General features: G+C 41.3%; 1 protein-coding gene across 3 annotated transcripts; it reads right to left on the reverse strand.

Moving 5' to 3' along the window:
- Window positions 1–18,160: 18,160 nt before the first annotated feature.
- On the reverse strand, window positions 18,161–90,379 carry CDH11 (cadherin 11). Of its 3 annotated transcripts, none has more exons than XM_075576759.1 (12): window positions 90,035–90,379; window positions 39,042–39,432; window positions 34,679–34,973; window positions 31,250–31,369; window positions 29,924–30,091; window positions 28,979–29,166; window positions 28,047–28,300; window positions 25,898–26,034; window positions 24,960–25,081; window positions 24,344–24,461; window positions 20,967–21,218; window positions 18,161–19,444 (listed from the first exon to the last, which is right to left on the reverse strand). In XM_075576759.1, exons 2-12 carry the CDS (start codon window positions 39,264–39,266, stop codon window positions 18,945–18,947), a joined length of 2,379 nt encoding a protein of 792 aa, XP_075432874.1. In that variant the 5' UTR covers window positions 39,267–39,432; window positions 90,035–90,379; the 3' UTR covers window positions 18,161–18,944. The 3 variants fall into 3 exon arrangements, with proteins under 3 accessions (XP_075432874.1, XP_075432873.1, XP_075432872.1); XM_075576758.1 differs by having other exon boundaries at window positions 24,344–24,464; window positions 90,112–90,378; XM_075576757.1 differs by having other exon boundaries at window positions 24,344–24,464; window positions 90,035–90,378.
- Between the last annotated feature and the right edge of the window lie 53,800 nt (window positions 90,380–144,179).

The raw sequence follows: 144,179 nt of genomic DNA on the forward strand, positions 1-144,179 counted from the left end.
GGTGGATGTGAGAGTCTCCGGTAGGTTGTTCCAGTTTTGGGGTGCACGGTAAGAGAAGGAGGAACGTCCGGATACTTTGTTGAGCCTTGGGACCATGAACAGGCTTTTGGAGTCTGATCTCAGGTGATAAGTGCTGCAGGTGGTAGGGGTGAGGAGCTTGTTCAAATAGCTGGGTAGCTTGCCCATAAAGAATTTAAAGGCAAGACAGGAAAGGTGAACTTTGTGCCTAGACTCGAGTGATGACCAATCTAGTTCTTTGAGCATTTCGCAGTGATGTGTTGTAGTTGCATTGGAGAACAAAACGACAAATTGAACTGTAGAGGGTGTCAAGTTTGCTAAGGTGGGTTTGAGGTGCCAAGCCATATACTATGTCTCCATAGTCAATAATTGGCATTAGCATCTGCTGTGCGATACGCTTTCTGACCAGGAGATTTAGGGATGATTTGTTCCTCTAAAGTACCCCTAGTTTGGCATAGGTTTTGGTTGTCAGGGTATCAATGTGCATCCCGAATGTTAAGTGGGAGTCAAACCATATGCCCAGGTATTAAAAACTAGTGACAGGGGTTAGGGTGGTGTTAGTGTTGGTTCTAATCTAGAGCTCAGTCGCTGGAAGCTTTAAAAATTTAGTCTTGGTCCCAAATACCATTGTTACAGTCTTGTCAGTGTTTAAAAGCAGTTTGTTGTGGGAAATCCAGTTTTTGAGTCTCAAAAAGTCAGACTGAAGTATGTGTTGAAGGTCAGAGAGGCTATGGCTGTGTGCATATAGGATTGTGTCATCTGCATACATGTGTATTGAGGCTTCCTTACAAGCTGTGGGACGATCATTGATGAACACTGAGAAGAGTAGGGGCCCCAGAACAGAGCCTTGCGGGACACCACAGGTGATATCCAGGGGGTTGGAGTTAGAGCCTGAGATGGACACATGTTGGGACTACCTGATAGGTAGGACTGAAACCAGTTTAAAGCATGCTTCCCTATTCCGGAGCTCTGGAGTTTGTTAAGCAGGATAGCATGATCAACAATATCAAAAGCCTTTGCAAAATCTAGGAATTCTGCACCAGTGAGTTGTGCCCGTTCCATTCCACAATGGATTTCATTGCAAACTTTTAGCAGGGTAGTTACGGTGGAGTGTTTGGGGCGAAAGCCAGATTGGAATTGGCTAGGGAAATTTGTCTTGGTATAGTAATCGCTTAATTGGGAGTGAAATCATTTTCCCATGACTTTGGATAGTATTGGGAGAAGAGCGATTGGCCTGTAGTTTGAGACAGTGTTTCTGTCCCCACTTTTGAAGATTGGGACAACTCTGGCAGCTTTCCAGGTCTTAGGGATATGGCCTGCAGACAGGATAGAGTTGACTATGGAAGCAATTGGTTTGGCAATGGCTGGGGCACCAAGTCGTAGGAACCTAGATTGTAGTAAGTCAGGTCCACATTGGCTGCATATTGTGTCCACTAGTCAATTATTCTTGCCACGGTGGAGAAAAGTGACTGTATCTTGGGCACTGGAGAGTCCCCGGGTCATTTCAAAAATACTCACCGAATAAAAAAACGAGCAGCGCAATACTTTGAATATACAGTACGACAAACACTATCACCAGTTTCTTGGAGTGTTTCCATACTGAGCAACGGTCTCCCATATCTATCAACACTACACGATGTCATGTATCTTACCTTCTACTCTCATTCACCAGTAATTACAGAGAAACACGGCATGTGCTTGTGATAGAAGAAAAACCCTCTTACACCCCACAATTACTATTATGCAGTCACTTGTTTCTTAAAAGACAATGATGTTGCTTTTTGGGATAGTAGGTTGAAGTGCGAGTGACTCTCATGCATTCCACATTCGTTTAATTTGCTTCAGGGAGAAAAATAGAAACAATGGTGAAGATCATAAAGAAATGTACGGCATTTGTATTACCAGTATAATGTATTTAACCCCTGCAGAACTCAGAGAGAGAGAGAAATATAATTGAAATAAATACATACATTTTTAGTATTTCTCTTAGAATTCACTTTCTTCCTCCTTTTATTTTCTCTTTCAAGGTTTGCAGTGTTTTTATTACATAATGATGACCTGGATGCCTTGGTTTATTAGTGAGTTTGCCAACATCCGAGAGTGAGTGGGCTCAGTGAGTAAAGCCACTGACTGTAGACAATGATATAATATATACAATACAATACAATGACACTTCTCTCTGTGCTTCAGGCGCCACACATGGATTGTAAAGCCATCAGGGCAGGGACTGTGCCTTCAACCGTCTTCTATGGCATAGCACTGTGTACTACTGTATGCACTATGTTGTACTTGTACAAAGCTTTTATTCCCAATGTAAGAAAGCCCTATATGAAATAAAGTACCCTTATCCAGCACACGAAAAAAGAAAAATCTAATTTAAGTGAAGATTAATTGTCCGTCACCAAGAATTCAAGCAGGCAAGCCCACTACGAGACAAGCATGTTAATAATTCAAACATCTAGCAGCTGCATTTGTCCTGAAGAAATGCATATTTGTTGCGATAACTTTTAATGCACCCCCATTAGAGCTCGGCAAAACCTTACTTGACCGTACTCTTGAAAAAGAAACAAACAGCATGACATTTTGAAAGCTCTGTATAGTATCATTGTATTTACGAAGAGCTCTCAAATGGTCCCCAAAGAATGTTAATGACATTCCTACTTTAGTGTATGAGATAATGGAACAGAGCTTTTCAAAGAATATAACACAAATATGTTTTATCTTCACTATATTAATCAATCAGGCCATATGATATGTGAAAGGAACTGTCTCTGATATAAGGTAAATCTCTCGTTTGTGTCCTAGTAAGGAAGGACCTGGAAATGCATGCCTGGTACAGTACACTCAAAGCTTCTAAAGAGCTGTTGTCAGAACAGACCTGCTGATTAATGGTTTCCTGAGACACTTTGACACCTTTGTATGGATCAGAAAGATAAGAGACAGCATGAGCCTGCCGGAGAGTGCTTCTTATAGATATCAAGACAAAGGTTAGAAGCATTGTAAAATTCCAGAGAGAACTGTTAACTCGTGCTTTTGACCTAGGGTCGGATAATGATTTGCAAAGAATGGCAATAGAGTAAAAGATCATTTTGTAATAGTCAAGCAAAACCGGATTCCTGATACATAAGGAATACTAAGGTGAGAATATATAGTAGAAAAAAAGCTGGGGTGCTTCCCAAACAAATGTTAGGCGACACTGTAATAGAAACACAAGAATGCCGTCAAACCAATAAAGATATAATAAATAATAATCAATACTGGCTCGGATTAATCTGTTGCAGCTCTACCCGGTAGAGAATCTCCCTGGATCCTTGTGGTAAGTGGTATAGCAGATGTGGGGAGCGCAAACCATACAAAAAAGAAATAACAGAACAGATATCAATAGTAATACTGTATAAAATGAATTGGCATCTAGTGAAATGTAGACATGCAACTACATGCACGGACGGTGGGGAAAGGAATGCAAGCAGAACTAAAACATAGGCTTTCACGGCCCTGTGTAAGTCTGTTAGATACAATGTATCTTTGGAATCCTCTCCAGCTATCAACCATGTATGGGGTACGAGCAAGGTAAGTGTAGGGAAAATAACAATGTGTACTATAAAATATGTTCAGACTCACACGGCCATGTGTGAGTCACTGCATCAAAAGGTATCTTTAAATCCTATTCCAGGATTCCAAAGATACATTTCACTTAGATATATTTCACTTGATGCCAATTCATTTTATACAGTATTACTATTGATATTTGTTCTGTTATTTCTTTTTTGTATGGTTTGCGCTCCCCACATCTGCTATACCACTTACCACGAGAATATATAGTAGAATAAGAAGCCATGGAAACCATTCACGGTGATCAATTTCTGTCTGTCATGATAAAATAAATACAATTTAATGTGCGATTTACTGGTTTAGTTGGAATTTGCAAGGATACAATGTATTTTCTCCATGTGGTATTGGAGTAACGTATACCAACAGCAATAAAAACATATCATCATAAGCAATTTTCCAATGTAGCAAAGAGTTACAATAATTCCTATAATCCAGAACTGTACAATTGCTGGCAATGCCTCTTGAAGTTTGAGTAGACGAAAATAAGAAAAGAGTTGCTAAAATGTAAGCCGTATCAAAACACACATGGTATTGGAATGATCTTCTTAGGTAGGATGTAGGCTGTGCTTCTCACAGTCTCACGGCAAGTTTACTTTTTGGCACCTAACATTCTGGCAAACAATCTTAAATTATTGGCCTCGATAATTTAGGCCAATCCAGGACATACTTGTAAAGTAGAGGTGACTCTCAATGTATTTTTTCCTGGTAAAATATTTTCTAAGCAAAATCAATCTCCCAGCCCTCTGCCTCCCCCTGCTTTCGTGGACAGGGACCACCTGGCTACAGACATTGACACTCCATCTAAAAGGACCACAATGCTTGATGGTCAAGAACTCAGTTACTCTATTTTTCAGTTGCAGTTTGTGCTGCCTTTTAAAGAACTAATATGAAGGCTCTTCATAGATGTCCTTTACATGAGCTAAAACAAATATAATCACTGCGCTTCTCCATGTAAAGAGCATGCAGCTAGTGAAGGAAATGGCCATACAAATGTGCAAAACAGAAAGTGAATCCCTGCGCTTCTCCCATAGGGATAGCAATCAATGGGGAATATATATATATATATGTATGGTGTAAATACCTATAAGAAAAAATGAGACTTTTGGTATACATACTTTGATCAAATAATGCCAAGCCTGCTAACCACGTCAAGGTAAGTCTCTTTAGCAGGTCCCTACGCTAAATGCATCTGATCAAAGGATGTATACCAAAAGTCTCCTTTTTTCTTATAGGTATTTACACCATACATATATATATATATATTCCCCATTGATTGCTATCCCTATGGGAGAAGCGCAGGGATTCACTTTCTGCTTTACATGAGCTAATCACATCTCATGTCTCTTACTCTAATGTACCATATTGTATGTCTAATACAGGGGTGGGCAACTCCATTCCTCACGGAAAACTAACTGGTCAGGTTTTTTTTTGTATCAATCTTTTTTATTGGCAGTGACATTTACAGATATGGGTACAATATGGTCAACAACATATATCTTTTTAACTTTGATTGTACTGTGAGAGAACTGGCCAACATATTTTTTAATAGTTGAGGGTACGGGTAGAGAGGAGGGGAAAATGTGGGGGGTCGGGTGTGGGGGCTGTGGGGGGGGAGGTAGACAAACAGAGGGGGGGTTGTGGAGGGAGGGGGGGGGTTGTGGAGGGAGGGGTGGGCAGAGGGGGGCGGAGGGGGGGTCCCTCGTGGACCATTCCACTCCACCTGCATTTGGATTCTGAACAAGTGTCCTCCATCCAGTTTTCGCTTTATCCCAGGCCTTGGGGGCCTATCCATGGGTCCCATGTGTTCCAGAACTGTTTTTGTCTAAAATGGCAGTTAGTTTTTCCATTGACATTACCTCGTCAACACGCCTTATGACCGTGTTTCTTGCAGGAGCTATGATTTGCTTCCAGGCTGCTGCTATTGAGCACCGGGCCGCCGTCAAAATTGCAGAGACCAGTCTACTCATTGGTGGGGGTAGGTCGACGAATGGTTTACTCAGCACCAGGGACAGCGGATCCAGGGGGAGAGGGATCCCCGTCGTCTCGTAGAGAAGCATCTGAATCTTTACCCAGAACCTCTGGATCTCCAGACATGACCACCAAATATGGGCCATGTCTCCCTTTTGACCATATCCCCTCCAGCACAAGTCTGGTGTGCCGGGGAAGATCTGGCTCAGTCTAGTCGGGGTCAGGTACCATTGGAATAAAATTTTGTAGATATTCTCTTTTGTTACTGTGCAGATTGAGGTTTTTGCCACCATCTCCCAGATATCCTCCCACTCCTCTTTATCAATTTGTATGTTTATGTCCGCAGACCATTTTTGCATGTATTGGTGGGTCGGGGATTCTGATGCTGACTCTATCCCCCTAGAGATCTCAGAGATTAGGCCTCTTTTATACCTTCCTTTACTGCATAGCGTTTCGAATCTTGAGGGTGGGGGAAATTTGGAGTTCTGAGTGAGGGAAAGCAGAAAATGTCTAATTTGTAGGTATTTGAATAGAGGGAGATATTGTGATTGGTATTTGTCTCGTACTTCTTTGAAGGTTAGGATCTCTCCGTTTTTCAGCAAGTCGGCAACCAGCCTTATTCCAAGGCCCTGAAATTGGGCAAATTGCTTTTTGGAGCACCCGGGCGGGAAGTTCGAGTTTCCAAAGATAGGGGTGATTTGTGATGGGTTATTTAGCAGGCCATACTTCCCTTTGCTTTTGAGCTAAGAATCCCACGTGCAACTCATTGCTCCTAGCTCAAACCTCCTCGCTCCTCCCTGTTTTCCTCCTTGGGAAAACATGAGGACCTGAAGTGAGGATGGGGCTGCGTAATGTGATTCTATCTCGAGCCAGCGGGCCAATGCCGGGTCGCAATTCCAAACTACAGCTTGTTTTAGCTGGGCTGCGAGATAGTACCTGACCACATCGGGGACCCTCAGACCTCCTCTTGATTTTGATGATAGCATGACCGATCTGGGGACCCTCGGTCTTTTATCGTTCCAGATGAATTGGAACATTAGGGCCTGTATATTTTTCATGGCTGATAGTGGGATGACAACGGGGAGTGTTTGAAAAAAGTACATCAGCCTAGGCAGAATATTCATTTTGAGGGAGACTATTCTCCCGAACCCACAGGTCAGGTTTTTGAAGGATATCCCTGCTTCAGCACAGGTGACTCAGTGTCTCAGTCAAAGACTGAGCCACTGCACGAGCCACCTATACTGAATCAGGGATATCATGAAAAACCGGACCTGTTGGTGGCCCTTGAGGACTGGAGTTGCTCACCCCTGGTCAAAAAGGTAGAAATATTATGGGAGGAAATGTGCCTGATGTTAACATAACTGCCAACTTACTCCAGGTTCACAGTGTAATCCAGTCCATACATTCTTCAACGCCTACACTATTACACTAATATTGCGGACCAAGAGTAGAGTGTCCAAACTCAGGATTGGATCATTATCACACTGGGAACCTTCAGTTACTTTTCAGGTAAGCGTTACATCTATTTATAATTGATCATCGTACTATAGCCACCAGTAATCTGTACACTATGAAAGTTTAGAAAGATGGTGTGTGTGTGTGTGTGTGTGTGTGTGTGTGTGTGTGTGTGTGTGTGTGTGTGTGTGTGTGTGTGTGTGTGTGTGTGTGTGTGTGTGTGTGTGTGTGTGTGTGTCTATATATGAATATATATATATATATATATATTTATATATATATATATATATATATATATATATAGATATATAGATATATACTGTATATATCATATACATTTTAAGTTATAGAGGGTGAAAAAGGCGACAAAGAAGGGGCTTGAGAAAAGACCAAGGGGTCTGAAAGGTGCGTTGCTCTGTAGTTTTGTCTGACTGCCTGATGATTTTGGATAACATTTAAAAAAATTCTATTTGTGAGTGCTGCAGATTTGTTCTTTTATATATATATATATATATATATATATATATATATATATATATATATATATATATATATATATATATATATATATATATATATATATATATATAAAGCAGAAAGTAGCCGTGTTAGTCCAGTTGCGATAGTGCAGAATAAATGAGTTCTTCAGTATTAGGTGATACCTTTTTTATTGGACTAACAATTTATGTCATAGGACAAGCTTTCGAGAGTTCTCCTCTCTTCTTCAGGTCAAGCAATACTGATTTACACAGGAATCAATGCTAAAACAGTGTAGAGAAAAAAAAAAAAAAAACAGATATTTACTGTAGATAAGGTCGGGTGTTAAGTGTTTGAAGCCAAGGGGCAGTGTCAAAGAAAGGTGGGGAAGGGATGCTGGGGGGGGGGGGGGGAGAGAATGTGTGGATAAGAATAGAGGCAAGCAGGATAATTACAGACAATTTTGGTAGGGTGTGAGAAAACCCATGTCCACATTAAGTCCCTTGGTTTTGGTGTCAAAGAGTCTTATCATTCTGAGCTCAAATGTTTTCCGTTCTTGGGTGCTTTTAAACATTCCATTGAGGATTTTGATTTTTAAATCATTTATGGAATGATCTGGTTGTGAGAAGTGATGTCCCACAGGTGAGCAGTATCTTCCTTCTTCGTGATGGAGTATAGAGTGTCTGTGCATATTCATTCTTCCTTGTAATTTTTGGCTGGTTTCCCCAATGTAGCAACCTTGGTCACATTTGTTGCATTGAATCATATACACTGTATTCGTGGATGTGCAGCTGTATGATCCTTTAACATTGAATGTTCTATGGTTGTGACTGGCTGTGGGATCCTGACAAATATGTTTGCAGAGTTTGCAGCGTGTGTTGCTGCACGGTTTTGTGCCGTTATTCATGTCTTTAAAATCGTTGTGAAGTTTTCTGCTGACTAATTTCTGTTTGAGGTTTGGTGGTTGCCGGAATGCAAGAATGGGAGGTTTGGGAAAGATTTCTTTTAATGTCGCATCCTCTGTCAGCATGGGTTGCAGATCTTTGATTATTTTTCGTATTCCCTCCAGGGTAGGGTTGTATGTGGTCACTAGTGGTATGCGTGTGGTAGGTTCTTTCTTTCTGTATTGTAGCAGGTGTTCTCGTGGGGCTTTTAGTGCAGATGTAATAGTTTTGGCAATAGTCTTTGGTTTGTATCCCTTCTGTCTGAACGATTCGGTCAGGGTTGTGAGATGCCTGTTTCTGTCTTCAGTGTCAGAGCATATGCGGTGGTATCTTATAGCCTGGCTGTGTATGATACCTTGTTTGGTGTGAGTGGGATGGAAGCTGGAGTTGTGGAGGTAACTGCATCTGTCAGTTGGTTTCTTGTATACAGATGTGTGTAGTTTCCCATCTTTCAGTGTTACTGTCGTGTCTAGAAAGTTTATTAGGTTTGCAGAATAATCCATTTTGAGTTTTATTGATGGATGGAATGAGTTTAGGGACTCATGGAATTGTTTTAGGTTTTCTTCACCCTCTGTCCATATTATAAACAGGTCATCAATGTATCTGTAGTATTTGTAGGGTTTGTGGAGGCATGTAGTTAGGAATCTTTGTTCAAGATTTGCCATGAAAAGATTGGCATATTGCGGTGCCATCTTGGTACCCATTGCAGTCCCCATTAGTTGTAGGTACATTTCCTTGTTGAAGCTGAAGTAGTTGTGTGTGAGGATGTATTCTATCAGTTTGGTAATTACATCCGCGCTGTATTTCTGATCCAGGGGAGATGTTGTAAGGAAATGCAGGCATGCCTCAATACCATCCTTGTGGGGGATGTTGCTGTAAAGGGATTCTACATCCATGGTAACTAGCAGTGTGTTGGGTGGTAGTTGGTTGATGTTGTTAAGATTACGAAACAACCACAACATCACCATCAAACCAGCAGATAAAGGAGGCGCAGTGGTGCTTATGAACACAAATAAATACATAGAAGAAGGCAATAGACAACTCACAGACAACACCTACTACAAGAAACTCACGCATGATCCAACCCAGGAATATACAAAGCAACTCATGAATCTCATTCAAACATTCCCTAACCACCTGCAACCACAATTGAAGCAACTAATATCTGACAACCCAGGAGTTGGGATCTTCTACATGCTTCCCAAAATCCACAAACCAGGAAACCCCGGCAGACCAATTATAACAGGTATGGATACACTCACGGAACAAATATCAGGCTTAGTGGAGAATATCCTCAAACCTTTTGTCAGAAGCACCAACAGCTTCATACAAGATACCACAGATTTTCTCAATAATCTTAACAACATCAACCAACTACCACCCAACACACTGCTAGTTACCATGGATGTAGAATCCCTTTACAGCAACATCCCCCACAAGGATGGTATTGAGGCATGCCTGCATTTCCTTACAACATCTCCCCTGGATCAGAAATACAGCGCGGATGTAATTACCAAACTGATAGAATACATCCTCACACACAACTACTTCAGCTTCAACAAGGAAATGTACCTACAACTAATGGGGACTGCAATGGGTACCAAGATGGCACCGCAATATGCCAATCTTTTCATGGCAAATCTTGAACAAAGATTCCTAACTACATGCCTCCACAAACCCTACAAATACTACAGATACATTGATGACCTGTTTATAATATGGACAGAGGGTGAAGAAAACCTAAAACAATTCCATGAGTCCCTAAACTCATTCCATCCATCAATAAAACTCAAAATGGATTATTCTGCAAACCTAATAAACTTTCTAGACACGACAGTAACACTGAAAGATGGGAAACTACACACATCTGTATACAAGAAACCAACTGACAGATGCAGTTACCTCCACAACTCCAGCTTCCATCCCACTCACACCAAACAAGGTATCATACACAGCCAGGCTATAAGATACCACCGCATATGCTCTGACACTGAAGACAGAAACAGGCATCTCACAACCCTGACCGAATCGTTCAGACAGAAGGGATACAAACCAAAGACTATTGCCAAAACTATTACATCTGCACTAAAAGCCCCACGAGAACACCTGCTACAATACAGAAAGAAAGAACCTACCACACGCATACCACTAGTGACCACATACAACCCTACCCTGGAGGGAATACGAAAAATAATCAAAGATCTGCAACCCATGCTGACAGAGGATGCGACATTAAAAGAAATCTTTCCCAAACCTCCCATTCTTGCATTCCGGCAACCACCAAACCTCAAACAGAAATTAGTCAGCAGAAAACTTCACAACGATTTTAAAGACATGAATAACGGCACAAAACCGTGCAGCAACACACGCTGCAAACTCTGCAAACATATTTGTCAGGATCCCACAGCCAGTCACAACCATAGAACATTCAATGTTAAAGGATCATACAGCTGCACATCCACGAATACAGTGTATATGATTCAATGCAACAAATGTGACCAAGGTTGCTACATTGGGGAAACCAGCCAAAAATTACAAGGAAGAATGAATATGCACAGACACTCTATACTCCATCACGAAGAAGGAAGATACTGCTCACCTGTGGGACATCACTTCTCACAACCAGATCATTCCATAAATGATTTAAAAATCAAAATCCTCAATGGAATGTTTAAAAGCACCCAAGAACGGAAAACATTTGAGCTCAGAATGATAAGACTCTTTGACACCAAAACCAAGGGACTTAATGTGGACATGGGTTTTCTCACACCCTACCAAAATTGTCTGTAATTATCCTGCTTGCCTCTATTCTTATCCACACATTCTCTCCCCCCCCCCCCCCAGCATCCCTTCCCCACCTTTCTTTGACACTGCCCCTTGGCTTCAAACACTTAACACCCGACCTTATCTACAGTAAATATCTGTTTTTTTTTTTTTTTTCTCTACACTGTTTTAGCATTGATTCCTGTGTAAATCAGTATTGCTTGACCTGAAGAAGAGAGGAGAACTCTCGAAAGCTTGTCCTATGACATAAATTGTTAGTCCAATAAAAAAGGTATCACCTAATACTGAAGAACTCATTTATTCTGCACTATATATATATATATATTAATATATTGAAGCAGGGGGTCTCCAGAGATGAACCCCATTCATTTCAGCCATGGGAAACCTCTGTTTCCAATTTCCAAATATATTTACCTCCAAAGTGGGTGCTGGTATCTCCTGCAGTTGAAAGCTCCCGTGTCACATGGGCAATAGGAATCTGAACCTAATGATGTCACAACTTCCTATTGGCCCGCAGGGCCCGGGATCTTTGAACATCCGCCATAATGTGAACCCAGGAGCAGCTACCGGCACCCACTATGGAGGTAATTACCTCCAGAAGCAGGGGGTTCCCGGAGCTGAAATGAATGGGGTTCAGCTCCGGAGACGCCCTGCTTCAATCCTGTTTTAAAAAAAAAATGAAAAAAAGAACATTAAAAAAAAAAACGCATGAATTGCCTCTTTAATAATAATGTGAGAGTGGAAATATAACTCGTCTTAAATAAACGGTCTGATATTTGGCATTTGGCAATGAACATTCAATCATTAGGCAACAAAACAACAGTGACCTTATCAATAAGGAGCAAACTATTCATTATCCACCAAAGACTAACACGTGTGCCTGGTGTTCTACAGAGTCGCTGCACACAGTGTGAAGAGTTTATTGATAAGTGACATTAAAAAAAAAAATGCAAAATTGGGTAACCCATCGACCCCAGGAATGTGTCATTCTTTATGTGATTTAGCAAACATGGAATAAATTATCCCATTTTGCCTGCAACATAATTGATCATTATAATTTATGTTGCAATTATTTTTCATTTGGAGATAACGAGAGTTCAGTGTAAATTTTAATACCTCTAAAACTGTGAACATGTCTCCTGTGTTTCCCCGTTGTTTTAAATTATCTTGCAGCCTCTTCACTTGATGTTTTGGGGCTATTTTAGCTTTGCCATTGTTTATTTGCTTGTTAAACCAACACATTTTTAAGCGCAAAAATTCCAATCGGAGATTGCACCATTCAAATGTTGTATTAAAAAAAGAAATGCTGTTATCAATCTTTAAAAAGGATTCTGGAGAAATAGAGCCCTTTTTGATTCTTTGCTCTGTTGTTTGACTTCCTTGCTGTACAATTCTAACCTCTCACTTAACTGGGATTTTAAATATCTCTTATAGGATTTCAGAACATTTCACAACCAGTAATCCCTTCCCAAGTATCAAAATCGTTTTTAATCCGCACTCGACAAAGGCCAGACAGGCTGACCTGTCCTGATCCCGAGCATAGAAATGCATTTCCATCTCCTAGGCTTTGCCATCACATGTACTGTCTGTATTGTGGTGATTTCACTTTTACACAATTTTACAGCTTTTGTTTCTTTGGAAGCAAGTTACATCGAGTTTTTAACCCCATGATTTCCAGAGTCGACGGCAATTTATTACAACTCGATCCTTTCCTGGCCGCGTGGGGTCTTATAACTTGGGGGGGGGGAAATTTCCAACACGCTTCTTTTATTTTCTTCAACTTGCCTTACCTACAGATGCAGCGGCCGTTATTCGAACAAATCACGGCGCCGTTTTCGTGTGCGCTGCTGTACTCCACGCGGCATTAATGTGGCCAATCGCTCCAGGCACACGTGTTTATCGCGGTTGCTTTGTTTCAATTTCATGTATTGTGTGTAATTAAATGCAATTAAATGAATTGTAATGTGTACAGTATTGTGCTACTGTGTCAATTTCAGGTGTTTAAAAACCAGAACCCTAAAATGCACTCGTGTCTTAAGGCGGTACGGTTGGAAGAAATCCCGCGCCATGACGTGGGTGTTTTCCGAGGTATACACCGCGTGAAGTGTTCGAATAACGGCCGCTGCATCTGTAGGGGCAAAAAAAAGAGAAAAAATGCGCACCAGTGGTATAGATAAATATGTATAACAATCAGTGAGGAGAGTGTAAAAATATATATAATAAATGAAATAGACGACCTGAGCAAAGGAATAATGAAGTCGGCTGCTGATTGCTCAGCATCTATACACTACAACAAGAAAAATAGAAAAGCGCCAAACTCATAGTGTAACAAGTAAATATTGAATAATAGTGAAGGTGAGTAACGCACGTAAAGAATGTAAAAGAGCATATCATGCATTAACCAGCATAATACCACAGCCAGGTAGGAGTTCTCGTGGGTGAAGATCGACGAATATCACTGGATCCGATGAAAGTGGATCCCTTTTCTCCGGATAGTAGGTCGGGAGATTAGAACCAGGTTCCAGCCAGTAAACGGTAGACGCAGCGTCTGAGTAATGTCCACCGTTGGAATGGGGCTGATAAAGTGGGGGCAATGATAGTATATCAAAAGAGTCCAGTAAACTACTGGGTGAGTGCACAGCGGAAGCGCCAGTACATAGAGTGCAGGGCGACTAGCAACTCAGCACAGGAATGACGTTCGTATAGTGCAAATAAAGTCCCTTATATGAGAAACTAGCCTCAGTAAAACCAGAGCCGAAATCTCTCCTGTGGCAGTTTATAGCTAAGATCAGCTGTGTTTGCAGGGGGGAATACTTACTGGCGTCACTTCAAGTGCCATATACAGCGCAAGACAGCAGACACTCTCAGTATAGCCCTATAATCTGCACAAAAGAGGCAGCTCTTAAGCAAAAATCCACAATGTAAGGAGAGAATGAACTACTCACAGATTTAATCCTACGCGTTTCGCATGGATAACCATACTTCATCAGGGATATAATTAAAGTGCAGACATATCAGTATTGGACTACCCTAGCACAGCCTCATTGGTTACTCAAATAAGTGGGTGTGAATGGAGAGACCAATCACACTCATATGTTAGAACAGCGGTGCGCAAACTGGGGGGCACGCCCCCCAAGGGGAGTGGGAGATTTTTCTGGGGGCGTGCGGGATTTTGCAAAGGTCCCGCACTCTTCCCCCAGGCACATAAATTAATGCCAGGGGGATCACGTGAGGCCTCTGCAACAAAACCTTACCAAGATGCAGACGCTGTGACGCGTCTCCATGGCAACGCGGCGTCAAGTGACGTGACCGGCGTCAAATGACGCAGCGGGTCACGTGATCTCCACCTGGGGGAAATTGCGGCCGTTAGGAGCGGCGCCGACGGCTATCGCCGCCGCCACCGCATATGTCGCGGCTGGGACAGAGAGCCCGGGCAGCCGCTGTACAGTAGCAATGCACGTGGGGGGAATTGCGGCGGCCGCCGCCGCCGCATCTGATTTTTTGAGCGGTTGGGATGTCAGTGTTGGGGTCGGGCTGAGACAAAACACAGCCCGGCCTCAACTGCCAGCACTGACGTCACATCCGTTTCATTTCTGTCTCCACAATCCATTTTTGCCCCAGTTCAAATGAGGTGCCACTAAAGAAGTTTCACTTCAAAAACTTACCAGGATGCAGACGCTGTGACGCGTCTCCATGGCAACGCGGCGTCATGTGACGTGACCGGCGTCAAATGACGCCGCGGGTCACGTGACCTGACGTCACGTGACCCCATGACGCGACTAGAAGGTAGGAGGGGGCGCGGCTTCGGCACATGCCAAACCTGGGGCGCAGCTGGTGGTGTCACCAATTGAGATAGAATGAACAAAAACAAGAAAGCAAATTCAACTTTTGTAAGTACAGTTTTGAATAAACCGTCTTTAAGGAGCTCATGCAATTCTAGAGTAAACGGCTTTGTTGGGTTAAAATCTAATTTTCTATAAAATATAGTATGTTTACATAATATCTCATTATCTGGAGTCACTGGAACAGACGAAATCTCTGAGTTCAAATCCACTACTGTTTTATTGACATCTTCTTTGATAAAATGACGCTTAAGAGCTTAAGAGTCAGGTTACGCGCAAATGTATTAAGATCAGTAAAAAGTTGAAAGCCACTAGGACCACATGTCCTGAAAAGGATAAACCCTTCACTAAGGCTAATGTATGCCTTATTTATGCATTCATTTGGTTTTACTGCTCATTTATACTCCATAAGTATTACTAGTGTTATTTGTAATATATATACATGTAATATGTGTGTTGTAATTGCTGTATTAAACTGACTGTGTTTTTGTTCATTCTATCTCTATTGGTGACACCAGTGTATTCTAACTTATGAGGGTGATTGGTTTCTCCATTCACACCCACTGATTTGAGTAACCAATGAGGCTGTGCTAGGGTATTCAAATACTGATATGTCTGCACTTTAATTTTATCCCTGATGAAGTATGGTTATCCATGCGAAACGCGTAGGATTATATCTGTGAGTAGTTCATTCTCTCCTTACATTGTGGCTTACCTATGAGCAGCATGTTCTGCAATCATGTATACTCTGAAAAGTCACCCCTTAACCGACAGAGGCCATATTTACTAAGCGGTGCAATGCCATAGCCCAGGGGTGCACAAACTAGGGGGCGCCCCGGGGAGTGCGGTGGCTACAGAGGCTCCGTGCTCTTCAGCGCGAGGTCTCTGTAAACTCGCATACCAGGCTTCGGGCCATGCGTCTCCATGGCAATGCGGCGCCAAATGACGCCTCGGGTCATGTGACGTCACATGACCTCACAGTGTCATTTGATGCCACATTAAAGGTAAGTGGGGGGCGTGACCCAGTGGGAGAGAAGTCAAAGGTGCGAAGTGCAAGAATTGTGCATACCCCTTAAATAACAGACACTTCCCAACGCAGGAGCAAACCTTACAGCCTGTTCACTAAGTAAATAAGAAAATCTAATATCTAAAGCAAGTGTAGTGCAGAAATGACACGCAACAGAATTAGGACGGTATCTGGTTCTTGTATACTATTTCACTGGTCATTTGATCATCAGCTCACCACTTTTATTCCAACATTTATACGTATGAAATATATAAATATGTATTTATATAGATCATAATCATCCCTTGTTGATCCACTGCTGTATGAAGGCCATCCCAATGATATTCCAGTTGCTATAGTTGTAGTAAGATGTTCTTCTCCATGTTGCTCCAAGAAGGTTCCTACTGTATTATCATCCCCCATCTTATATTTGGTCGTCGTCTTAGTCTTTTGATACCCCTTGGAATCCATTTGGGTACCATCTTCATCCAATAATAGTCATTTCTTCATGTGGCCGACATACTGACATTTTACTTGCCTTACCCTTGTAAAGATGTCACAGACTTGTTGTGGTTTTTAAGTCCATTTATTCTTCTTCCTGTCTCTTCGGTTAATACCCAGCATGCATAACTCCATACAGTACTTCTGTGAGTTGGTAGAAGCTTCTGAATTAGCTTTGTTTTTAGGGTCCATGTTTCACATCCATACATGAGCACAAGCAGAATACAGTGGTTGAGCAGATTCTGTTTAGTTATAAAGATAGAGTTATTTACAAAGAGTAGACAGACAGAAAAAGAAGTTTGACATTAAACGTTCAACTAGTGCTGGTTACTTCGCTCATTTTTAAAAAGTAGGATAATTACAAGGTTGTTCACCAAAAATACTCAAGCAAATGTATATAAGTCCACAAATGTAATAGCAATGCAGCTGCTACAATGGTATCTAAACAGGGATTGCAAGAATACTTTAAAAAATCAAGGACATCGATAGAGACTCAAACATGACCTCAAGAACAGTGCTATCAATCTTGTAGTCTGTTACTTTCAGTTGTGTTTTATTCTTCTTCACTATGTAGATGTTTCCCATTAAATTGCATGGTCCATCTGTTAGTGATCTAATAAATGGAAACTAAAACATATACTTAAATTGAATGAACGTACAGAGTAATTTTAACAAGGTTATTGCAAACATTAAAATGCATTCGAGTGATGGGGACAGAGTGGAAGTTGCAATAAACCCAAGGAAGAGGCTTGTGAGATCCGGCAATCCTGTATACTCATGTCTGTCACATCCAGGAAGGACTCTTGTGTTGGTCCATTAAAAGCTTTTATACGATCTGGGATTTCACACTGGTCCTCTTAAAGGGCATTTCCAGAAATTCATGCAAAGCACCAAAGTAAGTGGCTGTCGTAAATATATATATATATATATATATCTAAATGGTCTATTATAATAGTAATATTAAAATAACTAGAACATTCAACCCAGTGTCTGTTTTGCCCTCTCATCCCAGAAATTGTAGGTAACACAAACCATGTTAATTTGTAGTGATATTTTTGGGCAGCGACTCACGGGCCTTATTCTTTTCATTTTTCTAATACAGGATTCAAGCAGGAGGTCTCCGGAGCTGTACCGAATTAATTTCAGACCAGGAAACACCCTGCATCCGGAGGTACTTCCATAAGGAGGCAGGTAACCACTTCAACGTTTGCTATATGGCAGCTTTTCAAACCTCCCTTGGCCCTGTGGGCCAATAGGAAGCCGTTACATCATCAGGTGCGGCTTCCTATTGGCCCATGTGATGAGGAAGCTGAAAACTGCCGAAAACTGCAGAGATAACGACACCCCCTTTGGATGTAATTTTTTCTGGAAGCAGGGGTTCCCCCGTAGCGAAACTTAATGGGGCTCAGCTCCGGAGACCCCATGCTTCAACCCTTTATTAAAAAAAATAAATTAAAAAAAAAAACAAAAAGGCTTGGATTTTAAAACAACTAGAAATAAAGAGAAATCTTTTAGAAAAATCCGCATTTTGAAAATACCCGAGTCACAAAAAGAAATAAAAAAGGTCATTTTTATTTCAAAGTTTGCTTCTTATATTGAAGCACATATTAAAGCAACAGTACAATGTTCATAAAATATAAGTGTGATGTTGTAACATGTCAGAATACTGATATTTTATATGTATACTAAAATAAGAATTTTAAAATTGTACAAATAGATACATTAAAAATGACATAGAAATAGGGTGCGTATCTGGCACATATTAGTTTAAGACGGGATTATAAGCAAAAAAGATTTACAAGAATCAGCAGTAACAAGTCTGATGCTCAAGAGACATTATAATTGTACATTTTACTGTACAAACATTATATGGGTTGAAGCTGGCTGAATATTATAATTTCTTTCAAGTTTAAAAATGCACTAAATATAAAGTGTCCGTAGTTTAAGGCGAAATTACAGCTGAAAACTGTTATCCTTTCTAATTTGTGGAAGCTTTGTTTGACATAAAAGAGTTTGATGTTTATGTTACATACTGTCAAGATTCCCCTTCATTTTGAGATTGTTTCTTGCATTTCCATTCCTTTAAAGACGCTGCATTTCACAAGTGGTTTTGTTCTAGAAAACGGATAAACAACTTCTACATACTGTCGGACGTAGAATTTTCACAGTATCCACCACTGTAAAGTTCTTGTTTTGGAAGGAATCCTGTCCGTAAAAACCTTTCAAGGTTAGAGGAGCCTTTTCTTGTTTTCTTTTAAAAAAAAATACCTGTTAATGTTTCCTCTGGATTCTTGGGTACATTACACAGTTCTTAAGGCCAAGTTTGGAACTTTATTGTTAAGAGTCATCATCACAAGTGTCTTTGGAGCCATATAAGTCTGCTAGTTTCTTAAATCGGGGTCCCCAGTTTTGTAGATAGTCATAGTCTAAATCGGAATCTGTAGAGGCTGATTCTAATGAGCTGAGAGAACCAGCAACAGAACCCCGTCCTTCATATCCATAGATCTGGATGGAGTCGTAGGGAGGTGCAGTTGGGTCGCTGTCAGCCTCGTGTATCCTGGTGTTGATGAAATCATCAACATCAACACTATTTGGTGCTGGTCTTATTCCAAGATCTCTAGGAGAATACTGGAACTCCGGCTTGATGTCTTTGCGTGGCATAAACCCATTAATCCCATCCGGATTCTGCAACGTAGCAATGTCAAAGGCTTCGGTATCTTCCTCCCCACCACCTTCGTCATCGTACGTTATTATATTCTCGCGGATGTCTTCCTCTTCAAAAACAATCAGAGGCTCCTTCTTCTCTCTCCTCAGAGTTACAAATAAAACCACAATCACTGCGGAAAATAAAACAAAATCAAAAGATAAGACTTTTCTTTCTTTTTTCTATTCATAGCGTGCACTTGTGATCAGGCCAAAAAGCTAATCAATCTACTCTGGGGAAATTAATTTTATCCTGGTCATCACTAAAAGAAATACTGTATATCGTCCTACTCAAGAGTAATGTTTGCCCGTAATTAAAATTAATTACTGCTGATAAATACTGAGGTACAATTCTGTACAACATTTTACAGAGATCGATTAAAGCTCGATGGCGAAGAGCAGCCAAGTACAATGAAATGATATGAATACTGGACACCGCTTGCTCAGAGAGTATCGGCTTTGATTAAAACAATATTATTATACAGATACCAATAAATAATCCCATTCTGCAGGTAAAACTCATGATTGTGTCTCAGGATGGCATTGCCTGGCATCTCATGAAAGCAATGTGTGGACGTGTATGGATTCATTGCCCACAATCTTTCTATAGAGGTGAATGTTTATTTCAAGAAGGAGCATTATGCCCAAACAGTGCCTGAAGTCCCCAAGGGCCACCAGCCGGTCAGGTTTTAAGGATATCCTGTTACCACACAGGTGGCTCAGTCAGTGGCTCAGTTGTTGACTGAGCCACTGATTGAGTCACCTGTGCTGAAGCAGGGATAGCCTGAACAGCTGACCTGTTGGCGGCCCTTTATGGCTGGAGTTTGCCCCCCTGGCCTAAATAAACATAGTTCGGGGCCCCCCGGACCGGCTCCGTGAGAGGGTTCTTACCTTTTTCCGGAGGTCGCCGCCTCATGTAGCGTCGCGTTGCCATGGTGACCGACATCAAATGATGCCGCAGCGTCATATGATGACGCATTGCCACGGCAACATGACGTCACATGCCGCCACGACTCTGCCGGAGGAGGGCTGCTCGGTAAGGTAAGTCCCTTAAGTTTTTTTACAGGGGGGGGGGGCACTGCCATAATGCGCCAAAACATAATTCAAACAATACTGTCCCAAATAAAGCGTATTGGGGATGCCAGGGGGGGGGGTTGCACAAAGCGGCATACCCCCAGAAGCTTATATCATTTTAACTCGTATACTTTCAGTATCTTACATTTCTGCATGTCCTGCTCTTCCCCCTCACCCCCCATTTTCCTTTTTCATGTTCAAAATCAAGCCTTTTCTTCATCTTTAGCTTCTGCGGTAACCTTTAGACAGCACTGAGCTCTGTGGAGAGCTCCATTTTAACCTCCCAGATACTTAAGATTTCAAACACTTATATCTCCTGAACCTAGCAGTAGACTTTAACAACAACAACAAAAACTGCCTTGAAATAGGGCAGAACGAGATCTCTTAAAGTTTTTTTTTAAATGCACATAAATGGTGATCAAGGCAGACTGCTGCCTTCAAATTCTTCCAATATTTCAACGGATGCCGTTTCAGCTTCTAATGTTCATGCACTCACTTTAGAAGTGGAAATCCATGGCAGGTAAATAACACAAGGATTCATTGATGTATCTGTAAAGTCATGCAACAGGGCCTCGCACTTACCTAATAAAATCACAATGCAGGCGAGAATAGCGATCAATGCGCCCGTGCTGAGGCCAGCATTAAGTGTCTGGGGCTCGGCGTTACACGAGAGCAGCGTTCCATCGTTGTTACAGCTGCAGATGCGGATGGTCAGGGTATTCGTGCTGGTCATTGAAGGACTTCCGCCATCACTTATTACAATGGGTAGCAAGTACAAGTCCTGTTTCTGACGACTAAATACTGCACGGCCGACGTGAACGCTCGCGGTATTATCTGTTTGAAAGAAATAGAGGGATAGACGATGTGAATCCTCCCATTCAGTATTCTCTCACTTCTCGGAGGGATTAGAAGACAAAAGATACTCTATTTCCCACCCACGGCCTACTGTATACTCCCGCTGTTTTTCAGTTTGAAGAAATACTGATGTGAAAGACCAATGATGGTTAATAACAGCTCTGTGAATATTACGGGGTACTTCTATAAACGCCAAAGTGGTCATTTGGACCATTTTGGTCTGAAAATCCCTATTGAACTCTTATAGGATTTTCGGCCGAAAATGGTTTAAACGGACGCTTTGGCATTTAGAGAATAAGACCTGGAGAGGGCTTAAGCACTGGAGGAGCGGCTCAGCGGGTAAAAGCACTGACTTTCAAAACAATGACACTGACTTTGACTAAAGTCCGACTCATATTCCAGGGTCAGCTCCTTGAGCAGGTCACTTTATCCCCCCCTGTGTTTCGGCCACTACAATTAGATTGCAAGCTCTGTGGGGAGAGACTAGTCGTGTCTGCAAACTTCTATGTACAGTGCTTTGTGCATTATCAGCCCTTTATACGAAAACAAAAATGTATATATAAGTTAATATTAACTATTCAGCCACTATAACTATGTAACATGCATCATTTTCCCTCCCTGGAATCAGAGTGTAAGAAGCATTCTGTTTGAAATCTATGTGAGGAGTGGCTCAGTGAGTAAAGACACTGACTACTGGCCTGGTTCAATTCCCGGCGTCGGCTCCTTGTGACCTTGGGTAACTCACTTTATCTCCCTTTGTCTCAGGCACCCAAAAACATAGATTGTAAGCTCCACGGGGCAGGGACCTGTGCCTGCAAAATGTCTCTGGAAAGCGCTACGTATAACTAGCAGCGCTATACAAGGACATGCTATTATTATTAAATAGGCAGGATGGTTGCTTTACATACAGTTGAAAAACGATGTTGCATGGCTAAGTGCTTTCACTTTACTTCATCTTCCCTCACTAAACAGGACTGGTGCTTTGCATAGATCATTTTATTTCCTCTATTTAGCCAACACTGACCGAAGAGCGTTGTTTTTTATCATTAACTCCTTACTGCTACAAAGTAACACTATGGAAAACTGTGGTCTCAGTAGGTGACAAACTCATAACGTATTCAAACTGTGTTTTCCTATTCATATCAACTTGATTTCTATAACACAGAAAACCTGCCAGGCACTTCTTATCAACCTCAGGGGCATTTTGATAGCATATAATTTTCTTCAATGGAGAAACTGCTAAGTTAAGGGTTATTGCTGTAAAAGGCAAAATAATAGCTTCGGCGAGGAAAGACCTTACAAAAGAATGTGATTGAAGACCTAAAAAGATATATATTTCCAAATCCGAAGGAGACCAAATAATTGAAAAAATGTTATTGTGTTTATTTATTTTATATAAGAGGGGGTAAATCCCTGTGTGAAAGTGGCTGGGTCCTTTACCACAGCTTGATGTATCCAATTAACTCATGTATTTTTTATGCAAAAGAAGGTTTCAGATGTGATATTTAGTAACACTGGAGGCCTCTTAGAGGACTCTAAGGCTATGATTACTTCTTTTGAGTTACTGCATCATGTAATTACTTCAAGAAAACAGTCAAAGGAACTCTATTAGAAGAAAATGAGGGACCTGTATTCACTTTAAAGGTCAATAATAGTCTCACACATTGGGGGGTTTAAACCCATCTCCAGTGCTTGTGAAGCTAGTAATTTGCTTAAGAAGCCCGAATAAGTAAATTGTTACAAATGAAATAGAAACTCTGCTGATTCATGGGAGATATTTGTGAGAATGAAACAGACTGAAAATATTAAAGTATAAGGGGGTTATTGGGATAATACATCAAAGTCTCATTGATCTTTTCTTTGCTAAATCTGGTGCTGCATTTTGTGTTACTTTGTGTCACACACGTGACATTTTAAGGCGAAGAATGGGCACCTTCCCTGCTGGTTTGGTTTTGCTGGATCTGGAATAGTTTTTTTGTTTTTTTATTTTGGAAGGAAATGAAAATAAGCAAAAAACATAATTTTTTTTTTCAACTTTAGGAACTTTAAAATTCTTTTTAGGGAAGTTTGCGGGTTTTTTTCTTCTGTGAACTTGAAAATGTGTCTAATTTATATTTACAAAAAAAATAAAAATTAATCCGAGGATGAACTTATTCTTGGGGTTTGATTCGAATTTTGCTCTGATTGGAAAGTTTGTTTCGAAGTTCGTGAAGTTTGGATTTCAAACTTGTGGGCCTGCCCATCCTTATCTAATACTTAACTGATGGAATCTGCTGTACGTGCAAAGCAGGTGCACAAGATTGTAAGCTTCAGTTAAAAGACCATTACATTTTTCTGCATGATCTAATTCAAGCACTATTTGGCTATGTGCTGAACCTTCTATTCAACATGTTTTAGCAAAACAAAATTACCCATATTTACTAAGTTCTACTATACCAGAAGAAGACGCCTTCCAGCCAGTAATTCAAAGTAAGAATGTGCTATGACAGAGCAGCACTTATTAAATATGCCCCAATAGCTGTATCACTATGTGCAGTAAAATATGTTATACAAGAAACTATTAGCATATATTTTAGCATATATTTCTTTTTATATATATATATATATATATATATATATGCTAATAGTTTCTTGTATAAAATATTTTACTGCACATAGTGATACAGCTATAAATATATATATACACACAATCAAAAATGAATAGACGATATATATATATATATATATATATATATATATATATATATATATATTTATATATATATTAATTGCATCACATCAATTAATAAATTTAATATTTTTGTATGCTAGAGTGCTTGTATTGGGATCCTTTTTTCTCTTGGTTCACATTCATTTATTATCCCAAGAACCATCAGTAGTATATACTTTCTTAACACTATTTACTGATTATAGCACTTTAATTGGCAGTCTGTTGCAGGCTATTCTCTGTGTTTTCTTAAATATATATATATATATATACACATCTATATATCTGTACATATGAGTGTCAAAAAGGTCACTAGCTATTCACTAACGCTGTCGATGTCAAAACACATGTCAACAAATTGCACTATTACTACAAATGATCTGGTAATGATACAAACCTCTGTGGTCTCTTATGGTAAAATTTGGATTTGGGTTAACAATTTCAGGAGGGAAACTGAAGAAAAACCTTGGTCCGTTGGCTGTATCATCTTTATCTATAGCAGTTATCGTCAGGAACTGCTGCAAAAGAAAGTTTGTTTGTCAGCTGTTGTACTGGACAGGAATATCTGTTTATTTTCAGTAAGTTAAAAGGGTAACCATGTGTCTAACTACGGTTTATTGGGTATTTTACCTTAACACAACATTTCAGTTCTGCATACAGCCTGTGTGCTTCCCTAACCCTCATTTTTACCATACCATAGAAGTCCTTGAGATGTGTAACTTAGACCTCTGTCCGAATCAGAGTTCTACAAAATAATGTGAGAATTATTTGCTCTTCAGCATTAAATGGACAAATGATTAATTCCAATGAACACGTACCTCAAGCAACCATTCATAAGCATAATAACACCCTGTATGCCTCTTCAACAAGTGGTGATATATAGTTATCCCAGAACAAAGTCTAAATTTCACTACCCCTGGCCTAAACTGGTTGGAAATCGAGAAATCATACAAATGTATTTGTCTTTTTTCATAAGTCATATTTCTAGATATCTTTAACGAGTGGTAAATTACCTGGTTCATTTGGGCATTTTCACAAACGAAAGCTTCATAGGGCTTGGCAAATTCTGGAGCATTGTCGTTCTTATCCAGAACCTTGATTGCCACCGGAACTCTGGTTTCATGAGCACGATTGTCTAAGAATGTTAAGGAACACCGTGTATGTTGCGATTTATAAACATCACATGCTCTGCATTACACAGTTTGTTTATGAATGTAACAAGGTAACGAGATGGTTTGTTTGAGTGATATCTAACCAGGAAGATTGAAGTACCACTGAGCCCAAGTTTCAGGCCTATTCTTTTTGAAATGGGAGATTTGGTTGCGGCTGTCTTGCCGCGACCAAGTACCCGCCGGTGTTTAGCCGCAGAGGGACCCTCCGCCATAGCCGCTCCGCCGCTGGACCCTCCGCCGCCGGCCGCTTCTAAGAGAAGTAAGTTTCAGGGTAGTGGGTTAAATTTAGGGGTTATAGCAGTTAGGATAGGGGGTTACCTTTAGGACTTTTAGTGGGTAGGGTAGGGGGTTCACTTTAGGGTTTTTAGTTGTTACGGTAGGGGATTAGGGTATGGGGTTTTAGGGTAAGGAGTTAAGGTTTTTAGGGTACGGATAGCATTAGTATTAGGGAATAAGATTAAGGGGCATTAGGGTAAGGGCTAAGGTTAGGCACTTACCTTGGCAGCGAAGCAGCCGGTGACTGAGTGTCCCGGCGATGAGGTCACTTGCGGCTAAACACCGGCGTTCATTTGGTCGCAACAAAACGGCAAAGACCAAATGTCCTAGATCGTTCTCATTTTTACATTAATGCTTGCATTTTCAAACAAAAGTAACAAACAAATGTATCATTTCTTCCCCATTCAACGATAGGAAGTGATGCACAGTGCTGCTTGTACTATTTTTATTGTGGGCGACATAGGATGGAGGTAATGAATTCACGGACTCGGGGGAATACTTACGAACTTCGGTCGCTATGACCGAGATGTTGTGCCAAGCGATTTCCTCCCTATCCAAAGCTTTTGTGGTTTTGATGACACCGTCTTCTAGACTGATGCTGAAAAATCTGTCAAGGTCAGTGTGCCGATCGATTGAATACCTAAAGAGGATGATCGCAGGGTAATTAGACAAGAGAATTACTAGGCAGCCTGATGCCCAAGTGTTAGATATTAAAGATTCATATGCAAGTAGTTTCCCAGAAGCATGCATGGCAAAAATGGGAATATTAATGGAATCTATCAAACAATTTAGCTCCATCATTTATTCATGCCTGCATGTAAGGAGCATTTTGCTATATCAGGATCCTCTTTCGTTGCTATTAATGAAAAAAAAAATCCTGTAATGTCATACATAAGAAACCACCGAGAAGTCAATGGAAGGCTCTTGTAGTAGATGAAATATCTCCAAACATATACAATATTTATACAGCTGATATTCAGTTTTCTGGAAGCCACAGGCAACTCACACAATATCTGTTTGCTGCTCTTTGCCAGTTAGGCATGTGTAAGGAATCTTCTATTTATATTTAACATAGGAATATAAAGATAATATTTTTAACTGCTGAGCAATAAACTACGGTCCTATTTTATTCTGACTTGTCAGGTATTTCAGCAGTTTGCAACACATGAAACATAGAACCACATTATAAAAAATAAAGCTATGTAGACAATGCAGTGTGTGCTTGTCCTGAATGGGTTCAGATAGAATATCTCCTGGCCTTTGGAATGTCAAGTAAATATTTGGAAGCCCTTCTTTTAGGAACCCATTATATGGTTCTCTTACAGGGCAGCATCAAATATTCAACTAGGAACAGAAGAAAACATTAATAAAGGAATATGTACACCTAAAGTACTCTTAGCCAACCGGCTGAGAAGCCTTGTTGCTGACAAGTTGTCACTTTGGTATAAGCAGAAAAAGAACAGAAATGTGTCAATGGAAAAAAATCGGTTCTATGTCTACACTGAGCTGGCAATTATAAGCTAAGAGGATAAAGCCATGTACTCTGGATACCTCTGCAAACTGCCCTCAACAAAATTATCATTTGATTACTGAGAAGCTGCCAACATTGTCAGTAGCCTCTTCCAGACCTGGAGTGGCTCACCCTTGGACTTTAATAGAGAAAATGAATTTGCCCTATATCTGCCAATGGGATCATAGTAATATTATCTGTACTTTTCCAATTACAGTATATGTATTTTTTAATTTCCATTTACATGTAAAAAAAAAAAAAACGTCTCTGTTTACGAAACCTCACGTTGGAGTGCGGTACAGAGCAGGATGCTAATGGATTGCATTTGATGTGTTTTTAATGATTTTTGTAAACACGACACATATGGGTTATTGGTTTCAGCATCAGTAAATGTAATTGGATAATCAACCTCTGTTCCTGATTATCAATATTTAAGCAGCTAGACAAGCCCCAAACCCACCGAACAATCCATTAGTGAAACAAGAGTTGGGTGCACAAATCCATAACCCCTCTCTCTGTCTTGCATGTCAGACCTCAGGTTAACAGCATCAATTTAAAAGATGTAATGTAATGTACTTCCTGTTGGCAGCCCTGTATAATCTCAATGGGACATTAAGTACCTTTCATTTTCATTGTAAATCCTAACTAAATGATACCATCTTAACAACCTTGTGACTGAGTGTTTACATTTACTAAGCGGTTTAAGATTTAAGTACCGTGCAAAATGCAATGACTTTGAGAAGGAAGATCAACAGAAATACTCTATTACTATTGCCTGTATTTATACACATGTTATTTATTGATAGTGGCCAGTGTTTTAATATTTCTCATTTGAATGAAACTTTTTGCTTATGTTCCAAATCTTTGCTACATGTTGCTATAACAAGGATCTAAGAATGCACATGCACTATAGACTAGTATCACATATGTATATATCACTAAGGCGATTAATACGCAATATACAGGAGAGAAGATACACAGAGCTATAACATGAGTCAAACAAACTTAAAAATCTCGTCAATATCAGCGCCCAGTTGGAGATCTATGGCGAAATCTGGCAATGGTTTCCCCTCTTTACCTGCAGACACAGGCACATGGTACATATCTACACATTTCTAATACTATTGCCTACTATACTGTACCTAATAGGGCTGTTTGCTGCATCAGGGTCTTTAGCATGAACTCTGCCAACCACAGTATCGGGTGGGGCGTTTTCATACACATCTAAAACATAACCTGCTTCCAAAAATACTGGAGGTTCGTCAAAATCTTCTACCGAGACCTTCACAGTGGCAGTATCTTTGAATGGTCCCCGGTTAAGGAAACGGGGATCAATATGGACGTTGGTAGCCTCAACCTTCATACTGTAGAACTTCTTGATTTCGTAATCCACTACCTTAAGGAGATAGTAATGTGAGATGTCAGCATATATGACAGTGAAGTAAATTGAAAATAATTAAACTTTAAAGCTGACATTATTCCACACTAACTCATAAGACCAGGGGTGCGCAAACTAGGGGGGGGGATTTCCTAGGGGGGGCGCGGCGTTTACAGAGGCCTCACGCTTCTCCGAAGGCATTTAAATGAAATCCTGTGGGACCGTGCGAGGCCTCTGTATATTCCCTTACCTGGGCCTTCAGCGAGACGTTTCTCCATGGCAACCCGGCTTCAAATGATGCCGCGGGGTCACTTGACGTCGCGTTGCCATGGCAATGTGATGTCACATGACCCCCGCGGCGTCATTTGATGCCGGAGCCGAGCAGGGGGGTGCGTAAGCCTGGGGGGGAGCTGGCAGGGGGGCACTGACTGAAAAGTTTACGCACCCCTGCATTAGCCAACAAAAATAAAGAAAAACAGGATTTCGATGTAGAGCCAAAGACAACATTGAAATCTGAAATTATCATATTATCAGTATTCACGTCTTTAAGACCGTTTTCCAGCCGTCCATACTAAAAGAAATCATGCGCAAATCTACTCTACCATTTTTCATTTTTGTTTTATTACCTTTTATCGCAGTGAGCGTGAAAGCATGTGTGACCCTGTTAATTTCCTGAACTGTTAATGACTTGTTTACCTTTTTAAGCTTCACAACCCCTTCCTGCGTTTGATAATCAGTTGCGATTTCAAACATCTCTGCTCCATCCCCTTCTAGGATACGATACTTTATTAAGCCGTTCTCTGCAACGTCTGGGTCTTTGGCTTTTAACCTTCCCACTTCTTCTCCCGGAACAGCTGCTTCTGACACTGACATTGGATATGCACCTGATACACAAATTGGGGATTGTCACTGTCCAGATGTTATATCAATCCTACAAAAATATCTTCAAAGAGAACCACGAAGCCCCATTTGTTTAATCTTAGACATATCTGCGCCGTGTGCAACATGCTCATTCCTTGAAATACTTATACAAGTGTCTAGCAAAGAGGACGATTGGCAGATTTAATGGGCTCCCATTGTCATGAGATGCCATTATTCTTTATCTCATTTTATATTATTTAAACAAACGGGATACAATATGCAGCCCACCCCCCCTTATAACGCTATGCTTGGGGTCCAAAGAATCACGTTGTGTTATAAACGGATTGCATTAGAAATAATGTACAATTGTATGCATTGTACAATAAAGTATTTAAGATACCAATAATAATAAATACGAAAATAGGGGAGCCACGCTTGCATCGCGTTATAAGCGGATTCGCGTTGTAACTGATCGCGTTATAACGGGCTTGAGCTGTACTAGGCTGGGCTGCCACAAATATGATTTATTTCTCCTATTTTATATATTATTTTGAGATAACATTAATCACAGCATTCCCTCTGCTGCAGAGAGAACTTCAAATAATGGCGTTAGGGCAGCTGGCATACACACACGGGGAGAAAGGAATCCTAACCCAAGGAGCTTCCAATCTACAGTCAAAATGGATATATTTGTCAACGCAGATTTCTCCATTGTTAAAGGTAGTCCTAGAAAGCAGACAGTAGACAGTGACACATTATGGCATTTGCAGTGTTGCTTACTTTGTGGAAACTTTGGTGGATTGTCATTGACATCGGTCAGAATTATTGTCACTTTGGTTGTCCCTGAGAGGCCTCCCATATGGCCTCCCATGTCCTTTGCTTGTATCATAACGTGATATTCTTCCTTGGCCTCTCTGTCCATGTTGGGAAGGGCCGTCCTAATGATTCCTGGATGTAGAACAAGGCGAATAATATTAGCAGATGATGATGCGACATTACACTTCAGAAAAGTAGCTTAGCCGTATGATATCAGTTTAGGGGCAGCTATCAACTTCAAACACAACACCTCCCCCAGCTCTGTTTATTACAGATATAGTAAGCCGTATTTCCGTCGGTGCCACGGTCACGTGACTGCGGCGATCGGCGGAAGGATTAACGCTGCAGGAGATCCCATTCGGAAGCATGGACCTTCCCCAGCTCCATCGCGGCCGGCGCCGACTTTTAGGCAGTGATTATAGTGCAGGCGCGCATGCTCGCAAACGGAGCGCGAGGAGTCGCACGCGCCTGCATCCCGAGCGAACTCTGGTCGGGAGTCGCGACCGTGACGTCACCAGGCTGCTTCGCCCTCATTGGCTCAACCGCTCGCGTGACAAAACAACATTATTTGTCTCTTCAAAATTCTGCCGAGTTGTCGCGCTTCCTTGCGCGCCCCCTCCCAAACCCCCCCCCAACAGGTCAGGTTTCCAGAATAGCCCAGCTTCAGCATAGGTGGCTCAATCAGAGGCTCAGTCAAAAACTGAGCCTCTGATTGAGCCACCTATGCTGAAGCAGGGACTGATTGAGCCACCTGTGCTGAAGCAGGGATATCCTGTAATCCTGGCCTGTTGGGGGGGCTTGAGGACTGGAGTTGAGCGCCCCTGCGTTACATGCTGCTTCTGTATGTTTGCAAGAGAGTAAAGAGTATTACAGGTATTCCTAAGAGTTTGGTCATTATTTAATGCGTGAATCTGCTTCCTTGCACTGGAGAAGATTTTTGTAACATTAGTTTAATTCTTCTCAATCACAGGGAAGATGTATTCACGGCACATTGAATTGGGGCTGTAGTGAGATAAAAATATGTACTGTAATTTCCTTATAAAATTCACACGAATGATATGAATCGCTTTTTTATATTTTAGATTTTCAATAAAAAAAATATAGTAATAATTTTTACATTTAAGTTAAAAAAAATTACCACCTATGGGTGAATTTCATGACAAAATATATAAATCCGTGTATACAAAATATTCAACATTATATTTTTGGACCGAGTGAAAGGGGCTGCATCATTAAATCATAATACCTAATAAATGCCACCCATGCCATATTTAATATAAAGGGTTTTACCTGTTTGTGCTTCAACTGAGAAGTATGGTTGTCCTTCAAGAATACTGTACACTAACTTGGCGCTGTTACCGTATGTGGGATCATCGGCATCAGAGGCTGTCACCTGGATTACTGATGTACCTGCAGAACATACACAGAATTATATTAATATTGATTTCTTCAACAGTATGACTTTCTTCTCACTAATGGGATCTTGTCATAATGAAATACAAACTTTTCTTATTATTGCTTTTTACATACACCTCACAGGCCGAGATGGGCGAAGGTGACGAAATTCCATTCATGTTTTAATTTTATTTTTTTTTAATTAAAAAAAAAAAATAATCATTGTGAATCTCCTCCAATTTTTTATTAGCTTCATTTGATTCTAATTTTCAATCATTTACAAATTTCGATGTTTGCATTTTTTTTGGGAGGTTGAAATTATTGAATAGTCTCCTATTTTTTAAAATGTGATTTTTTTTTTCTTAAGGCCCCGTGGCGGGTTTAAATGCAAATAAATGCAATTTTCGTGGCAAGTTAAAATAATTTTCCCATCTCTTCTTCCATAAGCATTATTACTGATAATGCTTATCAAAGAAGAGATGGGATAATTAATTAATTTTTTATTATTTTATTAATTTATTAGTTCAAATACCCTGGGATTGTCTTAGGCTGTCTGATGGGGGTCATTGCTATTCTTCAATTTTAAATGCATTCAGGTGACATGTGCTCATTGGCTAGTTTGAAATAAGGGACTTCCATTGAAGGGGAGAATAAGAAAACTTTCTGCCATTTTTCCCATTTAAAGGGGCAGTTCGTCCTAGGACCGAAGTGAACTAATGTCCAGTGGCATGATTATGAGGTCTCATCTGGGTAATTGATACTTTTTTTTTACTCAATTCTAACAGCTACAGTCAGTGGCGGATTTCCAAATGTGCCGCCCCAAGGCACTTGCCTGTGCCTGCCACCTCCTTGGTGCCGCCCTCCTGCTCCTTTGGAATCCCGCCGTCAAATGACGCCGTGACGTCACCAATGTGACGTACGGCGGCACGTTGCCATGGGAACGCAACATCCCATTGCCATGGCAACGGGAAGCCGTGTGACATCACAGTGGGGACGTCCGCAGCGTCATTTTACGACGGGATTCCAAAGGAGCAGGAGGGCGGCACCAAGGAGGCGGCAGACACCGGCAAGTGCCTTCCCATTAAGTCCGAGAGGCCCGACAGTGCGGCAAAATTATATGGGGGTGGAAATTTTTGCCGGCCCCAAAATGTTGCCGCCTTAGGCCCGGGCCTAATGTGCCTAACGTGCCTAACAGGCCTAACGTGCCTAACGAGCCTAACAGGCCTAACGTGCCTAACGGGCCTAACGTGCCTAACGGGCCTAACGGGCCTAACGGGCCTAACGTGCCTAACGGGCCTAACGGGCCTAACGGGCCTAACGTGCCTAACGGGCCTAACGGGCCTAACGTGCCTAACGGGCCTAACGTGCCTAATGGTAAATCTGACACTGCCTACAGTACAAGTATTTTTAATTTATCTGTTAAAGTGAGACTTAGGAGGGGTTTGATTTCCTCTGGCAGCTCCCTTGTGTGGGTTGTCACTGTGAGATGTCACTGTGTGATGTCACTGTGCGATGAGTGAGTGCTGGTACAGCCAGAGTCCCCCCTCCCCTTATCTGTATTGCTTCTCTGATAAGGACAGGGTGAAATAAGGGGAAAGAATACACTTGATTGACAAACACTTCCCCTTTCAGAGACTCCTAAGAAATTCAACTGTCTCACTATGCGGGATTGCACCTTCCAGACACGGTGAATTATTCTGAAGCTACAAAACACTCCGAACTTGATATATTCCATATTAAAATGTTCCTCTGATTCCAACTCTGATCTCAATAGTTGCACACTCATTTGAATGGTGTTTACATTTGCCACAGTGTATTGAATAGAGAACTAAAAATGGATGTTCATAATGGTAACAACTACAGATGTGCAACATTTTCACGGAGATTTGCAAACGAGGCAAAATTTGCAATTGTTGTGGTGAAAACATTGTCAAGAAATGGAAAACCTCTACAAACGTTGTGGTGGCAACAATTTAAACTCGTGCAAGGGCACATGGCTTTTATATACCGCTATGGTCAATTCTGTCAAAAAGTGGCAACATTCTGTCGGAATGGATGAAATTCTAACAAAAATGATTCATTGTCGAAGTTTTGAGCAATGTTAACACTAGCAAAAATGCTACATTTAATTGAAAAAAAAAGTGAAACATTTTGTGAGACAAATTTAAAAACATTCGCAAACCTTTAGTAACAATAGAAGGAATCCGTTGCAATGACAGCATCATTTTCACGGAACTTTGCTAACCAGGTGGAATTAGCTAAGGTTTTTTCACAAATATTTTTCAAAAATTATCAAAGTTCGCAAAAAAAAATTATTACTAAGCGTTAAGGGAATAATGTTATACACTGCAGTCCAAATTGGCCACTTGAGCAAACAAAATTACTTAAACAGGGATTTTTGGCCCAAAACACCCAACGACCGCTCTGGACTATATATAATAATGCCTTAACAGTCAATGTGTGAGTCATTATATACTGCACGTTTCTGGCTAGAGGTGGTGACATTTTGGGGAAGTTGGCAAAATTCTTGCTCAATGTCGCCTTTCGCAAAAACACGAAATTCCCGAAAATATTTCACAATCCCCCCTTTGGAGACATTCTCACATCTGTAATTGGAACTATGACTGTTAATTTATCCTTTTAGTAGCACTGAAAATGCACTGAGATGCCGGACACTGAATTTGCGTTCACGTCTGGAATGAAATCATGTTTATAAATGGCAGAAATCAAGCAGGAAGCTATATAAATAACCAGGTTATTCTTTTATAACCTGAAATATTTTCACTAATCACAAATTAAAAATACAAACATCAATGCCTATTTAACACACATTATTTCTGTGTTTGAATATGTACTTATACACACTGAACATACACTGATATAAGACCATTAAAGAGCCAATCCAAGTGGGCGATTTTTTTAAAACATAGAATTTAAGCAGTGGCTCTCCGAAGTTGAACCCCATTAATTTCAGCTCCCAGGACCCCGTGCTTCTGGCGATACTTCCATAGAGTATACAAGTAGCCCCTTCGCTCGGCTAGCAGGGTTCACATAATAGCAGAGTTTCAAAGCTCCCGCATGCTGTGGACCAATGGGAAGCTCCAACGTCTTAAGGTTTGGCTTCCTATTGGCCCACGTGACGGGGCACCACCTTTAGAGGTCTAGATCTCGGGAAACAGGAGATCCCCAGAGCTGAAATTAACAGGGTTCCTCTCCAGAGACTCCCTTGCTTCAATCCTATATTAAAAAATAATAACAAAAACAAGCGCATGAATGGCTCCATTAACATGTGGCTATATGTAGGGGTTTTGGATATGCACATACCCACATTGGACATCTCTGGTACATGAGCATGGAAGTTTTCGTGCAAGAACTCAGGAGGGTTGTCATTTATATCTTGGACTTTCACAATAAACTCTGATGGTGGCTCCAAAGGTTTATTGGTTGCTCTGTCAACCGCCTGTGCCATTAACGTGTACTGGGCTCTTTCTTCTCTGTCCAGGGTCTTTGTTGCGTGAATATTGCCTGATTTGTCATCAATTACAAAAATGGTCCCAGCGCCTTCCCCTGAGAGTATGTACTTTATCGTTCCATCTCCAGAATCCACATCTGAATGGAGCTACATCAAGACATGTATATGTGGAAACATTAGCAAGTACATTTTACACATCATAAACAATCGTGTTACTGGTTGTTGTTAAACACATTCAATTAATTAATGTAGCATCCCCTCTTTTATAGTAGCAGTCCGAGCTGCCGACTTTTTATTTATTTATTTTCCCTTTAATACGTGCATCAATGTAATCCACACAATGATAAGTAATTAGCTAAGATTCGGCTCAGGGGGTTCACTAAATGGCTGCAGAGCAGTATTGACTCAGTGTCTGTGACTTTGTAAATGGTTGCTATAGAAGCAAAAAAAGGCTTGTTACATTATAATACATTAAAAATGTCATTCAGAGTTGTTTTAAAAAAATGCTATAAGTATTTTCTCGTAGTACAAAACTGATTTATTAAAAAAAATACATGTAGGATATTGCTTGGTCTGCCGCTTTAAAGATGGAATTCCAAATAACACACTGTGTTGTTTTTAACCTTTGCATCAATTGAAAGCAGCAAGTCCACTCCCAAAAATTATTATTTATTTTTACTTTGTCTGAACTCAGATGTTACCGAGATGTCAACATTTGATTTACTATGGTTTGCTTATTTTTTTAAATCCACACATTCTCTAATAATATGACTGATGTAATCTTTGTTTATTTCAAATATTCATACAGTATATTTTCTACAGCAATGTGGTAATATTCTTTCTTTTCAATTTTTGCATTTTTCTCCCCTTTTTTTTAACAAATATTTGGAAAGGAGTTTATTTTTTTCCATAGCATTTAAAAAAAAATATTATTATAGATTATTTGAAAAAGCAAAACACCCCCACTTTCACAGCGAAATTCGCATTTTGGGGAAAAACTCATCACCATGATGGACTGCACTGTGCAGTAGATGTTAAGTTTGTTTATAGAGTCAGATTCATCACACCAACCCTGTGGTGTAGCAGCTAGTGTGTGTGTGTGTGTGTGTGTGTGTGTGTGTGTGTGTGTGTGTGTGTGTGTGTGTGTGTGTGTGTGTGTGTGTGTGTGTGTGTGTGTGTGTGTGTGTGTGTGTGTGTGTGTGTGTGTGTGTTTTAATCGTGAGCCACGCTCACACTGCGTTATATGCGGATCCGCATTGTAGTGGATCATGGTATGACGGGGTTGAGCTCTATTTATATATAATATATAACCCTGCTCACTTAATCTAACCATGTATTTGTCATCATAACTCTGCGCCCAGGACATACTTGAAAATGAGAGGTAACTCTCAATGAATTACTGGAAAATTACCTGGAAAAGCATTTTATAAATAAATAAATAAAATCCCCTTTTTCATATAAGGCTATAGAAAAATAATTTAAAAAAAAATGTAAAAGAAAGATTACAGCTTTAAGTTATATCTGTGACCTGAACATATTGTGTAAAAATCACTGTGAAAAAAAAGAACGAATGCAGTCATTATTAAAGAGCCCCACTTATAAAATGTAACATTATTTTTCTTTATAAATCCTATGGGATATTTGAGTGAATGATGTGATCTGGATAAAAGTGGTAAAGTAATTTGTACAAGCAATTTTACCCAATTACTTACCATGCGCATATCCTGAGCAAGGTTTTCTAGGGTCAATACAGAAGCCAGCACCCTTTAATGCATATTCTGAAAACATATTTACCAGAAAAATACCAACACTTATCTTATCTCTTATTCCACTGACATCCAGCTGAGAAAAACCATACGAACAATAAGACATTCAGAAATAAACCAGTATGAGAAGGCAAAACATTATAAACTATTTAATCAATTTATTCTCTCCCAGTGGGGGTTGTGCCCAGTTATATATAGGAAAATATGTAATATTATCATAAAAATGATGTTTCCTCGCTGTCAATTTATTGTATGTTTTTTGGAGAGGTTTTCTCTTTTTTTAACACTTACTTGTCCTGGGTGTAGTATCGTATAATCTACTGCAGATTTAATAGTATATTGCCTAAACACAACCATGGGGTTCTTAACTGCAGGCCTCAACACTCCTCAACAGTTCAGTTTTTCATGATATCCCTGCTTCAGCACGGGTGGCTCAATCAGTCCCTTCTGTTCAGGTGGCTCAAATCCACTAATTGAGCACCTGACCTGTTGGGGGTTCTTGAGGACTGGAGTTGAGAGCCCCCTGCACTAACCAATGTATGCATTTGCCTGTAACCTTAAATAAAAAGAATTTGGAGAGAGAAAAAAAAACTATGTTCACAGCACTTAACACTTTCCTAATTAACAGCATATTAGTATATCTACAAAGCACCACACCTAATTAACATCTGGATTGCATGTTACAGTATTTGGGTTGATTACTGGCACATGTTCTTTGTTTCAGCCTTTAGAAATACAATGTTTACAGTTTGTAGCCAACATGTGATCCCATATCCAAATCTGGATTGGCATTAACTACAATAATTGTGCAAAAACCCATGAAAAATGTATGGAAAACTGTTGTAGGTTTTTCCCTCCTGGGTCCATAGGCATCAGGCCAAAACTGGTGCAATATGGGGGGGAAAATGCACCAGCTGTATAAAAGAAAAATAATCACATAGAAATCAATCAGATTTTTTCTTCCATTCATCTGGTGCAATAGTTTGCACTGGTTTTGCAATGATATACATGGACTAATTATGTAGTCCTCGGGGGGATTGTACCCTGTGTGAGGTACCTATAGGCATGTTTGGCGGCTGTTATTTCCCCCAAAAGATCCTAGTACAATGCAATGAGATTCAGTGCAGCAGACACCACTTCCTTCACCCAGTGCCCTCCACATCACTGAAAATTATTATGCTGCAATTTAGAGCAGTAACGAGTTTGAAAAAACACCTAAAAAAACTTCTTCCACCGAGAGACCCCAAAAACTGATCAGCCATCTAATTTTTACTTAAATCATGCTGCTTGGCTCACCCTCAGTGCCTCATCACCTCTTACAAACACCAACAGTGAGAACCATTAAATGACGAGGACTCATTGATAATTCAAATTCAAAATTCAAATACTTTCTGGGCCAGCTACCCGCCTATCTTAAAAAGCTCCATAGCCCTACCACTTGTAGCACTTATCACCAGAGATCTGACTCCAAAGTATTGTTCACAATCCCAAGGTTCAGCAAAGAATCTGGCCGCTCCTCCTTCTCTTACCGTGCACCACAAAACTGGAACAATCTACCAGAGACTTTCAAAGCCGCCACCAGTCTAAATTCTTTCAAAACTAAAGCTCTAACATTTTAATCTTGTCTGTAACTGTTTCATATGCCTATAACATATATTATCTTTAACTGTTCATGCAATGTCTTTAAATATCATTTAGAACCCTGTTCATTTAATGTAACCATGTATTGCTATGTATTGTTATTATAACCTTGCCCAGGAGACGTAACTCTCAATGTATTACTTCCTGGTAAAACATTGTATAAATAAATAAATTATGTATACACACAGGAACCCAATATAACACACACACACACACACAATATGGTAATGACCGGTAAACAATATATTCACTTCAATTCAAGTGATTCAAAGTTGCTGTTTCATTAAATCTGTGTTGCCCCTTTTCTCACCATGCAGAAGAGGGGCGGTAGAATGAGAAAGTAATTCACATGATTATATGATCATCATTAAAAAAATATTCCCCTAAACCAAAGTGACATCTTTGACACTGACAAGCAAAACTATAGTTGGTCCCTTCTGATCTACTTGTTCCTGTACCGTAGAAAATCCAAGTAAAACAGTGTTGGATCTGTTCATATAGCCTCATCCACGTCCAATTTAAGGACATGAACTTAATCTGCAGATGTTAGATGTACCGGTAGTGCAGTATTCAAGTTGTTTCCATCATGTTTCAGTACTTCCCTGCTTGGGTCTAATTTTATTCTACAGGAGGGTGAGTTTTCATTGAACAGACCCCAACATGTAACATCGTATCACTTTGCAGACTTTATGGTCACATCTCCCACTTTTTTGGGAGCACCATCTAAATTTTCTTGATACCTAACATGTAACCCTCATAATCTGCAAGGAGCCAAATAAAAAAAGAAAAAAAAGAGGTATTTTCTTACCCGTCCAACGAGTACAGGGTCTGGTCCGGTGTATTCCTCTATTACAAAAAACTGATTCCATACCCAGCCTCTCTTGGACCGATGTAAAACTTGACCCTCTTTGCCTTTCTCATGGTGCCCGTGGAACGATTGTCTCAGTTTAATGCTTCTTCCTATTGACGTGGCGTGGCTGGAATATGCGATGCCCAGGCATAGAAGGATGCCATGTAAACAAAAATCCTTCATATTTGGTAACGTTGCAAATTCAATAGTATTTGATTATTCCCGTCCAAAGTCAATCAACAAAAGAGAAAACTCCGGGCTACAGGTAAATCCCACTTGTAATGGTCCTCCCATAGAGAATAACCACTGAGTCCATCACCTTGATTTCTAAATATCCCCCAGTGAAATCCTGAAAAGAGCAGAGAAACAAAAACAAATGCGTTTAAAAAAATTTAAGGGAGCAAAGGCAATGGTTTGCTCATTGTCATTTAATGCCATTCAAAAAGAAAGTGAAACAGTTATTTGGAATGTGGAAAGAATAATGATCTCTGTTTAAGTGGATAAGAAGCAAAAGGCAGTGTGATCATTTGCCTGTCATTATTACCCAGAATCCCTAGCTGCAGTGGAAGGATGGCATGCTGTGGGATAATGGAGTAAGGCAGGTTTGGGGACCTGCCTAAGACAAGTGACTGGGCTCATAACATCTCCTAATATAAAACAATGTTATACTCCTAATGCCATCCAACTGAGTCTTAATTGAAGCACTTAAGAAGTAGCTGATTCATTATTTTGGGGGGCTAACTGAGTGTAGTTAATACCAGTTCAGAGTAATACAGTATCTGATCTCATGAGAAGAGTGAAGTGTTGGAAGCATAAAACGATCCATTCCTTTTCAGATAGATGTGTTAATGTAACATGGATCAGGACTATGTATGAGGCAGATGTGGTCACAGCATCGAGGTGTTTAGTGCTGACTTTCCTTAAAACAGGGGGTTCTCAACTCCAGTCCTCAAGCCTGCCTCCCCACCCTCCAACAGGTCAGGTTTTAAGGATATCCCTGCTTCAGCACGGGTGGCTCAATCAGAGGCTCAGTCACAGACTGACCCACTGATTGAGCCACGTGTACTAAAGCAGGGACTGATTGAACCACCTGTGCTGAAGCAGGGATATCCTGAAAACCGGACCTGTTGAGGGATCTTCTTGTGGACTGAAGTTGAGAACCCGTTCCTTAATAAACATTGGAAAACACTCTAGGAATTGCTGATATGGATCCATGGAAGGATTTGGGGGAATGTTACTTGATACATATTTTATAATGCGAAATGCATATTATTGCATACTGTATATTGTCATTTTTCTGTATTGTTTCTGCATCAAATATATTAGCAATTCTGCGCAGACTTAGAGGAGCAATTCACTCTCATTTTTTAACACCACTCTCCCATACAGGATTGAAACTGGGGGGTTTCTCCAGAGCAGAACCCCCTGGTTTCTGAAATTCTTACCAGTGAAGTTACTGGTATTACTTCCTGGTTTTTAAAGGGGATTTAAATGTTTAGCCAATAGGAAGCTGCAAGCGAGAAATGGTGACTTCCTATTGGCCTATTATGTGGCAGGAATTATCACAGGAACCTGGGATCTCAAGAGCTGAAAATAGCGCAATTAAGCTTCAAGGGACCACGAGTGCCCATCCTTGATAACTTATCTAGGAACATAATACACATATTAAGCTCAACAAACAAGTTTGATACATTTACACTAATGGTTAGAATGGTAAATCATAGACACCCTGCATTTCATTAAAAGGGTCAGCTTGATGCATAGATCCAGGTCCCTTTTATCCTGCATCAAGCTTTTATGCGATGAACAAGACAAGTATGGTAAAGACTTTATTATGAATAAATTACACAACAATGTATTTCATGAATAGGCTTCTGATCTGAAACAAGGAGGCATACACAATTCCACTTCTAGTAGGTAACTGAGAATGTATAGATCAGGGGTGGCCGTCCTCAAGGGCCACCAACAGGTCAGGATTTTAGGATATTCCAGCTTCAGCACAGGTGGCTCAACGACTGATCCTTTGAATGAGCCACCTGTGCTGAATCAGGGACTGATTGAGCCACCTGTGCTGAAGCAGGGATATCCTTCAAACCTGACCTGTTGGTGGCCCTTTAGGACAGGACTCCTGCACTAGACTTTCGTGACCCCTCCCCCCTCCCCCTCTTTGCAATCACTGCACTGAATATTTACATTAAATTATTGCATATTTTTACTTGTTGGTTCAATGACCACAAAATAAAATAAAAAAGATACAAAGTAGATATCATTGCTGAATTAAATGCATCATTTAATATATGTATCGATGACACAAAGTTAGCTAATAAGTTGCAGCATTGAAACATTGAATAAATTAAACAGAAAATCAAATGTGTGAGAAGCAGAAAATGGAATTGAAAAGTACGTGAGACTCACAGCATTTCCCAATTTTGACAATGAAAACACTTGTTTTCCTTAACTTAACAATACATATATTTGTTTTATAAGAAGAAAACACAAATGCAACTTTAAAGGCAAAGTGATGGTACTTTTTAACCAGAAATGAGACCTGCAGAGTTCTTGTCAGACATCAGTTATTCACCGTTATGTTGAAATTTGAAAATACATTAACTAATGGGAATGGAAGGGTTTTATAAGATGGGGTGAATGTAAATAAAATCAATATATTTTCTAAAGAGCAGAAAAGACAGTATAACCAGCCACACTGATGTGACCCAAAAGATCAAAATCGCTGTCTGTGAGTAGGGTGACTGGCTCTGCACTTCCTTAAACCAAGGCTGTGCTGAAAAGCTATGTAATAAGGCAGGCATAAGATTATTTGTTAAAATGGGTAAGAAGTAAAGAGTGACACTGTGTGCTCATTTGCAAGTAATTTCCCAGAATCCCTGGCTGCGGTGGAAGCATTGTATGCTATGAGATCATGGGGAAAGGCAGGGCTGCAGACGTGTCTAAGACATACAAATGCATGACACATGGTATTTTTATGTCGTTTATAAGAAGAAATTACACGTGGATGGGGATGGGCTATAACACAATGGGGGAGGGGGGGGAAGCTGTGCTCTAAGCATCACAAATGGATTTTTGCCACAAAATTGGGACACTGTATGTCAAACTCAATTTCAATTGTGTTTCTGTTCACTCACATTTTTCCATCTGGGCCAGCTGTGTCAACAATATATATTTTTTCATTTGTTTTTGGCCATAGAAGTTGACTGCACTTGGTATACTGATGTAAATGTTATATACTAAAAAAAAGAGTATTTTTCCAAACCACAAAATCAATTCAAAGTGCATCAAAATCATTCACTTGGTTTACAACTTAGTGCAGAATGAAGCTGCTATGCATCAACCTAAAAATGTATTTGAATGAAGACTGATGTTATAAATGTATTATTTTCAAACTATGGCTATTAAACATAATATAACACTAATAAATTATATTTACTAATACTACAGTGGTTATAAATGAAAAAAATACATAATGTATACAGTAATTCTGTTTTAATTTAAATTGTGTCAATCAGGTATTCAACATGAGGGATGCGTCAAAAATAATTTCTAACAAAAAATGATGCGTTATATGGATGACATTTTTTGAAGCTTTGTATTTCTTTCTAGCACTGAGTGTTTAAGTAGGAAAAGTAGAATAATAATAGACAGATTGTCCATAATAGTATGAAATCTTTATGTATTAATTATTAAAGCACAATAATCCATTTTGATTTCTATGTAACATATGTAATATTTCATCATATATTGTGTTTAAGGGATTAATTAAATGTTGCTACTTTCTTTATCTTGGAAGTATTCGGTTTAATGTAACAAGGTATTTTCCTCTGATGCACTGCATCAAAACCCACATTGCTATACTAATCCTTTTACATTGATACATTGATACATTCTCCCCCTATTAAGCACACGCTGCCTGTGAGGCATAGGGAAATCGGAGATATTTTGCATTCTACTTAAATAACACGGTTCAGTTTCAGTTTCAGAGAACTACTCAATTTCAATTCAATAAATCCTTACCAATTTCTTATCATTGTTACCGATTCATTCCCTACGTACCCACTCAAAAATTGGATGGCTAAAACCTGTATTTGTCTTATGGGCGAGTAGCAATCCCAGTCCAGTCTTTCACCCTGCCTCTCTGCAGCAGGTTGCTTCATTAATCACAGCTAAGCTTTGCCTTTAAATATTAAGCATTTCCTGGTCTCCTTCTCTAGCTGCAAAATCAGAATCATCCATCCACCCCTCTGTCATATTTCATATCGTCTTCTCCTTAGTTTCAGCCTCGCACCTTCAGGTAATTCTAGACAAATTGACCACAAGACACTATCTGAGCAGCAGCACAGGCCCCCATCCTGCTTCCTAATCCCCTAACCACCTTTACTTTGTTGGACTAGTTACTTTGTTTTAACATCAGTTGTAATAGCAAGATGGCATTATCTAATGGCAACCATAAATATAGTGTTATATTGATATTTCTTCATCATGCAGGGTTGCCAGGTGTCCGGTATCGAACCGAACAGCCCGGTATTTGGTTACTCTGTCCGGAAAAAATGAGAGATAATACCGGACATGTATGTGTGCGGGGGGGAGGGAGGGTGGCATGTGTGTGTGCGGGGGGAGTGGGGTGGTACATGTATGTGTGTGCGGGTATTACCAGAGAGAGGTGTGGCTGTGGCCTGTAGTGTGTGTGTGTGTGTGTGTGTATGTGTGTGTGTGTGTGTGTGTTTTCTCTGGCTGTCCTGTGGGGGTGATAATGGCAGGGAGGCGGGGTGAGAGGATGAAGAGAGGGAGTTGAGAGAGGATGGGTGCGTGTAGTGTATGTTTTGTGTGTGGGCTGCCTCGTTCCTGGGCCAGTTGGTTGGGCTCATCTTCTGGGCTAAAGCTTGTCAGACAGCCCCTGTGTGTGACCCAGATGAGACATATAAAGTTAGATGTTTATTACTCGTGTGTCACCTCGGAGGAAAAGGTGACAAATTAAAGACAGTTTATTACAAATGTGTTGCATTTCAATCCTAACAGGTGTTCTGCCCACTATCAAACCCCAGATTAGCCTGAACTGTTTGTAGGGAGTCAGGAGGCAAATGTATAGCAGCCGTCTCTTATGTGCAGACTGACTGTAATAGAAGTGGGTTTGTTATTATCGTAATAGAGAAAGACAGGCTCAAAACATGTTTACAGAAGGAGCGGCTCAGTGAGTAAAGACACTGACTGGCACTGCGTTTGCAGCAGGGGAACCTGGTTCAATTCTTGGTGTTTGCTCCTTGTGACCGTGGGCAAGTCACTTTATCTCCCTTTGCCTCAGGCACCAAAAACATAGATTGTAAGGTCCACGGGGCAGGGACCTGTGCCTGCAAAATGTCTCTGTAAAGCGCTATACAAGAACATGCTGTTGTTATTATTATTATTATTATTATTATTATTATTATTATATGAGAACAGGTTATATAAAATCACTGAGAAATGAATGGATAAAAACCATTATACTTTGCTGAAAAAGTGGTTCTGTTATTTATTTTATATTCTCTCTTTATAGTCTATATCAGCGGTGCGCAAACTGGGGGGCGCGTGAGATTAACTGTGGGGGGCGCAGGGTTTACAGAGGCCCCGCACACTTCCTGAAGGCACTTAAATGAAGTGCCGGGGAAGCGGAAAAGGCCTCTATAAACTTTACTTACCGTGGTTCAGCGGGCATTTGGAGACGCGTCGCCATGGCAACATGACGCCCAGACGCCGGGAACCACGGTAAGGAGGAGGGGGGGAGGGGGGTGCGCGGAGAGCAGGACAGCCGGCAGGTGGGCGCAGGGGAAAAAGATTGCGCTCCCCTAGTCTATATAATTAATTTGAAGTATATCAAATTCCAGCTATTTTCTCTTATGGTGTATCATGGTGTTGCAGTAAATAGATCATTTTAAAGGTGACATTAGGGTAACAGAAAGCTGAAATATTTGATTAGTTTCCGGTTTAGCATATTTTCTGAATAATAATGGTATTAATAATACTAATATTAATATTCTATCTTTACGTAGCAAGAGCAGAGTATACACAAGTGAAGAATAACACATCCCTGTTCCCAAGAGCTTACAATCCAAGTCTATTAGCAGTGACAAAGTACAAGACACTGGCTCTCTAAGCAGGATCTCTCACTAATGCTTTAACCTCAAGGCTAGATTTCGCTATTTGAATTAAATGTTTTTTCCCAGGGTACTTCATAACAATTTAGCATCTCCGGATAATACGAAAATAATACGCTAAACTTGAAGTGATTTTGTGAATGAAGAAACTATTGAAATCTGCCAGCTTCACTGATGCCCACAAGTATTAACGAATGGGAATAAGCACCAGAAATTAAATTGTAGACCCATTGGGCAAAAGATTAACTGTGCCTGTAATATCTCCTACTTTTAGCACTGACATGTAATAAATATCATCTCCTTTCCATTGCCAGAAGAGTCTGCAAGGGAATATTGTACTCATTCCCTTTGTTAGTGTTTCACAAACCATGGAGGGTTTATTGTACGCTTGTCCTTGGGGTCCAAGTCGAGTACTAAGATATGTTTCACAAATGCGGGTTGCATCAGCATTTCAGCCCTGATAAGTAGTATAAACCTTTATAAGATATGCAAAGTATGTATGAAAACTTCCTACAGTACATACAAGGCGGATGTCGTGGGCAGAAGGCAGGCGGTTTGTATTTGTGGATGAGGGCTGAGATTTAAGAGGGAGCAGCGTCGTCGAGACCTTTGTATGTCATTACTATGATTTTAAATGTACTGTAATTCTAGGAGCTGTGGGAAGCCAGTGCTGGGATATGCGTAGAGGAGCAGTAGAAGAGGAGCAGTGAGGGAGGTAGATGAGTCTAGCAGCAGCATTTTGGATTGATTGTAGTTGGGAGAAGCGGACAATGAGAATGCCAACTAAGTAGGGTGACCAGTTTTACAAAAGTAAAAACCGGGACACATTAAAAAAATGATTTCGAAAACAAATGACATCACCAACTGCGACCCTCCCATTTATGTCTCTCTGTACACACACACACACACACACACACACACACACACACACACACACACACACACACACACACACACACACACACGCACACACAACTTGCTCTGCTGGTGCTCTTCTACAGCTAGCCGCGCCCCCACACTCCTCTGCAGACACAGAAAGACCCGGCTCCTGCTCTCTTCCCTGCTGGTCACGCCCCCACACTCCTCTGAAGCTAACCCCGCCCCCACCCTCCGTAGCCACAGACCCGGCGTCCGTCCGCTCTCCTCCTGTTCTCATCCCCACCGGCATCCTCCGCTCTTCAGCTTTGAAAACCAGGACAGATGGCAAAAACTAGGACATTTTAAAGAATGTCAGATGACCGGGACAGACCTACAAAAAACGGGACTGTCCCAGCTAAACCGGGACATCTGGTCACCCTACAACTAATAGAAGGTTGCAGTAATCAAGGTGGGACATGATGAGTGAGTGAGTGGATTAGGATTTTCATGAGTGAGAAAAGGGCATATCTTGGCGATATTTGGGAGGTGGAGATGGCAGGACTTTGTGAGGGACTGAATGTGAGGAATGAAGGAAAGATCAGCGTCAAAGATGACCCCGGGCTTGAGGTGTTGATGAGATTGTGGTGTTATTGATAGTAAGGGAGAGTATTGGTGTAGCAGTGGCAGTTGAAGGGGGGAAGAATATGAATTGACTGTATGAAAGTATGTTGTATACTGTAGGCCGCACTACCTAATGTAGTAAATATATTAGGAATATAAGTACGTGGTGAGTGCTGGGGAACAATGAAGAGATCCCTAATCTCTCCTAAGGACATATAGAACACAAAAAGTGTTCCCCGCACTCCTAATGAATATGAAAGTATCAATGATTCTTGAAATGCTGAAATGCATTAATGAGCAAAAGTGAAGAACATGAATTGACACTGTGCAAAAAAACGCAAAATACATCAAATGAACAGGAGGGGGAGGGATGGTGGAGGAAATGGGGGATATGTGATATCACTAAAAAGTGAGGGATATGATAAAGAAATCCCTAACAGGGAAGGAAGTGGGTGCGGTGAGACGAAGGGGGCCCCTGTTAGGGATTTCTTTATCATATCCCTCACTTTTTAGTGGTACGCAGAAACATTTCCTGTTCGTACATATCATTAAAGGGGCCTCCCTAGCTGTATGCATAACATAGGTGAAAAGCAGGGGGTCTCCAGGATGAATCACGTTCATTTCATACTTGGGGAACTCTGGGTTCTAGAGATATTTAGCAAGAAAGGTGCTACCAGCACTTCCTGATTGTTTAAATCGCCTACGTCACGCCAACCAATAGAAAGCCGCGACGGATGACATTGCGGCTTCCTATTGTCCCATGTGACGTGGGAGGTATTTAAACCTTCATTTTGTTTCCCCTGGTAGGAACCAGTGACACCTCTGGAACCAGAGGTCAATTTAATGGGGTTTAGCTCCAGAAACCCCCTGCTTCCCGCATAATAAAATGATGGGAATTGTTTAGGTTTATAGCAGGACACCCCCTCCCCATCTTCTCTTGGGTTTATTGTGGATTACTGTACCACCCTCAGTCTGCCTCTAGTTTCTCTGTGTCCCTCCAAACGTTTCCACTTATTGTTTAACAAAAACATGCATGTAGCATTTTGTTACATCTATCATACATCTATATATATATATATATACACACACACACACACACACACACACACACACACACACACATACACACAGTGGTGTGAAAAATAAAGTACACCCTCTTTGAATTCTGTGGTTTTACATATCAGGACATAATAACAATCATCTGTTCCTTAGCAGGTCTTAAAATTAGGTAAATACAACCTCAGATGAACAACAACACATGACATATTACACTGTGTCATGATTTATTTAACAAAAATAAAGCCAAAATGGAGAAGCCGTGTGAGAGGGTCTCTGGAGCTGAACCCTATTAATTTCACCTCTGGGGACCCCCTGCTCCTGCGGATATTTACCTCTATAAAGGGTGCCGGTAGCCGCCCTGCTCGGATAGCAGGGATCACGTACTGGCGGAGTTTCAAAACTCACGCATGCTGCGGGCCTATAGGAAGCTGTGATGTCACCAGGCGCAGCTTTCTATTGGCTCACGTGACGCGGGAGCTTTAAATTTGCATTAGATACCGGCACCCCTTTCGGAAGGTAAGTATCTCTGGAAGCAGGGGGTCCCCAGAGATGAAATTAATGGAGTTCAGCTGTGGAGATCACCTGCTTTAATCTAAAAAAAATAACAAGTAATCGCCTGCTTGGATTGATCCTGTAACACCTGTGCGCCAAAACAAATGAAAAAATCAGTGGCGCAGACGGAGACATTTTACTTTAGCATATAGGCGCACACAGGGTGCAATTGAAATGGAGCTTGACATCAGTGACTCCGTTTGTGAAGCCTACGGGTACATTTTATTAAAAGGCATCTGCACATATCGTTAAATAGCCTGATCGAACTGTCTCACCTTAGAGTAAGCCATATCTACACACCAGCCTAATACTAAGTGACAACCTTAGCCTTTTTAAGCATTGCTAGTTAGATTTAAAAGCACATCGTAATGCTGGGTATTATTTCAGAATAACTGATGTTAAATAGACGGTCTTATGCACCACGGAGCAGCTGAATCATGCATTGTATTTGCACGATAAAAAGATTATTGGGTTTGAAAAGCAAAGGACCTAGATCTCACAGCTTCCTAAGCTGCTGACTGAAAGAGCCATTGTCACATCACCACAAACCCTGCACTCCCTAAGCACTTGACAACTGAAGTCGGGGACAATAGAATTTTTGTGTTGAACAAAACACTCCTTGTCCGTCAGAGAGCTTATCTGCTTCATTTACAAATGTCTTTTATTGTCCAAAAATAATTCCCCATTAAAGTAAGGACTAAATAAATATCTAGCAATACTTGGGTATACTGTATATGTGTAATGTCAAGCTATGAGAAAGTCAGATACACATATCTAACCTCTGTATAGTGTCTTTACCCATGCAATGTGTTTTTTTTTTTTATCCTGCACTAACATTTGCACTTGGAAATTATTTCGTTTTTTTTCTATCTTGGAGAAATGAATAGTTAAGGATTGTTTACTGGCCACTTAAAGAATGCCCCTCCCCCCCCCCCCAATATAAAAGTGGGTATGGAAACATTGACATTTTTGCAGAAGTCTTTAGTTACTGTAGGTATATGTTGTCACGCGAGACCAGGTTTATCAACACATTTATACTGGGATCATATGATTGAGCAAACAAGGAGGTAAAATAAAATGTAATTTATTTCAGGGAAAGACAAACACACAATGTACAGTAGCACAACTTACACTAAAAATACACTTACTTTGGAAATCTGGGGTAACACAAACTACCTTTCCTAGTTGTAGGGGCTTATGACCAAGCTTACCCTAGTAACCGTTGCAAAACAAACAACAAAATAATCCAGGCAGCATGACTTACTAAGAGATTGGAGTTCTTGGAACACACATTGAATCACACCTCTGGGATGGTGACTAGTTGTCTTATACACTTTGGGACAGGCAGTCCCACACCTTGTCCACCAACCCCCGGTGTGGGAATTTCATCGCTGACCAATTACACACTTTGCCAGGTTTGTGAAAGCTGGCACCTATGGCTTCAGAAAAGTAAGAGGGCATGTGCGCAGATCTCCATCTTGCTCACTTACTATTCTAAGCCCCCCGCAGGCTCAATGCCCGAAAGTCTGGGGAAGGTGACAACTGACCAGGATAGCCTGCCTTCATCCCAGGATGCTAGCACTTAACTTAGCTATCCTGCCCATCTGGCTGCTCACACCTATGGCACAAGTGTTACTTTGATCTATGGGACTTCCAGTAGACAACCTGGCACCAAAACCTGGGGTTGCCAGGAGTTCTCCATTGATCCCGAGATGAAAAGACGCTGCCTTATGTTACATGTATAGAGTAAAACATATTTTCTTAAAACACTGCTGGTTAATAAAATATACTTCTATACACGCTTCTGTTAAAATATGTTACAGCATTTTGGTGTATTGAGATAGAGTGTAAACTAACCTGCTTCCTTTACACTAGCCAGTATCCCTTACACACTGCAAGGCAACACATGCGCAATACACGGGTCCAAGAGCTAACACTCTAAGACCTCAAAACACAGTTCAGGGGCAACCAAGTGAGCTTAACCTTTAATAGTGAGCCTGGTTACCCCCTCACCGTCACACATGTCTCTAGCAAGCCCCTGATAAAAGCATTATAAACGGCCTATAAGATCTATCATTCGTAATCTGCTGCTCAGGCAGGGCATGTTGGCCAAAATCTGACAGATATCTTAAATAGTGAAACTGTGAGTTAGTACAGTTTGCTCAGTGACGCGGATTTGAGAGCCAAGGTTTCATTACTTGTCCTTTCCTAAGTTTTCATCTTGTAAAACACAATGCTCCCTTTACAGAAACAATAATAATCATTTGTATCTGTGTGGGGCTTTTCAATTCCATTCACAGGGAACATTACCCCGATGCACCCACCCCAAGCTGCACACAGACCTGTTATTTGTATCAGTTCTTATTTTTACATTGTAACAAACATTTAGCAAACAAGTATTTCCATTTAGCAGCACAGACAAATAACGGGTTTGAAATCAACACCTTGAAGTGTGATTCTTTCTGTAGGAGAGGTAAAGATTAAAGCAGCAGTCCAAGCTGCTGGTTTTCTTTTTCTTTCTTCCCTTTAATATGTGCAGCAATACAATCCACACAATGATAAGTCATTAGCTAAGTTGCCGATAGATCCGTTCTCCTGTGTTCGATTGGCGAAGATTTGGCATGGGGGTTCACTAAATGGCTGTCAGTGCACCAGAAGAGGACCAAAGATGCAAAGTTCTGTGGGGAGGATCATGTGACCAGGTTAGTCACTAGATACTAATCCTCCGAAAAGGTAGGTAAAGCGGAGCACAGCCTTGCTTGTAAGGGATATTGCAGGATAACAGACGAAGCGCCAATCGTGGCGTGAAACGCGTAAGAGTTTTCCCTGTCTGCACCATGTTGTCCTAATAAAGAAGCTTTTTATTCTACTGGCTGTTATCCTACAATATCCCTTACAAGCACGGCTGTGCTCCGCTTTACCTACCTTTTCGGAGGATTATTCTCTACTGACTCCAGGGGATGCACGCCTACAGAAGTACATCAGGACTATGCATGTGAGTTACCCTATATTGGCCATTGGGATGTATACACATGGTGGATGTTAGCGCTTGAGACACAGTCCCATTTGGAAGTGATTCAGTGGAGCCAGTAAATCTTCATCTGTAGCACCTCCTAGGACATGATACACTTCTGTCCCACCATTCAGCGCTTACCTGTGTACCCCAGCACTCACTTTATTTGCACTCTCCTGTTTAATGAAGATCTTCAATCAAGATTATGCATATTATTCTGTCTTCAACAGACTAGTTACCATAGTTATTAGAGCAGTATTCACCAGAACATTATTCTATTACCTTGTAGTCACTAGATACAATTGGTGCACTGCTAGAGAGAGGGCAGGGCTCAAAAAGGGGTGTGCCAGAGCCTGTTTCAGAAGCAAAAGCGGGTGTGACTTTGTAAATGGTTTCTATAGAAGAAAAACATTCTTGTTACATTATAATACATTCAAAATGTAATTCATCAAATTAATTAAACTAAACTTTGACTTTAAGTGGCAGCAATCATCATTGATATATCTGGGAGTGTTCCTAACCAAGGACTACGACTCGCTCTACTAGGCTAATTATCCCAAAATATTAAAGGTACTGAAAGCCGAACTCATGGTTTGGACTAAATTTAATATATCCTGGATGGGTAGAGTCCAATCAGTGAATATGAATCTGTTACCCAGGCTGTTCTACCTCTTCCAAACCGTACCCATGCCCATCGTAATTTCAGATATAGCCAAGCTCCAATCCTTGATCTCCAAATTTATTTGGAATAACAGGAGACCCAGACTTAACTGCAGGTTGCTAACCAGACCCACCAGAGAAGGCGGCTTGGCACTCCCTTGCCTTCTCTCATACTACAGGGCAGCTCAAGCAAGTCAATGGGTAGCATGGCATGCCAACCACTTATTTAGGAGATGGGTCACCTTGGAGGCTCACCTGCAATATCCAACCCCTATAGAAAATATTATGTGGCTTTCTACCCGAGTAGGCCTTCTGATTCCCCCCACCCTGCCGACGATAACACACTCTCTCAGACTCTGGGACAGGCTTATGTTTATATCTAAGCTTAGCAGCCCAAATTCTCTGTTGACTCCTATCTTTGGGAACAAAGATTTTCCAATCCAAACAAATTTTTGCGAATTGGTGGCAAGCAAATATTAACAGACTTCTTGACATCAGCCACGACCTTAAGGTGATCTCCTTTGAGAAACTGGTAAAGGACAGAGGAATTCTATGAAGGAGATCTTCCGATATATCCAGATAAGGGCCTTTTATGCTAAAGTTTTGCCCACAAGCCCTATTTTATTGTTTGAGAAACTCTGTCTGGGGGCTAATCAGAGGGTGATTTCAGAGTTGTACAGCCAATTTTCACAGCCAACCGTGGATCCCCAGGTAAGCTTGGTTTTATGGAAAAATGGGAGAGGGACCTGAGGGAGGAGCTAGAGGACGCTGATTGGTAGGAGATCTTTGAGTCAGTAGCGAAAAGCTCAATTTGTTCAACTATTCGAGAAAACGCCTATAAAGTTATGACTCGCTGATATAACACTCCCAACAATATTGCTAAATATGTCCCAGAAAAAAGGAATAGGTGCAAAACAGCGCTAGGGATACTGATGAATAAATGTTCAGGCAGCCAGGTGAATGACTGGTGGTACAACCAGTCAGGGAAACAGATGAAACAAAGGGGTTAACCGGCGCCAAAGAGGGTAAATACCAGTCCTGTTGTGACAGTCCAAATACAGTCCTTGGGATGATGAATGGTGATGATTCTCACCTCAGCAGTGCATATGTGAAAAAAGAGAAAGAGAAATAATAGCCGGTGGAGAATACACAACGGGGGTGACGTCACGTCCGCCCAGAGGCCTCGTCATCTGAGTCATCTGCCTGGCTTCCTAGTCACGTGTGGACGCCAGCACAAGTGCTCCGGTCGCCATCTTGAGAGCCCAGCTGCATACAGCAGATCTGCCTGTACCTTTCCAGCATTTTGTGAGTAGGGTTGCAATTTTACCCCTCCGGATGCGGTTTATGCACATTTCCACATCAATAAATATGCTTTTTATTAATATTTAGGCCGTGCTAGTGTTATATGTTTGTATGTCTTGTTTGTTGTTTTTTGTCAATATCTGTGATCACCCCCCCCCCCCCCCCTGTGTTGATTTACTGCACTATTATTTCTCTTTCTCTTTTTTCACATATGCACTGCTGAGGTGAGAATCATCACCATTCATCATCCCAAGGACTGTATTTGGACTGTCACAACAGGACTGGTATTTACCCTCTTTGGCGCCGGTTAACCCCTTTGTTTCATCTTAAATATGTCCCAGGCTACTCCCCCCATGTGCCCCAAGAGCTGCAGTGAGGTGGCCTCTCTTCTACATATGTGGTGGTCCTGCTCTCGGTGCAGGAACTCTGGAGACATCCCTCTTGATCTGTGGTTATTCCTGCTGAACAAGCCACTTCAAGACCATATGAGGGCTGAGAATAAATTAATATCCCATATTATCACGGCAGCAAGGCGCGCTATAGCAAGCCTGTGGAAGCAAGACAAGTGTAAGGAATCCACTACTGGTTTTGACTTTTGCCTTGCAGACCTGTGCAGTTGCAGGCTTCCTCTGGCAATCTATGGCACAGGTGCTGCCTCTCATTGCAGCTTCTGCCCTGTGCTACTTCATTGGAGGAATTCTCACACACCCTCCTCCTGTGATTGGATCTCCGCCCTTTATATTCTAGGCGTTGGCTCTGAACCAGCGCCGAGCATAGCTATTCCTACCTCTATGTTACTGTCTCTGCCACAAACCACCCCAGGCCTCTCTCCTAGCGTTCTTACCTTCCAAGTTCCTGAGTATCCAGAGGCCTGGTCCTGGACGTCTGTGCTGAAGCGTTGTTGCCAGCACTGGCCTGCTGCTATCTCCTTGCAGTGGCCTACCCCGGACGTCTGTGCTGAAGCGTTGATGCCAGCACTGGTAACTGCTGCATTCTCTCCTAGCAGTAGCTACCCTTCCTGTCCTGTGGCCTGCTGCTATCTCCTTGCAGTGGCCTACCCCGGACGTCTGTGCTGAAGCGTTGATGCCAGCACTGGTAACTGCTGCATTCTCTCCTAGCAGTAGCTACCCTTCCTGTCCTGTGGCCTGCCGCTATTCTCCTGTAGTGGCCTATCCTGGACGTCTGTGCTGAAGCGTTGATGCCAGCACTGGTACTGCTGCATTCCCTCCTAGCAGTAGCTACCCTTCCTTTCCTGCGGCCTGCTGCTATCTCCTTGCAGTGGCCTGCCCTGGACGTCTGTGCTGAAGCGTTGATGCCAGCACTGGCCTGCTGCTATTCTCCTGCAGTGGCCTACCCGGGACGTCTGTGCTGAAGCGTGTTGCCAGCACCGGTACCTGCTGCATTCCCTCCTAGCAGTGGCTACCCTTCCTTTCCTGCGGCTTGCTGCGATCCTCTTGCAGTGACCTGCCTTGGACTTCTGCGCTGAAGCGTTGGTTCTTCCCGACGCTGCCCTGCGGTGAACTTCGGCCAGCCTGCTGTCTCCTCCTGCTGAGATCGGCGTCATGGGCCGAGGCCGCTCCTCGCGCAGAAGCCACCCCCGCGCTCACGCTCCTAAGCTGAAGCGGGGCACTCCTGACTACCTGTTGCCGAACTCCTGCTTCCATAACGACGATGCTGCCTTCTCCAATCCTGACCCTGCGATGTACGACTACGAACTGCGCACTCCGGATCAGTCTGCGTGGACTCAGGTCGGTGATTATATAACCCCACCTCAGCCCCGCGGTCCGGTCCCGGTTTGTGGCGAGCATCGGCGTAACAACAAGCTACCGCCAATCCTGCTCATTAGAAATAAGGTATGTTTTGTATGTACGATGGAAAAGCTGACCAGTTCCTGAACGACACATACCTCAATTTCCAGAAGGTGTGGCTGCCTTGGATTGTTCCGTAGTCCACACATGTGGACCTGAGCTACCCTAGCCTCTCGTCCCATGGGACTAATTATACACCACTCCGAGCGATGGGCCAAGAGTGTCCCCTGCACCTCCCCGAAATGCCACCCAATACAACCTTTGTAACCCCCCATGTCCCTCAGAGACGGTTTCCATAACAGTCACAGAAGCTGCCCCTCAATGTCAGCGCACACTAAGTTAAAATGATGTACAGCATCTAGAACTGTCGTTTCCCCACTGTGCTGTTCCCCCTCTACCCCCTTCTTCTTTTATGTATCCACCCTCCCAACACCCTCCCTCAAATGTTGTATTTCTGTATCTCTCTGCTTAAAAATCAATAAAAAATTTAAGTTGAAAAAAAAAACTGCACAACAGTTCAGTATCATGGTAACCTTACGGTAGAGGTAAACTGGTGGTGGTATTCAGTCTATATATATGTAAAAACACAGACTGCAGTATATATATATATTTTTTTTTAGGAGAGAATTTGAAATGGGTTTTATTTCTCACAACAGTACTGTAGGACTAAACCCCATTTCAAATTCTCTCCTAAAAAAAATGTCATTCAGAGTTGTTTAAAATAAAAAATGCTAAAAATGTTCTCATCGTAAAGAACTACTTAATTTTTTTTAAAAAACACACACACACCCTTAGGATATTGCTTGGCCTGCAGCTTTAAAGCTCTATAAAAGTGATTTGGCATTATGGCTCATGTTTACTAAGCAGTGCTATTTCCTGCTTTGGAATAGCACTGCTTAGGGGCTTATTTTATTTTACCCCATTGAAGTCAGCTGATTGGCCACTTGGGTGGATATATAGAATAAGGCTCTATAAAAGGGGTCTCAAACTCAGTGCTCAAGGGCCACCAACAGGCCAGGTTTTATGGTTATCTCTGCTTCAGCACAGGTGGCTCAATCAGTGGCTCAGTCAAAGACTGAGCCACTGATTGAGCCACTTGTGCTGAAGCAGGTATATCCATAACACCTAGCCTGTTGGTGGCCCTTGAGCACCTAGTTTGAGACCCCTGCTCTATATGTTGTGTTAGTCATTGCCTACAATCTGAGTTTATTTGTGCTCATTTGCATGCCATTTCCCAGAATCCCTGGCTGCAGTGGAAGCACTGTATGCTAAGAGATAATGGGCAAAAGCAGGGTTGCCGACCTGTCTGAGACATGTGAATGTGCTCACAATTGATATTTCGATTTGATTTATTTAAAAGAGTGTTTCCATGGGAGTCATGACACTTCAACCATATGAGTTATCTGTGACGATTGCGAAAGCTGGAATACACACGGTCTCCCAGACATTCCTTTAATGATACATTATTTCTCCCCATTCTTGCATCTAAATTCTCCTCTGCTCTCTGCAATTGAGCTGTGATATGAGGCAATGTGGGGAGGGATCTGGGTCATGCCTGAGCACTGTAGCACGGATCCTATACCCCAGGCCAAAATGTGAGTGCATCTTGACATTCTATGGTAGCTATGTGCGGGGCAGACTGAGGGGTTCTCCAACTGTATACTGTATATGGCCAAGAGCCAACTAAAAGGCTGCAGCCTGAGTTTCATTGGTGGGGCAGCAAGAGTCCACTTCTGTTTTAAACAAAGACAGGGTGCCCAATGCTACATCCAGTTGACAAAACATATAAAGTAATAAGTATAAAGTTTAAATACTTCAATAATAATAATATTTACTTGGTTATTTAGTTAAACCCTTTGGCCAAAGCATCATAATCCTGCATACCACGTCAAGATATAACCACAATTAATGCAGGTCCTACACTACACTGTGAACCCTTCCCTTTTACCTCTGTATGGGGGGAAAGAACCATAGTAGATCATGTTCTTTGCAGCAAAGTGAAAAGACCTCCCAAGTTAAAAAGGTGAGGAGGAGTGAGCTCTGGGGGGAGGTGCCACCTACCTCCATACAACTGTTACCAGTGTGTTAATCACTTCTGTTTTAACCCAGGATACCTTTTCTAGCACATATTAATTTTGCAGATTGTGCACAGCTGTATCTTTGCTGTAGCCTTTCACTGCAATCTATTCCATTGTCTTGGAAAGTTATCTTAAAGAAAGTAACACTATATTCTGTCCTTCTCCAGCATTCTCCTTCCATAGCATAGGCCTCGCCCACTACCGTTCAGATCAAGTAGGTGGAAATGAAAAAAGCCAAACCAGTTACTCATATTCCTCTCCAGCGGTGGACCCACTCTGCTCTCTGATCACATAAAGCATTACATGGTATGTAGTGATTCTCAGAATAACAGTAGATTTGATATTATTATATTGATTGCCAGGCCTGGTTCCACTGCTTCTTTCAATTACATAGAAGTGTTAACTGCCCCAAATGACCCAGAACTTTCCGTACGTCTGTTGCAGAAGACCTGGGAATAGTCAATCCAAATGGTATCCTTCCCAGTGACCTATCCAATGCTCCCAGCCCCAATTACTTTGTATAACAGCTGTCTCACACGCGGACCTTTCACACACAGAGAACCATGAATGTCAGGCTGTTATTGTGGATATATTGAATCTGACCCTTTCCCAATCAACGGTAAAAGTCACAGACCCATTCAGATGTCGCATTTTGTCTTCACTTTCCCGTTTTTCATCTGAATACATAACTGATTCCAAACGCTTTCTATAACAGCAGGAAATATTAAACAATCAGTGATATTTCTTACAGTGCTTCGCAGTTACGTTTTGTACCCTACATTTGTAAAGCTACCGTATAACCCCCCCACTATAAATCGTCAAGAAACCATTACAGTGGCAAAGAAAGTTACAAAGTCATAGCTATTGTAGATCTAAAGTATGCTGCTGAGTGGGTTGTGTTTTTTTTAAAGACCTTTCATTTATCCACAATTATTGATGAAAACCTGATTTAGTTAACTATTTTACCGCCAACGGGAACTGCAACACATAGAGTAGCTGTCACTCTGGCACTGAAGGTGTTAATAGTGGGTCGTACCTTTTATACAGTAACCGGGGGACATTTTTGGAAATCATAGAGGTTCATCTTCTCTGAATCATCCTCCTCTTCCAGGAATCCCATAAACAGATACCCCCTTATTACATAAAAGGCTATACTAATCTCATTAACCTTTAATAATCCTATAGGCCAGGTATACCCCGAGGACATCTGAACACAGTGTATCAGAACAGCTTAGAAACCAATTGTGTGCGAATTAAACTAAATACTAGAGAGAGGATCACTTTTCCATGCCGAATACCATCCCCCCTGCACTTGTGTACTGATAAAGACATTAGCACATGCAAATCCCCACATGCAGTTTAGTCATGGAAAATAGATGCAAACAGCTGATACCTATCTATCCATCAAGAGAGAGAGATGCTAGGACATTTACAGTAAAAGACCACTTATACACATATTAATACAAATTCAGGCTCCAAACTTCCAGTAAACTTATATTAGATTATGCACCTAGGGCCGAAATCAATTAAATAGATTTCTTCTCCGAGATGCGCTATTTGATTACACAAAGCACCTCCGAAAAACTTTACCTCTGTCAATCATCTTGAATCATTTTTTTTTCGTAAGGGATATTTTCACTGGAGACAGGAATCAGCTTCAGGAAGCATCATTCAAGCCAGAGAGCGCTCAAATGGTAACACTTAGATTTATTCTGCCAAGAAAATTGTAACCCCTTCATGTCAGAGGAAGCAGACATAAATTACTTAGCATTGCATTTGATGCCCAAGGTTTATGTCTATATTAAGTAACAAAGGAGGGAGAGGGGGTAGGGGGTATGACACCTTTTATTGGACCAACAAGTAGTTGATATGTTACAAGCTTTCCAACCTCTCAGGGGGTTTCCCCGATGAAGGACCCCGGAGGTTGGAAAGCTTGTAACATTACAACTACTTGTTGGTCCAATAAAAGGCATCATACCCGCTCCTCCCTCTCCCTCCTCTGTTACTACATGGAAGAAAGGACCAACGCGACTCCCCCGCCCTTCTTTGCCCTCTCTTTATTAACACAGAAACAGATACATTGACAGAAGATAAGGCCGCGTTTATAGTGCCGGCGACGCGACCGATGACGTCAACCGTCGCCATTGCACTTCCACTTTGAGCGACGTCGCTGGCGGCAAGGCCAGTGACGTCACGAAGGGGGACGCCAGAGTGCAATAGGCGCTCTGTGATTGGTGTAGAAACAGTCACACGTGGCGGCGACTGTCTCTCCCCAAATCAAATTCTACCGACTTCAACATTTTTGGTCGCTCCGTCGCCGTTGCGCTTACTACAAGCGCATGCGATGGATTCAATGTATTTGTTTTGGCGTGACGTCGCGTCGCCGGGCACTATAAGCGCAGCCTAAGAATCCCTTGGCCCATTCAGCTTGTAATCCTATTAGATAATGACCCTTTTCCAAGTTAAGATGCCTTGTTGCCTATTCTAAGCGGTTTGGAATCCCTTTCCTCCTTTATTTTCTGCAACGTGTGCTGGGAAGCTGTTCCATGGACCCACCACCTATTCTGTGACATAGTATTTCCTCGCATTTCCCGAGTCTCTCTCTCTCTCTCTGGCATTTTTTTGTGGAGGGCTGTATCCTATTTTTCAGTTTCAAAGGGTTAAGAATGCCTTGGAAATATGTGTTGTATTTATTCTTTACGCATTATTATGCCAGTCACCACAACGCCTAGCAAACACAAGTCACATAACAAGGTACTGTGACACAATTTGGCACTAACAGGATACATTTCCCAAGTCAGGTTCTAACTGTTCAGCATTCTGAGATAGACCTTGTATACAGTATTCATGGTACTGAATACAATTACAAAGGAAAACAAATGTGTCAGGAAGAGAGAGGCTACTGCAATGTGCTTCTCCTATGTATGCCATGTCTTGTACTGCAGGATGTCTGTTTGTATGCATTATTGAGATTTGTCTCTGTAATCCTATTTACATCTGGAAAACTATTCAACGTTTCTTGAATTCGGAAAACAAAACCGTTAAGTGACATTAGTTGTTATGTGGCTGAGTGCTTTCGCCTCTGACTACTCCAATATATTTTACTACATGTAACTGCAGCTTTAATCCTTTGAGTTCCAGGATGGGTGGGGTCATGGCAGCAGAGGGCCAGGGCCCCTCTGGCACAGTGTGGTCACATGACCGCGGTGGCCCTTAACCCGGAAGCGGAAGAACAGTCCTCCTCTTCCATTTCCCAGTACTGTAGATGGCTTCCTGTGCTCCGGGGAATGCCGGGCACGCTCAAATCTGAAAAAAAGCTCTTTGGGCATTACGCAGCCACGACCTCATGGGGGCCCTGAAGTGTCAGACCCCATGGAGAAGTAACTATGTCTTGGGGAACTGAATGGGCTAAAGGGGAAGGCTTTAGATCAGGGGTGGCCAACCCCAGTCCTTAAGGCCACCAACAGACCAGGTTTTAAGGATATCCCTGTTTCGGCACAGGTGGCTCAATCAGTGGCTCAGTCATTCTGACTGACTGAGCCAGTGATTGAGCCACCCATGCTGAAGCAGGAATATCCTTAAAACCCAGCCTGTTGTGGCCCTTGAGGACTGGAGTTGACCACCCCTGCTATAGATGGATACAGTGAGAGGCAAAATAACTAATGACGACTGAAAAAATTGAAATAGCGGTGGGACGGACACATCGCAAGAACAAATGACCATTGTTGGTCAAAGTTGGTACTCGACTGGATTCCAAGTGAAATTAAAAGACCAAGACGACGACCAAAACTAAGATGGGAGGACGGAATCAAATATATGTTGGAATAACATGGAGAAGAGAGCCTGTAACTGCAGTACCTGGGGGATCATTAGGGAGGCTTCATCCAGCAGTGTGGAGACAAGGGCTGAGGATGATGATGAAGATATGCATATACTGTATCGCTTTATAATTATTAACACTCTCAATTTCACTTTGTTTCCAATGAGAACGTATACAGTCCGTGCGTTAGACATGCTGCCTTTTACGGTTAGGAGGTTGCTAAGCAACACCTCCCTTGTGCAGCCGTGATGTTTAATAGAAGGTGTTTTCACATATTCCTTGTAAGTATTTAAAAAGCCTCACTGAAAGCCATGGGTTTTGGTAGAAACATATATCCAATACTTTGTATCCAGGGCTGTCAATTTCACTCATTAGAAGTGAGTCCTCCTCATTCACAATTCCAGCAGCTTCATCGGTTTTAATGGTGCCATTTTTGGGGTACAGACCTGTCAGGCAATAGCTGGTTTTCTAATAATGTTTTTTCAAATCATGCTTTCTCAACTGTAAATTATATTTGAATCACTATTGGTAGTTTTGATGAACATTGTAATATTTAAACACATTAAGAAATGAGATGTAATGATGATTGAAATATAGAAGATTGACTCTTTAACACCCTACAGTTTTCTGCGTAGAGGTTGCTATTAGAAAATGTGGCTGTGGTTTGGGGTTTAATTAAAGATGGGAGAACCAGTCCAAATCCGTTTTCCTGGAATTTCCCGAGTTTGCCATTCAAAATCCGTTTCGCGGTGTAAAATCTGCCAACGGATTGTTATAGTTTCAATCCGCGTGGATTAATCCAAAAGCGCCATTGGATACAACCCACTGGTGGTTTGCTGAAACCGCCGCAGATTGGATTCTTAAAATCTGTCAACGGATTGCAAAATACGCGGATGGATTGTAAGTGCTAAAAAAAAAATCCGCTAAAGGCGTAAAAAACCCGGCGACCAAAGGAACCGGCCGAATCGTGGCAGATCCAAATCCACAAAAACAAATCGCCCATCTCTAGGTTTAATACATTTTGTTCCCAACAGCCGTCCAGCTGCTTTCTGGTCTAATGTTGAGCAAGTTTAGTGTCTTATATAATATAGTTTAATCAAGAATCTTGAAAGAATCTGTGCCGGTTTACTTTGGGTGAATCAATAACTTGTTTTAATTTACTTTATTATATATTTGTAATATGGTCTGCACCAATAGATATTATTAGGAAGATTTGAAATGCAGCTTTTTATGCCTTTAATACTGTTGGTGTTTGCCAGCGAATTGGATAGAAACTATTAATTACAATATACTCATGTTAGAAATAAAAATGTTTACAAATGTGAATCTAGGAATACTTATACCCCAACCTTTCTCTACATATTGCTGCATTTGTGTATTGTTTTACTAACCTGAACTGTCCAGCAAAGATAATGATATTGTCCCCTGATCTACAAGGACCCAGCGTTTCCCGAGTGACAAAATGTTTTGTCCACATTATAGAATACAACAATAACCATAGGTTGAACTTGATGGACACATGTGACAATGTGACTTGTGACATGTGACTATGTAACTATGTGACTTGCTCGGTGGACACAAAACAGCTGCAGGGCCAGCTTTGCCTCTGGAAGCCAGCATGAAGCTCTGACATCATTGGAGGATGACATCATAGCTTAATATTGGTGACTCGGGCAGCCATGTTTGTATTTTTCCCATGTAGCGCTGCTTCACCCCCCTCTGGGAGATCTTGCCTAAGCTACAGGTGTTGTTTTAGAATGGGTCCCAGACCTCTGGATGGTGCTGGCCTTCTTGGAATATTGAGGCCTTGTGCTCTGCACAGATCTTTGGCTGCACTTAGCTCCGTCTGGCTCCTCATCCAGGTAGGTCACAGCAGACTCCTGGTGGAAATAAGAGATGGGAGACACACCCATCCGAAGATAGGGGATGTCTTTCGGCTCCACAGGATTCACCACAGGAGGCTTCTTCACTGCTCCAGAGTCATCCTTGGGCGTGGGGCTCCTCCGGGGCTCCGGCAGCACAATGGCCTTCTGGATGAACCACTCTGGATTGGGACTCTGCCGCAGGACATGATTAGGTGAAGATTTCTTTACAGGTGTCTGGCAGCTTGCTTCTTCTTCTGAAGGCCGCGATGTTGGGGCACCCCGCATTCCCTGGTGGCCATTGGTATGGAGCTTGCCCTCTCCCATGTCGCAGGGGAAGTGCACCCAACACCCCCAAGGCAGCCCACTCACCCGCCTGGTCCGCCGACACCGGTTCCGGTCCTGGAACCGTCAGGAACTGGGACCTGGGGGCTGTTTCAGTCACCAGAACACTGGGGCATTGGTTTGCAGATAGCAGGGCCCACAGGCCCATGGCTGGTTCCACGGTGAACAGGTCAGGGTAGGCCGAAGTATGTACCTTTGGCACCAGACCACATGGGCATCTTTGTGTGATGGTTAGGGCACACAGGCCCACGATATTAGCGGCAGCAGGGTAGAACTCTGCAGGGGCTGCACCGGTTGGTGTGGAGACCCGTTTGATCGGTTGGAAAACGTTGGTGGGCCCAGGGCTGGCAGGCCGCATGAATAAGGCCCTGCAGTGCTGGCACCTCACGGTGGTGCTGGCATCACCCCAGAAAGCCTACAATTTGGCCAGACACAGCGTAGGTGGTGTTGGCCGTGTATGGTGACTACCAGGTAGCCTCCTGGTAGGTAATAATTGGTTAGCTCCAATTCAGTCATTCTCTTCTGAGGTAGTGGTGTATTGCAACAGAGTACAAGGTAGCTCCTTCCTCTGGCTGAGCTCCATGGAACTGAAGTAATCCAGGGTGTGGTTGACTCCTCCATAGTGGGAAACCACCTCCGATTGGCTCTTAGGTGTTGCAGCCTCCCCTAGGTGAAATATAGGGCAGGGCAAGGCGGATCAAGGAGTGACTGGGCTCTGGCCGAGCCAGTCACAGCGATGGGCGGGGTGTTGGTTTGCTTGCAACTGAACTTTGCAGAAAGCTTGCATCTTGCTTTGCATCTTGCTCTGCAAGCCCATACAGTCCTGTTTTTCTGGCGGGAACACCATTTTAAGAACACAGTCCATGCAGCAGACTCCATTTTGAGCACACAGCAAAGTCCATAATCAACTTAGGTACACAGGGTCCCCAGCACCATCTGAAAGGGTCCCGTCCCTATGTTGAGTAAGATGAAAAGTACACGCTCCCAGGACAATTTCCCACAGGGTGCGCCCCAATAAGCACATTTCTTTAAGGTACCCAGGGTCCCCAGCAACAACTGAAAGGGCCCTGGAGACAGTTGGTATTACAACCTGCAGTTGGTATTACAGCGCATGCATCATATTTTAGAATGGGTCCCAGATCTCTGGATGGTGCTGGCCTTCTTGCATTATTGAGGCCTTGTGCTCTGCACAGATCTTGGGCTGCACTCAGCTCCAGGAGGAGCTGAAGGCATGTCTCAACCCCAGGGCGGGGAGGTGGGGGGTTAAGCGGGACTTAACAATTTGGAACACTTCCTCCCTACAGCACAGATAGGGATGGCACAGAGTCTGCACCATGACTGGCTGTACAAAGACTCAGTTCACCTCCACCCCTTGTCACTGAGAGAGGCAGCATGGGGGGGTGGGGGGGGGGGTAAACCCACAGAATAGCCTGTCACTGCCTGTAGCTACTAGAGCTTACATGACAGGGAGGCAGAAAGCTAGCCAGGCCCAGCCATGGCTATACCCACATAAACTATCAACATTTCTTGCCACTCAGGAAAAAGGGGGTCCCCCGAAGTTCAGGAGTCAACGGATTAGCACTGATAGACCTCCCTGGTTCAAGTAAACTAAGCTGTTAAGCTGTGAGTGTAGATGTGGGTGTTTGTGTGGGTGTAGATGTCGTTGTAGGTGGGTGTGTGGGCATGGGGGTGGGATGCTGTTATTGCTGCCATCAAAAGTTTTTGGGTGTTGCAAATACTGCAAATATAAAATAAACACATTTATTTAAATGTGCACTTCTGAGCATTATAGGGTCATACTATAGCAGGGAGCAATGGGCCAGGAAAGAAATACTGAGCAACATTATGCAAATGTATTAGCACATGCCACACAAAATGAATAAACTTCGTGCTCTTAACACTTTGATTACAGATTAAGCAGACAATATAATTTACAAAGTATGCAGCCCGATATATGCAATGAGAGGAAATTATGTAAATTTTAGCTCATTACATTGATTTGCTTGAAATGAAACCAGTTACACTCAATGTTTTTGGGAAAGAGGCACAATTATTATGATTGAGAAACAGCAATGGTAATGAAGTGTGTTATTGTTAATCAATGCCTCCTCCTGTAGCAACGGCCCGGACTTGTGCTTTATCCCAAAGTGTTTACAGCTAAACTGATTCGCCGGAGTCTTCAATGCGCCTCTAAAAAGGAACAGCAAGAAATCACTTTCATTTTTACAGTGAATGGGGAAGCCTCACAAACACTTCTTACAGAATATCAGAGCCACATGCTCACAAATCAATAAACAGGTGTGTTTGGAGCAGGATTAGCATATACACTGTGCCTCAGGCACCAAAAGCATAGATTGTAAGCTCTGGGGGACAGTGTCTTAAAAAATATGTGCTGCGTACCGGGTACAATATTGTGATTGTGAGTCTCACTGGGAGAAAAGCGCTATATGAAATAAAGTTGCAAAGTAATATATAGTCATTCAAATAAATGTAAATGAAGGTCCTAAGGGGGTAATTCAATATACCCCATTAAGTATTATTTCACCCATTGCAGTAGACATGCACAGCATTAGTATATAATACATTGCATATCCCGGAAGGAACTTGGTGAGGTTTTATGGTCTGTAGTGTCCCTTCTTAGAACCCCAATGATCTCATACAACCTAGGTAATATAAGGGAGCGGGTTCAATATCCACATGCACAGAATAGATAAGTGTGGCACTGGTACAAGTTTATCTTAGTGCTCTTTCCCACGGGGTATGTTGTTACCAAGACATCAGATGCTAAAGTGCTTATGGGCAGGTAGGTTTCAAGAAGCAAATGGAGATATATTGGTAATATGTCTATGAGGTACTAATGGATAAATCAAATTTAATATCAAGTGCAGAACCTCTATCAACCATTACCTCATGTTTCATATCATTACTGGCAGGGATCAAAGCAAAAATAGTACAGAATTCTTAAAGACGACCATAAAAAAAAGGTTACAAAAGGAAATGTATATAAATATATGTGCAATGGGGTTCAATGGGGATGATACCTACAAAGCATCACCCTATCTGATCAGTCATCTCAGCACTTCACACATAAAGTAAGCTGTATATACTATTCCCATTATATATACTATATATTAGCATCTGCATTAAATGTTGTGATTATTGACACGCACTCTCAATGACATTGGAATGGGGGGAAGAACTGTTAAATAAGAGACGTGATGTATAGAAAGCCGGAAACATTCTACTGTGTATACAGTTTCCCCCAAAATGTTCCCAATAAGAGCTTAAGTAGATCCGCAAAAGCTCAGTTATTTCAGTGCTCATAGCACAATGTTACCTAACCCAGGAATGGAAATTCCCTGAGGTTAATGCGTATTCTCAAAGCTAATTATATGCCAAACACACAGCCGTTCTAAATGTCATTGGAATGGCTTCAGCATCAGATTATAGTAGCACAATGTTACGTAATCTTCCAAAAACGCGATTCTAAGTATATTTTAGTGTTACTCCGATACAAACCCGGAAATAGGTCTTTAAAGCAAGATGAGAAAGATGGAGGAGATGGAAATAACGTCTGGAAATGAAGTTAAATTATGTCTAATTGTAGTGTTACAAACATCCATACTCTGCCTACACCAAAGATTAGGTCTGACCGGGCGAACATACCGTTATGTCCTCCCGTTAACCTTAACGGACTTTAGTGGATTTGCGATGTTATGATAACGCCTCGTTTGCATATAATTTGCAACAGTTGTAATAATTAATGTTATGTTCGTTACAGGAGAAAATATTAACGGTGACTTGATCTTTACTTAACATTATGTTAGTGTCCTTTGAGGGTAAACGGTTAAAGTTAGGTTAACATCACGTTTATTGCTTTGATGGAGCTTTCTGGATCTGGACCCGAGCCTTACACCTGCTTCAGGAATAAGTTACTGAAACTTTCACTTTTCATGACAAGGAGTTCAATCTCGAAGGTTACTAATAAGATCTGTTGTACCATCGTAAATCATTAATGTCTTTTTAGTTCAGAATTCAATTTCATACCAAATCAGTCGAGAGATGGGGCTGATCAATACATTATAACACTTCCAATCAATCCTCCAACCTCCACCCCCTCCAGCAATAAAGACTTCATTGTATACAGCAGGTGCTGAAAGTACATGTTGACGTCATTCTGAATTGAACGTGACCCCCTGAATATGTTGAACAAATGGGGATCACTTCCTATAGTAGGGCTGGCCAACTGCAGTCCTCAAGGGCCCCCAACAAGTCAGGTTTTCTGGATATCCCTGCTTCAGCATAGGTGGCTCTATCAAAGACTAAGCCACTAATGAAGCCACCTGTGCTGAAGCAGGAATATCCTTAAAACCTGACCTGTCGGTGGCCCTTGAGGACTGGAGTTGGCCACCCGTGCCTTATAGCATTTATTATGTCCATTAATTGGGACATGATTTTAAAAAAAAAGGTTGGAATAAAGTACCCTTTTAAAAATGAAGAAAATTATTTTTGATGGAAAAGGTGCAAGAACAGCAGCATTGGAATCCAGTGAGCTTGATTGTGATAACAATATCTCCCACTCCCCTCCCCTGCCTCTTCTTCATTTTCAAATAAAGGAGATGACAGCCTCATTCCACTCATAGCCTCGGCAGGGACCACCTACTCTACCACTTTGTAAAAACGCAGCACAAGCTTCATGCTCACACAACCTTGACCTCTCAGAAGACACTGTTTAGTCTAAGGAACCATCTGCATTCTAACCGCTTTGCAGTCAGTGAGGCCTCTGTGGTAAGAGTACAAAGGTTTCACTTCTAGTGACGGGACTGTAGAGATGGCTGCTGAAAAGAAATATAAATAAAGACAGGGTACATGACTGGCATTATCCTACCGGGATACGAGAGAATGTTCTGCTTCACACATGCCCTCTCTTATTTTCATTCAATGTTACATTGAGTCGGAGTCCTGGTTAACTAATGTAGCCAGACTAATTCCCTCCTCCTCCTCTCCCCGATACTCCAACATACACAGGCATCACTATCCTGCATGTAATAATAATTACAAGGAGAGGGAGTGGCTCAGTCAGTAAAGACACTGACTGGCACTGAGTTTGAAGCAGGGGAACATGGTTCAATTCCAGGTGTCGGCTCCTTGTGACCTTGGGCAAGTCACTTTATCTCCCTGTGCCTCAGGCACCAAAAACATAGATTGTAAGCTTTACAGGGCAGGGACTGTGTCTGCAATATGTCTCTGTAAAGTGTAATGTAAAACTAGCAACGCTATACAATAACAAATTATTATTATTATTATTATTATTATTATGTGTTACCTCAAAACAGGAGGGGGTCATTATGTTTTGATGAGTTGCTTGATTTGTATACATTATATCACTTTTCGTTTATAATGGGCCCTGAAAGCAATCGACTGAGATACACCGAGTGATACTCACCGCCACTGAGAAACTATTCCCAAGTGAGTGAGGCTCTCTTCAAATTCTTAAGGTTGGCCCAAAATGACTACAGTATTACACAACAAAATCAATTTGAAATGAGATAGATGTTGATTCTAAAAAAATAAATAAAAAAAATGTATTTTTTATTTGGGCCAAATCAGGCCAATTCAGGTTTAACGTAGTAAGCCTGGATCAGATTTGTTCGGTAATTACGAACTCAGCTTTGTTTGCTGAGCGGATAAGACTGAGAATTACAACTAAAATGCATGATTTAGTTAGATTTTAGTATTCATCTAATCAGATTACCCCAGTGCTTTTTACAGCAACACTACCTCAGCAGATCTGACTCAGAAATGGGACCGGCTGGTCTAATTTTCAAACAGACAAGAGAGCTCAAGAATGAATTTATTTTCTCCCCATGTCTATTTAAGGAGGCCCAGAAGTAAAGCATTAACAGAGTGCAGATTGATAGCAGAATGGTGGGTAATCTGATGTATGTGAACAATCTGTTTCAAATCTCTGGTAGAGAGAATGGCCTTGCGGACCCTTGGAGAATGGGTAATTACTAGAGCTGGCACCTTCGGTGACCCCCATCTCGACTTTAAAAAAAGAGGTTGTTTCACCTGTTAAGTGTCACATCTCACAGAGAATCACAGTTGGCAGCTGTGCTACCGAAGTGATTATTTCAGCAAACTCATTTCTTCATTTTGATTTGAAAATTAAAGTTCTATTAGTGCGATTTCTCACATGCAAGTGGGCCATTTGTATGCCAAATTCTCCAACCCCTCATTAAGCCTTCAGTGCTAAGTGATCGCAGCACACTGACCATAAGAACCAGCGTGTTAAGTCCACAGCGTGAACAGGGTTAACACCCCCTCAAGGGTTAAACCCCTCCCTCACCCCTCCCCCCCAAAGATGATTTAATTACAAAACAATAAAATAAGCAAACTAGTGCCAGCGTTGGAGGGGAAAGATGTTCTGGGATCATTAGCAAAGAGGGAACAGTGAAAAAAGCCGAAAATAGGCGAGGCACTACAAAAATGGAAGGAGGCAAATGGATTTTAAAAAAAAACCTATTTAATAAGCATAATAATGTCAACAAATTTTTTTTTTTCAAAATCCTCTGACACGTTTCCCGTTGTGTGTCGCTTTCTCAAAGAGTTATTATAATGGGCGTCCAGCGTCTTTTTATAGTGATCTCGCAACTGGAGGGCCGCCGCAGAAATCCCCACCTGATCTCTCCGGCCACCAGGGAAACAAGGTGAACAGGTAAGATGTAGAGAGTGATTGGATGGGAGTTCGGGCCACTGCCCCCAATGGGAACTCCCCACCTCACCCATATACATACAATGCATACCAATGTAAACAAAGTCCTTAAACACAGTAATAATAACATTTGAGAAATACACCCGCTTGAAACCTATGACTGACAATTAAATACCGTGTGCATCTGTTCAAATATATCGAAAGACAAGACAGAAAATGCAAGAAACCTACATAATATAACAAATGTACATGAAATACATACCAATACATTCTGAGGAATCCATTAATAAATGTAAATGTATGTCGACAAAGTGTACTACTAAACATACTAAAGACCATATATGACACTTGAAAAACAGGCATTGTGTACTAAGAAAATCTATAATCACTGTTAACCCTCACTGACCTGTGGTCATACTTCGAAACAAAAACATTTAATATAACCTAAATCAACCTAATCATATCTGAATAATACAGTTGAAAAGGGTGGTTTCACCGGTATATCTTAAATCCATATATTTATATGATATAGAACTAGAGCAATCAATATTGCTGTTAAGAAATAAGTAGGTTGAACCTTTGAAGTTTCCATTCATCAAACCAAACAGTTAACATGTAGAAATGCTGTGCTGTGAAACTTGACTGGCTAACTCTACAAGATATAATATAATACAAGTGGAGATTTGTCCAAAGATAAAGCATATCACACAAAAATACTGGTACTGTACATGCATCATCCCCAAATTTTATTTTAAATTGTATAATATGGATATTGATGGGTTTCAAGAATATACCCTAGGTCCATATATAATGAGTAACACTACACCTGAGCTACAGGTTTTGTTATATAAAGATGGATGAATTTGACCTCTGATATATATCTACTAAACCCAACCACTACAATAAACAAGTTAAAATATACTGGCAAACTGCAAACTACCTCTGCCAGTGCAATACACTTGCAGAATGCCATGTAAGGAAAGCCTGTTCATAACACAGATAAGGATAGTTAATAGAAACATAAAAAAAACAACAAGAAGGACATGTGGCTGCAGTCATCATAGATTCGGACCTCCAACCATCGATCCCAGTTGGTCAATGTCTGACAAGAATAGTGATATCAAAAATGCGAGAAGTAAGAGAATTGTGGAGAATTATAATGTTTCCAAGACACCTATAATAAGGAAATAACAACTATATTTTAAAAAGTTGTATTGATGAAAATACCTTAAAGCTGCAGACTAAGCCATATCGTACATGTGTTTTTTTTTTAAATAAATCAGTTCTGTACTATGAGAAATAATTGTAGCATTTAAAAAAATGTCTTAATGATATTTTAATGTGTTATAATGTAACAAATATTTTTTGTTTCTATAGCAACCATTTACAAAGTCACATCCCCTTCCTCTTCTGAAACAGCCTTTGGAGCCCTGCCCTCTCTCTAGCAGTGCACTAATTGTATCTAGTGACTACCTGGTCACATGATCTTTCCCACAGAACTTTGCATCTTTAGTCCTCTTCTGCTGCACTGACGCCATTTAGTGAACCCCAGAGCCGAATCTTTCCCGATCAATCACAGGAGAACAGATCGATCGGCAACTAGGCTAACTACTTATCATTCTGTGGATTGTACTGATGCACATATTAATGGGGAAACAAATGTAAATGAAAAAAAAAGGCAGCTTGGACTGCTGCTTTAATATGTGATTGCGGAGTGTCCAAACTAAAAATCCAGAAACATTGATCATTTATTGAGCATATCTGTCTCCTCCCCGAATTGGAACAGTTAAATGTTTAGTACCTGAGAATATTACATTTTGTATGTCACCTTTAGAACAATTTGAGAAATGTCTGGACAAGGGAAGTGTGAGATCCTCCTTCTTTATAGAGCGGACATACTTCATGATTCTCATCTTCAGGGGTCTGATGGTCCAACCCACATATCCCTTAACACAACCCCATTTAAGATTATACGCATTATGGCTGGAATTTCAGACATTTCAGACATTTAACCACTTTTGTGGGACTGGTATATCGGCATATAACTCAATGTCCACATTTGTCGAAACCCTTGGGGATTCCTCTCACTCCTGCATCAGCTGACCGAGAATTGAACAGACTAGGGCAGGGGTGCGCAAACTGGTGGTGAGATTTTCCAGGCATGGTGGTAGCAGAGGCTAATTAATTTAATTTAAATTAAATGCCGGGGATCTCGTGAGGCCTCTGCAACTTCCCTTACCTTGTCTTCGGCGACACGTCACCATGGCAATGCAGCATCAAATGACGCTGTGGGGTCACATTGACATGGCAACGTGATATCACGTGGCCCTGCAGCGTCATTTGACGCCAAAGATGCGGTAAGGAGGGGGGGGTGCGAGCAGGGGGGAGAGCAGGCAGGGGGGGGCGCAAACTGAAATGTTTGCGAATTCCCGACTAGGAGACAGTTATGTAGCCAAAGATGTCGTTTTCCTAAAAGCAAACTTCAGTCCCATGGCTAACATGGGTTTGAGATCCCTGTCCAGTTTCAGAGTATCCCCGTGTTTATAGAAGATAGAACAGATTTTCTCTGATTGCCTGCTGTGCTGTTATAAATAGAGGTGTGGAAACCTTTGCCTCTCAGACAGTATGTCTAAATGTATTTATGTGTACTGAAGATGGCAACAGATCTGTTCGACTATAAATGTCACAGTATGAAAGGCATTATTGATATCGGAATCTTTGTAACCCCTCGATAAGAATCTTGATGCCAGGTCCTTAGATTGTGTCTTAAAGGACTTGTTATGGGAACATAGTCTCTAAAGACAAAGGAACTGGCCTTTGGGGATGCCTCTTATTAAGGATCTGGGGTGATTACTATCTGCTTTCAAATATGTATTTCTTGCGTTATGTTTTCTGTACACATCCTTATGTATGTCACCTTGAAGATCAATATAAAGCATTGTATTCAATTAGTGAATGTGATGAATATTGTGTTCAAACGTAAATTTAAGATTATAGTCATTAACATTTAAGGGTATGAATGACGTGTCAAGTTAAACGTGATCCCCATTCCAAATAAATAATAAATCATCTATATAGCGTCTGTAAAATACAAAATGTTCAGTGTAAAGATTGGAGTCACTGAAAATAAAAATTGATTCCCACAGACCCATAAATACATTCACAAACTGTATGAAGGGACAAAGGACGCCTCTGATTTGTAAATAAAACTGTGAATCAAATTAAAAATAATTGTGAGTAAAAAGGTGATAGAATCTAAAATAAATGTGTCTTGTGCTGTGGAAAGTTTGGATAGCTGTAAAAAGTGCTGCACCTCAGCTAAACCCTGCTCATGCTTGAGCATGTCACATCTATTGTAACTCATTGATAGCTTTTATTCCACTCAATATTTTCTATACTAACATGTAGATCATTTGTATCCTTCAAGAAGGTTGATAAAGACTGAACTAAGGGTTGAAGAAACGCATCAATGTACCGTGAGAGACCATCTCGCAAAGACCCAATGCTGAACACGATGTGCCGGCCAAGAGGGCTTGTAAGCAATTTATGGATATTTGGGTGATGGCGAAAGATGGGCACAATGGGATGTGGGAAATGTAAAAAGTCATAGTCCTTATCATTGAGTACATATAAGACCCTACCCATGTCAAGTAACTCTGTTAGTTCCTGAAGGAAATTTGTGGTGAGGTCTTTTTTTAACTAAAGATATCAACTCCCATCACCCAATTGTCGGAGTGCTTCCTGTTGGCAATCAGAGGCAGATTGAACTACAATTGCTCCTCCTTTGTCTGGGTTTTAATGCCTTGTCTTTTTTGAGGGCAGAGCGTTCCTTTAATCTGTTAAGTTATTAAATGGTAGTTTAATACGTATGTAGTGCAATGATAGTGCAAATGTATCCCTCCCTGCCAGGATCCATAGGTCCCGTTCAACCAGTTTCTCGAAAGTCTTAATATGAGGACCTTTTGAGAAATTGTGACTGATGGTGGATCTCTTTTTAAACCCTGAATTCTGAATTCTGGTGGTCAAAGAAACTGGGCATGGAGACACCCCAGGAATCTAGATTGACTGACTGCTCCTCCACAAGACCTTCTAAATCAGATAATGCACATTTCTCCGTGATGGGATAGGGTTTTGACCCTTTGAACCGATCATGTACACCTGTTCGGCTATCCCCCTCAATGGGATGGGACTGACGATCAAATGCAGAGATGGTCTTAAGACTCAATTTTCTTGTAAACTTTTGAAGGTCAATGATCATATCAAAGAGTTGGAAGTCACATTGTGGGGAGAAATGTTGTCCCTTATGGAGGAGGGCCAGTTGTCCTGTTGTCAGCATTGCATTGGAAATGTTGATGACATTGTCCTCATAACTACCTAGAAGACCTTTTTCCTTTTGGTCGGTCCTCTTTGTGCCCTGCCATTTCTTAGATCTTCTTGTTCTTGCCCATTTTTTGAATCCTTCCTTGCTTGGTGTAAATTATTCCGTTGGATATCTTCCAGATCTACCATTATCCGCACCTCTATTCCTCCAACTGCTGCCCGTATGATTAAAGGACACTGATATCTCTGATTCTCTCCATCTGAATCAAAACTAGAAGTATCTATGTGTCAATTTGTTAGACTGGATCTTCAAGACTCCTAAATGGCAAATCTCTATCCCTTTGGTTTCTAAACGGTAATTAGGGTTTCCCCTGCTCACATTAGGGGTTGCCAAACATACTCCTGATTTCTCTCGTAATCTGACCGATCACATTCAAATTTCTTCTGTTTGTTTCGTCATAATAGTTTTTTTTCCAAGGTGTCAATATTCTTCAACAATATTTGGTCATTATTCCCAAATTGCTCCATTATTTCAATTGTATTAATTTTCATCTGTAATGATTTAATGTCTGTCTCCAGTGCCATTTTGGCCTTCATTTTATGTTCTATAATGATTTTTATAAGCTTCTATGAGCATTCATCCAACACCTTCTGCCAAAACCTCAAATTCTTTATTGATAAAGCCAAAGGTTGGAGAGTTTTTATTTATACGTAGGCCCCTTGGGTTCCTTTTAACCTTGGCATAATTCTACAAAGTGGTGATGTCCCACCACAGTATGATATCTTGTGTGAGAAATGTTTTCTAGTTTAAGAATATGAGTGGTGAGGGCTAAGGGTCCATCACAAAGACATACTCGGCACGTCGCTGACGTTTTGTATTGTTAGCACAATTCTGCACATACTGTATGTCTTGGTTCTAGTGTCATTATAATGGTAATTGTTCATATGCTCCACATTGGTAGTTTGTTTTGCCATTATGCTATTATCAAACATTAATGAAACAATGTGAATATGTCAAAAACATGCCATCTAGCCCTAAAAAGATACATATTTTCCCAGTATCTTCAAAATCTTATACAATATATAATGGAGTTTACATCGAGTGATGCAGTGATATAAACCGCAACAATGTGTCCACTTTGGATTTGAGCAACCACTTATATATCCAGAAGCAAAAAATTGAGGAAATGAATCCCTGATTGGTGCATCCAAAATCCTAGGCAGTAGTAGAATATAAGTTTGTGGTCTGCTTAAATCCTTTAACTTCGGTGGAGCAATGTGAAAATGTCATAATGGAAATATATATAGTCCGTGTTACATGCAATAAGCCAATTCACACATGAGGTAAGTACGGGCTCTATGCTAAACCTGCATCCTAGGAAGGGAGGGAGGAGGAAGGTGGCCCCAAACCAGAGACCCTGCCATATATAATAGAATATTCCACTTCTAGAATTTTGGAAGCATCAATCAGGGATTAATTTACTTTAATGAATTCCCCTATATTTGGCAGAAAGGAAACAATCTATGTCTAAACCACAAAAAAAGTGTCAAGCGTTAAACAGGGAAATGTGTCAGATAAAGTCTTATCAGCAATATACCTACTCATTGTGTAATCACTGTGTATTGTACTTTATTGTTGATCTCAATAAAATAAAATAACAAATCTGTGTTGGAATGACTTCCGGGCTGTGACTTCTTCCATAAACTTCTCCCTGATTAGTACATACCTGCCCAGGTAAAAACTGAAGACTGGGCTGGGTTATTATTAGCACACAATTGACCTGGGGTTAGTAAGCAGATATGGTTAGATACCCTATAATTCATATATTTGGTAGAAATCAGACTTGAATAATAAAGTTGCTTTTGCTGAGTAATAAGTAATTTCCAGTCAGTTCCCGTTAACATTTTTCATGTATCCTCCCAACGATTTTGACTGTAATCCACAAATTAAGACAAGCTGTTATGACGACCAATTAGAATTCTTCATATCACAAAGCTGCAGAGTCTATAACCTTCTACATCTAGAGATGCCATCAGCACAGATGTTCATGGATAGAACAGTGTGACTGGCTCAGGCTGTTCTCATGGATACAACAACTAACTTATTGACTACCCGCTCATCATAAATCTGCTATAATATCAAATTAGTATTACACTGGTGCAACAGGGGAAATTGAATAGACAACAAATACCACAAAGATAGTGAGATCACTTACAGACCCTAGTTAATTGCACTCAGATGTATAAACAGGAAAGTTTGGACTAAATGTGTCCTGGGACATCAATATCCCTTCACATATAAGGTCAATGCATAAGTAGTCATACACATCTCTTCCCGAGGGGTAGATATATTGTTTAAAACGTCCATAGGCAAAACAATAAAATGTTATTGGTAGATAACAACAACGACAATAGTGCTCAACTATATACAGTGAAAAATGTTTCAACGTTTTTCAATGTTTTTCACTGTATATAGTTGAGCACTATTGTCGTTGTTGTTTTCTACCAATAAAATGTTAATTTTTTGCCTATGGTCATTTTAAACAATATATCTACCCCTCGGGCAAAGATGTTTATGACTGCTTATGCATTTACCTTATATGTGAAGGGATATTGAGATCCCAGGAAACATTTACTCCAAACTTACCTGTTTATACATCTGAGTGCAATTACTAGGGTCTGTAAGTGATCACGTGATCACTATCTTTGTGGTATTTGTTATTCTCATAGATACACTAAACCTGGGGTCGGTTTCATTCTTGAAACCACTTTTAGGATGTTCCATTCATCCACGACTCATAGGGTTCCATAGATCAGCTTTAATATCATCTTGAATGTAAAACACAAAGCTTTTGTCGCTCATGTTTTTATAGTAGACCCTACAGTATGTGATATGGTTCAGATTACAATCCCCCTCACACCACATCTGCACTTATTCAAAATATTTCAGGTTCTAGACAACAGTACATTCACAGAGTTAATGGGATGCCAAAGCTAGTGATGTACACAGGACACAGATTTGTGTCAATATGTATTTGAACATTAATCAATGATAACTATATACAAAGACAACTCGTAATTTACAAATCATTTTATGGAGAGCAACAGTTTCCAGCTGCTCAGATTTCAACAAGGAGCTGAATCTGCCTTGCTAACAAATGAAAATGTGGTGGTATTTTCATAAAAGGTTAAATGTTCTCTAGTGGGATGGGACATTCCATTTATAATAAACAGTTGGCCTTTTATAACAGTTGTTGGGTAATTAACAGGGGTTCCTGCCCAACAGCTCATCTCTCTTGGCTTCGAAGCTTTCTCCAAAAAAAAGTGATCTTTACAGAGGTTCACGCTTTGCTTGTTCAGATAGTGGGCCTTTCAGGAATTAATATTCACAGTGTCACATTCTCTTGGCTTCAAAGCTTTTTCCAAAAAGCAGAACATTAAATAACAAATTGCCCCTCCCTTAACAGATGTATCTGTACATTATAAAGTAGTGTTACAGATTTATACAACAAAAAACAAACAAAGATGCCCAAAGATACCCTCAATGTGACAAAAATACACAGTGCAATACCTATATATTCTCTTGAAAAAGGGTCATTTAGTTTAACCCTTTGGCCAAAGCGTCTTAAGCATGCTGCCCCTTTCAAGGCATGACCGTTAGCAGGTCCTAACACTCCCTGACTTAAAATTCTTATTTACCTGTATAATTACAGGAAGAATGATCTGCATTGGATCTGTCATAACCCAGCAAAATGAAACTGACCTGCCAACATGGAAAGTGGGGACGGGCGATATTAAACCTTGGGGGTGTAGGGGCCACCACCCTCCCAAAAACAGCGTAGACCAGCTGCACATAGTTAATAAACACACAAATACCCAACAAGCTCTGAGAAACCCCAAACATTACCACATAATATATATATATGTGTATATAAGTGTCAAAGGGAGTGCTAGTTGGTGTGGCTAAATGTGGTAATGTTTGGGGTTTCTCAGAGCTTGTTGGGTATTTGTATGCTACAGATTTATACCATAAAAATGAAATAATCCATTTTCTAATGCACAATAAATAAATGAATTTCCATCCTTAGCTTTTTTTTTATAGCATTTTACTTGTATTTTCTTTGTAACTGTAAATGAAATTATTATGAGTAAATGGTGCCACAATGACTACCCACTGTCCTACATTATAACTGGTCCTTTCCCATTGTGGAAGGAAAATCCTTGCAGAACCAACTTTAACTACTATTATTAATTTCACAGACTGCAAGGCCGGAATGATAATTTGTCGCCGGGATTCATCAAGCTCCAATTGAGGGAATCGCACCAAGTCATAGAGTGAAGTACATGCACACTGCAGTATGGTGCTGGAGGGGGGTACTTATCTGCCGGTGCACTGGGTCCAGGGGGGTCCAGACATCCCAGAGGAATACAGTGTAGATAATGGAAGCAGGCACACGGACTTATGCAGAAGGTATTTAATGTGCCACCAAAAGATCCAACGTTTCGGCAGAGACAATGCCTTTATCCTTGATAAAGGCAGAGAATCGCACAAAACCTGGTGTTACATGTCATTCAAGTCAATGACAGTCAATGCCAGAGCGGAGTACTATACCCCACATCACGGCTTACTAAACCGCAGCTTGTATTGGGTAAATTTAAACTGGGATGCCAGGCAAAAGCAAATCATTACAAACCCTTCTGGCAAAACTGGGGTTAATTGAAAGTTGGGTTAATTAAAGGTACAGTAGTCGGCTTTGGCAGATATCTGTCAAAGTAAAAATGGCTAAAAAGTGCATTTCTGCAATTGTTTTGAACAAAGCAGGAAACTGCTGTAATCAGTATTAGAAGTAAGACAGCTAATTGTAGTTGTACACAATGTTTTGGGGGAAGCAACATATATTTTGCACTCATTAGACTCTGCATATATTCCTGCCTCCACGGCAATCAGTTACAGTGCCAGAGTTTGTAGAGACCATTCTCTTGCAACAAGAAAGAGAAGTACATTTAAATGTAGGTAATTGAGTGAGAGAACTGCACAGACTCAGATGGGCCAGGCCTGTAACAAGCACAAAGCTAAGTATAAAGCTTGCCTTGCAAAACCTTGACCGGAGGGCACGGCCCCCCAACCCCCTTTAATCAGATTGGCCGCAAGTGTGGCTGTGGGTGGCACAGGGGAGGGGTCATGGGGTATAGGCGAGCAGCCAGGAGCAGAGACGGTCACTTGCTCCTTGGGGAGGGGTGGGGGGGTCTTAGGTGCTTGCCCTTGCCAGAAGGGGCTCGGGGCTGTCAAAGCTGGGGGTTGAAGCAAGGGGGCAAGTCACCGGGATGGACTTCCGGGTGCCCCCTCGCGAAGCCGGTCCTAGGCCCGGCGGGTGGTTTTCTTAACCAGTCACCGAGCATTCTGGCTGGGACTGGCCGTTACGCTATCTCCATTTATAAATAAACAAAGCCTTTATACCTTCAGATTGCGTCTTCTCGTTATTCGTGTGTTATGTGTGGGTAGCGTTAAAGGGAAATGGGGGGGGGGGTAAAAGCTTGCGCCTCCCTCGTCATAAAAACCTTTAATAATGGGAGTAATCGCCAAACTTAGAGGTGTGATTGTGAAATCAGAACAAGAACCGCAGGATAGGATGGGAGAATACAGCTTATTACCTCATGTTCTGCGGAAGCAAATGTCCATGAAATGTCTGCAAATATAACGTATAACCTGTCTTCCTTTAATGTAACCATGTATAGCAGGCCTGCACAACATACGGCGCATGGGCTACCTGGACTACCTATGCGGCCCGCGGGGTCCGGCGGCGGCGTGGTGTGGCGTTCTCCGTCTTCTCCCCTGAATATTCTACTATTTCCCCTGCAGGTCCTGAAAAAAATGGCCGTGGGACGCTATGAGACATCGTGACATCACGCGGCGCCACGTTGCATGACGCCGTGACGTCACGGCATCCCGTTATCATGGCAACGCGGCGTAATTTGACGCCCCGCAGCCATTTTTGTTCAGGACCTGAGTGGGAAACAGTAGAATTTTCAGGGGAGAAGGCGGAGAACGCTGCCCCACGGCACAGACCCCGCCGCAGGTAAGAGTTGTGAGGGGGGAGTAAGGGGGGGGGGGTAATTTTAATTAAAGTGCCGCCCAAATCTGCTTTCCTTTGAGCAGTTTGGCCCATTTCAATTTAAAAGTTGTGCAGGCCTGATGAACAGTCACAAAAACGCTGTGCCCAGGACATATTTGAAACCAAAAGGTAACTCTCAATGTATTCCTTCCTGGTAATACAGAAGTGAATAGAAGATCCAGGGCACTACGGATTTTTGAAAATAAATGTATTCTTTCAGTGGCACACACGACGTTTCGACTGGCCTGTCACTTGAAAAAGAACTCTGTGCAGTTCGAAACGTTGTGTGTGCCACTGAAAGAATACATTTATTTTCAAAGTGCCCTGGATCTTCTATTCACTTCTGTATACTCAGGATCTCGCCAGACAGGTTTTTTCCCTGAACCAAGGTGAACGCACGTATTTTGCATATATTATATATTACATATGGTGGGCAAGACTGAATCCTTACATTGTTACTTCCTGGTCAAACATTTTTATAAATAAAAAAATAATAATAAATAAATAAGCAAACGAAGGTCAGATAAAGCAAAAAAAGTAGTTTTTTTCCCCAAACATTTGTCTGGAAGCGACGTTTTGTGCCTCACATTCCATCGCTTTCCCTTATGTAAATGTCCACGATAGAAAGATTAAGATTAAAAAGAGTAACCCTAATAAGATGCCTGTGTTTAACCTTCAGATCACGACCACCGATGATTACAGAGGTTCACGCTTTGCTTGCCTGGATAGTGGGCATTGCAGGAATGAATATTCACAGTGTCACACTTCAATAGCCGACTTTTTAGCTCCCTTTCAGGTACTTCCCTTGCATTGATTTCTTCTGCTTCAACTCAGAATTCATTCCAATACTATTAACAGCTTTGATAAAAATCTTTTGCTGATTCAGTTGATCGACTGCTTTCAGTATCGGAATTAGAAGCAATGGAGCTTGTATAGGCAGAAAGCTGCCTCTTTTTTGAGGGTCTAGGAGACTTCTCTCTGAGCAACCATCCGTGATCGACAGTGACAATCTGACCTCCAATTAACATGCCAAGGAACCGCGCTCCCAATATAAAGAGGTCTCTCTGAGAATCACCTTCTCCCTCCTGTTTGTGCTGGCTCCTTATTTTCTGTTATTACCTGGCAGTATGATAGAGCTACACTCAAAGGAACACGGTAACACGTGTGTAAATAATCCTTTAAAAAACAGCACATCTAAATAACACACTATTCTGCAAACCAAACACAATAGGAAGATGAGTACTAACTACTATAAACACAAACACAGATATACACATGCTCACACAGACACACACACACACACACATATATGGTACACATGCACATATATACACACACACACACACACGTACACATGCACACACACAAAAACACACACATACACACACATTTAGATAATACATAAGGTTCCCCACAAGTCTTTCAGTCTCTGAAACATTAATACAAACTTTAAATTGACCGATTTGTGGTGAGAATTTGCCAATGAGTTGTTTCTCTTTGCCGGAAGACATCAAACATGAGGTCGTCCCAGACACAAACCAACATTTTAAAATCAGATTTGAGTGTCTGGAAACATTTCTTTCTTTTCAGTTTAAGTCAGGACTCTGAACAGAGGGATAACTAAGTGTCCAACGCGTTTCTCTGCCCAAAAAAGCAGAGAAAGCAATTAGATTTCTGGGTGTTCTCTCTGTGTATGAGGGACAATTAAAGGGGTTATATATCAAAGTGCCAAGACTGCAAAACTGGGACAAAAAAGTTGTAGTTATGAAAATAAACAAACTATGTCTATTCTTTGATCAATTTGGTGCTATTTGGAGCACCCGCAGATGTGGACAATGGTAAAGAAGATAAGAAGGCAGTGATAAGGGCAGTAACCCACTAAAACATCAGGTTACAATATTTACATTACTTGTGAGAATAAACTTTACAACACGATTTGAAAATACTTATACTTGTGTGACCCCAGAAAATAATGTATCTTGCTCTAGTTTTAAACTATAACTACAGATGTAGTAGGCGTTATTAATCCCAGACATGGAGAGCGCACAGTGGGAGAGACCCCCACTCAGAAGAATTGGTCGCCTGCTAGAATTTGTTAGGACTAACGCATTAATTACCGCACCTGTGCAATGCACCCACCGCTGGCAGTAATATGTGATAACTGCATATTTCTGCCACCAGTTCAATTCAGCCCTCGTTAATATGGTATTGTTAAAGGCTCAATAAGTAAAGTACAAAGCCAAAAACCATTTTAGGACAGAGTTGTGCTCCTCTGGCAGTCTGTCCTGTTCAGTGGTTTTATGATGTACAAAGAAAAGCTACAATCCAGGCGCAAGGAAGTTAGGATAATTATAATTTCTATAATAATTGTTTCCTATATTTTGTTATGTTGAGTTAAATTGTGAAGTTGAATTAAGCATGTGTAAGGCTGCACTTACAGTGACGGCGACAGCGATGCGACGTTGTGTCAAAACAATTGCATTGCCGCTGTTGCGTGCGCTTTTAGTAAGCGCTGCGCGACGGAGCGACGGCTTGGTCGCGATCGCTGGAAGTCATCTCAATTTTATTTTTCCAGCGACCGCAGCCTGAAGTCACCGTCGCCGGCACTAGTAGCGTATTAGGGGTCAAGCAGCACTTCTCAGTAGTTACAAGCCTCCTATAGTGAAGTATACCTGCATCTTACAGCATTGGTGCGCAATCTTTCCCCGCTGTGCCCCCCTGCCTGCTTCCCTCCTGCTTGTGCCCCCGCCTCCCTTACCTTGTCTCCAGCTCTCCAGCATCAAATGACGCCGCAGGGTCACGTGACATCACGCTGCCCCATGGCGTCACTTGACGCCGCATCGCCGAAGACAAGGTAAGGGTAGTTGCAGAGGCCTCACGCGATCCCCCAGCATTTCATTTAAATGCCTTGGGGAAGAGCGCAGGGCCTCTGCAACCGTCGCCCCCCCCCCCCCCCCTGAAAAATCTCACGCGCCCCAGTTTGCGCACCCCTGCCTTACAGCACGATCCTTGCACTAAAGGCTTCACCAAAACAGTATAACAGAAAGCAATAATGAAAGGCTTCTCTGGGGACCAAACCGTTCCTTTTATTTTTTACATTGTGACCGTAATGTATCCACTTTTCACCCTCCTTTAGCTCATGCTGCATCACTTCGCCCAAACTACACTGTTTTGGTAAAGTCTTTACTGCACAAAGCTACATGAAACAAATATACCTTTTTGTAAACATTATGCAAGCCTCCACATTTGGATTGTAAGCTCTCCGGGGCAGGGATTTCCTTTCCCATTGTCTACATTTTTATTGGTTGCACTTATTGTATTATAATCCCCTGTATTACATTGTCTCTTTTCTAAAGCACTGTGCAAATACTAGTATATAAAAATAGACGTACGTTCTTCCTACCTACCAATTAGATTGTATGCTCTTCGGGGCAGGGACTCCTTTTCTTAAATGTCACTTTTATGTTTCAAGCGCTTCTTCCCATTATGTGTTATTTGTATTATTTGTTATTGATATGATTATGTCCCGTGTATTACTGCTGTGAAGCGCTATGTACATTAATGGTGCCATACATACATATATATATATATATATATATATGTGTATATATATATATATATATATAGGTATATATATAGGTATATATATATATATATTATAAAGATATACATACATACATACAAACGTATATGCAGCAGATGATACAGAAATTCTAAGTTGTTCATCCAGTTAACATCCAATGATGATGTACATTGACCATAGCAATCAGAATCAGGGCATCTGTTAAATGGATAAAGTGCAAATTGATCTGTCCACTTAATGTATCTGTCACCTCCTACTGTATGCCTCTTGTGACTGTGTTTGTGTTGGAAATAGATGGTCTGCAATATATTTAAGCAAAGCTAGCAACCTACATATGGGACATATGGGACAATTAACCCTTTAAGATGTTTGCCCTTTGAAAATGTGCAAGGTGTTAAAACAACCAATACTAGTGTATTCTTCCTCTCAATGTATCTTTCTGGTAGCGGTTAGGTTTTTGTTTTCCCTTTTCTTATTTCTGTTTTCTCTCCATCGTGTGAAATAATGTTCTTTTAGAAACACGCAGAGAGACAGTAAATCCCTTGGAAATCACTGCTGCTGTGCTAGCTGATACCATTCATTCCCCACCAGGCCTCCAACTGAGGCCCTCATCAGACAATCTAAAGTTACACGATTTCTAAAACTTTGTAGTGAACTACAAGGGGGTAATATGATGCTAAAGGTAACAGAGCCACTGACTAGAAAGATGTTAAACCTGACAAACTGCCTGAGCATTAGGCTGAACCTCAGATAGATTGAATTCTGTCTCCCCTGAGATATCTAGCAATGCTGGCGTGGTAACAAACCACCTTTTATTCTGCCCTGGAAAGCACATAGGCCACTGGCTGAGATTTATAGAAGAGCATTACTGCCCTCTAGTGATTACAACTATTATGCTCAAAAAAGGAATAATTGGCTTCCGTTGCTCAAGACCAGGGGCGGCCCCGACTCCAGTCCTCATGAGCTGCCAACAGGTCAGGTTTTCAGGATATCCCTACTTCAGCGCAGGTGGATCAGTCTTTGACTGCATCACATGTGGTCAAGTAGGGATATCCTGAAAACCTGACCTGTTGGTGGCCGTTGAGGACTGGAGTGGGCCACCCCTGTTGCCGGCTGATGGAATGAAGCACAGATATTTCATGTACTTGGCATTGCTGCTTGTCTATCTGCACCAAGCCGTTCCACATCACTGGGACACATCGATCCAGCACAGTTCTTTCCTTATTAAAGTATTTGGGGATTTGTAGCTTTGTGTCTCGCATTGGGAAAAAGAGCATTAAAACCAATGAGTTTTAATGATGTGAAGTCATTGGGTGTACACTTATATAATAATGCCACATGTGCCTTCTTGCATGTTATTTCTGCTTAGGTCATTTTGCTTTTTAAAACAATATTTTCTGAACACGATAGAGATGTTTCAGAATCACTCACGTGTACAGAGTGTGACCACTGATACAATGTTACTCCTAGGAATATTTTTTATTTTCTCATTGAGTACTTTATATTTTTGTGAATATTTTTGTTCAGTAAAACCAAACAGGGGCGTATTTTGTTTTACACAATTCTATCAGAGGAAGACATTAATAAATAAAAATTGTACCAAGGGGGGGGGGAAATGAAATAAAGCAACCCAGCATTTTCCAAATGAAATGGCAAAAGATATGAAAACAGCGATGTTGAATGTTTCAATGTTAAAGGGAGGAAAATAAGATACTCTGCACTTTAGCTGCATATAAAGTTCAGCATAAGGCCCTGATTAGGCCTGGCGATGAAGGCATAAGCAGAAGTCCCCCTGAAACTATATGCAAAGCCAGGGAGAATGGAAAACATCACACAACCTGAGGGGAAATCATTACCAGATGTTCCCAGTTATTTCTAAAAGCAATAAACCCCCTCCCAAAAAAGGGCCTGGGCTGGTAGTGTGTTTGCCAGGATATCTGACAGCCACACAAACAATATGCCTTGCAGGAATTTGCCCTGCTGCTCTGGCTGAAGCAGTTCCAGATGAGAAAGTCGTGTATGTCACATATTGAAGGCATCAGCGAGAACAGACCAGTCAGGAAATGAAACCAGAAGATTCTGCTACAAATTATAAGCTCAGTGACCAATGATAATTAAAATGCCCAGGATTTTCCATAAATGTCTCGTCTAACCACTTTATTGCCAGTGGCCTGCAATCGTTTGCAATATATTAAATTGGGCCGACGTGAATGGCCTTGCTATGCAGTCACGTGTTGAACCTCGAAACTGAAATACTGGGCGCCTCCATCTTTTTAAATCTGCACAAAATATTCAATTTTTTTTAGAACCCGAATTAAAGACCCAATCATTTGTTACTGGCTCACTACATTAATAGAAAATAATTCCTTTTTATTTATTTTTTAGGAAAATTAGTAACTGTCTGAGCAATTAAAGTTCCAATCTTAATTAAAACGCAAAGATGTATTTTCTTTTATTGCTTTTATTATTTCATTAAAAACCCACATTGCTGTTAAATCCTCCAGCAGTTTTCAGAGCTACATTGGAATAAAATATTTGTATGTGGGACTTCCTAAATATTGCTCATAAAGATGCCCACATATGTGCAGTATGTATTGTATAGTTCAGTGGGTCTATATTTGGGGGGGGGGTCAGTCTAGATTTATAGTGCGAAGTACTGGGACCCATTCTGCTGAAGCTCATGTTCCAAAGCATTGTAAGTTGCGATACCTTTTAATGGGTCAGTTAAATACTTCTTCACAGACATAACAGTGAGAACAGAGCTCACAAGTTCCCTTTCAAATTTTAATATTCAACATATTTTAAACACTTACTACAAAAATGAAATAAGTTGCTACTGTATGTTCCTGAATTCTGCAAATACCAATATACTGTATGTTGATATTTAAGGTTAAACGTAACAAATTTAGGAAGCTTGTTTATACAATTCTCCCAACTGCAAAACTGAAGCATAATATAACACCAGATTGGTCAAAGAAAAATATTCTATTGAAAACTACCTTTAAAAAAATAATAATTACATTTTAAAATTAAAATGAACAAATGTTGGGGAATATGCAATTTATTCCAGAACAGATGTACATGAAAATAAATCTATAATAACTAGTTCAACTTTTTTTTTGAACATTTCAAACATCCAGAAAATCTGCAGAGTAAAGAAATGACCAAAAATATTACTACATCTACCGACTTATTTTTAATGGGAAGTCAGTGTTTTAGGCCCCAAAGTTTTAAAGAAATTAAAAATCCCTTTTTTAAACTGTAAAATGCACCGAAATCATCTTTATTGGCACAATTCCAGCGTTTGAGTGGCCTGTTTTTCTGAGCAAACTTTATTCCAGGTTTCTCCCTTTGTGTACGAGGCGTGTGCCAGGCATGTGCCAGTGAAAGGGTTAATACTTCTTATAGTATAGCAAAGCAATACTACAGTATCATTCCAGAAACAAATACATTTCCAATAAACATATATGTTTTGGAACACAAAGTGATTATAGCAATATTCAATGCTTTTTCTGATGATTTTCTGTCCCATGGTAGCAGAGGGATTCTGCTTCTGATCTTTCTGGGGATTGGCCTAAGCAGAGAGCTCTAATCAGAAATTGTGGGCCCTAGACAGTAACATATATGGGTCAAACAATCCTCAATGTAACTCCCCAGAGGCTTAGGCATTTTGCAAACAGGTATATTGCAGGCCCCTGGGAGAAAACTGACCCTTCTATTACTGCTAACGATAAAAACCACTGAAGAGTTTTCAATAAGGGGGTTTAATTTTTATTAGATAATATATATTTGACATCCAGATTATGGGAAAAATGCAGTAAAATAGTATTATGGCCTCTATAGTTACATAGGAGATGAGGTTGGAAAAAACACATATGTCCATGGAGTTGTTTGGGAAGCTGAAGAATTCACTATTCTGTTTCTGCCTTAAATTACTTCTGGCCATAAAAGACAGAATTTCCCTTCTCATAAAAATCTAGACACTTCACAGTCATCCACTTGTGTTTCATACCCTCAGTGGAAAAAGAATTGATTTAGACACACTTCATAATAATAGCCCAGGACTTGCCTCCCTTTAATTAAATACAAACGTTATTTTATTGACAAAGTACAACTGGGATAAAGGAGATTGAGCTGAAATATCAGAAAACATACATGTATCATTCATAGGAATGAGAAATCCAGCCAGCTTCTAACATACATGTACCAGCCACAGGAAGGGGACTTCCATCCAGCTTCTAACATACTGTACATGTATCAACCACAGGAATGGGACATCCATCTAGCTTCTAACATACATGTGCCAGTCACCGGAAGGGGATTTCCATCCAGCTTCTAACATACATGTATCAGCCACAGGATGGGACATCCATCCAGGTTCTAACATACATGTAGCAGCCACAGGATGGGACATCCATCCAGCTTCTAACATACATGTATCAGCCACAGGATGGGACATCCATCCAGGTTCTAACATACATGTACCAGCCACAGGATGGGACATCCATCCAGCTTCTAACATACATGTACCAGCCACAGGATGGGACATCCATCCAGCTTCTAACTTACATGTATCAGCCACAGGAATGAGATCCATCCAGCTTCTAACATACAAAGGCCAGGCAGGTCTCTACCTTTCTTTCAGCAGTTTATTGTTTCTCCTCACTGATCTGTTCCCTGATTAAATAATTCAAACGAAATTCTATTCTCCATGCAATTCCTATAGTAGTCCTATCATATTCCTATCTCTGATCACCTAAAAGTCATTATTGCCAGTTTTATCATGGAACAGGCAATGTTACGCCTGTTTGCACATTGATTTAGCATGTTAGCTGCAACATTGTATATCGGGACTGTAACGTGTAATGTTATATACAAGATCACAGAGCATGCCCAGGATCTTCTGACCCAAAGACTTTCTCACTTAAATTAAATGGATTACAGAAATCTGTTGCTAAATGGGATGTAAGACATTACAGAGATTCTGCACCCTTAATAATGGATTAACCCCATTTACAAGTGAGTGCCATCCTTAATAAGGGTGCCTGAGAAACCCACCACCCTCCATCCCAGGTCTGTGCCCCCACCCCCTCCCCCCCCCCACACACACACAATAAATGAACATATCTGGGAAGGTAACGTCCTTTGCATGGTGATGTCAGACTGGGATATCTTCTTCTTCTCACTGAGGCTGCTGCAACTGCAGGCTGCTTTCTATTCCAACTTAACCCTTTCCCTGGCAGAGGGACTGGCAACGCGTTGCAGAGAAACGAAATGGTTAATGGTGCTCACACTTGATGCCCTTCCGTGTGTGTGTGTGTGTGTGTGTGTGTGTGTGTGTGTGTGTATATATATATATATATACATACATACAGCACTGCCTGGTCTCTGATTAATCCCTTCACATCCTGGATGTAGAACTTTCCACTTGCTATACATTCTGTCAGATAAAATAACCCGTCCGTGTGACCCAACCCCCCCCCCCCCCTCGGCACCGACACGGTTAACGCAGTTGGGTACCACAAATCCAAGATGCGGCCCTGGCACCGAACGGGTTAACCCAGAACCAGCCGAAATGAGACGGGGTTTTGAGTGCTGATTATCCCCAGATATTTCCTCTTCTGCACAGATCCCCTCACTCAGCCCTCAACCCCCACCACCTTCTCTGTGCCAGGGAGAGGTGCCATGTACCCCCCTCCCCCCCCCCCCCCAATCTCTGTGCCATGGGAATCACTGTTATGAAGCGAGCCATAAACCCAACAGCAGTGCAGTCCCAGCAAGAGTTAATAAGAGCCAGCTCCGGTGTGACTCCCAGCGCTAAGCAATGGGTGCATGGCCAGGCAGGAGGTCCACCGTGGCCATGACCAAGCCTGGCTGACAAGTTCCTCCAGGAGCTCGGGCACGTCTCCAGCCTCCATCTCCCAGGGCTGCCAGCTTCACAAGGTCCCTTGTGGCTTCCACAGGAGACACTCAACTCGCAAAGAAGACCCAACCACAAGAAGAGAGAGATGGGAAGAGACAGGAGGAGGAGAGGAACTCCAGCACAGAGGAGAAGGAGAGAAAGCCCTTGCAGGTGGAAGGGGTGGCTGGGGTCCTTACCTTGGTGTCTTCTTCTGCTGTCACCACCTAGGTGGTGGGGGGTGGAGGGGGAGGGGGAGAAAAAAGGTCCCACTCACATGGAGGCGTTGGGGAGACTCCACAGCATCTTAAAGCCCAGTACACTCCAGTCCAACGAGGAGATCCAAGTGAAGCTGTGAGCTTCTGGCAAGGAATGCAACAGAGAGAGAGAGAGACACAGAGAGAGGGAGAGAGAGGGAGGGGGGCATGCAAGGGCTCAGAGCAAGCTGCTGATGGAGGGAAGGAGAGGGGGGCAGTGAGGATCACATGAATAATAGCAGGAGGCAGGGGTCTCTCAGTCTCTCTCCTGACTTGGAAAGATGAGGAGTGCTGTCCATCAGAGGTGACCCCAGACCGCCTGCCCCCCCCCACCCCCCCCTACCGCCCCCTTCTGTGTGGGAGGAGGTGGGCTGCAGCTGCTGACAGAGCTGAGAGATGCTGTCTTGGATAACCCCTTAAAGTGATGCAAAGACTGGAGTGATGCAAAGCAGATTGTGCAGCAATGGGAGCATATGGAGGAAGGGGGGGTGGGGGTATACAGCACCCCTATGAGGAGCACGAGGAGCTGGGGGAGGTTATAGCATATTGGGGAGTCAGACTGTTCTCCAAAGTATAAGCTGTGTGTGGGATGTCTGTTTGCTTGCATTACATCCATGGGGGATTTAGATTTGCATGCATTATGCATTCATTTGGAGGGTTGTTGGAGGAAGAATACTAGGGGTCTGCTGCCAAATAAACTGGGATTGTTGAGTTCAAGAGCTCTGGGAGGCTGGGCTAAGGGAGGTCAATACCGTTAAGAAAGCTGAGTATCTTGGATCAGGACAGGTTGCAGAGGTTAGGGATGTGTGATAATCACCGATAGACATGCTGCATATTTGGGGTCGTGCAGGGGTTCTCAACTCCTGTCCCCAAGACACCCCCCCCCACACACACACACACACACACACACACCAGGTCAGGTTTTTAGCATATCCCTGCTTCAGCACAGTTGGCAGAATCAGTGACTGAGCCACTGATTGAGCCATGTGTGCTGAAGCTGGGATATTCTTTAAACCTGACCTGTTGGGGGTTCTTGAGGACAGGAGTTGAGAACCCCTTGGGGTAGTCTATTTACACTGCTTTTTGCTGCACCAGTGACTCTGGGGTAGTTTGAGGCACAGGTAAATAAGTCAATATTTACTTCCCTAAACACTGAAAGGGGACACATTCAGGAGGGAGTTTCTAAATACTATTTTTGTGGTGACCCTGATTTTTTATTTCATTTTTTACATTTGCCAATATATTTGCCAGTAAATAAAAAAATACTATAAGTTATGGTGGGTAGGGTGTGGTTCAAACCAATATATTTGGTACATTTAAATATTAAGTTACATCCTCAATAATAATTGAACCCCTTCAGTTGGTGCAGAAGGGGTTCATCAGTGGGGGTAGAGTTGCAGGCTCCTAACATATGCCTGCTTAGTGGGCCACATCGATTTAGGATGATCTCTGTGCATACAATAAGAGTGTTAGCTCTTTGGGTCAGTGCATGGTTACACTTTAACAGGTATGTGTTTGTGTTGGTACCGTGTTATCTTGCCCAGGTTTCCTGATGTAGAAGAATCATCAGATGATTAAATGTTGGTGCAAACACTGCTATGAATGGGAGCAGTTAGCTCAGTCTCCCAGCTGTACATGTGATGCAAAACACAGAGCCTTGAAAGCAACGGGGGTTTGCTGTGATAAATCTGCTGCTTTTATTTGCAACTCTTTAGCAAATAGGAGGCCTTCTATGTCCCAATTAATGCTTGTGCACTATATATATATATACGATTAAGGAAATATTTCCAGAAACAATGTATTTTACCTATTTTTGTGCATACATACTTTGAGTATGTGTGTGTGTGTGTGTGTGTGTGTGTGTGTGTGTGTATGTGTGTGTGTATGTATATATATATATATATATATATATATATATATATATATATATATATATATATATATATATATATTTCCAGATGTAGTATTACATCATTTTTAAATACATCTATGGAACCATGGTTTTGCCTTTGGAATAAGTATGTTCCAGTCTATTTTCCTATTCGTGGAGTGATTTAGGATGAAATCATTTATAAATCAATCTGCAAATAAAATAATTTTCCTGGGAGATTAAGTGAACTTTTAATTCTGCTGCAATTCTGAGTTTTTCTGAAGGGGCCGAATGTGTAACCTTCAAGCCTGAACTGGGGAGATACCTCATCTGCATTCATTGTTACCTCCTTCATTTAAACCAGATACCACTATTTGCCTAAGATTTTTATTTACTTAAATAGCATACATTCTAACTCTTCAGGAGGACTTTCATGTACAACAAAATGCATACCTATTCGATCTATTTAAATCCACAATCCCGACTACTCGTTTATTTTTCATTCATTGTTTGTAGATAATTGGAAGGTCCTCCAGGTTAAACAGTGCCATTTGTTTCTCAGAGGACCCAACAGTTCATACGATATTTACCGGTTTAGTTGCCAAGTTTTTGCTTCCACTAGGGCAATCAAAATGGCTGTCAAATCCCACGGGTATTATGTGCCAATAGGAAGGGACGACCGCAGGAGACATCTTTGTAAAGTCATTAAGGAACATCAGTTTGTATCCCAGAAACCGGTGGGGTTGTCTAAGCTAACAATAGTATAATTCAGCTCCAGAAAACTAATAAAGAGGTAGGATTACTACTTTTAAAGCATAGTATATCTACATGTTCCCATAAACATAGAATACTCTTGCCCAGATCCGCAGAGCCCAGGTAACATGATTTAACATGATGTTTACTTAAGTCGACGTCATGTTAGGCCTTACTCCGTATCATCAAAGTCCAATCACGTAACGTTAAGTCATGTTTTCTCCCGTACACACCATTGCATCAACAATAACAGCTGTTAGTGATAATTAAATGCAAATGATATGCAAACAAGGCATTGTAATAACAGTGCATATTCACAATAGGTCGCAGAGGGGACTTAACATTGCGTTAGGCAGGTCATTCCTAAACTTGGCGTTTCTCCAATCCAGACCCTGAAATTGGGTTTTTATAGGGTCTGGATGCCAAGGTCGGCCTTAGGGCAAGGCGAGCGATGCTGCCGTTTTGGGCCCCTGCGGTTCCTCCTCTCCCTCATCCTGTCGGTGCTGGGATAAAGCTATGGTGACCAACGTCAAATGACGTTGCAATGTCATATAATGACGCATTGCCATAGCAATGTGACGTGATATGCGACTGTCATGACGTTACGACATACCGGAGGAGTGCTGGTCATTAATGTAAGTCCCCTTAACTTTTTTACAGGGTGGGCCCCGCTGCCAGCTGAGGAAACCTAACATCCTTTTATATTTTAGGTAATGTCCTATTATGAGCTCTCTTTTAATGGAGCTTTGAGATTTAGCCCTCTTTGTGATAATCAGAATATTCTAGAAAGGGCCCACATTTTTATGAAATTGGGTCTTTTAATCACTGTGCTACCAACAGGGCTGGCAAAGCAATGTGTGGCAATGAAGGGGTTAGCCCATGCCACTCCAGAAACCAAGGTGTTGCATTATCCATCATCTCCCTCCCTATTCCCCTTCACTTTCATCATCTCCCTGGGAATCGGATAATACAAATACAGTACAAACGCATAAACAAGCCTCTCTGTTTCCATCCTGGTTCATCAAGGACTCCTGTTTCTAAAACAGATTGGTTAATAAGGGTAGGATATGGCTGTCACAGTGTAGGGCAGAAATCATCGCCTGGTGTCTCTGTCTGATTGATATATATTGATGCAGCACTGAGGTCAACTCTTGATGAGCTAAAGGGTGGGAAACATAACATATTAAAGGCTGCAACCTCTCTGAATGAGAGAACATTTATCTTCCTTGGGACCATCAAGAGTCTCAACTACAATGGACTGGGGGCTTCTTATCTAAAAGGGAATCTTTATGGCTTCAGACTTTTATTTATGGGGGTGCTTCTTAGTAAAAGCAGGAAGAGTATGGGGAATGTTTGTTGTTTCATATTAGTAATAAAAAATAAATCACTTCCCTGTGATATGTTCCAGATCCCTCTGGCTGTGAATAAAATATAAAGGCACAAGTTGGAAATATTTGGGGGGAAACACACAGGAAATTGACGTACTCAAAATATCCAGCTTGCTGTGTTTTCACAGAGCATGCCCTCCAACTTGACCTATTTAGCAGGTACTGTACCTACTATACGTGTTATGTCCTGTACCTATTAAAACCAGCTATATCTCTTGTGCTTTTTTTCTGCCAGCATGTAAGAGCTGTGATAAGCTCCTCTTCCTTTCTCCAATTAGTTGAACTTCGAAACCTTCAGCTAATTACGGTAGCTTGAACATTTATCGCTGATTTGATAAATGATCAGCGTGTTATAGGAAAGTTATCACTCATATTGTTTGTCTACATTAGTATATACAAATAAATACACAATTACAATAGTGGTTTATTGGTAACATGATCTTTGCTCTCATAGCTCTTCCTCTTCTTCCGCAACGCCAACTCCTTCACATAAGAAGCAGCTATCCAAAACACCCCAAGCTTCCTGTCCCCCTGTATCTTATGTTACGACTGACTTGTCCTTAGAGATTGTAAGCTCCTTGGGGCTGGTCCTTCCTTACCTACTGTAACAATCTATGTTACCAATTGATATTTTGTGTTTTCGTCCCCCAACCCTATTATACTGTGCTACGGCATATGTTGGCGTGTTATAAATAAAGGAGAATATAATAAATTGTATGTGTTATGGACCCTTGCCCAGAGGGATTCACGTGCTTGTAAGCTCCTGTACCCCACATTAACGGAGGAACTAAAGTGTATCACTTTTCATGTGCCCAATGGTGACAGAGCTCCACCAGCCATATGATCCTGAAGAAGGGTACATTTCTTGCATGTGCAAACTGTCCAGGATTCAGTTCGCAAATTATTTTGGGGGGCAACATTTGTGAAAACTTTACAATTTCACCAACATCTTTTTTTTTTTTTTTAAATGTTGCAAAACGTCACAATTTTATAATTTTTTGGGTAGTTTTCGTTGAAAAATAAAAAAAAACCCACAGAACTGGGGCGCATTGATCACGCATTCTTGCCCATAAGGGTCGGGCAAATTATTTTCACAGAAAAACGGCAAATTTCATCGAGCTGCGAACACATCGAATTTCTCTAGTTGTGGTACCCTTTTAATGAACCTGTGTGAGAGTCCTTCATACAAACAGTGTATTTGTTCAGAGATTTCATGGACTTACACGTCCCTCCCTTAGAGATTATTGGACTGAACTGCAGAGATTTGTGAGGTCGCTAAAGGTAAATCGCTGACCTCACACATCAATCCATTAACAGATATTAAAAGCTGCAGACACTGGTAGTAATCACATGAGATTTGTTACTGTCACTCCGGGCTGCAGAAAGACACATAGAGAAGAACAGGAATCACTGTCTATACCAGCGACGCGCAACTGGGGGGCGCTGGGTTTAATTGCGGGGGGCACGGGGTTTACAGGGGCCCTGCGCGCATCCCGAAGGCACTTAAATTAAGTGCCGGGGAAGCAGCGCAGGCCTCCGTAAGCCTTACCTACCGTGGTTCAGCAGCATCTGGAGACGCGTCGCCATGGCAAGGCGTCGTCCAATTTGACGCCGCGGGGTCATGACGTTGCATTGCTATAGCAACGTGACGTCATGACACCCAGACGCTGGGAACCAATGTAAGGAGGAGGAAGGGAGGGGGGCGCACGGAGAGGAGGACAGCCCGCAGGGGGAAAAGATTGCGCTCCCCTGGTCTGTACCATAAACAAATATTTGTTAAAAGGTTTTTTCTCCCCTACCTAAAAAACGTTTATTTTGTAATCTAGTAAAAGAGGCTACTGATTTAACCACTTCAGTCCCAAATCCGTCTATCCCTTTTATTCAACTAGAGCAAAAACATTGAATGATGTATAATTTCCCAGAGGCCTGTTTAAAATATGCTGAAACACACAAAACACACAACAGTGCAGAACTGACTTCAAAATAGCTTCCAGGACCCTAAAATTACTCAGCTCAAAGCTTCCTCATCTCAAAGTGGATTTCTCTACTTTCTTCTAAATAGAGTCGTTTACGCCAATATGCTGCCAATACACATATATAATATACTACTTAAACCATTCAATTATACATAAAGGAGCCGTGTCAGGCATTCTTTTAGAAGAAGTTAGAGAGTTCAGTGCATTGGTAAAAATGAGTGGGGTTCCAGGATAAAAAATGAAATTTATGGAGAAATTGTGTTTGTAATATTTTTGTGCTAATGATGTTGGTTTAAAAGTTTCCTATTTATGCAGGGTATTAACAAACCATCTCATGCTCTTTATAATGGTTTTATTTATGCTCTGGCATTTCAGAGATCTTTGCATTTTTTCTGGGTAACAGTGATTGCTGCTTTCTGTCGTTCTGTGTTGTTTTTTCTGTGCATTATAAATGTATTAAAACATGTTTTTTTAAGGAAATTAAATAGTGTTCTAAATATTATACTGTATTCATAGAAATAGTTTATTTATTTTATTATAAACATTTTTTGGAGAGTTATAATTATAACACTAAATAACTTTTTGGAACAATTATTACAAATATTCAGATTTTTTTTTATAGGTTTAAAATTCATGGGAAAAGTATTCATTCCCATGTGGAGTGCATGTATTCTCTGATGTCATTCCCATGTGGAGTGTATGTATTCTCTGATGTCATTCCCACGCGGAGTGCATGTATTCTCTGATGTCATTCTTAGGGACAGCATGCGGCCGTGCGGCCGTGCATTCCTATGCGAACGCGCGCGTGCATGTGCCACATGCTTTCCGTGTATATAGAGCCGGGAGCTGCAGGTAAGTGTATATGCGTCTATGTGTGTGTATATGTTGTGTGAGTGTAAGGGGAGTGTAAGTAAGATTTTTTTAATTAAAAAAAAGTTTAATATTTTTTTTTTGTGTGTGCATTTATTTAACCCCCCCCCCCCACACACACACACACACACACACACACACATACACACACACACACACACACACACATCCATACAAACACGCAAACACGCATACATGCACACATACACACCAATACATACATTTGAGCGCAGGCAGCGGCGCGAAAAGAGGAATTTCTTCATCTTCGCCGCTGTCTGTCGGCTCCCTTCTCCCTGCCGTGCGCGCGCGCGCGGCACATCTATAGAAAGGCTGACAAAAATCCATGCGCGCGCACGTCGTAGCACGCGCCCGGCCCTATAGAACGTGCCTTATGCGGTGTGCATGTATTCTATGATTCATTCCCACATGGAGTGCATGTATTCTCTGATGTCATTCCCACATGGAGTGCATGTATTCTCTGATGTCATTCCCACATGGAGTACATGTATTCTCTGATGTCATTCCCACATGGAGTGCATGTATTCTCTGATGTCATTCTCATGCGGAGTGCATGTATTCTCTGATGTCATTCCCATGTGGAGTGCATGTATTCTCTGATGTCATTCCCACATGGAGTGCATGTATTCTCTGATGTCATTCCCATGCGGAGTGCATGTATTCTCTGATGTCATTCCCATGCGGAGTGCATGTATTCTCTGATGTCATTCCCATGCGGAGTGCATATATTCTCTGATGTCATTCCCACATGGAGTGCATGTATTCTCTGATGTCATTCCCACGCGGAGTGCATGTATTTTCTGATTTCATTCCTACTGTACATGGAGTGTATGTATTCTCTGATGTCATTCTCACGCGGAGTGCATGTATTCTCTGATGTCATTCCCATGCGGAGTGCATATATTCTCTGATGTCATTCCCACGTGGCATGCATTCTCTGATGTCATTTCCACGTGGAGGGCATGTAATCTCTGATGTCATTCCCACACGGAATGCATGTATTCTCTGATGTCATTCCCACGTGGAGTGCATGTATTCTCTGATGTCATTCTTAGGGACGTTCTATACAGCATGCGGCCGTGCAATCCTATGCGAACGTGTGTGCCTGTGCCGCATGCTTTCCGTGTATATAGAGACGGGAGCTGCAGGTAAGTGTATATGTGTGTATGTGTGTGTATATATTGTGTGAGTGTAAGTCTAAGGGGAGTGTAAGTAAGATTTTATTTAAATTAAAAAAAAAAATTTTTGTGTGTGCATTTATTTACCCACACACACGCACGCACGCACGCACGCACGCACGCACACACACACGCACACACACATCCATACAAACATGCACACATACACACCAATACGTACATTTGAGCGCCGGAAGCGGCGCGAAAAGATGAATTTCTTCATCTTCGCCGCTGTCTATCGGCTCCTCTCTCCCTGCCGTGCGCGCGCGCGCGCGGCACATCTATAGAAAGGCTGACTAACGTCAGCCAACTAAAAATCCGCGCGCGCGCACGGCGTAGCACGCACCCGGCACTATAGAACGTGCCTTATGCAGAGTGCATGTATTCTATGATTCATTCTCTTGCGGAGTGCATGTATTCTATGATGTCATTCCCATGCGGAGTGCATGTTTTCTCTGATGTCATTCCCATGTGGAGTACATGTATTCTCTGATGTCATTCCCATGCGGAGTGCATATATTCTCTGATGTCATTCCCACATGGAGTGCATGTATTCTCTGATGTCATTCCCACGCGGAGTGCATGTATTTTCTGATTTCATTCCTACTGTACATGGAGTGTATGTATTCTCTGATGTCATTCTCACGCGGAGTGCATGTATTCTCTGATGTCATTCCCATGCGGAGTGCATATATTCTCTGATGTCATTCCCACGTGGCATGCATTCTCTGATGTCATTTCCACGTGGAGGGCATGTAATCTCTGATGTCATTCCCACACGGAATGCATGTATTCTCTGATGTCATTCCCACGTGGAGTGCATGTATTCTCTCATGTCATTCTTAGGGACGTTCTATACAGCATGCGGCCGTGCAATCCTATGCGAACGTGTGTGCCTGTGCCGCATGCTTTCCGTGTATATAGAGACGGGAGCTGCAGGTAAGTGTATATGTGTGTATGTGTGTGTATATATTGTGTGAGTGTAAGTCTAAGGGGAGTGTAAGTAAGATTTTATTTAAATTAAAAAAAAAAAAATTTGTGTGTGCATTTATTTACCCACACACACGCACGCACGCACGCACGCACGCACGCACACACGCACACACACATCCATACAAACATACACACATACACACCAATACGTACATTTGAGCGCCGGAAGCGGCGCGAAAAGATGAATTTCTTCATCTTCGCCGCTGTCTATCGGCTCCTCTCTCCCTGCCGTGCGCGCGCGCGGCACATCTATAGAAAGGCTGACTAACGTCAGCCAACTAAAAATCCGCGCGCGCGCACGGCGTAGCACGCACCCGGCACTATAGAACGTGCCTTATGCAGAGTGCATGTATTCTATGATTCATTCTCTTGCGGAGTGCATGTATTCTATGATGTCATTCCCATGCGGAGTGCATGTTTTCTCTGATGTCATTCCCATGTGGAGTACATGTATTCTCTGATGTCATTCCCATGCGGAGTGCATATATTCTCTGATGTCATTCCCACACGGAGTGCATGTATTGTCTGATGTCATTCCCATGTGGAATACATGTATTCTCTGATGTCATTCCCACAAGGAGTGCATGTATTATCTTATGTCATTCCCACGTGGAGCGCATCTATTATCTGATGTCATTCCCACACGGAGCACATCTATTATCTGATGTCATTCCCACGTGGAACGCATCTATTATCTGATGTCATTCCCACACGGAGCGCATCTATTATCTGATGTCATTCCCACATGGAGCGCATCTATTATCTGATGTCATTCCCACACGGAGTGCATGTATTCTCTGATGTCATTCTGACGCGGAGTGCATGTATTCTCTGATGTCATTCCCATGTGGAGTGCATATATCCTCTGATGTCATTCCCATGTGGAGTGCATATATCCTCTGATGTCATTCCCATGTGGAGTGCATGTATTCTCTGATGTCATTCCCACCATTCTAATTCCTGACGAGTTTTCATCACAGATTCTCCATGAAGATGATGGTCTCGCAGCCTTGGTTTCACGGCTAGCTGCCGGTGCCTGCACTATATACTGAGCAGCTGATCTTAAATCCAACACAAATAAACTATTAAGTTCAATTATCTCCCTTCTTTCCTAACCAACCCTCCTCTCACAAGTTCTCTCACAACAAGTCCCAAACTCAAAGCCCTTCTAAATTATTTCCCATCTGTTAGGAAGAATATTTTTGCAACAGATTTGTAATAACCCCTGTAGTGTTGGATATCTGTACAAAATAATGATGAATAATTTGTTTAATTGGCTTTTGGTACTAAAGAGATTAAATTACATTCCTTAGGATTTTTTTTGGAGGGGGAAACCAGGAATTCTAAACACTAGCATGGTGTTATTTAAATAAAGATATACATTCGTGTTTTTGTGTGAGAGGTGCTGTCACACTTAGAAATACTCTATATTGCAGAAGCAACAATTTGTCTAGGGTTAGGCTGCGTCCACGCTAGCGCTGAGCGTGCGGCGCTTGCCGAGTTCAGTTCCTGCAATTTACATTGTCCTGTTCCCGCTCACATGTTGCACGTGCGCACGCTCTCCCAAGCTTGGCGCTTGGGGAGACAAAAAAAAGAGAGTTTGAAGGACGCTCAACAATTCCCCAATTCCCCCATGCGCGCGCTTGCAAAATAGAAAGGACACCCGACACTCATGCTTGGAGAGCTGGTGATGTCACCGCTCTCAAGCATGAGCGCAGTCAGCGCCAGCGGGGCCGCAGCCTTAGTTGTTAAGAGAATGTGTTAATAAAGCTGTGTGTGATGTGTATAAAGAGACATTTGCTTGGATGGCAGGTAAAGATATCTATTCTCTAACTAACAGACGTATTGAAAGACTTTCTTTGAAATAATTATCATCTCCAGCTAGAAGAAAATGAAGGATTCCAGCAGAGCCTGGTTATACCAGGTCGAAGTTAAATAATCCTTCACAAAATGTCTTCCATCTTCCACCGCGGCCTACTGGGTGAGAAAATATAAAGAGATCAGCAAATGGCAACACAGAACATATCACTGGACAAGCCGCATGCAATCTGTGTAAAAAACATTATACTTCCAAGCTGAAATGCGAGTTTGGATACAAACCCCACTCAAATGATTTGTTTCCATGTAGAAGCTGCCGTTTTCAATTTTAAAGAAGTATTGATTTTGTGCGGCCCATTAAATATGGTAACCACTGTGACTTTTCTAACATGCCCCTTGCAACTCAAATTCCAAATCACTGCAACAGTGTAACTAATGCTGCTTTTCTTCCTCCGTCAGGCATAGCAACAAAAACAGCATGGGACTAAGCACTGGAATTTGGTTTGGTGCTTTTTCTGGAGTTAGGATTTTGCATGTAATCATGTCAGCATCATCAAATGTCAACTTTAAACATGTCGAGCTGTGTAGCAGCCAGGAAAAATGCCAGATAAGGTGTTATGTGCCTGAGTGCTTTCGCTTTAGTGGATATCTAAGTTAACGTCACGTTATTCCTTAGGCCGAGTCCACGGTCCCTGCTGGCGTGCTGAGGCGCGCTGAGGCGCAGGGAAAGCGGGTGCTTTCCCTGGCCTTGCGGTTGCTTACCGCAAGCGCTCTCAGCAGCCGTCAGGGGGCGGTCCGGGGGCGGTCCGGGGGCGGGCGCGTCACTGGCCGGGGGCGGGCCAGTGACGTCACGGAGCTGGTTCGCCCTCATTGGGCGAACCGCTCACGTGACCGGCCTGTCTCGCCGGCAAGCGGGGGAATTTTAAATTCCCCCAAGACCTGCGCTTCCGCAAGCGCGCGTAAGCGCAGGTGAGCCCCTACTAAAGCCGCTCTAATTGCGGCTGTAGGGGCTCAGTGCTGAGCGGGAGCGCGCCTCAGCGCGCTTCCGCCAGCAAGCAAGTAACATGGCCGAGGCCTTATGTGTATCTTCAAAACCCAACAACACAACTTGAAAGCAGCAATACTACTTTCCCCCCCTCCTTTTTTTTTGTCTTATTTGTATGTGTAAAGCATGTGACAATGTATTCTTACCTAAGCTGGGAATCGTTTAGTGTTCCTGTTACAGATGTGTTAAAATCCTGATTGTGTGCCTAACATTATGGCTGCTTCAATCAGTGTAACTCAGCAGCTACAATGTATCCATATATTACTAAGGTAACATTATCTATTGTTACAGTTTACAGCTCTAACTGTCGGGAACATTGGCAACAAATGATCACAAACATGAAAAAGTGTTGCAAAGATCTTGCACTGCTGGGGAAGTGTATTAAACCTACTATAGAAATCAAAGGATGCTCAGAATATTAAAACTAATTCAAAATGTTATAAAGAGTTGAAAAAAAACTGTCTATTATCTAATACTACAGAATTGATTTATTAAAAAAAACAAAAAAACAAAACATATGATATTCAGGGATATACCAAATAAGTAAACATGGAAGAATGTTGATCCTGGGAGTAATCTGATTGCCAATTCTTGGAAGGAATTTATGTTTCCCCTTATGAGATATCATTGGATGATATGTCACTGGGGTTTTTTGTTTGCCTTCCTCTAGATCAATAAGTAAGTATAGATATAGGATAAAGTATCTGTTGTCTAAATTTAGCATAGGTTGAACTTGATGGACGTATGTCTTTTTTCAACCTCATCCACTATGTAACTATGAAACTTTGGAACTATGTAACTATGTAAGATTTCACATGTTTTTCTGTTTTCAGCCAGAAAGTGCATTGCATAACTGTAATTCTGTGCAAAAGAGGCGTTTTCCCCAAGCAGGGCCTATCGACCAAGGTCCATTAAAGTTAACACAGGGACTTGTTACGTCATACCATACCTTTATCTCCCTGGTTTTTGTGCCCCACTCCTGCGCTACCTTTTTGTCTGCTTGTGCAGTTAGTGTTCGCTCACCTCATCTGTGCGGCACACAGACATTCTGATTAACAAATTATGGTTAATAATTGAATGTCACTAAGTTATTTACATTTCTTACTTCCTGCCGAGTTGCCGTTTGCCACGAGCAGATATTTACACATTTGTTCCTTCTCTACACAGCCTGGTGTGGTTTGGCTTAGGACAATTTTAAGGAGCTGCTCGGAAATTGGCAGTGGAAAAGGTCATCTCGTTAGGCAACGGGGCCCACCGAATTTGCCAATATAGATCAAACCATTATCTCTGGTTTCATTATCTCCTGAGGGTGCAGTCACTTCTGAGACCACAGTGAACTAATGGCAGTGATGTTTGTAATGCAGGGGTAGTAAACTCCAGTCCTCCCGGGCTACGAACGGGTTAGTGTTTAAGGATATCCCTGCTTCCGCAAAGATGGCTCAATCATTGACTGAGTCACCTGTGCTGAAGCAGAGATATCATTAAAACCTGACTTGTTGGTGGCCCTTGAGGACAGGAGTTGGCCACCCCTGGTGTAATGGCTTAAATATATAAGTGACAATGTTTCCCGAATTCAGACACATAAAGATATTTTTTTAATCTGGTATTAAACTGTTTAATGTTTCTGTGGTAACCAGACGCCTTGGAGAGCCGATACACTTTTATGATAAGATTGGTTTGGGGAATCTGCTTTTTCGCTGGCAATGCATGAGTCACTCTGCTTTCTTCTTCTTCAAAAATATCTTCGATGCCAAATTTTGTCAAGCAGCTAATGTTGATGGACAATAAATGACTAATAAACAGACAGTTACAATATTTCCAATGAAAAGAAAAACATTTTCCACATGAGCCAATATTGCCATTTTGAGGATTTTCAAATGTTTTTATAGACGCCAATTTTTAACAAGTAATTTGGTAAAGTTATTTACAATTTTTTCTGCTGCAAAGCAATGTTCTGATTTTTTCCCGAAACCCTTTTTGTGGGTTTAAGATAGGGATGGGCAACTTCGGTTCTTAAGGGCCACCAACAGGTCAGGTTTTCAGGATATCCCTGCTTCAGCACAGGTGAAGCAGTCTTCGGCTGAGTCACTATTTGAGCTACCTGTGCTGCAGCAGTGATATCCTAAAAACCTGACCTGTTTGTAGCCCTTGAGGACTGGAGTTGCCCACCCCTGTCTTAAACCCACAAAAAGGGTTTCGGGAAAATATCAGAACATTGCTTTGCAGTAGAAAAAAATTGTAAATAACTTCACCAAATTACTTAAAAACATTTGATTATCCTCAAAATGGCAATATTGGCTCGTGTGGAAAATGTTTTTCTTTTCACTGGAAACATTGTAACTGTCTGTTTATTAGTCATTTATTGTCCATCAACATTAGCTGCTTGACAAAATTTGGCATCGAAGATATTTTTCAAGAAGAAGAAAGCAGAGTGACTCATTCAATGCCAGCGAAAAAGCAGATTCCCCAAACCAATCTTAGGCCGCGCTTATAGTGCGCACGACGGCGACGCGACGGGTGATGTCACCCGTCGCCGCTAGCGAATGTTGTAATTCGCTTTCCGGTGATGTCGCGGGCGACCAGGTCATTGATTGGTTCAGAGGCTGTCACATGTGGCGACAGCCTCTGAAAAATCAAATTTGACCGGCTCCAAATTCTGCGTCGACGTCGTCGCTCTATCGCGTCACGCTTACTATAAGCGCACGCGACGGCGGCAATACATTTGTTTTCGGGCGACGTCGCGTCGCCGGCACTATAAGCGCAGCCTTATCATAAAAGTGTATCAACTCTCCAAGGCGTCTGGTTACCACAGAAACACTAAACAGTTTAATACCGGATTAAAAAAATATCTATATGTGTCTGAATTCGGGAAACATTGTCAATTATATATTTAAACCATTTCACATGGGGCGGCCAACTCCAGTCCCCAAGGGCCACCAACAGGTCAGGTTTTAATGATATCTCTGCTTCAGCACCGGTTACTCAGTCAGTGACTCAGTCAATCACTGTGCCACTGATTGAGCCACCTTTGCGGAAGCAGGGATATTAAGAGATTGTCAAAATATGCTTTGCGACGCATGCTGAGTATTTTAGGAATACACCTTCTGATTCTTATTTCTCACTATGGGTCAATTCTATATATACTGGAACGGCCGGTCCGGTAATTTGCTGCCAAAAATTCCCATTAACATATATGGAGATTTTTGGTTAAAAATGGCCTGAATGGTCTCTTCAGTGTATTTAGAATTTTCCCCTTACTCTTAATTTGTAACCTCTTCTCTGGCAACAAAGGGATGCAATGTGGCCATTCTACAGTGACAGGGTTTTATGGCTGCAAGTACAGGATATTTCAGAATTACTTGGTAAGGATCACCCCCTGTTGTGTTCTAGAGACACCCAGAATTCTGCCTTCTTATAAAGTTATTGTTGTTATTATTATTTTTATGCTTTTTCATTATATCACAAATATTTTTTACCATGGATAAACTCAGATGGAAACTGCGTTATTTGTGATTAACAACACCAGTCCCTAAACCCTATGCATGTGTTCATCCTGACATGACCCTTTCCTCCCTCAAAATACATACAATCTAACATACTACCTCATCCTCTCCCTCATGTACTACTGTAACAGTGCTTGACCTCCATATTTAACAGCAGTCTCTACCATCGTTTTTTCCCCCAGTGTGGCTGAAAGCATCACCCCACCTATTCAGATCAGTTCAATCATTCCATGAACTCCAAATGACATTGTACACTAACTTCTCTCAAGGCTCTGTCTCATCTCTATATGCCACAGCTCCCATATTCCTTTCTTATAGCCTAACTTCTGATCTGCCTACCCATCACACACCCACACCCCTCGGCCGTTTTGCTCTTGGCTGTAGGAAAAGCGTGTCCATCGGATACATTGTTCTCTTTAGTGCCAGAGGGACCAGTAAACCAAAGCTTTGCAAATCATTTGTAAAACACATCCCTGTGGTAATGAGGAGGAAAATGTATCATTGCTACAGTTTAAAAAAAATGGCCAATGTAAGAATGAAACAATGTAGCTTGTAGGATTCTTCTTTTCCTGAGCAGAATAGAAATAGTGAGACGGCCCCTGTGGAATTAACCAGCCACACAAAGTAATATTAGCACTGCAGCTAGAAAGCATATTGATCTGTCATGAAGGATTTCATTAATTCTATTCAAGAGACATGTTAACAAATTGGTGTGGTAACATTTGACCCAGTGATTGACTTGAGCTGGCCCCTTTGCTCTTGCATGCTGGATTTAGATCTATTGAATGTTGGAACAGGATTCTGCCTTCATATTTTATGTGACCCGGGCTCCAAAAAAATCAAAATATTGACCTTTTTGTTCTGTAAGTAAAACATAAGCAAAATCTATCCATATACTGTATTTTTCTTAAGAGAATGCACATATCAGCAGAATATTTAAAGGTACGAACCAACATAGCATTTGTATTTAATTTGCAACAAATTGGCATCAGACCGCCATGTTACTCCCTCTCTGATTTGTTTTACACGTCGTCACATGTAATATGCACATGTTCATATAAAGCTCATATGGCTTATTTAGTGCATCATACCAAACTGAGGAAAAAATACTTCAATCACAGTGATTAGTTGATAGCTACAGGCATACCCTGCATTAACGTACGCAATGGGACCGGAGCATGTATGTAAAGCGAAAATGTACTTAAAGTGAAGCGCTACCTTTTTTCCACTTATTGATGCATGTACTGTACTGCAATCGTCATATATGTGCATAACTGAAGTAAATAACACATTTGTAACATGCTCTATAGTCTCCCCGCTTGTGCAAAGCTTCGGTACAGGTAGGGAGCCAGTTTTGCTATTCAGGATGTACTGACAGGCGCATGCGTGAGCTGCCGTTTGCCTATTGGGCGATATGTCCTTACTCGCGAGTGTATTTAAAGTGAGTGTCCTTAAACCGGGGTATGCCTGTATCAAACTGGCTGCAGGAAATGTACAATAGAAGCTCAAATGTATATTTTATTTAAAGTAAGTGATGATGAAGGAAAATGAAAGGAAATGGGTAAACATATATTCTCTCATTAGCTGCGACAGTGTTGCTGTCCCATGTAGAAAACGAAATTCAGGCGATAGTCCTTGCCACATAAAGCTTGCAATCTATTTCTCGGTGCCTGGGGAAGACAAGTTGATTTCCCACAAGATCACAAGAAGCTTATACAGTGAATACATCTGTTGAACCACTTCCAAAGCCGCGATGCCACCATTGGACCCCATCTCCATATTGAGCGAAGTGGCCTGGCGATTGGAGCAGTGTCACTGTGTTTCTTTGTGAAGGCAGCTGAGCAGTTCAACAAAACATTATGTCATGGTAATGCTATGTGCACTTGATGTATGTTAAGTAGCTTTCTCTATGCACAAATGTCACACTGAATACATTCAGAGCCCAGATATGTGATGGGGCACAGAGGCAAATTGAACCTTCTCCATCACAATAGCTCTGTTGCTGCAGACACTGTGCTTGCTGGTAGCTGTGTACTTACATTTTCTAGCCATGTCTTTTCATCCAAAGAATTCACTCCAGTTTAAGGAAATGTATGTTCATATAGAAGAGCTGTCCCATTTTATGGTTGCAGGTACTATTCTTACTTCACAGTCATACTAAATAGGTTTTCCATTAACTCCGATTCAGGCTAAAACAGACGTGGAAGGGATATACTTCTATATAGGTTTGATGAGGGCTCTGAACTTTTTTGACACGGTTTAACCTTAAAGAGCTGACATTTCAATGACTCTTAACTGACCCTTTTTACACTTGTGAGCTGAACTGTTGTCAAACCCCCAGTGTTTAAGTGGAGACAGCAGTATTTATGGCATTTCATTTTATGCATGTGCACTCCTGTAAATCTGCAAGAAAGAATACTACTGCTTTGTATCTAACCTGTTTAGCAGCACAAATACATTGCTGTTACATTTTTACATTTCACTTATAGAAAATACTTCTAAATCTATTATACGTTCTGCATACATGGTGTGTAGACAAAAAAACCTGAATATTTATTTAAAAAAAAAAAACATTTTTAAATATTTGCTGAAGCATGTTACATTTTTCATTTTCAAAAGCACTTTCCACCACAATATCATTTTTCCTGAGTGTTTTACTTATCAGTAAGAGTGTAAATAAAGGATGAAGCCCGTGGGACAGGGTGTTTTACCAAAGATCGTCATTGCTGAATACAAACAGCAAATACTGATACAATCTCGCTGACATCAAAAGACCAAAGGCTCAAAATTCCGTGAAATTCGGGCTCATAACGTGACGTTACCTAAAACAGGAACGGACGCGATGCTTCCTGACATCCTCAAAGCTAATTGTATGCAAAACCATATCTGAACTCATTACCATAGGTTTAAAGTCATGTTACAAAGGTTTAGTGCAGGCCTGCACAACTCCAGTCCTCAAGGGCCGCAAACAGGCCAGGTTTTCAGGATATCCCTACTTCAGCACAGCTGGCTCAATTAGTGGCTCAGTAGGGCTGAGCCACTAATTGAGCCAGCTGTGCTGAAGTAGGGATATCCTGAATACCTGACCTGTTTGCGGCCCTCAAGGACTGGAGTTGTGCAGGCCTGGTTTAGTGCATATGTGCAGTAATCCAGTTGGCACACATACGTGCTAACTAATAACGGGCGTGGACATGTGTTCCATACAAAATCCACACATGCGCATTTAAAATTGTAGCGCTCAATCAAGGAATTTGAATAAAGTATAAATAGAATTAGAAAATGTTCCGTTATTTATAGGGTAGACGTGCTTTGATGCCGCAACATTGCAGAGTAAGCCTCCCATGTCTCCTGTTCTAAGGCAGGGGTGCGCAATCATTCCCAGCCCCGACCCCCTGCCTGATTCCCTCCTTGCCTGCGCCCCCCCCCCACCCCTCTTCCTCCCCCTCCCTTACCTTGTCACTGGCTTTCGGCAACAAATGACGCGGCGGGGTCACGTTGCCATGGCAACTTGACGTCACGTGACCCCGCCGCGTCATTAATGCCGCGTTGCCTTAACAAGGTAAGTGAAGTTGCAGAGGCTTAACGTGATTCCCTCGGCATTAACTTAAATGCCTTGGGGGAAGAGTGAGGGGCCTCTGGAACTGCCGCGCCCTCCTTGAAAAATCTTGCGCCCCCCCCCCAGTTTGCGCACCCCTGTTCTAAGGCACCAACCATCCACATTGTCAGGTCCACTGATGAGGACCTGGATATACAAATAAATGGCATTGTGGATAATTTTCCCACGATTTTTGGAGACCAGTTATACCGCACCAGCCATGGAGAAAAATATAAACTATGGTGTACCATCCTAAGCAATATTATTGCTCTTGGTCACACCAATAGAACAACAGAAATAGTGAGAAAGCGCTGGGCAGACAGCAAGAGAGAACTAAAGCAGGAGCTGCCTGACCATGCCCCTGAGGCCAGGAAAACAGGAGTGGACCACAAGAAGAGCTCCAGTTGACTGCATATGAGCATGGGTTGATGCAGGTTATTTCCCCAACCCAAGTCGTGGGACTGCCATCTCTGGTAGATACCAGTGACCAGCGGAAGAAGGAGGAAGTAAATGCATTCCATACACTTGCCTACAAACTGCAACTTAACAGGTAAGATCAACGTGATCCTATCAAGACATTCTACAGCTCTTACACCTGGCTCACTGCTGTGACACATGAGCAAACTGGATTCCAAAACCAGCACGGGATCCTTATTACACTCTGAAACTGGAGATAGTTGCCACATGCTTATCATATGTTTATATTACTAACATAAATCCTAAATATCAATTTATAAATTCATATGTTGAACATATGCATTACACTATGAACTTTGGGGGGGGGGGGGGGTTAATTAATCAAATATTTTATTAGCGATATTTTTCCTTATTACACCATATGCACCTTAAAATTCCATATCTGCAGATACAAATACCATTATTCATAAATTTTCTGTATAATGGTCACTTAAGACGTATCATTTGGTAACTAATGTTAAGTAGAAATAGCCACGTTACATTATTATTTGGTTTGTTCACACATTTAAATGTTTGATCTCAAATGAATTGTAACATCAAATATATTGCATTGTTATCCATATACATTTCTTACCTGTACATAGGGTAATCTCACAGATAACCATCTACTGCTTCACCTTCACCTGGGGGAGTGAGTAGTGATCAATAACCATCAATGCCTCTGCTAGGAGAGGAAACCTTTTTTTAGTTGACAGAAGTCTTGCCTGAATCTCCGACTACAACAATGTTGCCCCACCAGCTGCTCAACTACCTGCAGACCAACTGCCTGCACCGTAGCCTGCTGATAAGACATGGCAGGCGATAAAATTATGAAACCATGGCAGTATCCACACAATGGGTTTCAGCTATGAATAGTATGACAAATCAGCTGGTATGTGTCCTATAGCAGTTATCTGATCCTTAGGCCCCCTCACAACTTACCATGCCAACGGTGTCGGCCTCCAGTAGTTTGCCCACTTTCTTTCCAAACACCCCCCCCACCCCCCTCTCTCGACACTACATCAAGAGCCAGCGGTGAGGCAGGGATTGATAAGGAGGCACGGAGGCCATATAATGACCCCTTATAGAAGTAAAAGTGCAAGGTGCTCTTAGTTGAGTTTGTAATATTTTTTCATATTACTGTTTACGGTCACGTTCATATATGTTCATAGCTCTAACACTCCAGCTTTTACAGTATTTGATTTATTAGCACATTATTTATTGTAAAATCCTCTTCATTCATGTTTCCCATGACCTAGGGTTTTATTCTTAACCTGTTCCTCAGGCTGGTGGGTAAGATTCAGGGGTGGTAGGGGTGGATAGGAATGGTGGGTGAGAAGTTTGGGTGGGGCTTCTGGCCGGCAGCTGTGAGGGGAGAGAAGGCAGGCAGAGGAAGGGAAAACAGAATGTGAAACTGGGGCGCTCCCTACTGTGTATGGCGTATATGGATGGAACGCCTATGGACTCATAAAACCAGGCAAAAAGGAAATATATATGTATACTGGCCCTTGTTGTATGTGCTGCAGCTGGACCTTGAAGAAGATAGATCCCAGGATCTTCTTATAGCGGCAATGGAAGTGTGGTAATGGTCAGCGCAAAATGATGAACTCAAAAAGATAAAAGATAATAAAATACACAGGATTAGTGCATATATAAAATAAACATTCGTTATTACTGAAGTGAAATGATGGTGGAAGGGAAGGGGGAAGGGGGGAGTGGGGAAGGGGAGAGGTTGGGGGGAGAGGGAAACTGTATATTGATAAACAGTTGATGTCAGTAAATAAACAATCTATGAAACATAAAGCATAAGTTTCAACGACTCACACGGGCTAGTGTAAGACTTCACCCTCAGAGTAGAATGTGGTTGATGAGGTAAAAAAAGGAAAAAAACTCACACGGCCATGTGTGAGCCCTTTCCCTCAGTGGATGTTGTCGTCAGTCTTATGCAGATCAATAACGTCTTAGCTTTCGTTCCCAGTGGGATCAGTTCATGAGTAGCTCCTCTCCCAGGCGCCCATAAGCCAAGAAATGGGCAAAGCCTGGATTAGTCGCAAAATAAAAGTTTTATTACAATCATAAAAGAAAAACTGTGAAACACTCACACACAAATGGACAAACTGCCCAGCGTCAGCCGTGAGTCTATCCGGCAGACCCACTTCTTCCTGTTCTACTCCCGTTGGCGCGTCCGACAGCGGGATCAGGAAGGAGGATCTTTTCTGGAAGTCCGGCGGCTGCCCAGGTCCTTCACACAATGAGCTCTGGCAGGGAACTACGCGTTTCGCAGTGATGCTTCGTCAGGCAGAGGAAGGGAGCCTGGCTGGCCAACCACAGAAGTCATGGAGCAATTTCTGGGGTTGGCCGGGCAAGCATGCCTCAGTTACTTGGCCTGCGATGACTCTCCCGGCTTTCCACGCCTCTTTGGTGTGCCTCTTAAAGTTTATACTTCCAGCCATATATGTCTGCATTCCTCTGCTCCAGACGTATTTCCTCCCTGCCCCATGGGGTAGTTAGCTGGGGAGAGTGCATAAAGCATCCAGGGACATGCTAGGTGAGATTTTAACCGTATCTTGGGTGGACAGGTATAGCTATATACAGTAGTGTAGTGTAGTGTTACAAATATAGGAACCCATGTTTATCAGTTATTGGCCAGCTATGTATGGATTACAATGGATAGATGGTGACTTGACATACTAGATGGCTCATGTGGGAGTTCAAATAACTCATGTCAGGGTTTATCAGCCACCCCAGGTTTCTTTGACTAACACCCATTAATCAATGAATTTTTTTTTTTACTTATTTTTTCTTTATTTTTCAAAAGAACTTGGAGGGGATACAGAAAATAGAAAGGGGAATGGGAGGGGAAAGGAAGGGAAGGGGTACCAGCAATTACAACAACAGTATCAGATACACAATATCATTAAGTAACACCATCATACATCAAGCAACAATCCACACCCTTGCTGTAGCTCCAAGATTCGGTCTACTCCTAGAACCTTTCCAGTTCCTATTCAAGTTCCCCCAAAGTTGAACTGGATCTCTTACCTCTCCCTGAAAAACCAGAGTTCCCACACTTTATAGAAATTACTAGATTTAAGTTTTAGAGACACCGTTAATCAATCCATTATTTGGACTTCTTTTAATTTCTGTATGATCTCTCTCCTAGAGGGTGCTGGGTCTTTTTTCAGGCCCCCGCTATCGAATGTCTAGTTGTCATCAAAATATGTGACACCAATTTGTTTGTATTTCGGTTCATATTCTCTATGGGTTTCGCCAGAACCATTGTTACAGTAGCTGATCTAAGGGAATTCTTATTTCAATAGTTTCTCCTATCAGTTTTTGAACCATTACCCAAAACGTCAGTATTTTCGGGCAAAACCCCCAAATATGAGCCCTATCGCCCACACCCTCTCTAACATAAATCTATAGCCCCATGGAAAATCTGCCTCAACTAATGAATCCATTTTTAATTTGGATGTAATTCACCTGTGCAGTGGTTGATGAGGGTAATATGTCCCTAATGATGACGTGTTGGCGTTTTCCCTAAATGCTGGTGTTAGCGGGGTCAGTGATAAGAGAATAGGGGACCATTTGGGTTATTTATTTGGAACTCTTTAATTATCTTTTGATGATGACTAATGTAACATTATGTTATTTAAGGCCTGTCTGAATGTCACACCAAGCATAGTACATAACTAACATAACGCCCCCGCATTAACCTTAACAGACGTTTGTGCATATCGTTTGCATGTCATTATTTTTGGTGAGGAGGCGGATTTGGCCTAAGGTATCCAGGAAATTTCAGGGAATGTATTGGGACTGTTCCGTTTATTTCTAATGTTAAGATAGGTGACAATAATTAGTTGAACAAAGCTTTATGTATCTAGGCCCAAAGGTTATTAATATGATTCATTATAATAAAAACAGGCAGCGTTTATTTGAAAAGTTCCAGCATATACTGCAGCCCAGTATCACAAAGGGTGACTACATGCAATAATAAAATATATGTACTCCTTTTTAAAATGCACCCATTCACTTTCCTGCAGACCCCCAAATAAATATCTTTATACATTTATAAAGGACTACATTAATATACCCTCCAGTAACGATCCCACCGGGGGTTTCTAATCGAACTATTGATTTGATTTGTCCCTAGAGTGAGAAAAGGTCCTCTCGGAAAATCTCTGCTGTTCGGCATCATACAGCACGGCAGATAGAATCAGATGGAACGTTTATTCCAGTCTGCTGAATATAATTGCTCTCATTTAAAAGGAAGAGCCAGGCAATGGATTCTGGGAGAAGAAAAAGCAACTCCAGAGCATTCCTGATACAGTTTCTTTTCGGGTGAGATTGTCCATTTAACATGAATTAAAAGACGTTGGAATAGTATCGCAATCTATGCGTTGGATGAGGGGTTTGTTGGGTTTGTTTGGCTGCACACTGGCTGCGGTGAAGCTCATCAAGCTTTTCATTGGATATATTTCTCTGCAGAAGTGACTTGAAAAGGTCTATTATCTACTATTATCATTTATTTATAAGTTGCCAACCTTTCCCACAGTACAATGGGAGATGAGGTACAGGATCATACAACTACATTATTATGCAACAAAACATGACTTATTTTGTAAGACATACCTGAAACACCTAAAGAATAAGAGTATATAATGTATGTGCAGTGTGAAACGGCATAGTATAGAAAAGTAGTAATCACTGCAGATAGCAGGACAGGATTGTGATATGTAATTCTATTACACACCAATGTGCATATAACTCCATATTTACAGTAACTTGAAAATAAGGAGGGGGGAGGATTGTGTTACTTTAGTCTTAAACAAATTCTGCCACTGTTATTGCTTTTACGCAAATCGGTAATAAAATGTTTATGAATCCCTCCAGAAATGAGATATCAGTAAAATGTTAAAAAGTCCCACATCATTATAAAAAGCATAAATAATACCTATTAAAGGTATTAAATTACCTAATAGAGTATATTCTGAGTGAAAGCGACATATATAGACATTAGTATCCTTATTGTACAACATTTAATTTATACGCAGAATTCAGGATATATAAAAGTTGAAGGAACGAAGATAATGGAGCCTGGACATGTTAATGAACCATTCAATTCCAAGTGGTCTACTGTAGTTCCTGTTGCACTAAGACCAGAATTCCTGGGCTCTCCATAAGTAGAATGATAACGCAATATGTCTAGGAACCAGAAGTTAATTTCCAGCCACTTAACAACTCCTCTGAGACATTTCCAACCGTCTGGGAGACTGGTATTAATTTTCTACATACTCTGAATAAATAGTCTATGACAGGAATGGCCAACTCCAGTCCTCAAGGACCACCAACAGGTCAGGTTTTAAGGCAATCCCTGCTTCAGCACAGGTGACTCAATCAGTAGTCGCTGATTGAGCCACCTGTGCTGAAGCAGTGCTATCCTTAAACCTAACCCGTTGAGGACTACAGTTAGCCATCCCTGGTCTCTGAGTGTAATGGGGTTATGGACATTTTCTTGCCACCATCCTACACAATCCAAGATGTCAGTTTTGAAGGGACTAAAAAAGTGGGGAGATTTGCCAAAGACTGGAAACAGACTACAACTGCAATAGTTACTTATGTAACCCTCCCTGGCATTCTTCTAGGGAGATTATATCAGTGTGTTACGTGTGGCTACTCCACATGGGTTACCGCGACTCGGGCTGGATTCAGGCAGCAAGGTTGTAGAATATTGGGCGCCAGGAACTTTTGATATACAACAGTCTTTTATTCAGATCCCAGGCACGGGGACCACACACTACATTTTAAACAACAGTGTATTGTTTCTCTATTGTTATCGATGCATTTTGTGCTTCCATAAGTGCTCACACTTAACACTCAGAGGGAGGTATATAGCTTAGTTGCTTAACTGTTCTGAGACCCGGGCACCCCTTCTTTTCTCTGTATTATCTCGGTAATACTAGGTCCATTGGGAATCCTAATGGGTCATGTACAAGTGACCCTAATACCTTTCGTTGGCGTGGGTAGTGCCACTTCCCTGCAGCCTGAGAGGGCAGTTAGAGCCGATCCGCCGGCACCCAGAAGTCCTCGTACTGAGGCCATCTGTGGCATGCTATCTTTATACTTCAAAGCTTATATTGGACTCTCTTAATCTTCTTCTGGGATCATAACTTAACCGGGTACTGTCCCTAGCTATAACATAATAAAGTAGAGGGGGGCCTGGTCTGTACTATTGTATTACGAACACCCCTATCTCTCATTCCCGAGACTCCTCTCTTCTTGTCGTCCTGGAACCTACCCTTCTCTAACCTTCCTCTCCCCTTATGTACTCTCCATGATGTCATGATCCCATGGCAACACAGGGTGGGACCAGGTACATGCTAACCATGCTAGTAACCCTTTAAAGGGGGGTGGGATGGTTACACTTACAAAAGGAAATACATTCAACAGCCAGAGCTTAAGAGACAATGGCGGTTATTCATTATACTGTGGTAGTGCCACTTGGGGTGCTATTGCATGGAAACTGCCATTGACTTCAGTAGCAGTTGATGGCAGCAATAGAGGACAGCACGACACTACATATAATTACCAAATGCACAGACCGTCATATAATAGATACAAAATACTATAATGAGAAAAAACGGAGGAATCTGATCCTCTGCAAATTACTGCACAGAGCGTGATGTCCATTCATCATTCAGTCTCTAACGAGATTACTTCATGTGTGAGACCAACCACTTCATGTAATGCATTCTTTTCAAAATGAGCACTCAGACAGCCCCATAATAGGAAATTATATATTTAGTATACTTTTGTTTTTAATGTCTGGTCTTTGTACCAGTGACCACACGAGAGTCGGATAGTCTATTTTTTAAATAGTGGTGGAATAGGGTTGAATACAGCAGGATGCGTTTGTGTATGAGCACAGTGTTGCATTGAGTCATGGATGATGGAATCAAATACTTTGTACCCCTAATTTTCCTATCATAAAAGAAGAAATGTATCCGGTTGGGATATTAATGTGTCTTACTCAATAAAGGATTAGAGCCAACAGTTTACACCGTACTGGCAGAGCAGCCAAGAAAATATTGGCAGAGAAAATACATTTACATATTGAGCATGCATTTGTGTTTTGCACCCAGGAGTCGCCTTTATATGGAGACATACGTTTTTCAGCTGCTTAGGTGTAAGGGAAAGGGAAAGAGTGTGGATAAATGTTCATCAACATTTGTAAACATGTTTGTATCTCCAAATCCAGTACTATAAACACATTTTAGGTCTATAAGTAGGGTTCTCATTGCCTTCTAGCATGTGTTCATTTTGTCATCATTTTGTATTCAGCATTTTTTTATCTTTACAAATCGTTTGCACTTCGTTATATGCAAAGAAGAATATTTTGAACCTTTAAAATACATTATAATATTAGTGCAGTTTCAGTAAGGATGGACAGGTTCTCGGGTTTGACATCTAAAAATGCTAACTTCGAAGTCCATTCGGATGTCAAACCTCGGAATGCATTTTAGAATCCAATACGCTGTGTGAGTCAAAACCCAAGAAAGGCTCATCCTCTGATTTATTTACTTATTCAAAAGTGGGCAAACATTTTGGGTTCGCAAATGTAGAAACGTGCCAACACAAGTTTGAATTATGAAAACATATCCCCAAATAAAAAAAAATCCTGCTTCTTATAAGTTTTTCCCCATATTATTAAAAAAAAAAAAAAAAAAAAAAAACACCAAGTGAGTTCCTGGCAAAACCAAGACACAAACAATTTAGAGAACAAAAACCAAAACACCAGTGAAAGTGGCCGCACTAAATGTTAGGTAGTGTGTACAGTATATGAATGATTCTTGTTTCATGTTCTGTCTATCGTCAATTATATTTTTATATCTTTGCAATAATTATTTATACTGAGCAGAAAACAGGGACGTTTTTTTATCAAGAACTTTGGCACATTTGGAAGATTTTATCTTGTTTATTTCGGGTAGCTTTAAATAAGTTATTGCATGTTAAACCCTTTGGCAAGATTAGGTACATGACTTCATTCTGGATGGATCTCAGCATTGTCTTTAAACACAGTAGTCTAATTAACTGGAAAATTTCTTATGAACAAGACCCTAATGTGTCCAAGAAACCACAAAACCGGATGCATACATATAAAAGTGGAAATTAGTCATATTTAAAGTGAGGAAAGATACTAAGTGGTTTGTTAAATTGCTTATTCTCTTGCTGTCAAGAGAAGTACTGAGTCCACGACAAAACAATAACTTATTCTGATTAAATAAAATGTGCATGTTTAAGAACATCGAATTGCTAACAATGACTTTACTGCATGTGTGTTCCAAAACTCCGCTGTCATCGTGGGCCAGTACTGCATGGATTTCCGGTTCTGGAGAATTCAGTGCTGCGTGGTATAGCAATGATGAGAGAGCACTATTGCTGGTTGGACAATGAATGAGGGGAGCATGGAACATAGACCCCCTAATATATTTACTGTCCAAACTTTTGATGATCAGTGTTTCCGGAACAAGGAACTACAGCTCAACCCCGTTATAACACGATCTGTTACAACGCGAATCCGCTTATAATGCGATGCAAGCTTGGCTCCAATTTTTCATATTTATGAATACTTTACAACACGATTATTGGTATCTTAAATACTTTATTATACAATGCATACAATGCAACAGCGTTATAAGGGGGTTGAGCTGTACTTGTGAGTGAGAAAAATAACACATTCATTTTCCCCAAAATGCAAATAAATTCCACTGCTACTTTAAGGTTGATTGAATATTTGAAGGAAGTCGGTTTAGACTTTCTAAATGGACCTCCCTACTTAAGCAGAGACAAATGATTTTGATCTCCAAAAGTAAACGTGTAGTAATTAAATGAAAGAAATAATATTATTTTACAGAAACATCCCATCATTACACCATGGAGATTCCATCCAGCTACACAGTATATTGGGACTTTACCCCCACAGTCACCCAGGGGGTCATCAGAGCCTATGTATGTATTCGGGAATAAATAGTTTCGTTTGGTTATTGCTAGAGTCATGATAAGTTTAATTGCTGTCCACTCTGTACAGGTGCTAAATGCACCAAGGTGTAAAAACCGTTGAGATTTCTTCACATAGTTAATTGTTGTGTGTCACTAATATTTGTTATTTGAGAAGGTGACAGACTTCACTAACCAGCAACTGACACATATTTCTTCACTGCCGTCAAGTTTATTATTATTGCAGTATTTGTTTAAGCCAAATGCAGAAATTCTAACATTGTTTCAAAGTATGTTTGAGTTCTATGCGACACTCCAGTGGGAAATGTTAGAGGGTTTACATTGGAGACAAATAAATGACAGTCTAGAAGGGATCCAAATACATCAAACATCTGTTCCTTGGGAGAAAAAAAAAAACGAAGCATACCACACTTTGCTGTTCTACTACAGTTTTCAAATTTCATGGAACATCTTTTGGTAATAACAGATGTAGGCAGCATTGACACATGATCTTGGAATGCACTGATAAGATAAATGCCTTGGCTATTATGGTCTGTGCTATTTGTTCTGTATCTCAAAGCATTTATCATTATGGAAGTGAGTACTGCACTGCTCATACAACTCTAACCTCACTAAAAGTATTTTAATCCCCTCATCCTGAAAGTAACTCGTTGACTCTTTTGCGTGAAATGGGTTGCCTAGCACCCTACACCATGTGAGTAATATTCAGTGACATTCATTCGCTCCACGCTCCTGGGTTGTTAGGTTATTAAGAAGTGATACATTGCAACAGCTACTGTACATCTTATCAATTTTAAAATACACACAGTTAGTAGAAAAGCTAACTGGTCACACTGCCTGGGAAAGCCATGGAATCCTGACCTTGACATTCCCCGGCATTGGTAAAGCTCTCCATGGGGGCTCCCGTTCAGAAGAACGTTCCCCCGCAGGCAGCCATGGCTTTGACTGTCTCTGGAGCGGCAGCGTTTTGTCTTCCTTCCCGAGGTTCCGGGATAGCGAGTCTGGCTACATCTGGTTTTTTTTATGTTTTTTTTTTAATAATCCCAGTAGAGAAGGGAGGATGGGGAGTCGTGCTGGTCCTTTCTTCCATGTAGAAAAATGAAGAAGGAGTAGGTTGTGTGATGCATTTAGTGGACCAACAGATAGCTGAGTTACAAGCTTTCCAACCCTCCCAGGTTCTGCTTTATAATGTAGCACTCCAGTAATATCTGCTTTTAATTCTATAGGTTTGTAACCACCTTTTAAAATGTCTCTCGTGTCCTGCGGTTACCATAGAAGTGATAGAAACAAAGCCTGCGCTTTTAGATTAATATTTTAATGTTTTTTTGATTGGGAATTGGAAAAAAATACATTCTGTTTTTTTCCTAAAACATCTGGTGTAAAGGACATTTTTTTTACAGTCTGATTTTCACTTTCCTCTTTATAAAGATCAAATACGTATTAAAATCCACGTGAAAGGATCAAATAAAAAGGGTTGTAATTGAACGCGGGTCATTTTAACCAGCCTGACAAACATGATGATTAATATATCAATAGTTTAAAATGTTATTAAAAAATTAAAAATAAAGACGTTTGTATTCAACAATTCATATATAACAATCCACATCTGAGAAAACATTTGTATAATGAAAATGCCCAGTGCTTAGGAGTTTATTACATTTTCCATGTCATATTGACATGACACTAGAAGATGGATGCAAACGTGTAAGTCACATGCTAGAAGAGGCAGAGTGATATTCAGTGTAACAAGGTTACCTCACCATTATATATTTTCTGCATGGAATAGCAGGTAAGCCTCATTGCACAACAAAATATCTATAATCAAAGACCTTGAAGGCAACTATTAGAACACTGAGTAACCTAAAAAAAAGACACTTTAAAGTCCAGATAAAATGTTTTGCATCAAGCTTTTTTTTCCCCCTTCAGATAAAAGATAAAATTGCTACACGAGCAGAATTTTGCATATTAAATATATACAGACACCTTGTGAAAACGAAGTAGGGGAATTTTAAGGCAGCAATCAAAGTTGCTCACTTTTTTTTACCAGTCTCTTAAAGCTGCAGTCCAAGCTGCCGTTTAAATAAATATATATTTTCCATTAATATGTGCATCAATACAATGTGCACACTGACAAGTGATTAGCTAAGCTGCCGATTGATCCGTTCTCCTGTAATCGATCGCTGAAGATTCGGCTGGGGGGTTCTTTAAATCACTGTTAGTGCTGCAGAAGAGTATCCAGAATGCAAAGTTCTGTGTGGACGATCATGTGACCAGGCAGGCACTAGATACAATTGGTGCACTGATGGAGAGAGGGCAAAATGGGTTTGCCAGAGCCTGTCTCAGAACAGGAAGGGGATGTGACTTTGTAAATAGTTGCTATAGAAACAAAAACGATTGCTACATTAGAATACATGAAAAATTTCTTATATATATATATATATTTAAAATGCTACAAGTACAGAACTGATTTATTATTTAAAAAAAACAAATGTAGGATATTGCTTGAACTGCAGCTTTAATGCACAGGATGGGATCCTGTGGACCCTCAGTGCTGAACTGCACTATTTTCAGCTGCAGGGACCCTTTGGCTCTGGCGTTACTTACTGGTACCAGACTTTTAGTTCCCTCCAGGGGAAACAAAATGGAGGTTGAAATCTTTCATTTCATATGGGCCAATATGAAGCTGCAGCTTCATCCATTGTGGCTTACTATAGGCTCACGTGACGTGGGAGATTTAAAACCCAGGTAGAACGCCAGTACTTTTACCGGTAAGTATTTCAGGAACATGGGGGTCCTGGAGCTAAAAATAGCACGGCTCAGCTCTGGAGAATTAAGCTTTATAAGATGTAATTCTATGCATAAGTCGGGGAACAATGCAGAAATAACTAAACATTTTTACTTCTGTACAGTATGTATTCTTGGTAAGTGATTTTTAAATGCAGCAATTTAAAGTTGTATCCTCCCTCAAGTACCTTCTCTCCCATTCCTTTCCCTTCTCTTCCATTCTCTTCCATTTCCCCCCCATTCTTTCCCATTACCTCCTATTCCCTCCCATACTCTCTCATAGACATTTCAGTCTGTTTTTAATTCTGTGTGTCTTCTATCTTGATCCATTGATTTGTATGGGGCTTAAATATTCCTGGGTAAGGGGAAGAAACGGACACAACCATCGTAAAGTTGACTCATAATGCCATTAAAAGATGCACACTCAAAATTACTCATTAACAGCAATTTTAAGCTCAAATTATCCACTTGGAGAGCGTGATGGTGGGAACTGTATTGTGTCATTGCTCCAATATCTGGTGCAACTTGAATAACTTGTGTCATTGTGCTGTATCAAGGTGCTGTTCTCTAAATTTGCTCCACTTGCTCCATTGAGCATTTTTCGAAGCGATTATAGGAGGAGTTAGCAAAAGGCGAGAGTTCGTGCAATGTTGCGAGATGTATCAAACATGGTGCCTGTTACTGGTGCAGTTTTAATCTTTTTTTTTTGTCATATAAATCCATGAGGTCTGAGGGGACGGTAACTCTGTGTCTGAGCAAATATATAACATTGCAATGCGTTTCACTTTGTTAAAAATTGATGAAGATGAAACCTTTCCCCCATGTTTTGGACTAAGTCGCTCTATATCTATATATATCCCCTTTAAACTCCTCATTGCATTTTCTAATCCTCAAATGTTGATGCTGGGGCCCCGACAAGGTGGGAGAGCCGGGACAAGTGTCCCGGGCCCGGTAGTTGTGGGGGTTCCGGCTGGCCAGTGCTGGAAGCTGGGCCAGGTCTGAGGCCGGGCCCAACTTCTGCGTCCAGCTGCTGGACTTCTGGTTGGCGCCGCCAGGCCCCAGTTCTCCCCAGCTGCTGCCTAACTCTTCCCACGTCGTCCTCTCTCTCTCTTCTGCTGATGCACGCTGGAAGCTGGATGCACCCTGAAGTCAGGCCAAGCTTCTGGCACACACCGGCAGGATAGAGAGGCAGGCTCGGCGTGGGAAGAGCCAGGGCCCGGCAGCAGCAACCAGAGGTAAGTGTTAATTGTATTTTTTGGAAGGGGGGGGGGGGTTTGTATTTGTTGGGGGAGTAATTGTATTTGTATGGGGGGGAGTCATTGTATCTGGGATGGTGGTGGTAATTGTATCTGGGGGTAGTGGTGTTTGTAACTGGGAGGGTAGTGGTGTCTGTATTTGTGGGGGTAGTGGTGTCTGTATTTGGGGGGGTAGTTTTTTATTGGGAGGTGGTATTGTGTTCGTATTGTGGGGGGGGAGGGTTTGTGGGCAGTGTGGGAGGGGGAATTATATGGGTATTCAGGGGAATTGTGTGTGTGGCCAGGGATGGAGGGGAAAATTAGTGTGAGGAAGGGGGGATTGAGAGGGGGTAATTGAGTGATAACGGAGGAGGGGAGAGACAGTTGGTGTGAGGGAAGGGGAGAGGGCTGAGGGGGTGTAAAAGAGAGATGGGGAGAGTGACAGACAGAGGGGGCAGATAAATATAGGTGTGAAAGGGGAGGGCTCGCAAGGCCGCTGACATGGGGGAGGGGCACCAACACGGGGGGAAGGGGGGGGCTTCGAAGCTCTAGTCCGTGGCCACAGTAAATCTGGAAGCGGCACTGCCTGGGTTCCATTTGGGGTTTTGTATCAAAAATGACATTTGAATAGAATAGTTCTAACTTCAAAGAGTAAGAAGACTCCACCGTACCAACGAGGCTCACCCAAGGTATGTTAAACTTTACAGGCTGTGCTAAAATCTCTGATACTTCTTTGTCTGTAATGATTTCCAGGCTCTGCTGGAACTGAATTTAAACAGAACAAAAGTGAAACAGAAGAGGAATAATAAAAATATGAATAGTAATTCAAGTTCCACTTTGTGATGAATAGTCTACTTAGAGGAAATCTATAAAACTACGACATTGAAGTGACCTACAAAAAAAACTGAAATATCTACCAATAAGGGGCATCCTAAACAAGAAGACGAGGTAAACCAAGATCAAACACAGGATGTAATATACGGAATTGACTGCTATAGCTGTAAGGCAACATATAAAGGTGAAATAAAAAAAAAAGACATATTACAAAAGAAAAGAGGAAGAAGGTGAGTAAGAACAGCTGTGTGATTTCCAAATGTCTGAAGTTGTTCAGAATTCTAATTTTCCAGAGCATGAATTTTATTGTAGCAAAGTTGAAGCACTGACAGCAATGCAACTAACACTGCCCCAATAAATAAAAAGTCAATATTAATATCCTCAAATATAAAACTGGCAACAAACCTCGGTGTAGTAATTACGTAAAAAAAAAAAAAACCTGTGGTTATTATTATTGCATTAACTCCTAATTTACATGTAACATGATTCTCCTTATCTACTTGTTATATTATGCATTAAATATCCTTATACTGTACACACATTTCTGTAACAAATGTAGTCCATAGAAAAGACTGCGGCTGGCTCCATACTTCTAAAATGCCAGTAACCCAGTAGAAGGTGCTTGCTGAACTCTGTCATTTTCTACTTTTGTCTTTTTGGTGTAAAAGTACTAAAAGCTTATTCCTACTTCTAGACATTACTTATCTTACAATGCTTAATTTGAACTAACCTCCCTCTGTCTGTTTCTTTAATCTCTCAACCAGCTGTCTGCCATAAAATGATATCTCTGCTTTTAGTTACAAATCTGTTTAGAGATAAAAACTGACTCATAAATGCAAAATCAGTTTTTTTTTTGTGCTGACTTATAGAAATGTGCTTCAGATGAAAAAACATTCACTTTAACACAGATAAAGAAACGACATTCTCACGGGTCAAAAATGATTACGATTCCTGAAACCCCACACCTGAGTATAACTGCAGGTTTAAAAAGGAAGTGCCATCTTTAATTGAATGGTTTAACTCTCTTGAGTATAACACTTCCCTTTTCTTTCTTGGTACACTTTTGTAAATTATTATGTATTGCATTGTTGTCCATAAATTACCTTTCATATCTACTTTATTTACTGAACACTTAGGCCAAATAAGTTGCTTCTGGTGCATCCATAAACCTGTATTAGTAACTAGAGATAGGCAAGTTATTCGCCAGCATTTGAATTCACCGTGAATATGGCAGCTATTCATAAGCGCAAATATTCGCAGACCGATTTTAAAAAATGCCATTCGCCTACCATCGTACGTATGCAATACCGCCAGTGGCCACTACTCGCACATTCGATTCGCCCAGAACTTGAAATATGGAATTTGTTGGAGAGGAGAGAGACACAGAGAGAGAATTTTGATACATTCACCCATCTCAATTGCAGTAGTAACGTCATCATTAATGATCAAGAGGAAGCAAGGCTGAAATGCACAAAGATGGAAAAGAAAAAAGGAGTGCACACATATCATGTATCTCTCCAGTACACCCTTCTGTCTAAGATGTACGATGTTCAGATGACATCCTCACGGAGCCGAGACACAGCATTGGACAGAAAACAGAGTATCAAATGACATGGAACGCTTGTGTCCAATACGGATTATTGGGATACAAAGGAGCAATGAAACAGGGATGAGAGGACTGCGTTTGCAAATGTCAATATGAGTTCTTGTGAACTTGTTGTGGGAAGCCCTTAAACAGATCCCTCGCCCACTGCATAGTAAACTATGCCCAAGGGTGAGAGCCTGCCTTCTTTTGGATAGGTCCAACAGTTTGGTTTGCCATATCCTCGAACTGACTTTGGCATGACTGTGGGTGGTTTGGGCCAAAGGAGCGGCTCAGTGAGTAAAGAGACTGACGGATAACAACAAAACTGAGTATGAAGCAGGGGACCTGGTTCAAATCTCAGTGTCAGCTCCTTATGACCTTGGGCAAGTCACTGTTTGTCCCTATGCCCCAGGCACTAAAAAGTAGATTGTTATCTCTGCAGGGCAAGGACTTTGTATGTACAGCATTGTGAATACCATTCCTTTTAGGTGTAAATACAAAATATGGAATCCAGCAGAAAAATAATCCATAATTGAAGGGCTCTAACTGGCTCAAGAAGATATGAGGGTTCATGCGATCCTGGATGAATTTGTCTTGCTGGTAATGTATATCCAGTACCGGGTAAGGCCAAGAAAACAAATGGAAATATTAAACTGAGTTGGACAAATAAGGCAGAAGCCAACGATAAACACGGAATGGAAGAATGCTGCAGTCTGATTTTCAGGTGAATTAAGGCAAAACTGTATATGTTTAAAAGTCATAGGCCTAGATCCACAGAAGGAACTCCATTTATTCCTTTTCTCCCATTGGGCTAACAAAATGCAGGAGATCTATGGGGCTGGCATAGTGCGCGGGAGCGCGTACGCAAGGAAGAGCGAAGGAGCGGCAGATTTTTCAGCCGCCAAAAGATTTTGATTTGGTCGCGCCACAGCCGGGGCACGTGCACGGTTCAGCCAATGAGGGCGAACCAGCTTCGTGACATCTCAGCCACGCCTCCCTTTCGTGCACGTCACAGAATTCCTAAAGGATCGCTCAAACTACAGGCGCGTGCGATGCCATGTGCTCCATCGTCCGCCTATTATATCCGAGGAATTAGTGACAAATATATCTGTACGTCACGGTCAAAGCACTGATGCCAGTTTAGATCAAAACATTTCTCTGTAAATTCAACACAGTAACATGGTACCTAGAGATGTCCCACATTTTTTTTGAAGTTTGTGAAACAGGCAAAATGTGCATATTTTTTTCATGAAAAAAAATGTAAAAATAATTGTAAGGCGTTGCAAACATTTTTTTTGGAATGCATTAATAGTCAGAGAGCAATTGGAAAACTTCTCTTGAAATTCTGGCAGCATTGGCAAAATGATGAGCAACGTGAGTTTTTATACATATTTAACAAAAATGCAAAATGTTTGAAAGAAAAATGCACAAAAAGACTTTGCACATCTCTAGTGATACCCAACACATGAAAGGGAATGCATTAGCCAAGCTATTTACACAATGTTTGTAGGGCTTGAAGCAGCAAAATGTAATTCATATTATTCACTAAAGTCGAAGGTCAATGCTTCATTCTCTCCGTATGTTTTCAGTCCACTGTATGAATGTGATGTATCTATGTACGTGTACATTCTAACATTCCTGGACTTTATCCTGCTCATCAGAACACACTGAACACTGTGACACTGATATGCAATTCCTGAGTAATATCTCTTTTGAAGTGCCACCCTCTTTGGAACAGATGTGATTGATTTACCTGCTCCAGTTGGTTGGACTCGTTATTGGTAACCTTGAAAATGATCATACCTTGGATTTTCCATTTTGGGTAACCAATTGCAGACTGACCACTCCACGTCATGCTTTGTGCTAGTCATTGTAACATAGCCTGCGTTGGCCAATAATGGATAATGGTTATAATGTATTGAAGGTGTATTTGATACAGCTGACCATTGCAGAGTCTCTGTACACATAGGAAATCTGGTCCTGCAGTAGCATACAACAGATCTATTTCTGGAAGTGTTCATACAAAACACTATTTAGTGCTGCCACAAGGATGAGTTCATTTGAAACAGTCTTTAAGTATCCCTTAGTCTTGCTGGGCCCATATTAGCTAAAATTAGGTCAAATAACATGAAGACTTCGGAAGTAGAGTATTCCTTTGTGAGCGGTCCGTTTGCATATAATTTGCATATCATTTTCCCTAATGATCTTTCTTTATAATGCTAGGCTTTTAACATGATATTAACATAAGTTAACACTGAGTTACTTTCTTTAGTGACTACAACAGGAGTGGCCAACTCCAGTCCTCAAGGGCCACCAACAGGCCAGTTTATAAGGCTATCCATGCTTCAGCACCGATGGCTCGATCAGTGGCTCAGTCAAAGACTAAGCCACTGATTGAGACACCTGTGCTGAAGCAGGGCTATCCTTTAAACCTGATCTGTTTGGTGGCCCTTGAGGACTGGAGTTGGCCCCTCCTGGGCAACAACTTGACCAATAATGTTACATTAACTGAGGTTAGCGCAAAGTTAAATGGCCTTACAGAGTTGAGTGAGTCTCGATGTCTAATCCTCGGATCAGTTGAGACCACAGTTCTCTAAATACAGCTATCATTTCTTTGACAATCAACAAGTAAATAAGCTGTGTTCCCAATATACAGTACATGTTGTTGCTTGGAGGTTCAACATCGTGCCATGCCAACTCTGCTAGAATGGACCAACTCTGATAGAGGATGGACTTGCGTTTGGACAGCTAGCACTTGGAGTGATAATCACTCTGTGAATCATGGAGGGAGGTGAGTAGAGATACAGTACACAAGTTCCCTTAGGATATTTCTTTTTTTGCGAGGAACTAATAATAATAAGCTGTAGCCCCACAGGGACATCATTTATTAACTCCTTCTTGTAGGGTAGCCGACGTATTGTAGGTCTGTGAGAACTGGAGGTCAGGTTATATATATATATATATATATTATATATATGTATTGGTGTTACATTGCTTACTTGCTGCTAATTATTGTAAAGAGGTTTTAAAACTTTTGGGAGAAGGAATTATATAAATGCTTTAAATCAATAAACTTTTAGCTGAGTAGCAATTAGCAGTATTTCTAGCATAAATGTTCTCACTTTTGAATTATAAGTAGCCAATAATTGCTTCTAGCTACGGAATATCATATGGGGTTTATTAAGATGTTTTGACACATCTGATTGCAGCCGCAGTAACACTTCAGAAGAATAATGACATGGTACGAAATGGAACTTTTCAGATGGAAGATACATCTCAAGCTTTTACTGCATTTCTAGCACCTGAGTTGAACTATGAACCCGTGTTTGTATACCACAGTGTTACAATCTGTGTGAATAGAGAACTCTAAATATAATTCACCATAACTGTCCTTCTCCTGTTAACACTTCCTCTTCCAAGGGGGCTGAAACCTACAGTATTGCAGTTCCCACTTGACAAAAAGATGGTGAGGAACTTCCAGGTTGCAATGAGTCAATGACCTCAGTAATGGGAAGACTAATGTTAGAGAGCATGTGCAGTACAGACATTATAACCAGGGCATACTCATACTTCCCTTTTCCATCATATAAGCACAATTATTTGTCATACATTTCTTCTTCATTTAACCCCTTCATAGCTAGATCCCTTTATTATAACTACTCTTAACCATGGCTTTTTCCTTATATCTTTAATGTCACTGAAAGCTATCAGTTGTATGTATGTATGTATGTATGTCTTATTTATATAGCGCCATTAATGTACATAGCGCATCACAGCAGTAATACGTGTGATAATCATATAAATAACAAATAATACAAATAACACATAAAGGGAAGAAGTGCTTCAGACATACAAGTAACTATTAGGAAAAGGAGTCCCTGCCCCAAACAGCTTACAGTCTAATTGGTACTGTAACTAGGAAGAACGTACAGAGACAGTAGGAGCAGGGCGGTCTTAACGTATGGGCACTCTGGGCAGTTGCTCGGGGGCCCCACAACATAGGGGGGCCCCACGCGCCCGGCCCATGCGTGCCCACCATTCTAAGTCTAGCTAGGAGGGTTTGCTCTCCCCCCACCACGGCGCCCGGCACCCCGGCTCGCTCTCCCCCCACCTGGCACCCCGGCTCCGCTCGCTCTCCCCCCGCCCGACACCCCGGCTCCGCTCGCTCTCCCCCGCCCGCAAGTAGAACCCCGTCTCGCGTCACAACCACTCGCAGCCTAGCAGTGCAGCACTTCAAGTGCCTGCTGCTGCTAGTGAGCGCGTGGGAGGCTGGTGGTGTGTAGGCAGGGCCCCGTGCACTGCTTTGCCCGGGGGCCCCTAATGTTGTTAAGATGGCCCTGAGTAGGAGGGTATTCTGGTAAGTGTGTCTGCAAGGGGTCAAGGTCGATGTATGATGCGTAAAGTATCAGCCACGGAGCTACTCATATGCAGTTATGATAGCAGTCATGGTAACCTGACATGCATTTATATTGAATATATTAAAGGCAGTGCTGCTGCACTGAAATGAAAACTGTGACCCCTTCAGATTAGTGATTCTGTGCATAGAAAGAAGGAGTCATAATGTCCACAACGGATCGGGAGAAGGAGGCAAGTTTATTTATTATTTTATTTATCAAATGTTTTACCAGGAAGTAATACATCGGGAGTTACCTCTCGTTTTCAAGTATGTCCCGGGCACAGAGTTACGATGGCAGATACATGGTTTCAAATACATGGTTACATAGGAGGACAGGGTTATTTGGTAAAGGAAGAGAACAATGCTTGGGGTATACAACGAAAATTCTAAATGAAAGAAAAAACACAAATATGTTCTTAGCCAAAGTCACAAGAGATTATGGGCAGATGGCGGAGTCATATGTCAATATTAGATATATATGCCATGATCCGTTTCCATAATGGCGACAGATTTTGTAGGATTTCAAAGTTGTATCATTTGCGCCATCATGGCGGTTTTCATACATTGATGATAAAATATGACATTGAAACTGTTTCTTTGAGGTGTTCTTCTGTAATGGTGTTTCAGATTGGCTGCTGCTTTCCCAATACATTCTGTACTCCCGAGTTTTACGCAAAGCAATCTGCCATCATGCTGCATCCCAGGTTTTTAATACATCACTAACTAACAAGTCACATTGATTCCATTCCTTGATACTTTTTTTTACTCCAGACAAATGAGTGAGTCATACTGTAGAGTACTCTAATTGCATGACTGTAGACTGACTAACCTTCAGATGACTTTGGATTCAGTACTTTTATTAAATTCATGTGTTATTTATTGTTGATGACAGGAGGGCAACTAATACAGAAAAATAAATAACAAGCTATTCTGCTCCTCAAATATTGGGATATCGAGGCTACGTTGTACTATTCCCAGCAACTTGTTTTTGGGATCGTGCTATTTATTCATTGTACCATTTTGCATGATCAGTTTTTCAGTTCCTTTTTATAAATTGCTTGACTTGCTTTGTGTAATTCGGTTGCGCAACTATGAATAGATGGGGATGTTTTTAGATCTGCTCCGAGAAAATGTTCTGATTGGACTAACATCCCTAATGTTAATTTCTGCTCAAGTTATACAAAATGTATCTTAAGTGAAGCTTTCTGAATGTTCCAAGCGTTAGGGTTCCTGTTTTGGATGCTTATCACAAACAAAAAAGCTACCTTAATTCTACAAATGGAAATGCACATCAATGACCCCCTCAGAAATGGACTCGCTGGTTGGAAAATGTGTTGCCCAGATAACGCAGATCTGAGCTAACATATCTCAATAAGGTTTCATTTCTTGTAGCTACATGTCATGGAATTAAAGCTGTAAAAACTATTTGATACTGTAATATTATATTCTCAGCAATTCGAACTCGAGAATAACTGTATAAGATCAAACAACATGGCTTTGTAACTCATATAGTCCAAGTGATGGTGTACTCACGGTACGTGTCAGATGCCACAGTTGCTAAAAAAACAAAACAGTCCTGGTGGTCACAGAACCGCCAATGGTGCGATGAGTAAAGAAGGGTTGGTATTCCGGCGGTCTACAAATTGTAGACTGATTTATTGATACAAAGATCTATTGATACATAGATTGTACTCACTTAGATTGTAAGCTCTTCAGGGGCAGGGATTCTTCTTCCTATTGTTTTGTCTGGAGTGCTTATTCCCGTTGTGTTATAATGTTATGTCACCCATGTATGTATATCTTTATTTATATACTGTAGCGCCATCAGTGTACATAGCGCTTCACAGCAGTAATACACGTGACATAATATAAATAAAAATTCATACAAATAACGCATAGTGGGAGGAAGCGCTTCAGACATAAATAACATTTAGGAAAAGGAGTCCCTGCCCCGAAGAGCTTACAATCTAATGTGTATTGTAAAGCACTATGTACCTGGATGGCGCTATATGAATAAAGATATACATACATTGTGACACAAAGATCTTTGCATCAATAAATCTCGCTACAATTAAAAGACAGCTGCGGTGCCACTCAACGCTCTGTAACTCATATTACAGATTGACATTGCATGGATATTATAAACATACAGTATGGAAATCTGAGAAAGAAAAGCTTGCTACTTTCATGTCTTTCTTTGATAAAGTTGTTGCTGGTTTTTACAACACAGAATATTTAATACATTGTTCCAGTGATAGAGAAAATATAAAGCCATGTTATTTCTTACTAGTCGTGTTCTGTAATATTTAATGCAGAGCAAGTTGGCAAACAAAAGTCACATTTATTTGACTTGTATTTTTCAATCATCAAGTGACAACTTTTCGTGACTTTCTCGCTCTGAATGTGAGGATTTCCTCTGCAAATGTTTGTCATCTGTGTCACATCTAATATTAAAAAAATGCTAAATATCCTGTTAACTTTTCCGGTTTGGTTACAAATATATTGAAGAGAGCAAACCTTGTTATCATGATGGAGTTATATCCTGGCCCCTGGCCAATCAATAAAAATATAATGTGTTTCTACGATGTGCAAAGACATTGAACACGGTAACCCATGAATATACAGTAGCTGATTATTTTAAACATTACCCCAACCCGCAATCTCTTTTTCTCATTGTTATTGGACAAGTAGAGAACGACTCACAAAGTGAATCAGCGGAGGAAATAAATGACCTACGTGGTTCAGAGATTGGGTCTTCTCCTGTGGCTGGGCCTGGGATCTCTGAACAGTACTGTACAGGCATACCCCGGTTTAAGGACACTCACTTTAAGTACACTCGCGAGTAAGTACACATCACTCAACAGGCAAACGGCAGCTCACGCATGCGCCTGTCAGCACGTCCTGAACAGCAATACCGGCTCCCTACCCATACCGAAGCGGGGAGACTATAGAGCTCGTTACAAATGCTTTATTTACATCAGTTATGCACGTATATAATGATTGCAGTACAGTACATGCATCAATAAGTGGGAAAAAGGTAGCGCTTCACTTTAAGTACATTTTCACTTTACATACATGCTCCGGTCCCATTGCGTACGTTAATGCGGGGTATGCCTGTATTTGTTATTCTGGGTCTGGTAATTGCTTTAAAATAATGAATATAAAAATATCACGCTATGTCTTGAATACAAACCTGATTATAGAGTAGGCGTACTCAACGCCAGTTCCGCAAGACCCCACCCCAAAAGGTCAGGTTTTAAGGATATCCCACCTTCAGCACAGGTGGCTCAATCCATGGCTCAGAAGATCGAGCCACGGATTGAGCCACCTGTGCTGAAGCAGGGATATCCTTAAAACCTGACGTGTTGGGGGGGTCTGGAGGACTGGAATTGAGCAGCCCTGTTATAGAGCGTATTATAAATACATTTAAAACTTTGATAATACCTTTTATTCTAAATCTGAGCCTGCTGCACTTCTGCTGGACGTTCAAATATACAGATGTAGCAATACTCTGCACCCCGGCTCCCAGGACAAACAAGTCTGCAGTGCCTGGGACAGTGTCTTCCGCAATGGAGCTGCCAGGGGTCCATGCTTCTTAAAGGGACCTCCCACAACATTAATACTTTGGTGCAGCAACCGTTGTGGTCACATGACTGCGGCACCTAAGACAGTAAGTCTTTCTACATCTGTAGCTGCGGTTGTGACGCACATTGCAGTCAGACATCCATAACATGCCAGCGGGGTGTATTAGTGAGCAAGGAATGAACACAACGTGTGCTCTGCCGATATTACCTGGAACTACACATTTCTTTTAGTTTAGGGACAACTAGTTACACATAGTTACTCATTCTGAGATTCTAAAAAATATTGGGATTTTGGAGTAGCGATGGGCGAATCCGCCCAAATATGTTTCCTGGATTTACAGCGGATGTTACCCCCAAAATCCGTTTTGTAGCGTAAAATCCGCAAACAGATTTGGGCGGGTTTCAATCCGCACGGATTCATCAAAAACCGCCGTTGGATTCAACCCATGGATGGATTTGTAGAATTCAATCCGAGGACGCAGCAACTCGTTGGCGGATTTCTTAAGAATTCCCCAACGGATTGCTGAATTCGCAGAGTGTATTAGTAATAATAATAATGATAATAATAATAAAATCCGCTAAACGCGAATTGCCCTTTTTGAGATTGATCCGCTGAAATCCATGGACCAAAGGAACCGTCCGAACCGCTGCGGATCCAAATTCGCGGAAACAAATGTGCGCCGTCTTTAGTCAGGAGCACAGATAGCAGAAAACTTGTACCTTGCATGCTGAGGCTTTTAATCTATTATTTAAAATGAATAACACCCTTCAACCATTGTGAAATAATCTACAGTAACAGAAGGAAGGGCAATAAAGGGCATAATTAGCAGCATGGTAATAATGAAGCTATAATTATCATCCGTGGCGTGACACTTGAATATATTCTTAGAATGATAATCATTTGTATGTGAGTAAGCATGACATATTTATTAAGGGAATCTGTTGGATCTTCAATGAAATGAATTCCTAATGATGCGTGTGTCCTTTCTATCCCAGCGCTAAGCCCAGCAGAATGGGAAGAAGTCACATTTCTCTTCGCTTGTGCTCCTTTGTGAGGATTCGACAGATAAAACGGGATGGATTGCTTCAAATTGCATCATTTCAGTTATCTGTAACAAGCAGCGCTAATGAAAATGAATGTACAGGAAACCTCATCCAGCAAGAAAAGTAAACTATCTTGTTACCAAATATATATATTTTTTTATGATCTGCTGTGTGCAAGATTGATTACAACATTTTTCTTATGATAGATTTTATTCTGCTATTTATCTCAAACATATTGGCCCATATTAACTAAGTGGTGCTGCTCCAGAAGACGCCTTCCTCTCCAGGGACACACCCTACAGCTTTCAAGTGAATGGGTCACAAGGTGTCCTCCTTCTGCGCTGTAAGATGTGTTATGGAATAGCATCGCTTAGCAAGCATGGCCCTTTATCCATAAATGGTATAGGCTGTTTTCACATCTGTCCTGGAAGAAGGGTTTAATGAAGCCATTTATTATACATTATATAGACAATAGTTATTATCAGGGAAGAGTGATCCCAATAGAATAAATAGCCACTTGTTGTGGTCAAATTTGGCTTTAAGCCAGAGCCATTTCTCCAAAGGATGCTCCGAGCTCCAGCGTTATTTAACACATGCCTGAGACATTTCACTGGAACCCAGCCTGAGAAATCAATTGGGTGGCTGCTGGTTTGGGGCAATGGAAAGAAAGTTACACACGCGCCATCAATTTACATGGACGAGACTTTCACACCAGTATGTTTTGCCAGAGAGATCCGAAAGGCATTTATTTGCTCTGGAATCAGAACGATTATAACAGAATAAGAATAGTTCATATAACTTTGATGTTGAATTTTTTTCCCGGGCTGACCACTGAAGATAATGTGAATTTGCGAAGCATTTTAATTAAAAATAGGGTATTGTGAATTGCATATGCTGATGGGTAAAGTCTGCTCTGGTTACACTTATCATTCTTTCAATTCAGCGTTTAAGTGAGATAGCTAATAACATTAAACTCCTGTTAGGATAAATGCATGTTCCATGTAACTCATTTGACAAAATGGTTCATTGAAAAGTGTAGAACAATTAGTTCCCCTCGGTCATGTCTAGACTGTACATTAAAAATGCCTGAACTCTGCATTTCTTGTTAAAGGAGCAGGCGAAGGAAAAGTCTCCATTGACAGGGAGGACTCCAACCTCATATTCTCAGGGAGAAGGAGCAGTGAGTAAAGCTACTGGCTCTAAACAATGACATTGAGTGTGAATCAGGGGAATCTAGTTAAATTCCTGGTGTCAGCACCTGGTGACCTTGGGCTAGTCACTTTTTCTCCCTGTGCTTCTGGCACCAAAAACATACATTGTATACTCTTCTAGGCAGGGACTGTGTCTGTAACAATCCTATGTACCATGCACTATACTGTAATTGTGAAGCACTTTGAGTCTGGGAGAAAAGTGCTATATGAAATAAAGTGATTATATTATTTCCATTTATGTCTATACAGCTTGTCTTTGTACTGATGCTCTACTCAAAGTACAGCAGCATCATTACATGGAAATACATCATTATAACCATGACAAAAGTATAAGGCCAATTAGGAATAGGATGTGTCAAGACTCTTCTATAATCTCAGTAGTAAAACATTACTTTGAGAAGTTCTTCAAAGTTTTAGATGCAAATAAGCCCAGTAGGATGATTGTCGGGGGGTCGTCAGACAGTATGCTAATGGCCCAGTCGGATGCCTTTATAACACAGCAGCAGAGATCTGACTGGGTTTTTAAAGATACCGCCTGCATGATTTTGTACAGTTCTTCATTTTCTGTTAAACAAATAGTGTGATGCTTTTAATTCATTTTTTTTTGTGCCAGATTGAAAATATATTTGATTTTCTGACCAATGCGAAGTGTCAGTATCAGTCGCAAGACCGCCTAATTCAGGGGCGGTCAACTCCAACCCTCGAGGGCCACCAACAGGTCAGGTTATCAGGATATCCCTGCTTCAGCACAGGTAGATCAATGCACTATGACTGCACCACCTATGCTGAAGCAGGGATATCCTGAAATCCTGGTGGCCCATGAGGACTGGAGTTGGCCACCCTATGTCTAATTAATTCAGGAAACGAGAGCACTAAATGGCTATTCCCTCGAATCAAAAGTGATAAGCCATTAATGAACAGTTAATAATGTGTCACTTGACATTCACTTACTGTACATTCCAATGTTGTCAACTGTGCGTTAGCAGCTTCATGCCACAATGTATAAGGGTCAGGGTGAGAGAATGAGGTATCGAACTCTGTACATCTGCGGCAATATCGGGGAAATATTTGCCATTGGATTTTTCAGAAGAAAAACATTTTTATTTTATTTTTATTTTTTACAACCTGGCGACTTACATAAGTTTCTCAGTATGTGAACTCCCCTCAAATCTTGCTCCTTTTAGAAGCTGAAAAGAGCTTTTCATGGAAACTTTGTGTTTAGAATTGCAGAGCTTTGTGGTGTCAAAACTGTTCATGCAAAATGTAAATATTGTCACATGTCATTTTGCATGTTGGCAGTCCCTATACTGGTAACATTATATTTATATATATATATATATATATATATATATATATATATATATGCAAATACAACTGTATGCTCATCTGCATGTCTTAGGCAGGTCTGCAACCCCGCCTTTCCCCATTATCACCCAGCATACAGCACTTCCACTGCAGCAAGGGATTCTGGGAAATGACATGCAAATGAGCACATAGTGTCACTTTTTGCCTCAAAAACCATTTTTAACATGGTTCCCTATAGGCTTAAGCTTGCTGCATGGTCACAGCTTTGAGCACAGCCAGGGTTAAGGTGCATACCCAGAAAACCACCCACAGACAGCTGTTTCGACCTTAATGGGTCTCATCAGTGTGGGGTTGATTTTAACTGGGTATGCAAAGAGGCTATGGGATAGGCTAAACCATAATTAGTTAAGTTATGAGTTAAGTTATGGTGAGTAAAAAAAGTGACCATGCAGCAAGCTTAAGCCTATAGGGAACCATGTTAAAAATGGTTTTTGAGGCAAAAAGTGACACTGTGTGCTCATTTGCATGTCATTTCCCAGAGTCCCTTGCTGCAGTGGAAGTGCTGTATGCTGGGTGATAATGGGGAAAGGCGGGGTTGCAGACCTGCCTAAGACATGCAGATGAGCATACAGTTGTATTTGCATATTTGTGTGTTTGTCACTTTTTACTCACCATATCTTAACTCAGTATTATATATATATATATATATATATATATATATATATGAATAGACAATACCGTTCTGTGGCTAACAAAATGCTTTTATTTGTGCGAGTTTTCGAGATACACTGATCTCTTCCGGCGATGGTACATTGAATAAAGCAAGCAAAGTTAAACTTAAAAACAGTGCATATACTGTAGGAATGTTATCTGTGACTAAAACCATATACTCCCCACCCCTGTGTAGTATATGATTTATGATGTGAGGTGTTAAATAGTCCCTGAATGTTAGTGATGTAAGAGTGTGTATGTATGTGTTTGTGTGTAGTATGTATGTATGTAAATATAAATTGGTAAAGAGCCCACAGTGCCTCTATATGTATATATATTCACATGGAGCCCATATATATATATATGGGCTCCATGTGAATGGATATTCCAGGCAAAAGGTGACACATTGTGTGCTCATTTGCAGGTCATTTCCCAGAATCCCTTGCTGCAGTGGGAGCACTATATGCGAGGCGATAATGGTTGAAACGGAGGGTTGCAGACCTGTCTAGTCTAAGACATGTGAATATGCTCACAAGTGATATTCTTTATTGGTTATATGCTAACAGTGGAGGTTTTCTGTCGCCTTTTTCACCCACCATAACTTAAAATGTATAATATATATATATATATATATATATATATATATATATATATATATATATATATCGTAAATAAGCTTGCTTAAATACATTTGCAAATATTATAGATGATATCCTTGCAGAAGATTCATTCACATTCATGAAATCTCTATATACTTTCACGTGGCAATTTTAACCCAGAGCTTAGTAACAATTCTTCTCTAATGTTTAATCCCTTTACTGCTTTATAAGTGTACAGTAAATGGCAAAGGTTGCCCTTGTCAGTAAGCTGGTGGGAAGACCAATACATTTTATGACAAGCACTGATTGATATGGGCTCTCCCAGCACTATAGGAGTTAATGTAACTGTACTTCTGTTCTTGAAAATGTATAATCTAGAAGCAATTGGCTACAATTCATTTTCAAGCAATATAGTTATTTTGCATTGGTATAAAGGAACAGTACAGGATTAGTGTTTAGCAATGTAATCTTCCACAGTTCTGTCTCTTTCAATCAGCGAACCTTAGCTTCAGTATAGAGTCTATTCCAGTATAAAAAAGATTGTCCAATTGGAATTATCATCACCCCTTGAAAGAATTGGAATTGGATTTTACATAGAAATGAGACTAGTGAGATTTGCAGGAAGCTCTGTGAACACATTTTACAGAAATGGAAGGAAATATTAGAAGAGGAAAAAAAACATGCTGAAGCCCCCTGATAGCTGTGGGCGCCTCAGTGATTACTCCTCGACCCCCACTCCATATTCAGGGGTGATGTGTATCCCGGGCTAGAGAAGGTTTTACAGTAGTTGCATTTGTTTAAATAGAGCTGAACTTTTCTTCAGCCCAGGGAAGTAACCTAGGCATTCCTAAATCAACAAGCAGGCGCCCAAGAGATGCACGTCTATGGCACATCTGGTTCCTCGGTGTGGGAAGGTTCTTCAATGCATTGAAGAGCCGAAATTCCGTGTGTTGATTATTACACTGCCACTAATACTATGAACTACAGTAAATTCACTAAAGGTCATTCAATTAGTGATAATATTTGGTGTTATGAACAAAAATGAATGCAGGGTATTTTTTTCTGATTTAGGGATTTATCCGTTATCCACCAAAGCAGACGATCGGACTGTTGTCGGATATAGTACACAAACTATGGCCAACGGTATCTAGAACCTACATTTTTCATGTAATCCTTCTATTTTTCCAGAAGTTTAATGAGGGAAAGGACCAGATTCAAGCGAGCGCTGTCTGAACTCACTTCCCGTCTTGCTATTTAAAATAGTTTCAGTAGTTCACTCAAAACTGCAAGGATTTTCCAATGTGCTAGAGTAAGATAAGTCTCTCCTCTCCCTATCTCATACAAGAGATTAACTCCAGTATGCTCCTTAGTGAAGCCAGCAATACATAAAGCAGCTGGCCTGGGAACGATCTCTTTCTACCCCATTAGACAGAGAGAATGATGATGATGGAGGTGCTGCTGTTGCTGTAGCTGATACCCATTTGGGCTGTCACAGTGATGTAGTCCTAACTTTGACCAGTACCACTTGTACACATATCCGTAATTAAGTTTATAACTGGTACAATGGCATTCTTCATGGAAATGGTGACTTTGTCATTCTGCTCCATGTACAGATCTGGATCAACTTTTCTGGAGAATTTAAATATAGATGAATTATGGTACTGTATTTTGCGCAAATAACCTCCACGAAGCCTAATAAATTACCAGCAGGTATACTGTAGGATGCAGATCAATACTAACATAGCAGCCATGTCTCTAGTGATCTGCAATCAAACCTTCTCATTCTGTTTCTTCTGTGATTATACAGTGGTGGTTGGGGAATCCCACCACAGAGAATCGACTCAACGAAGAAAATCTTACAAGAAACCTACCTTGGAACAATAGGAGTGCAGGGCAAGAACTTCTTTCTACTTAGGGTATGATCTTGCTCTAATTTAAGTGACTTGAATGCAACATAGAATAGGAGGTATGAATTCTAAAGGAACCTATTGAGCTCTAAATTTAACTGATTTAGGGGTTCCCTATTCACTGAGTTCGGACGATTTGGAGGATTGGAGCATGTCCTGTTAGAAAACCGAGTTTCTGGGACTACGATAAATGTATTATTTTCTCACAAATACTACATTTTATTCTGTTCGAAGACATAACTATATCTGGATGTGTGACTACAATATATGTATTTTCTTCTCGCCTCTCTTGGACAAGTCGGTCGAAACAGCTGTCTGCGTAATACGCCAGGCATACGTTTATAGGGATCCATGTGACAAGGAGCAAAAGCCGACACACTGTGAGTGCTCATTTGCATGTTATTACCCAGAATCCCTGGTTGCACTGGAAGCATTGTATGCCGAGAGATAATGGGGAACGGCTGGCTTGTGGACCTGTCTGCGACATGTGAATGTCCTCACACGTGGTGTTTGTATTTGGTGGACGAGTCATTAAGACATAACAGTTGTATTGATACATCTCAATGTTTGTTAGGAAGAGCTCACTCAGGACTGATCTGGTTAAGGATGTTAAGGCATCAACATATTTCATCTTTATTATATGAATAAAAAGGTCTTGACCTACATGTGTATCTGAATATAAGCTCAAGTCAGAAGAGCTGTGACATGGTTACTTCCTGCTGCTGATTTATCTTTGTATTTGCTATAATAATCACACTTCGTAAAAATAGCTTCCCCGTACGTTATGAGTGACAAAGAAGGAAAGATATTTCGAGACAGATCAAGAGAATGCGTGTATTTTACATTGGATGTAAAGTTTTATGCAATTAAACTAACCCGTTCTCTTCATCATAATGGATTTCACCACCGGTAAAGAGATTAACAGACATTTTATACATTATCACCGAACATTAAACAACATTACAAAAATAGATGAAGGTGCCAATTAATGAATCAGCTTTAGGGAGGCTACACATGTTCATAAAACAGGCGCAAATGAACAATTTGGTAGGAATACAGTTAGATGAACTGCCTCTGTGTATATGAAGGTTTGTACAAAATGTCTGGCTGACATCATCTTTATTCATAATGTATCAAGCATGTTCGTATTACCAATCAAAGCCACGGACATACTGTAGTGCCGACGAGTATTCTAAAACAAATCTGGGGCAATCACCAACAAGACCCAGGTACATGCTGGGTACATGCTGCAACATTTCAGTGACATTTCTGCAGACAGACTAATGGCCCATCGGATTAACAGCGGGGGTCCCTGGCAATCCCATTCAAACTGAATGGGACTGCCAGGGACCCCTGCTGTGTTAATCCGATGGGATATTAGTCTCTACAGAAATGTCACTGAAATGTTGCAGCATGTACCCAGATCTTGTTGGTGATAGCCCCAGATTTTCCAAGGCACGTTTAAGGCAAGTTTTAGAATACTCGTCGGCGCACGTGTTGTCTGTTAACAATGTTCTATATTTGTTCAACAGCGAGAAATGTGGTTCATAATAAAGATATTTTTATTACAGATGGAGGAAACCATTTACAACAGGATATTGATCTTATTGTTTTCTAATTCACATGGAGAGTGCAAATGCATATTAGAATAAAGACAATCAAGGAACTAGTGATGATTTTCAAGCTGAGTGATTTTTTTCCGGTACTCTAAAGTGTTGGATAAGTGGCAGATAATCATTATCAAAACTTTGTTATTTCCACCAGTATTTAGGTGGTTTAATGTTAACCAATCTAATATGTTTTATTTCCCAATACAGTAGGTACTTTAAATTGCTTTTTTTTTAACGGCCTTCTGGGTCGGCTGTATTTTCTTTTTACATTATACAGTTGCTGTGAAACATGTACTACTGGAAATCTTCGATTATTCCTGAGGTAAGGGTAGGGTGAGGAATGGTTATAAATAAGGCGAGAAATATCTCAAGGAAAAAACAGCAGGCACTGATGATTATTTGCATAGAAATATCTCAGACGGCTCCAGATGTTTACTTGCTTGCGAGAGTGTGAGCTCTTACCGTGCCGCGCGGCTGTAGCACACGCGATCCCATCTCATCGTGCTGGCGGTAATTGGGGGGCGTGGTGGGGGCGCGGCTATCGTCACGGAGCTGGTTCGCCGTGATTGGCTGAACCGCTCGCGTGATGCGGCCGCTGCTTGAAAATACACTTTTTTTGTCATTTCAAAACGCGTTTGCGCCATGGCGCTCCATCATGCGCGCGCGCGCACTGTAGGAGCTGCCTAGAAGGGATCCTGCAATTTCTGCTTGGCGTGCGGCAAGCACACGTGTGCGCAAGCACCATCGGACACAGTATGATCCCAGCCTTAGAAAGAGCTGCAGTTTTGAGCAGTCTGCTTAGAAACAGTGGTCTTAAACTCAGTCCTCAAAGGCTTCAACTGATCCACTGATTGAGCCACTTGTGCTGAAGCCGGGATATCCATAAATCCTGGCCTGTATGTGGCCATTGAGGAATGAGTTTGAGACCTGTAATTTTGTACACCAACCTTGTGTGAAACCGTATCAAAAGCCTTTACAAAATCTAACGAAACCACATCAACTGCATTACCCTGGTCTAAATTTCTACTTACCTCCTCAAAGAAACTAATAAGGTTAGTTTGGCATGATCTATCTTTCATCAATCCATGCTGACTGTTACAGTACTAATAATTTTGTTTACAATGAGGTATTCCTGAATATTATCCTGTACTAAACCTTCAAGTAGCTTCCCCACTATTGATGTCAAGATTACAGGTCTGTAATTCCCTGCTGTGATCTAGTGTGACATTCATGTGAATACTGGTATCCATCTTTTGTATTATTTATATTATCTGCTTATATTTGATTTAACTTGTGTGGCCAACATACAGTAACACATCTTATTATTACTTTTTTTTTATTATTAAGCCTCACCATTTCTGTATTGCATCAATGAAAAAAGCATCCTTGATGTGCCAAACATTTTTTTGGCATGAAAGTCACCTCCATCCCACCTCCTGCCTTGTCTCCTCTACAGGAAGTGACTTCTAGGTTTCTGAAGCAAGCGACACCAACTGCTTTCTGGCAAATCCTGCCCTCTTCCTCCTGACAGGAAGTAAATCTCACTCTGACTCTCATTACCAACAGCTGCTGCTGCCCTTTAAATAACAGGCTGTCGCTACCTGCCCTGGGTCATGCAAAGTACTACCCCAGTACTCTATGCTTCTTGTGCCTGCCATCACATGCTGTTCCTGACTTGACTTCCTCTGGGACCTCTATGCACCTCCTTTGGATTTCCGGAAGACTGGGACATTACTCTTTCTAGTACTGAGATTAGTTTACCGTTGCGGGTAGTGTAGGACCTGCTGATTAGGGTTTACCTTGACATGGTAGCAGGCTTACAATACTTTGGCCAAAGCATTTAACTAAAGAACCCTTACTTTGAATTTAGTATTGCTTTTCTCTTCTGTTACTGGCACTATGCCTTTAAGGAGGCTGGACGTCCTCCAGGATGCACTCCACTATTGTAACCTTGTGCTCTGGATTCTATCCTTCCTGGCTACTCACCAGTGGCACATCTCACCCCCGCGTTGGTGCCTGAGAGTGCGCGCATCTCCGATCTGCTGCCAGTGCATGCGCGCACGGACAGCTGGGTCAGCCGTGCCCCGAAGCTTAGCTCCACTCCTCTGGACGCATTGCGCATTCTCCTGCGCACTCACGTGACAACGTGCACCGCTCCCCAGCTGCGCGGAAACTTTCTCCTATCTCGTGTCTCCTGCGGCTTCTCCACCTCACTACCGGGTCCGTCCCCCCCCCCCTGTCTTGGCTTGTGTGCGGGACCAATAGCGTTACACTAGCCAACTTTAAACATGTTCTGCCACTCCGTTCTCCCTGTGCCATGGGTAGCAATTACAATAACTATTTGTGAGGATCTAAACCGTCATATTTATACCAACAAAAGATCTTACACCGCGGTAATAAAACCATAGCTACCCTGTGGGGAGAATATATCTTTCTGAAAAGCCCCCTAGTTAATTTATCCGCCACTTATCTTTGGCAGATGCCCATTCTCAACAGAACACCTTATTTTTACCCATTTCAAGCAGAACGCTTTTCTATTCTGTCAAACTGGTCAATCTATTGCTTTGGCTTCATGGTGAACCCAATTTATTGTGTTTGGAGTAATTTCCCATAACAACAATAAAACATATGATCATACTTCTTTGTGGATGTGAACATAATACCTCACTGGTTGTGCTATCCCTACGATAACCTGAGCAATTCGGAGACACAAAGGGAAAAAAAAAAACATTTTATGGGATTATAAGTAGAAACAGAAAATTCTCACTGCTGTGCACTATCTATTATGAAACCATAAACCAT

This window comes from Ascaphus truei, chromosome 19, assembly GCF_040206685.1.
Source record: "Ascaphus truei isolate aAscTru1 chromosome 19, aAscTru1.hap1, whole genome shotgun sequence".
Classification (NCBI taxonomy): domain Eukaryota; kingdom Metazoa; phylum Chordata; class Amphibia; order Anura; family Ascaphidae; genus Ascaphus; species Ascaphus truei.

Coding starts and splice junctions, on each gene's coding strand:
- CDH11 (XM_075576758.1), bottom strand. CDS start 39,266: ATGAAGGATTTTTGTTTACATGGCATCCTTCTATGCCTGGGCATCGCA. Junction 24,465..24,959: donor AAAATGCCCAAATGAACCAG/GTAATTTACCAC, acceptor TTTCTTTTGCAG/CAGTTCCTGACGATAACTGC. Junction 21,219..24,343: donor TACCATAAGAGACCACAGAG/GTTTGTATCATT, acceptor TCTTTCAAACAG/ATAATACCGCGAGCGTTCAC.